General features: G+C 42.9%; 3 protein-coding genes across 4 annotated transcripts; 2 read left to right on the forward strand and 1 right to left on the reverse strand.

The window, feature by feature from the left end:
- Positions 1-35504: 35504 nt before the first annotated feature.
- On the forward strand, positions 35505-55390 carry LAS1L (LAS1 like ribosome biogenesis factor). Of its 2 annotated transcripts, XM_081336693.1 has the most exons (14): positions 35505-35597; positions 36809-37050; positions 38225-38350; positions 41387-41456; positions 41591-41672; positions 42955-43140; positions 43239-43285; positions 45090-45199; positions 46245-46330; positions 46908-47114; positions 49402-49543; positions 51027-51406; positions 53166-53307; positions 55059-55390. In XM_081336693.1, the coding sequence occupies exons 2-14, from the start codon at positions 36860-36862 to the stop codon at positions 55147-55149; spliced, it is 1860 nt and encodes a 619-aa protein (XP_081192819.1). In that variant the 5' UTR covers positions 35505-35597; positions 36809-36859; the 3' UTR covers positions 55150-55390. The 2 variants fall into 2 exon arrangements, with proteins under 2 accessions (XP_081192819.1, XP_081192820.1); XM_081336694.1 differs by lacking the exons at positions 45090-45199; positions 46245-46330; positions 46908-47114 and having other exon boundaries at positions 49479-49543.
- Positions 55391-60476: 5086 nt separating this feature from the next.
- On the reverse strand, positions 60477-101929 carry ZC3H12B (zinc finger CCCH-type containing 12B). Its single transcript, XM_081336689.1, has 8 exons — positions 101740-101929; positions 89884-89969; positions 72609-72674; positions 70167-70915; positions 67446-67585; positions 64084-64318; positions 63185-63291; positions 60477-62197 (listed from the first exon to the last, which is right to left on the reverse strand). The coding sequence occupies exons 4-8, from the start codon at positions 70772-70774 to the stop codon at positions 60765-60767; spliced, it is 2523 nt and encodes an 840-aa protein (XP_081192815.1). The 5' UTR covers positions 70775-70915; positions 72609-72674; positions 89884-89969; positions 101740-101929; the 3' UTR covers positions 60477-60764.
- A 6832-nt stretch (positions 101930-108761) lies between these two features.
- Positions 108762-120313, forward strand: ZC4H2 (zinc finger C4H2-type containing). The gene is made up of 5 exons (XM_081336705.1): positions 108762-109123; positions 112669-112840; positions 115607-115779; positions 116673-116835; positions 118232-120313. The coding sequence occupies exons 1-5, from the start codon at positions 108816-108818 to the stop codon at positions 118343-118345; spliced, it is 930 nt and encodes a 309-aa protein (XP_081192831.1). The 5' UTR covers positions 108762-108815; the 3' UTR covers positions 118346-120313.
- Positions 120314-144179: the final 23866 nt, after the last annotated feature.

Genomic DNA, 144179 nt, shown 5'->3' on the forward strand with positions numbered 1-144179 from the left:
CTCTAGGAAATGAATTAAAAACTTTCTATTGAGCCTTTTTAAACACCACTCAGGCAAAATAACGGTTTCCTTCTATTCAATAGCAGGTTTCTGGACAGCCTCCATCCCCCAGCTTTGAGTCAATGTTATTAAAGTCATTTTTGATTGTCCTGGAGATTGTTTTCTTGAAGCAAAAAATCTTTATATCCACCAACTGCCTGGTTAAGGAGACAGATCCAAGCAGCTTAGACTTTTATATTTATTTTAACAGGCATTGAATTGGCTCTTTCATCTGCTCTTGCAGGACGAAGAAATTCCATGACAGCCAGGAAGAAAATTCTTTGTTGCATAATTGAGATGCTTTTTAAAATAAAAGGTATCCTGTTCTGGGTATCTTCTGTTGGAACAGGGCTGTCCAACCTTGTCAATTTTAAGACTTGTGAACTCCAACTTCCAGAATTCCCTAGCCAGCATAGGGCATTCTGGGAGTTGAAGTCCACAAGTCTCAAAATTGCCAAGGTTGGACAGCCCTATTTTAGAAGATAAGATATGCATTTCTTAAGAAATGTATTGGTTCTTCCTTCTGGCCTCGTGAGGGCAAATCAAAACCACACTTGTATTTCAGGCAAAGACCAGCGTAAGAAGGGTGAGGGTACAAAGTACAAAAAAGCATAACAAAAACACAATAGAATAAAATTACGTAAAAAAGCCAAAACGCATAAAATCAAAAATCTAAAAAAATAGGGATAAAGACAATAAATGGTGAGGAAAAAATATGGCAAGGTGAATGATGTCATAATATAAACACTCTGTAATGAGGAGCCAGGTGCTGGTTAAAGCTGGTTTGGGGCACAGATAATCTTTGGGCAAATTCTAAGTGCCACTGCAAAGAACCTGAGAACATGACATGTTGGGGCAGGGCTGATATCTGACAGCAGCAGGGAAGGCTGGATTTGATCTCCCAGAGCAACATATTAAGGGCCGTTGGAAAGGTGGCAATGAATCTTCATGCACCAACGAAATTACACACTAAATCTCACCGCCATCCAAGAATTGGTTAGCGAGGCTAACTTTCTCACTCAACGGCCCAACTGGGTACCCTTACCCAGTCCTCCAAAGAATTACTAAAAATGAAAGACATCCATCCCCTGAAAAGGGAAAAATACCCTTGGAGCAATACCCAAAGGGCTGCCTAGATATATGGAAAATTTGAACGTTAGACCTGAATATCCAGACTTTGCACACACAAAAAAAACTTACTCGGGAACTATCTATATACTCAGACATTACCTTAACAGCTTTTAGGTTAGAACTTGAACTATTCAATTTTTACCAGTTCCAGACTATGAATTGAATCCAAGATTAACCATGATAATTATGTCTGGATAGTGGATATGGCACTACCTGGAGACAGCAGAAGAGAAGAGAAAGAATTGGAGAAAATAGCAAAGCACAACGACCTACAAACAGAAATAGAATGACTGTGCAAAATAGCAAGCAAAGATAGTACCAATAGTAATAGGCACTTTGAGTGCAATCCCAAAACAACTGGAGCACCATTTCAACACCATTGGCATTGACATATTCGCCATCAGTCAATTGCAAATGGCAGCTTTACTCAAATCAGCTTCCATCCTGCAACGATATCTGTAATACCATCAAACATCCACATCTGCCTAACCCAGGTCATTGGTAAGGACTCAATAGGTAGACAAAAAGGCCAAACCCAGTCTGAACATCTGGTTGACTGTGCCACAAACCATAGTAATAAAAAATAAGGAACAAAATATAGCAAAAGCCAAGAAACAGCAAGGGGCACATCTTCCAGAATATATACATGAAGGAGGTCCAGATGTATAGAACCAGTTCAGCGTCATGGTTAATGGCACTGAACATTGAGTGGGGAAACTTGAGTTTAAATTCTTTTGTGGACACTAAAACCATCTAGGTGACTCTGGGCCAGTGATACTCCTCAGCTCTAGACGGACACGTCAAAAAAGCCATTCCCGAAAATGTTGCCAAGAAAAATGCATGACTTCTCTATGGGGTTCCCAGAAATTGAGATTAACGCAAAACATGCAACAACAACAACAAAATTCAGGACTATTGTAGGATAGTTAAAGCTTTGGTATCTGGTTATCAATTGCAGAGGGAAACTTGCTGAAGTCTTTAGCAACATGTTCACAGCTGGTGGACCCACGAAGCTTTCCCTGATTATTTGGTAATAACAGGATGGAAAATTGTCAGAAACGGGGTTCTTTAATGCTTAAGATATAAATTTATGGGACAGGTCAAAGTGAAGACCAGGAAGATTGGAGTTGGAGAAGAAGCTTAAAGTGAACTGAGTGTAAAAGACAAGTGGGGGCTTAAGGAAAATACATAGAAAAAAATCATAATTAGGTTATAATGATTAAATGCAAAAAAAAATTAATCAAGAGAAAGCATTAGATATGTACTCAAAATAACCTCTATTCTAATAATAATTCTTCTTGTGTATGAATACATTATTATTAAAATATGCTGCAGTGTGCAAAAAAAACCCATGCAGATATGTTATTTAAGGTTGCCTATAAATAAGGAAGGGACGCGGTGGCTCAGTGGGTTAGGACGCTGAGCTTGTTGATCAGGTGGTCGGCAGTTTGGCGGGTCGAATCCCGAGTGCCGTGTAACAGAGTGAGCGCCTGTTACTCGTCCCAGCTTCTGCCAACCTAGCAGTTCGAAAGCACGTAAAAATGCAAGTAGAAATATAGGGACCACTCCGGTGGGAAGGTAACAGCGTTCCGTGTGCCTTTGGCATCTAGTCATGCCGGCCACATGACCACGGAGATGTCCTTGGACAAGCGCTGGCTCTTCGGCTTTGAAACGGAGATGAGCACCGGCCCCTAGAGTCGGAAACGACTAGCACGCATGTGCGGGGGAACCTTTACCTTTACCTTTATAAATAAGGATTTCTTGTTCGTATTCTCATCCTGGAAAAAGTGGGCAAAGAATAGAACAAAGAAAAGGGCAGAACATTTAGAGTTAATACAATTATTTATATATGTATTGAACTTACACGCCTCCTGTCTCAGCACCTCAAATGGCTCTGGGTGACTTATAATAACATAACTGGCTGACTGACTGGTTGATTGATAGGGTTAGGGTTAAAATCAGTGTCAACTCCTAGTGATCCCATAACTAAACTTTCTCCATAATAAACTGACCCTAACCTGATCTTTCAGGTCTTCCAACACCAGATCTTCTACCCATCACTGCTGTAACTGAATGTGTCCACCTTAATGTCAATTGTCCACTTCTTTTTTCCAACCCACTTTCAGCCAAAAAATACAATGCAACCCTAGGCTCCATTAACAGATGGATAGAATCAAGAACTGGTTTATAAGGCCTTGGTAAGACCACACTTGGAATATTGTGTCCAGTTTTGGCCACCACACTGTAAAAAAAGATGTTGAGACTCTGGAAAGAGTGCAGAAAAGAGCAACAAAGGTCATTAGAGGGCTGGAGGCTAAAACATACAAAGAACAGTTGCAGGAATTGGGAATGTCTGGTCTAGAGAAAGGAAGGACTAAGCGGTGACATGATAGCAGGGTTCCAACATTTGAGGGGCTGTCACAAAGAAGAGGGGCTCAACCTAATTTCCAAAGCACCAGAAGGCAAGACAAGGCAAGACAAGAAGCAATGGTTGGAAACTAATCAAAGAGAGAACTAAGGAGAAATTTCTTGACAGTGAGAACAATTCACTAGTGGAACAGCTTCAGATGTTGTGGGTGCTCCATCACTGGAAGCTTTTAAGAAGAGACTGGACAGCTATTTGCCTGAAATGGTGTAACATCTCCTGATTGAGCAAGGGATTGCAGTAGAAGACCTCCAAGGTCCCTTCCAACTCTGATAATATTCTGTGTTCTAGATAGCTGGGTCTTCACATTGTGTGTCCAAAGTAGGATAAAATTAATATAATTTCCCTGTATTTTATACTTGGCCCTTCATCATATTAAAGTAGTCAAAAATCACCATTTTGAAGCAACTTTTGGATAGTTCCTAGGGTCACTTTCAGTCGTGATCCCCTGTTCGGTGCACTGCAAAAATCAAACTATAGCAGCAGCAAACCTTTGCGTTAGTGGTTACCACAGAGCCAAACTACATATTACACTTAATGTATCATTTGCAATCATCTCTGAAAGGGAGCCTTCTGCTTCCTTCCTTCCTTTATGTAGCAAAAAAACAACATGTGAGACTTGGTTTGCTAATCTCGGTCAAACTGAAGATTGTCCCTACCTACATCAGGGCAGGGCAGTCTCCTGCAGTTGATGTCCTCCAGGATTAGTGGAACTAGAATGCTTTTTTGAGTGGGGTGGGGGAAGGCTTCTGTTAGCTATCTCCACCTTTGAGCATGAGTTTGTCAATCATGAGTTGCCAGCATCTTGGCAAAAGCAACTATCTTGAAAGTTTACAATGATTATGAAGCTGCAGATGCAACATTCATCACTATTGATCATCCTGATGGGTGTGCTGGGAGTTATAGCTCAACAACATCTGGCAAGCCATTTTTTATTGACGGCCTGTCTCATTCTTTGCCTGTTTCGCGACCCCGCCATTGTAGAGAGGGGTTTGCTGCCATTTTTTTTAAAGATCAGCTCCTCTTCTGTTTAAAACCTGGTAAAGTGACTGATGAGAAGACTTGGAGCATCCAAGGTAAGAAAGCGAGAACATGTTCCCAGGCTCCTGACAAGAATAAATCCTGTAAGGGCATCACATTGTGCAATTATTTTTGATCTCACCTGCCACCTTCCCTCTGAGTGTCATGTCATTCATGTCACCCTTCTGACTTATACATGCAAGGCAAAGAAATCAAGTGTACAATGAAAAAAAAACGTATTCAAGATACACCTGCAAAGCTAACACCACCTGTTCTACTCCACTTATGTTGCTTCTTTCCGGCTGGATTGCTTCAGAAAAGCAAAATTAGTCAGGCAGGTGCGCACGTACACATTCACAAAAACCTTGCCGTGTGATTATAGGTCTGAGATTGTCCTCGCCTTATGTGGCCTGAGGGGCAAGGCGCTTTAGCTTGAGTAGCCATATTTGTAGATGAAAACTCCTGTGGAGAGAAATTAGTCTCCTTTTTATGAACGGTGATGAGTGAGAGAATAATTGCAAGCTGATGCTAGGGAGGGGAACGCGACTGTAAAATAGCTGATCTGAACATGATCAGAGATTCAGATCAGAGAGATTCACAAAGGTTTTCTTTAATGAGCCAGAACGCCAAGAATTATGGGTTGAAGCACAGCAGTGTTCCTTGGCAACCATGCTGGCTGGAGAATCCTGGAAGTTGAAGTCCACACATCTACTGCTAAGCTTGTAAGCCGCCCTGAGTCTTCGGAGAAGGGCGGGATATAAATGGAATTAAAATAAATAAAATAAAAATAAAATCTTCAACTGCTTTAGACTCTTAGTAAGAATACTGTCTCCCTTCATGGATTATTACTGCCTTGTTGTGGTGAAGGGGCTTGCATAATTCAATGAAGCTATGAGCTATGCCGTGCAGAGTCACCCAAGATGGACAGGTCATAGCAGAGAGTTCTGACAAAACGTGATCCACTGGAGAAGGAAATGGCAACCCACTCCAGTATCTTTGCCATGAAAACCCTATGGACAGCACCAAAAGGCAAAACGATATGACGCTGGAAGATGAGCCCCTCAGGTCGGAAGGTGTCCAATATACTACTAGGGAAGAGCAGAGGGCTAGTACTAGTAGTGCCAGAAAGAATGAAGCGACTGGGCCAAAGCTGAAAGTACGCTCTGCTGTGGATGTATCTGGTGGTGAAAGGAAAGTCCAATGCTGTAAAGATTTTTTCTCCATAGGAACCTGGATGTAAGATCCATGAATCAAGGAAAGCTGGACGTGGTCAAACAAGAGATGACAAGACTGAACATTGACATCTTAGGAATCAGCGAACTAAAATGGACAGGAATGGGTGAATTTAATTCAGATGACCATCAGGTATACTACTGCGGGCATGTCTTAGCACCCAGTCCCCTAAATCATCTTTGTTGCTCTTCTCTGCATTCTTTCTAGACTCTCAACATCTTTTTATATCGTGGTGACCAAAACAGGATGCAATATTCCAAGTGTGGTCTTACCAAAGCATTATAAAGTGGTATTAACACTTCACATGATCTTGATTCTATTGCTCTGCTAATGCAGCCTAGGACTGCATTGGCTTTTTTGGCCACTGCAGCACACCGCTGGCTCGTATTTGAATTTGAATCTGTTCAAAGCTTCAATCATTCTTTGAAAGCTTTCTGCCATTAAAAAAATCCTCTACATTCTCTTGACATTTCCACTCAGAGTATATCAGGAACAGTTGCTGTTCTGTGTAACAGCTGTCATTTTGCAGGGTTAAATTATCGATATGTCAGGTGAAAAGTACAGACTATGACTATAATCAATAACTGACGTGCTAGGAGATTTAGCATGGAATGTCTCCATGTCACATTAATTATCCCATAAATTATCATGATCATTGTTTGTCTTTTATCTGTGAAAGGAGCTAGATGCATTCAACCTTTTATAAATTGCTTGGCGTGATTCAGGAACCGGGTTATCTGTTTTTTCCCCTCTCCCAAACTAACTAGGGATTCAAAGCCAAGAACTACCTAAGATTTCAAACTCCAGCTTGTTAGGAAAGTAACCGATCATACCAACACGTCTTGTAGCAGTAGCACACTTTACTACAAGCATTGACCCAAATCCCAAAGGAAGCAAATCCGGAGACAGCCCGTAAAACCATATTCAACTTAATCATTATTAACTGGGTGTGCTTAAACTATCACGTATAAGATAACCGTTATTGTCATTTTTTTTTCACTGTGGGCACAATGGCACAAATCAAAAATGAAATTTAGTTGCCCGCTCTCAAAGTGAAACACATACATGACACACACCTAAACATACAGTATACAACCTATGTATAGACCCACACCTCTACATATACATAACAAATAAATATTAAACACTGTCCATCTTGAATATATAACGGAAGGAGGAAGCTTGAGAGTTCACAAGGTTAATGCTGTAGGGAATGAAACTATGGCTGAATCTGGATGTTCTGCTATGGATACCACGAAGCCCCCTCCTCCCAGAAGGGAACAAGGAAAACAGGTCATGAAGATGATGAGTGGTTTCCAAGATAATCTTACAGACCCTGCTCAAGCAACTGCTATGTCCTGGATGGAGGAGAGAGAACTGCCAATGATCTTTTTGGCCATATTTCACTAATAGCAATATGAAACTATTGTTGTTGTTGTTAGTTGCGAAGTCGTGTCCGACCCATCGCGACCCTATGGACAATGTTCCTCCAGGCCTTCCTGTCCTCTACCATCTTCTGGAGTCCAGTTAAGCTCACGCCTACTGCTTCAGTGACTCCATCCAGCCACCTCATTCTCTGTCGTCCCCTTCTTCTATTGCCCTCAATCTTTCCCAGCATTAGGCTCTTCTCCAGTGAGTCCTTCCTCCTCATTAGGTGGCCAAAGTATTTGAGTTTTAGCTTCAGGATCTGGCCTTCTAAAGAGCAGTCAGGGTTGATCTCCTCTAGGACTGACCGGTTTGATCGCCTTGCAGTCCAAGGGACTCGCAGGAGTCTTCTCCAGCACCAGAGTTCAAAGGCCTCAATTCTTTTGCGCTCAGCCTTTCTTATGGTCCAACTTTCACTGCCATACATTGCAACTGGGAAGACCATAGCCTTGACTATACGCACTTTTGTTGACAGGGTGATGTCTCTGCTTTTTAGTGTGCTGTCTAGATTTGCCATGGCTTTCCTCCCTAGGAGCAAGCGTCTTTTAATTTCTTGACTACAGTCCCCATCTGCAGTGATCTTGGAGCCCAGGAAAATAAAATCTGTCACTACCTCCATTTCTTCCCCATCTATTTGCCAGGAATTAAGAGGGCCGGATGCCATGATCTTAGTTTTCTTAATGTTTAGTTTCAACCCAACTTTTGCACTCTCCTTCTTCACTCGCAACAAGAGACTCTTCAGTTCCTCTTCACTTTCTGCCATTAGAGTGGTATCATCTGCATATCTTAGGTTGTTGATATTTCTTCCAGCAATCTTAATTCCAACTTTTGATTCATCTAGCCCTGCCTTTCTCATGATGTGCTCTGCATATAAGTTAAATAGGCAAGGCGACAGTATACAGCCTTGCCGGACTCCTTTCCCAATTTTGAACCAATCAGTGGTTCCGTGTCCAGTTCTCACTGTTGCTTCTTGGCCCGCATATAGGTTTCTCAAGAGACAAATAAGATGTTCTGGTACTCCCATCTCTTTAAGAACTTGCCACAGTTTGTTATGATCCACACAATCAAAGGCTTTAGCATAGTCAATGAAGCAGAAGTAGATGTTTTTCTGGAACTCTCTAGCTTTTTCCATGATCCAGCGTATGTTGGCAATTTGATCTCTAGTTCCTCTGCCTCTTCGAAATCCTGCCTGTACTTCTGGTAGTTCTCGATCCACATACTGCTGGAGTCTAGCTTGTAGGATTTTAAGCATAACTTTACTAGCATGAGAAATGAGTGCAATGGTGCGATAGTTTGAACATTCTTTGGCACTGCCTTTCTTTGGAATTGGAATGTAAACTGATCTTTTCCAATCCTGTGGCCACTGTTGAGTTTTCCAAATTTGCTGGCAAATTGAGTGTAGCACTTTTACTGCATCGTCTTTTAAGATTTTGAATAGCTCAGCTGGAATACTGTCACCTCCACTAGCTTTGTTGTTGCTCAGCTTTTCTAAGGCCCACTTCACTTCACATTCTAGGATGTCTGGCTCGAGGTCAGTGACCACCTCATTGTGATTATCAGGGACGTTAAGCTCATTCTTGTATAGTTCTTCTGTGTAATTTTGCCATCTCTTCTTAATCTCTTCTGCCTCTGTTAGGTCCCTGCCATTTTGGTCCTTTATCATGCCCATTTTTGCATTGAACGTTCCCTTCATCTCTCCAATTTTCTTGAAAAGATCTCTGGTCCTCCCTATTCTATTGTTTTCTTCTATTTCTTTGCACTGTTCATTTAAGAAGTCATTCTTATCTCTTCTAGCTATTCTCTGGAATTCTGCATTCAATTGGGCGTATCTTTCTTTTTCTCCCTTGCCTTTTGCTTCCCTCCTTTCCTCAGCTATTTGCAAAGCTTCCTCAGACAGCCATTTTGCTTTCTTGCATTTCTTTTTCTTTGGGATGGTTTTGGTTGCTACCTCTTGTACAATGTTGCGAACCTCTGTCCATAGTTCTTCAGGCACCCTGTCTATCAGATCTAATTCCTTAAATCTATTTGTCACCTCTACTGTATATTCAACAGGGATATGATTTAATTCATACCTGACTGGCCTAGTGCTTTTCCCTACTTTCTTCAGTTTAAGCTTAAACCTTGCAACAAGAAGCTCATGGTCTGAGCCACAGTCAGCTCCTGGTCTTGTTTTTATTGACTGTATAGAGCTTCTCCATCTTTGGCTGCAGAGTACATAGTCAATCTGATTTCTGTGTTGACCGTCTGGTGATGTCCATGTGTAGAGCCGTCTCTTGGGTTGTTGGAAAAGGGTGTTTGCTATGACCATCGTATTCTCTTGACAAAATTCTATCAGCCTGTGCCCTGCTTCATTTTGTACTCCAAGGCCAAACTTGCCTGTTATTCCAGTTATCTTTTGGCTTCCTACTTTAGCATTCCAATCCCCCATGATGATAAGGACATCATTTTTTGGTGTTAGTTCTATAAGGTGCTGTAGGGCTTCATAGAACCGGTCAATTTCATCCTCTTCAGCACCGGTGGTTGGGGCATAGACTTGGACTACTGTGATATTGAATGGTTTGCCTTGGATTCGAACTGAGATCATTCTGTCATTTTGAGGATTGTATCCCAGTATTGCTTTTCCTACTCTTTTATTGACTATGAAGGCTACTCCATTTCTTCTGAGGGATTCTTGCCCGCAGTAGTATACCTGATGGTCATCTGAATTAAATTCACCCATTCCTGTCCATTTTAGTTCGCTGATACCTAAGATGTCGATGTTCAGTCTTGTCATCTCTTGTTTGACCACGTCCAGCTTTCCTTGATTCATGGATCTTACATTCCAGGTTCCTATGGAGAAAAAATCTTTACAGCATCGGACTTTCCTTTCACTACCAGACATATCCACAGCTGAGCGTCCTTTCGGCTTTGGCCCAGTCGCTTCATTCTTTCTGGCGCTACTAGTACTAGCCCTCTGCTCTTCCCCAGTAGCATATTGGACGCCTTCCGACCTGAGGGGCTCATCTTCCAGCGTCATATCGTTTTGCCTTTTGGTACTGTCCATAGGGTTTTCATGGCAAAGATACTGGAGTGGGTTGCCATTTCCTTCTCCAGTGGATCACGTTTTGTCAGAACTCTCTGCTATGACCTGTCCGTCTTGGGTGTCCGTCTTGCACGGCATAGCTCATAGCTTCATTGAATTACGCAAGCCCCTTCGCCACGACAAGGCAGTAATCCATGAAACTAAGGCACATTCAAAAAACAGAATTACAGTCAACCACTGTAAATGAAACAGATCTATAAGGATGCTGGAAATCTGATTTAATTAATTACATCTATATAATAAGGATGAGAACTTTTGCCCTCTGGAACATTCCTCTTTAAGAGATGAGGATGACCTGCTTTGTGTCTGGAACTGGGGCCGCAACTGTGTGAAGGACCCCGTTTCCTGGGTGTATTTCCATCTATGAGAACATTTTCTCTCAACTGCCCTGTATGTTTAATGTTGGACTATGTTGTTACCATTTTTAATTGTTTTGTGGTTGTTTGACAGCCCAGAGTCACTTGTTTGAGATGGGTGTCTGTAGAAATTGAACAAACAAACCAAAGGTGGATTCCTGTCTCAGGAAGTGCTTCACTACAAGGGTTAACGTGTCTGTTCCAAAGGGATACCTCTTCCTTTCCCCTCAAAATCTAACTGGGGCACTGAGGCAGAGAGTTGAGGTGATCCAGCTGAGGTCATGTATCAGCTAGATCCCAACTGATCAGACAGGCCTGCTGGGACACACCTCTCCATCCAGTCCAAAACCATGGTGTCAGCTCTTTGAGTAGTACTCTTGGAAAATGAGAAGTCTTGGAATGGAATACCTATCCTTGGCTTAATACAGACTAGTGTGATGGAATGTGCACTTGGGGAAGCAGTGGTGGTGAGTCTTGGCTGCACAGAGATATGCTAGTGAGGTGTAGGAGATGACCAGACTGTGCCCAAGGGAGGAAGGGGTCAAGAGCCTCATCAGTCTCAAGTCTCTTCGTCCTATAAGAGATCTAAATCCAGCCCACCTTGAATTCCATTGATTCTCATCTACCATCTATTTGTTTTGACTGCTAGTAGTTCATCCCCATTTCTTAGCCAAAGGAGCCAGCATTGTCTGAAGATGCTTCTGTGGTCATGCAGCTGGCATGACTATATGACTGTTACCTTCCCACCAAAGCAGTACCTATCTATCTACTTGCATTTGCATGCTTTCAAACTGCTAGGTAGGCAGGAGCTGGGGCGAGGACAGGAGCTCACCCCATCACGTGGTGCTTGGGTCTCGAGCTGACCACCTTTTGATCAGCAAATTCCAGTATCTTAGCTGCTAGGCCACTGTGCCCCCTGCTAGCTTAGAAAGTTATAGCTTTAGTTTGGTAAGATTCTGTCCATTAAATGTAAGCAAATAAAGGGTTGGACTTGATTGGATTTCACTCCGTGGTCTCTGGGCTGGGCCCGGCAGCTAGCGAATGTGGTAATTGAAAGCAAAAGTGTTTCAATTGTGCCCCACAAGGCTCATTCCAACATGAGGAGGGAGATTTATCTTCTCTGCAGACCGCTATAAATTTTAGTCTACATTGATTGAGCCATTGTTGGATAGAACCTCTTAGATTACAGGGTGGGATTTCTTAGCTGGTGTCAGCAATTAAGGCCTTCTACTCCACTGCTACCCTGAAGGTTTACTTTTCAATCTGATCATCAAGCTGATATATTACAGAGGGAAAGCAATCAAGCAGGAGCTAAGCTGCAGAGCGAACGTAGCATCCTTTTGACCTTCCAAGGAGTTGAGGAAGAAGTTCAGAGGAAGAAGTTCACCCACAAGAAATAAAACCAAATGTTTGGGGATTTGGGTGGATTGGGAGGTGGATTTTAGAGGCGTGATGGCTCGGTGGCTTAATGACGCCGGGGATGGTCTCAGCTCCAGCGGTTCGAGTCCCTGCACTGTGTGGCAGGACGAGTTCCTGTCACTGGCCTCAGCTTCTGTCTGCCTAACGCTTCAAAATCATGTTCAGTGCAAGTAAATAGATAAGTACTCTGGTGCTCTGTGCCGGCTGTCACATTCCTGCCAGCTCTGAACCTTCCTGGTAGGACATCATATTAGCACCCTTCGAAAGACTCTAGGCAGCAATTGGTGCTTAAAACATTCTAACTAACAATCTAACTAACAACCCAAAACAAAGATTGACGCAGCTGACCTCAAGTCAGGCAAGAACAAACATTCTCAATTAATTTGAATCTTTCTTTCTTTGATGTAATTACACAGCCAGAGATTCCATTCACACTTCTTACCAGGAAGGCAAGTTGGGGGGGGAGGGGGGGAAGAGTGAAAGAATATAGAAATGAGGAATGCTGCAAAGAGCAGTGACTAAATGAGGGCAGTGCGGTTGTTAACACTCCCCGGTTCCTCTTGCACATTAGCTATGCGAGCTTGTGTAGCACATCATTTTCTTAATCATGTAGTACTATTGAAATGCTTTTTGAAAATTATAAGCGTTAACCAGCATGAAAAAAAAATCATACAATAGAGTTCCTGTTAGTGATAATTTCACAGCCATTGCAAGACAAATCAGCCTGCTTTCTTTCTTCTTTCATTTTTTCTTTCTTTCTTTCTTTCTTTCTTTCTTTCTTTCTTTCTTTCTTTCTTTCTTTCTTTCTTTCTTTCTTTCTTTCTCTCTCTCTCTCTCTCTCTCTCTTTTCTTTCTTTTCCTTCCTTCTTTCCTTCCTTCTTATATTTCTGTATTTCTTTCTGTATTTCTCGCTTTCTTCCTTTAATCTCCCGCAACTTCATTGGGATGTGTGTGTGTGTGTGTGTGTGTGTGTGTGTGTGTGTGTGTGTGTCTGTGTGTGTCTACACGTATAGACATACACAAAAAAATGACACCAGGAACATCTCTTTTTCCTAAAATATAACTCTACATAAATTTACAGGTAGATTTTGTGTGCTGCCTACATCCCACGGATAGGGCTTAGTTTGTTTGCGCGGCCCAGTTTCTGGCTTGCCGTGGCACGGTGCTGAGGTCCACGGACCAGGGAACTCTGTTCTAGATGGTCCGTTAACCTTGTTGAAGCCAAATGGTTTCATTTTGCTGTGACATTTTGGGAGGGGTTGCTTTTTTTAGTTAAGTAATAGCAGAAAGTTATCCCAAAGACGCTTTTTCATGAGGCAACTGGACTTTCTTTCCCTCTGAAGATGTTTCACTTCTCATCCAAGAAGCTTCTTCCAGTTGCCTCGCGAAAAAGCATCTTTGGGATAACTATGACCTGGGTGACTGAGAATCTCCACAGACTAAGCGCAGAAAGGAAAGATGATTTGAGCAGGAAAGAGGTAAATTCTGGTTGACCTTTGACCCCAGTATCTCTTTGCCTGAGAAAGTAGATTGAATACTACATTCCAGTCATTTAGCTGTATTTTGAGTTTTTTGTTGTTGTTTTTTTAAAAAAAAAAGATTATCAAACCCAGGAACCTCTTTCAAAGTCTAATCTGGACACAATCCTGGATCAGAGCCTCAGGTATTCTAGTCCCCCCCACCCCCCACAGCTCCACTTGTTATTTAAAACTCCCAGCGGAGGCAAAACATTTCAGATGCGAGATCACATTTTTGTTATGCACCTGAAAAGAACTAGTCTTGCGTGTTTTAATGAGCTCCTGTTCATACACCCAAAGGTCATGAAAAGCACAGAATGGCCTCCAGCTGAAAATTAATTGAGCAATGCAGGAGAGGCAACTTACCAGACAAAACAATGCAAACAACTGCTTTCCCTCACCTGCACCGACAGCACGTGGAGCCCGCTGAGATAGATGAAGGACAGAAATGCAGAAAGGAGTAGTAGGGGCTCACAGGATGCAGCCGGAGGAGGGAATAAAGAGTGGGGGGGGGATCAGGCTTATTACTCATTTCTTCTCTGAGGAGGGAAAGGGTGGCATGGCTCAAGATCCAAATTCCTTTCTTCATATTCATCCAAAATGCTCTACTATTTACTTCTCCTACTGCTAAATTCTGATGAAGCAGTGGTTGGTAATGACTGGTGTGGCTTTTGGCCATTTTGAAGAATAGAATAGAATAGAATAGAATAGAATGGAATGGAATGGAATGGAATGGAATGGAATGGAATGGAATAGAATAGAATAGAATAGAATAGAATAGAATAGAATAGAATAGAATAGAATAGAATAGAATAGAATAATGCAGACATGTCAAACACAAGGCCCGGGGGCCGGATCTGGCCCGCAAAGTGGTTTCATGCGGCCCGCGAAGCCATCCTGGAAACAGTGAGGGAACGGCCCCCACTGCCTTGGCCCAGGCCCAGAGACCCTCCTCCTGCCAGAGACCGTCAGATCTGTCCCACTCCTGCACAGGCCCCCATAGGCACCCTTGATGCAAATGATGTAGAGTTGGCCATGCCCACCCAGTAGGCCATACGCACTCTAGCCACGCCCACCCAGTAGGCCACGCCCACCCTGGCCATACCCACCCGGCCCCCTGAGGGCAACTGCAATGCTGATGTGGCCCTCAATGAAATAGAGTTTGACACCCCTGGAATAGTGGCTTCTGGTTTATGTGCACGGCGCTTCCAGATGCGCAGGAACAGTTTGCTTCCTGCCATCCGTTCTTTCTTTTTTGGAGGACCCTGAAAAGGGTCGAAAATCACCCTGGAGGGGTGACTACCAAGAGGAGGCCTTCCCTGTGATCGCAGAAGGGCAGCAGCCCTCCGCTTGAATCCGGGACAACTCCTTTGGCCTGAAGAAGAAGAGACTGGCCATAAAAATGGCCAATCATTAAGCCGCTCCCTGCCGAAAGCCAAAAGCACTACCTAGCACTAAGAAGCAATCTGGAGGACCTGGCTGAGACTTTAGCTTTCTTACTCCCTTAACTATTTTCCTGTGGGACTTTCCTGAAAATTTCTTTCCCCACTTTTTGAAAAAACGGTGAATATCTACTCTGGGAACAAATCTTAAAGCCTTAAAGCCTTAAAGAAATTCAAGTAATTCAGCAAAGAAATTAAGTAATTTTATCTGTATTTACTAAAAAGCTCCTATTTTTTGGTAGGGATCTACTACCGTATTTCCTCTCTAAGCTGTGAATTAAAGAAAAAAATGGACTAATGCTACAAAAGTTTTATATTAATTTTGGGGGGGGGGAAAGAAAATGTTTACATTGCATTTTATATGCTATTGATGACATCTTGTGGCAAAACATGGTACAGCAAGTAAACTTTTCTCCTGTTGTGAGAGCTGACTGAATAACAGAGCTGTCTTTGACATTACTTTTAAAGATAAGTGTGGAAACACCTGGCACTGAAAACAACTCTTGGAGGTGGATAATCTTTGACTATTATTAAAATAGCCTCCATGGAAGATTTAGCTGCAAACAACAACGGAATGGATGAATATATCCCACCACTTGATTATAAACTGATACTGGACACGATTTTGGCAAGGACAGAGCAAATTAAAGCCAAACTGCAAGAAAAATCTGACAACTTAAAGCCACCAAATCAAATTCTGACCTTAAATGAGGAAATAATAATCCAAGAGCAAATAGAAGAAGTGGAAACTAATACTAAAATAGGAGATTTCAAAGAACAACAAATGTAACCTACAGAGAATCTTAAAGTCCAAACTTCAATGTCAACTACAAAACTTACAACTCAAAAAGCAACAGCACCGGAAGAAAGCAACATTAAGAGTGAAGACACTAACGGCCTTCAAATACACTATATTGAGAATTCAACTAATCAAATGACAACCATAATACCAGCTACTACTTTCTACCTAGGCCAGATGGAATTGGAAGAAGAAAAAGACTTGACTGATCTAATGACAACTATATTACATCAATCTTCAAAAACTGAATTATTAAAGCAAAACTTCAGTAGTTACAAAGGGGACACTTTCTCTGCAAAACTGACATTTGGATACTCTCCCTGGATTCAAATAAGGGGTATAGGAAGAAAGGGAGATACATCTGAGAATTTAAAGACGCCAAAAGGGAAGCCTGATTGGCACAAAAGGAAGGCAAGAGTTAGATTTAAAAAACTGAACTTGTTTCTTTTTTGGGATTCCTAAAGATAGACTATAAAAATACCTTTCAATGGATTAAGGGGAATCTCTAAAATATAACTGATTTTACATTTAGGTTTTAGATCTGTAAGGGAAAACAAAAGTAAGCTTTTAGAATATAATTCTGAACTATATTATAGAATTTGGAATGATATATCAAAAGATAGTATTTTAACAATTGATGTATGGTTAAGACGACTTATAGAATATATTAGTTGTTACTTTTGAACTATATTATAGAATCTAGAATTTTATATACAAAAGATAGTATTTTAATAATTGTTGAATGGTTAAGACAAAAAATATCTTTCTAATAATTTGTGATTTGTTAAGATGAAAACTAGATTTTAATGGTAAAACATAAGAGTGTTTTGTAATGAACAATGTAAGTTTTGTAGGCAAGAGAATTATTCTTTATTGAAATAGGGAATTGTGGGTTACCCAAAAATTAAGCTTTCTTTTGTACATTATAGGCTATTCTAGAATATTCTATTGCAATTAGATAAAATTTAAAAACAGGATATTGATATGTATTAGTAAAAATATATTGGAAATTTTTTTAATTGACTAGGTTACAACTAGAAATGTATTAACTGGACTATTTTGACTATGTGATAATTAAGGGAATCAAAGAGGGAATCTCTGTTAATGCAACCTGAACTATTTACAACTTATTTGTTATTTTGACTACCCAACCACCATATTGCTTCACAAATACATGTATATGTGAATATTAAAAAATCAATAAAACTTGTATTAAAAAAAAGAATAGAATAGAATAGAATAGTTGGAAGGAATTTTGGAGTTCTTCTAGTCCAGCCCGCTGCTGAAGCAGGAGAACCTATACCAGGGCTAGGCAACCTTGGCTCTTTTATGACTCATGGATTCAACTCCCAGAATTCCTGAGTCAGCTATGCTGACTCAGAAATTCTGGGAATTGAAGTCCATGAGTCATAAAAGAGCCGAGGTTGCCTAGCCCTGACCTATACCATCTCAGAAAGATGATTGTCTAGTCTTTTCTTTAAAATCTCCTTTAATGGAGCACCCACGATTTCTGGAGATAAGCTGTTCCACTGGTTGATTCTCACTGTCAGGAAGTTTTCTCCTTAATTCCAGGTTGCTTCTCTCTTTGGTCAGTTCTAACTATTGTTTCTTCTCCTGCCTTCTGGCGCTTTGGAGAATAATTTGACCCACTCTTCTTGGTGCCAGCCCCTCAAACCCTGGAATACTGCTATTTCAACTTTTCTCTGGGCTGCAAAATATTTATTCTGCCAAATAAACTTCTGATTAATGTTTAAAGAAAAGAGGAAAAAAAACTAAAATGCAGCTAGTCCTCGACATGTGACCACAATTGAGACCCCATGTTCCTGTTGCACCAGCTGGCACCAGCTCTCTTTTCTTATGTTCTAATTCTCAGTTACTTAATATCATCTTTTAGTTGCTGGTTTGGGGCTTTGAGTTTTGTTAGCTAACATTACAAGGGAGGGAGGGAGGAAAGAAGGAAAGGAGGAGGCTGAAGCATACTATGTATGCTATTTATTTTCAAATAAATAAGCATAGAAGCAGAAAAGCACACATATAGTTACCATGTGTAGGCACACAGACAGAAATAATCCTTCCTTCCTTCCTTCTTTCCTTCCTTCCTTCCTTCCTTCCTTCCTTCCTTCCTTCCTTCCTTCCTTCCTTCTTTCTTTCTTTCTTTCTTTCTTTCTTTCTTTCTTTCTTTCTTTCTTTCTCTTTCTTCCTTCCTTCCTTCTTTCTTTCTTTCTTTCTTTCTTTCTTTCTTTCTTTCTTTCTTTCTTTCTTTCTTTCGCTATCTTCCTCTATACATCGGCCATAGAGCTATTATTTCACAATAATGAATGAAGAAAGAATTATATTCATGGCAACTCCAGCGATGGGTGAATTCTCCATTCCTTGTCTGTACAAATGCAATAGGGATAAATATCATATGCCTCTGCCTGCCCACCAGCTACATTTACAACTGCGGTTTTGATTAACATCTCAATTTTGAGCAGTAGCATTTTAATTTAAATTAAATAATTTAGATACCTAAATTATTAGAAATGATTGCCAATCTCAAAAAAAAACCTAAGAAACTACAGTAGGTCTTTAGAAAAACTTGACCATAAATCAATTCAACTTGCAAATATTAAAAAGTAAATGGGATAAAGAATTGGAGATTCTCATTTTGTTTAAATTGTAGGGGACTGTCTTAATACTGCTATTTAAAAACTTCAATCCCTCAATATGGCACTGTTTGTTCAGCAGAAAATATTTTGGATTTATGCGTGGGTCATCTTTTTACATAATCTTGGTTTACTACAGGTCCCTGGGGGGGAGGGGGAGGGAGGGAGGGGAAAGGAAGGAAGGAAGGAAGGAAGGAAGGAAGGAAGGAAGGAAGGAAGGAAGGAAGGAAGGAAGGAAGGAAGGAAGGAAGGAAGGAAGTCCATTTTTTGTTTCTCAGTGGAAGACAATCAACATGTTCTCAGTGGATGCTATCATAAGCATGCTTTAACCTGGGTACTTGCTAAACCTATTTTCTTGGTTGACTCAGTGTACTGAACCATCATATAATCCAGGGGTCTTCAAACTTGGCCCTTTTATGACTTGTGGACTTCAACTCCCAGAATTCCTGAGGAGTTCTGGGAGTTGAAGTCCACAAGTCATAAAAGGGCCAAGTTTGAAGAACACTGATATAATCAAATGAGATGGTTTTGCAAAACATGTTAACCACCAAAAAGCACAGACTACCTTCTCTGCCTTCCCAAATTAATGTTAACTAGATTGAAATATTGTGAGGATACAGTCACCGGCCTTTTAATGGTCTGGTTAAGCTTGTTGCAGGAATACAGCCAATAGGGAAATATTGCATTCATGACAGATATTTTAAAGACTTCAGAAGGTCAGAAGAACGAAATCTATCTTTCTTGGTCTGGAGGCTTGACTAAAGACCAATGCTTGAAGGGTGCATTGGCAGATGAAAATGTTCTTATATGGTGCCTAGAAAAGAAGCATTTAAAGCAGGGGTCTCAAACTTGGCCACTTTAAGACCTGTGGACTTCAACTCCCAGAATTTTGCAAAAGTAGAACTGCCTCCCAGAATCAGGGATCAAGTGTTTATCAGCTCCATGCCAGATTCTGGTGACTGATTTTGGAGGCATCAGCATCTGACAGAAGTATTTTAACATCCATAATGTGCTTCACTATCTTTACTGTTCTATAGACATTCTTTTTATTCTAATTATAGGACTGACTGGACAAATGAACAATGTTCATATTAAATTAAAAGATTAAAGGCTTGGAGACTAAGACATATTAAGCCAAGTTGCAGGAATTGGGTATGGATAATCTAGAGAAAAGAAGGACATGATAGCAGTATTTCAATTTTGAAGGGCTACAACAAAGAAGAGGGAGGGGGTCAACCTATTTTCCAAAGCACTGAGGACAAGAAAACAATGGATGGAAACTAATCATGGATAGAAACAACCTGGAACTAAGGAGACATTTTTCTGACAGAAAAATTAATCAGTGGAACAACTTGCCTCCAGAAGCTGTGAATGCTCCAACACTGGAAGTTTTTAAGAAGAGACTGGACAGCCATTTGCCTGAAATGGTATAGGGCTTCCTGCCTGAGCAGGGGGTTGGACTAGATGACCTCCAAGGTCCCTTCCAGCTGTATTCTGAATAATGTCTGATATTTTACTTAACAAGTCTTTAAAAGCTTTATTGATGCTTTCTGAGACGGCTGATAAATCTTATTTCATTTAAAGTAAAGGCCTTAACCCATTGCAGCATCAGATCTTGTCTTAAACTGGATGGTGTTTGAATCTTCTTCGGAGTGGGAAGATGACTTAGAGGCCAAAGTGTTCACCTCCAGCCCATCTCCCTCTTCTCCACTGCTGGCTCTTGGTTTTCAGCTCCTTCCTGTACATATTGATCCTTTTGGTTTGTTGTAAAGCATCTTCTCTGAACTTTTTATACTTCCAAGTTGCTTTAGGGGAGAACTTAGCAGATTGAGGGACATGCAAGAAATTTAACACACTGAGAGTACACCACATCTATTGGCCTTGTCTGTTTTGTTTGTATATAAATGTATAAGGTAATTCGAAAGGAAAGATGGGGACTGTTGACTGAGTTCCATCACTGGAATTCCGTTGTTTGTCAATTGAGGAATGGCAGTTGGAATGTCCAGTGACAGTTGAAAACGGACATTTTGGAGGAGAAGAGACGCTGGTCATTCGGCACTGAAGACAGTGAGAGACAGCTGCTATCCTATCTGTCCGTAGTCACCAATTGAGGTGCTTTCAATTTTTACTTCAAATGTAATTCCACTGCTTTTGCGTAAGCTACCTTTCACAATGACACCTGCTCATTCAAGCCGCACAACAACTTAAAGTTGTTGAGGTTCAAAAACTCTGGTACTATACAGAAGACTCATTTGTGAAAAACTATTACAGATATTCCAGTTATCCAAGAAGAAATTCTTCCTACTATGTTGTATCCTTGTTTGTGTGCCATTAGGGATTACGGGCACATGCATTGCATAAATGAAAGCTAAACTATTCCATCTTGGTTTTGTTTCAGCAAACTCATAATCACCAACATGGTTGATAATCTAAGTCTTTTGCCAATGAGAAGGGATGAAGATAATCTGGCTACAAATTAAGGGGCTCAGAATATCTGGTTTCCAGTGATGTGAACTTTTACCTGGATTCTAAGTTGGTCTTAAGTTTAATGTTTAAATAACATATACTGTTCAGTTTGTGGTATGTAGAAAGAAGGAAAATTAAATTATGTTAATGGGTTAAGGATTTCTTAACTTTTGACAGACACCTATGGAGATTCTCAGTCATCCAGATCATGGTTGTCCCGAAGATGCTTCTTCAAAAGGCAACTAGACTACATGTTTCTTCAAGGAAAAGCTTCTTGGATGAGATGAAACGTCTTCAAGGAAAATCAAAGAAAGTCCAGTTGCCTTTTGAAAACTTGAACTTTTGATACTCATAACATATCTGATGTTTGCCTGCATCTCATAAATAATGCCTTGCTTTTTTCTTGACGTTTGGCTATTTGACTGGTGTTTTAATCCCAATCTACTTGATTTAAGCCTTTTAAAATGCATTGCTTCTTGTACGCAACATAAATATTTTTAGGGTACGTTATTTTTGTGACTTTCGAATAAACGTTATTTTTTTTTACTTATAAACTGCTTAGAGTGAGCTGAGTGATGTGTGCATTACATTTTTTAAAAAAATTAATAAATGTATCATTAAGAAATCAGATGGGAGGGAAATATATTCCCAGTGGAATCAATGGTGAAAGTTTTTTATACTATATTCGTGGATTTAGTGTCCAAGGGTTCACATAAGAGTATACAGGTAGTCCTTGACTTATGACCACAATTCAGCTCAACATTTCTGTTGTTAACTGAGACATTTGCTAAGTGAATGTTGCTTCATATCATGACCTTTCTTGCCCCAGTTGTTAAATGGATAATTGCAGTTGTTAATTTAGTACCGTAATACAGATGTTAAGCGAATCTGGTTCCCATTGACTTTGATTGTCATAGGGTCGTAAAAGGGGGATCATATGATCCTGGGACACTGCGACTGTCATAAATATGAGTCAGTTGTCGAGCATCTGAATTTTGATCACGAGACCATGGAGATGCCGCAAAGGTCATAAGCGTGAAAAACAGTCATAAATCACTTTTCTCAGTGCCGTTGTAACTTTGAACGGTCATTAAATGAACCACCTGTAAATATATAATGCACTATTTTCTTTTGATTTGATCTCAGGAATCCTACGTTCATCTCCAGGACCAACAAATCACTCAAAGGGCAACTACCAAGTGAAAAACAAACCATGGTTACCAATTGGATAGACTGGATTAATAGGGCCCAGTTAGCTGGTTATTTCCTTGGTGTCTTGGCATCCATCATGTGTACTGTTTCTACAGTTGTGCGTTGGAGAATATGGCAGGTACAAAGTGAGGACGGTATGTATCCGGGCGTGGTGTGGGTCGGAATCTGGAGGGCCTGTTATCTGCACAGCACCCATCCCGACAACAGGTACATCCACTGTGAGGAGTTCACCGAACAGATGAGCATGCTGCCCAAGGAGATATTTTTGGCTCAAGATCTGATGACCTTGAGCTGCATTCTAGGAGTGGTGGCCATCACCCTCATGACCTTTGCCTTGTGGAACCTTGTGCAAGTCACAACCCACAAACCTTTCTTGCTCACCTTGTTTAACGTTGGAGGTCTTCTGTACTTTCTAGCCGGAATCATTACCTTGATTCCAATTTCCTGGAACCTGCATTCCATCTTGGAGAACAGAGACATCCGCTTTCCCGAGTCTTTCAAAATGCCCACGATTCCAAAGCACCAGGAGGTGGGAGCTGCTGTTTACGTTGGCTTTGGCGCCGCCGTGGTGTTCCTGGCGAGCGGCGTTATGATTAACTGTAATAAAAGCGTTTTGCAAACGCACAGAGTAAAGGACGCTTCGGCCCCAGCAGACGATCCGCTGACAGCAGGCCAACTTTCTTCAAACTTTGCTGCTTCTGTGATAATGAGCAGGAAAGAGACGGAGACTCCTGAGGCCACTGCTGAGGTGCTAACATCTCTACACTACATTGATGAAGATTCTTCGCAAACAGTTCAACCCCAATTGCTTAAGAGCGCTAAGAAAGTTACTATATCAGTTACTCCATACCAGTAAAGAGCAAGCTGCTAAGGCAGGGGTCCTCAACCTTGGCTGCTTTAAGACTTGTGGAGTTCAACTCCCAGAATTCCTCAGCCAGCAAAGCTGGCTGAGGAATTCTGGGAGTTGAAGTCCACAAGTCCTAAAGTGGCCAAGGTTGGAGAACCCCTGTGCTATGGTTTGTTTATTCAATTTGTATATTTCCACTTTTCGTTTTACAATTGCAAAAATAATCCATTTCTTACTGCAAATAAATCCGCTTCCTAATAAAAGTTGCAAATGAGTACATGCTGGATGGGGCGTAGCTTTTTTGTTGTCTCCTGTTCCTGTTTTTTCCAACTTTCTTGCCAGAATAAATATCTGAACATCTTAGAGGTTTGCATGTTTCTGTGTTGTCTGGAGTCACTGTTACACTACAGTCTGTTTTAATTTTGGAGTCATGTGACAGGTTTCTTCTTCTGAAAATAAAAGGAATAACTCTGCTTAAATTCTCATCTTTTTAATAATGGGAATCAAATGTCAGCCCTCACTTTCTTGCCCTGTTTGGAAATGTTTTCCAAAGGGTTTCTGCCTGTTTCCAGTCAAAGCCAAACTACTGTCCTAGAGTTGTTCAACATATAGAACATGCATTTGCTTATTAAATATATATGCCAGTGAATCTACGTGGAGCTCAGAGGAATCCGCCTTTCGGGAAGATTCAGCTGAAGATAAATCAGTAGAGCAGTGTTTCTCAACCTCAGCGACTTTAAGGTGTGTGGACTTCAACTCCCAGAATTCCCCAGCCAGCATGTAAATGATGCAAAGGACAACATTCATATTGTAACACCCTGACTTGAATAAGGTGTAGCAAGCAGTTCATGGAGTTTGAACGACGATATCAAAGTGGATGAAGTCACTTGCCTCACTGTTGTCCCTCTGCAGATAGCCACCTCCAAATCTTTACCCAGAATCACACAGTATCTATCTAGATCTAGAGAGACAGAGATCGAAATTATATATGAGGGGTCCTTGATGTTCTCTGAGCTTGCTTGTTTTCTTGCAGATGTTTCATTACCTAAACTAGGTAACCTAAGTGCTAGTGACAATGTTATCTAGATTAGGTAGGAAACAGAATTGCAAAAAAAAAACCAGCAAGCACAACCTCCTGTCAACCCTGAGCTACAAATGTTCTCCTTTATTGGAAATTATATACATTTATATACTGTAGAGGGACACGGGGGCTCAGTGGGTTAGGACGCTGAGCTTGTCGATCAGAAGGTCGGCAGTTTGGCGGGTCGAATCCCGAGTGCCGCGTAACAGAGTGAGCGCCTGTTACTCGTCCCAGCTTCTGCCAACCTAGCAGTTCGAAAGCACGTAAAAATGCAAGTAGAAAAATAGGGACCACTATGGTGGGAAGGTAACAGCGTTCCGTGCGCCTTTGGCGTCTAGTCATGCCGGCCACATGACCACGGAGACGTCCTCGGACAAGCGCTGGCTCTTCGGCTTTGAAACGGAGATGAGCACCGGCCCCTAGAGTCAGAAACGACTAGCACACACGTGCGGGGGAACATTTACCTTTTTATATACTGTATATATTATAAGTGTCAAGACCATTGGAGGGACAAAGTGGTCACTGTAGAGCTCTAGACCAGAAATAACCTCAGACATTGCAACGGAGCACGTGGGGGTGGGGGAATTCAGGGAGTTGAAGTCCACACACCTTAAAGTTGCCAAGCTTGAAAAAATATTGATGTAAGTCTTTATTTGCTGGAGCTGGCTGAATCTAGGAAACATAGTACATAGAATAATAGGGTAGAAGGGACCATGGAGGTCATCTAGTCCAACTCCCTGCTCAAGCAGGAGACCCTATACTATTTCAGATAAATGACTGCCTTTGGAGTCTGAATGACATGGACATCTTCAAATGGGCCTGTAGGTCTCATAGAGCATGGAATGATAGAGTTGGAAGGGACCCTGGGGGTTATCTAGTCCAATGCCCTGATCAAGCAGGAGACCCTATACCAATTCAGATAAATGACTGTCCAGTCTCCTCTTGAACATCTCCAGCGATGGAGCACCCACAACTTCCGAAGGCAAGCCATTGCACTGGTTGATTGTTCTCGCTGTCAGGAAACTTCTCCTTAATTCTAGGTTGGACCTCTCTTTAACCATCTTCCCTCCATTCAGACCCAAAATTTGAGTAGGCATTACTGTTGATACCACTGGGGTCCTCCAACTGATGTGTCACTCTGTCTGTCATTGAAGACATTTCATACCTGCTGCCAGGTGTTAAGAGGCTGTTCCTCTGGAGAACCAACATCTTTTGCAGCAGCTTCACAGAAGTAGAGAAACTGCTAAGTGACGACTGTTCCTCCACTTTATCTGCTCTTGTGACAAAGGATCCTCTTCCGCCTTCAAAACTGTTGACCATCTTCTCCTGTAACCCTGGAAAGGGGCCCTTACAAGGTGCTACCAGCCGGGCCAACTGGACCAAGGTTTTTTAAGGAGGTGTTACTCCTCCATCACTCACCCTTTGTCCTGGCTTGTGACAGGCAGAGCCTGGCTTCCCAAACGTTGGGCCCAGGATGGCGGGTTTAACAATCTTCCATCCATCACTTCCTCTCCTGACCTCAGGTGCTTGGGACAATGACTCGACCCCCTCTTCTCTGTGACAGCCCCTCAAATATTAGAAGACAGCTGTCAGAACCCACTTCAGCCCACATCTTAAGAAAGAAGGACTCTTGGAGACAAGGTTTTCCAAGCGGGAACGTTTACCAAGAAACAGGAGATGGCAGGCATAATAGACAGGATCTGAGGAATTCCCTCACAGATCGATATTTTTAAAGTGTCCCCAAGCAAAACCCCACCCCACGGTTCATTCGGTTAGTTCCGGATCAGCCAAGCTCCAGGTGGTAAGCCCATCGTGGGAAAGGAGAGATAACAGTCCATTTGCAGCAGGATCATTTCCACCCACTTCACACTTCATTCGGAGAAACAAACCAGATTCCCAAGGGTTGTATGTCTCCCTTTCCTACCCCCTTTCCTAGTTGCCCATAGTTTGAGAGGGAATGCCTAGTGAGAAAGCAATTGATTATCTTGTGATGGATAGCAGGCAGGCAGAATAAACAAAGGTTACATTTAAGGGAGGAAGTGAAAGCCATAAAGCTTGGGAATGGCAGAATCCAGGGGGAGATGAGATTTGGGGTTAGCTCAGAGGAGATAGTTAGAAATGAGATATAAATGGATTCTGACAACAGCTGTCATGTCACCCCTAGTCCTTCTCTTTGTTAGACTAGACATACCTCGTTCCCTCAATTGTTCATTGCATGTTTTAGCCTCCGGTTCCTTAATCATCTTTGTTGCTCTTCTCTGCACTCTTTTGAGAAACTCAACGTGTTTTTTTTTGTTTTTGTATTGTGGTGACCAAAACTGGATGCCTCCCTAGTGCAGTATAAAGAGGTATCATCACTGCTCATGATCTTGATACTATCCTTCTGCATTGAAATGCATTGAAATGACCAGAAGTAGGTCACAGAGGATCAAAGAAAAAAGGATGAACGTGAGAAGATCATATTTTTCCTTTTCTTAAGAGAGAGACTTATTTTGCCCTTACAGGAATTAAATTTCTGCATGCGCACAACGTAAAGGTGATTTTCATGCATCTATAGACTTTTGCAAAAAATTTGTATGCATTCCTCCGCAGTCATATCCCTGGGACTGTGGAAAAGGGATTTCTGAAAATGTCATCTGCTACTGAGACATGCCTGGATCCGAATCTTCCTCAAATTAAGCCCTGAAAATATTGAATCCAGAACTGAAACTGTACTGAAATCCCCCCACCCACCCCAAGGTCAAGAAAGATGATCCAACACACATTTGACTAAAGTAGCTCTTTGTCAGAATTAATTCTTAAATATTTTATTGGAATTCAGGTTTAAACTTTTTAATGTTCTCTCTTTTCATGAATAAGGGATAATGAGCAACCAGGTAAGAAAGTACAATTAGATTCCAATAGGTTGTAATTTATGTCTTATCCTCCAGAGTGAAACAGTTAATGTAGCGTTCAGATGGCTTATAGGAGAACGGCTGCTCTGGGGGGCAGAGCGAGCTTTCCTGACATCTGGAACAAATTCCATGGCTTGGTTATCCCAGCAGACACCCTTGCCTTTCATTTTTTTAGTACAGAACGGACCAAATGTAGAAAGGAAGAGTTTGGATTGTCAGGCCAAGCATATTTTGTTGCATGTGCAATTAGTTTAGGCCCCAGCAACACTGCCATATTATCCTAAGCACTTGTGAATTTCTGCTCGGAAGCACCAGTAGAAAGACAATGGTTTTATATGTGTTGTTGCAGTTGTGAAAGCAGAGGTTGGACAGAGGGACCTAACAGGAAAGCAAATGATGTAGAGAGGGAGGGAGGGAGGGAGGGAGGGAGGGAGGGAGAAAAGAAGAAAGAAAGAAAGAAAGAAAGAAAGAAAGAAAGAAAGAAAGAAAGAAAGAAAGAAAGAGAGAGAGAGAGAAAATAAGGAAGGAAGGAAGGAAGGAAGGAAGGAAGGAAGGAAGGAAGGAAGGAAGGAAGGAAGGAAGGAAGAAGGAAGGGGAGAATGAAAAGAAAGAAAGAAAGAGAAAGAAAGAAAGAAAGAAAGAAAGAAAGAAAGAAAGAAAGGAGAAAGAAAGAAAGAAAGAAAGAAAGAAAGAAAGTAAGTAAGAAAGAAAGAAAGAAAGAAAGAAAGAAAGAAAGAAAGAAAGAAAGAAAGAAAGAAAGAAAGAAAGAAAGAAAGATAAAGGGAGAAAGAAAGAAAGAAAGAAAGAAAGAAAGAAAGAAAGAAAGAAAGAAAAGAAAGAAAGGAAGGAAGGAAGGAAGGAAGGAAGGAAGGAAGGAAGGAAGGAAGGAAGGAAGGAAAGAAAGAAAGAAAGAAAGAAAGAAAGAAAGAAAGAAAGAAAGAAAGAAAGAAAGAAAGAAAATAAGGAAGGAAGGAAGGAAGGAAGGAGGAAGGGAGAATGAAAAGAAAGAAAAAGAAAGAAAGAAAGAAAGAAAGAAAGAAAGAGAGAAAGAAAGAAAGAAAGAAAGAAAGGAAGGAAGGAAGGAAGGAAGGAAGGAAGGAAGGAAGGAAGGAAGGAAGGAAGGAAGGAAGGAAGGGGAGAATGAAAAGAAAGAAAGAAAGAGAAAGAAAGAAAGAAAGAAAGAAAGAAAGAAAGAAAGAAAGAAAGAAAGAAAGAAAGAAAGAAAGGAAGGAAGGAAGGAGAGAATGAAAAAAAGAAAGAAAGAAAGAAAGAAAGAAAGGAAGGAAGGAAGGAAGGAAGGAAGGAAGGAAAGAAGGAAGGAGGAAGGAAGGAGAGAATGAAAGAAAGAAAGAAAGAAAGAAAGAAAGAAAGAAAGAAAGAAAGAAAGAAAGAAAGAAAGAAAGAAAGAAAGAAAGAAAGAAAGAAAGAAAGAAAGATCCAGAGATGAAATATCTTGGAAGCTGCGATCTGCATCAAGAGTCTTTACACAGACAAATCCAACCTTTATTTTCTTTTTTCAGAATCTCAGGTTAGCTTGTGCAGCAGGATATGAGAGATTAGTTGTTATTTTTAGTAATATTTCCCCGAAACACTTTGCTCCACAAATGGGAAATGATGTTTTTACCCATTCCCCTACTACAAGCTACAAGTGACTACGACTGGCTGAAAAACTTTACAGTTGCTGCAGAGAAAAAACCCCAACCAGCTAGGAAATTTTTTAAAAAAAGCATCTGTAAAATTTTTACTGCTAAGTGAAACATTAAAGTGAATTTTGCCCCATTTTACGACCTGTCTTGCCACAGTTATTAAGTGAATCTCTGCATTTATTAAATTAGTAACATGGCTGTTAAGTGAATCTGGCTTCCCCATTGATTTTGCATGTCAGAAGGTCACAAAAGTTGATCGCATGACTCCAGAACACTGCGACGGTCGTAAACAGGAGTCAGTAGCCAAGCGTCTGAATTTTGATGACGTATCTATAGGGACACTGCAAAGGTGGTCAGTGTGAAGAATTTCAGTGCCATTGTAACTTTGAATGCTCACTAAGTGAATTGTTGTAAGTCCAGGACTTTATTTTCCCTAAAAGTATGATAGGCTGATGGCTTTTGGAGTCCGAATGAAATGGACATCTTCAGATGGGCCTGTAGGTCTCATAGAACACAGAACATAGAATAATGGAGTCGGAAAAGACCCTAGGGGTCATCTAGTCCAACCCCCTGCTCCAGCAGGAGACCCTATACCATTTCTGATAAATGACTGTCCAGTCTCTTTTTAAAAGCCTCCAGTGATGGAGTGGCCACAACTGCTGAAGACAGGCAGTTCTCGTTGAACCCTTGCTCATCCCAGTTTAGAAGACCCTAACTGAGAGAAGACATCCCTCAGTGCTGCATTCTCACAACCAACAAAATTGGATTAGAATGAGGGTAGGCAGCTTGTGGTTCAAAAGTCACAGAGCTGCCTCCGCAAGTTGCATAAAGCAGCTTTAGTTCTCTGGCCAAAGGTTCCTAGGGGAATCCAGTCTGGTTAATTCAGCTTGAGGGACTTGCGTATTTTTATTTATTGACGATATTTGTCCGCTGTCCATCTCGCAAAACATGACTCTGGGTGATGTACAACAACAACATGAAACCCTGTTCAGTTTTGACATAGATGGCCTCTTTGACCCTCTCTTTCAAACCATTTGGTCCTCTCTGTCCAAAATGTGGACTTTGCTGTCTTTGAATTACAATTACAAAAAAAGCACTCTACAGTTAAAACATTATTATTATTATTATTATTATTATTATTATTATTATTATTATTATTATTATTATTATTATTATTATTATTATTATTATTATTATTGACTGAAGGAATAAGGGGGAGCTCTGGATGTTACCCTCAATGCAGCAATCTCATGAAATTATCACAATATTATTTCTGTCATTAAATTATCACTGTTAGAAACCTCCTTAACAGTGAGAACAATCAACCAGCGGAATGGCTTGCCTTCAGAAGCTGTGGGTACTTCCCCACCGGAGGTTTTTAAGAAGAGACTGGACAGCCATTTGTCCAGAATGGTGTAGGGTTGGTATAGGTTGGACAAGATGACCTCCAAGGTCCCTTTTCAACTCTATTCTGATTGAAGATTAAAGAAATCCCCATTTCCATGAAATGCCAAGCCTGCTGGCAAAACCAGGTTTCGCAGGACATGCAGAAAGACTTCAAGGCTGTTTCACGAACCAGGATGGTCAAGGCCACAAGTGTCGTGGTTGTGGGGGTTTTTTTAAGGGGGAAGGATAAGTAAAGGTGGCATTTGTGCTGGAACTGTACCTTGAGAACTGTACCTTGATGTAAGCTTGTTGTTGCATTTAATAGGAAGACATGTCACTAACCAGAGGAGTGTTCTGGGCTTCGAAGGAGATGAACAAGTCAACAAACCTTTGATTGAGGCAATGTTCTCTTTCAAAATGCTGGAAAAAACCATGGTTGGAAACTGACCAAAGAGAGAAGCAACCTGGAATTAAGGAGAAACTTCCTGACAGTGAGGACAATCAACCAGTGAAACAGCTTTGCCTTCAGAAATCGTGGGCGTTCCATCACTGGACATTTTTAAGAAGAGACTAGACATTCACTTGTCTGAAATGGTACCAGCCCCTTGCTCGAGCATGGGGCTGGACTAGAAGACCTCCAAGGTCCCTTCCAGCTCTATTCTGTTCTATCCTCCCTTAACACAAAAGGGGCAGTGAGCTGAAGAGGCTGCCCGAATCGACTCAACTCATTTCAATGCTCTGAAGTGAAGCAAAGCAATTCAGTCCCAGCCAGCGTGACAGAGAAAAGACTGCCTCACTGCACGGACCAGATTCATGCGTATGTTTAAACCGGTGAATTATAAACAAAGAATCTGGGAGAAATCTGATTCATAGCGTTTCAGGAGGAGTGACTTTTCTTCAATCTGAAATAGCGCCGTGCTGCAACAATGCAGCATGCGCACACAGATTGCATCTTTCCCTCTGTGTGTGTGTGTGTGTGCGCGCGCGCGCGTGCGCACGTGTGTAGGGAAGGAAGGACAGAGAGAGAAAAAAATCAATTTTAAACACAGAAAAGGGCTGTGAGCTTAAATGTGCAGATCAGACCTTGATTTAAGGGTGCACCACCAGCTGTTCCCTTGCAAAGCTTATATACTGATCCAATCAGCAATAAATAGCAAATTTAATAACATTCCATTCCAGAAATTGCTGTGCCCGTCCAAAGCGTGATCTTTCTGTGGACAATGTAGGCCCTCTGCTGTCTGACTACCGCATTGCCACTTTACCAATGTGGTTCACCAGTGCAAAGAAAGATGATCTGCTGTTTAGAATAGAATATTTTATTTTATTTTTTATTTTAATTCCATTTATATCCCGCCCTTCTCCGAAGACTCAGGGCGGCTTACAAGCTTAGAATAGAGGTGGAAGGTACCATTTCAGACAAGTGGCTGTCCAGCCTCTTCTTAAAAACCTCCAGTGATGGAGCACCCACAACGTCTAAAGGCAAAGCCGTTCCACTGGTTAATTCTCCTCCCTGTTAGGAAGTTTCTCCTTAGTTCCAGGTTGCTTCCCTCCTTGATTAGTTTCCATCCATTGTTTCTTGTCTTGCCTTCTGGTGCTTTGGAAAATAGGTTGACCCCTCTTCTTTGTGGCAGCCCCTCAAATACTGTAACACTGCTATCATGTTCCCACTAGTCCTTCTTTTCTCTAGACTAGCCACACCCCGTTCCTGCAACCGTTCTTCATGTGTTTTTGTCTCCAGGTTTTTAATCATCTTGGTTGCTCTTCTCCATACTTTTTTCAAACATCTTTTTTTGTAGCGTGGTGACCAAAACTAGATCTACAGGTCTTAAGCTACAAACTTTACTGGTATTTTGTAGCGGTCTCCATAAGCATTTCTTTCTTGACAATATTTGCGATGTGCTTTTTTCACGATTAAAAATGCAATTCCAAAGCTGGGAACCCGTCCAGATTAAAAGCACTCAAACCGTATAAAGTTAGGGCCGACTGAAACAGCTTTATGGGAAACATAAAGCAACAATAACAGCTAACTGAAGGATGCTCAGATCCAAAAGCAGAGCAGAGGAGTTTCCAGCTGTTTCTAAAGTTGCAAGGTTTGTAGTTGCACAGGGAAGGAATGATGCAAAGCAGGTCTATCAAAAATGGTCCCAAAACAAGTTTCTTGGAAAACTTGCCCCGTCAGGGAACTTATATGTGGTGCTGTCCATGGTGCTGTTTAAGCCTGGTGGTTTTCTTGCAGACGTTTCATTACCCAACTAGGCAACCTCAGTGCAACTGGCTGTGGTTTTCTCCTTGATAGTTCCTTGATTAGAGAACCACCAAATTAAGGAACTACCTAATTAGGAAGCTACTTGATAAAGGAACTTTAGCTGTGGAGTCCTTGGTGCTCTCTGAGCTGGTTATTTGCTTGCAGACCTTTATTACCCAATTAATGCTGGTCAATTTTGAATTTCTTCTCTCTTTATATACACAAGAGTCCATGTGTGTGTGTGGGGGGGGTTGCTTTTCTCCTTGGTAGGTCCTTGATTATGGTATTGATGTAGGAAAAGAGCTCCACAAAATCAAATGTCTTAAATGACCCTGGCAGGGATCAAAACTTTTGAAAAATGGAAGTTCCATGCAGGTTGGTCCAGGGCTTTCATCCACATTGTACTGTTGCAATGTTCTATTCTTTTGTGCATCTGTATGATGTCACAATGCTCATGCAGTACATTTAGTCCTGTATTTCCTCCACCACCACCCCTTTGCAAACCCCTCTGGATGCAGCTTAAATCTTCTTGTCTCTGGCCTCTACCAAAGGATAAGTCACCATGTGTTTCTTATATGAGGGCAATTCGGAAATAAACCTCCATTTGGTTATCCATGACAGACACTCACAGATACAGAACTTTTATTACACACATTAGAAAACTACACCATTACATGACTTTTTGACATAATCACCATTCAAACTGAGGCACTTGTCATAGCATCTTACAAGGTTTGAAATGCCTTAGTAGGAGTCACTCAGGGCCAAATCTGGACTATAGGGTGGGGTGATCAAAAACATTCCAAGGGAATTGCCTCAAAAGTCCTTGCATGCAACTAGCGGTTTACAGGAGAGCATTATATCGCGAACCAATGCCACACCAGAAGTGGTGCCATAGAAAATCCCGCCAAATGTGAAGATGCCAAAGGAGTAACTCCTCGTGAAGTTCATGGAGCGTGGTTCAACTATCAATTCAGAAGTCTGTGAAACATTACAAAAACTCAGACGAGCCCTCCATAACAAGTGTCGGGGAATGCTGACTTCCGGTGTGGTGTTTTTTCACAATAATGCTCGCCTGCACACCGCTACACACAGTGGTGGGATTCAAATATGTGAACAACCGGTTCTCTGTGTGGATGTCACTTCCAGAAGTCCATTCTGGGCCTGGGCAACAAAAAATTAGCTACCGGTTCTGCCAAAGTGGTGCAAACTGGCTGAATCCCACCACTGACTACACACATCCAGGAATTTTTGAAGCAGTTCCGTTGGGATGTTTTTGATCACGCCCTCCCCCCCATAGCCCAGATTTGGCGCCGAGTGACGACTACTAAGGAATTTCAAACCTTGGAAGACATTATGACAAGTGCCTCAATTTGAATGGTGATTATGTCGAAAAGTAATGTAATGTTGTAGTTTTCTAATGTGTATAATAAAAACTCTGTAGTTGTGAGTGTCTGTCATGGATAACCAAATGGAGGTTTATTTCTGAATTGCCCTCATACATATATATTTTAAAAAATGCTTTTATTTTGCATTTACAAGTAATCCTCCACTTACAACTACAATTGAGACTGGGATTTGGTCATGAAGCAATGCAGTCATTAAGCAAGTCATCAGACCCAATTTTATGACAATTTTTATGGAGGTCATTAAGTGAATAAGAGACAGTCACGAGGCAAATCCGTCTTCCCCAGATTTGGTCACAAATTGCAATCCTGTGACTGCTGGATGTTGCACAGTTTGTAAACGTCGGTTGCCAAGCGCCCAAATTGTGATCACGTGACTGCAGAGGAGAAGTGATAGTCATGAGTTCAGGGATGGGTGATAAGTCACTTTTCCCAAGGCAGTCATAACTTCGATTCATTGTTAAATCAAGTCGTAAGTTGAGGACAATCTGTATTCTGTTTTGTGTCTATTAAATCACTAAGAAGAAGAACACACAAAATTATGAAAGAAAAAAAATGAAAAAGAAACAAAGGCATACAAGATATATATCTACAAATATACTGTACATATATCAATAAACTGAAGTCGTAATTCATCACAGTTATCTGTCACTGATCTACATTAGTCAATTCTGCAACCCACAGAATGGATGGAGTTATAAGTTTATCTTTCCAATCAATGCTGAACAATATGTTACTTGAGTCTATTTTCTTTGTCTAGGACTCAACTCCCATGTGATAAATTTCAAAAGAATATAAATATTAAATCCTGAGCCGAATCCATGAAATTGCTTCTTACTGAAATGGGACAATATGTTCAAAATAAAGCATTACTTTCATTGCAATCTTCAACAACATAAACATAGTGAGGTCATTTCTGAAACACTGTTATTATTTCTTTGGGGGGGGGAAAGAAGTGATCTAAAAATCTTTTTTTATATTATTTAAAAATCTCTCTTTTATTGGATAAGTAAAACCTGCAAGCAAAAAAGAAGAAGCAAACAAGAAGACACATATACATACTTAAAGCATTTTGAGGGGGGAAAAATAGAAAAAGCAAAACAAAGCGAATAATTATCACATAATATTTGCCAGACTTTGAAGTCAAATCCATCTAATCAGCTCATTCTGAATGTGTTGGTTTATTTGCACTAATGTTTATGTGTGTGTTACAGTACGTTATTGCCTGCGCTATATATCCTATGTAATCCTGTATGCAATATAATATACTGCTCAAAAGAATAAAGGGAACACTTAAACAACACAATGTACTGTATTTAATAGTAGGATGTCTTATTTCGTGTTCCCTTTATTTTTTTTTGAGCAGTATAAAATATAAATACAAAATATAATACATAGATAACGTAACGTAACCTAATTCTCCTGCTTCAGCTGGACTAGAAGACCTCTAAGATCCCTTTCAGCTTCATTCTATTCTAATATAGATACAGTAAGATAATATTCTACTACGCTTGCAGAAGAGGGTTTAACCTCTAGGCCAGAGGGGGCGCTGGCTGGCCCTTGAAAGAGCCGGAAGCCCGTATCCTGAGGGCGATCTATGCATCGCGCCCACCGTCACCAACTTCCGCTTCCACTCCTGCCCACCGTCACCAACTTCCGCTTCCACTCCCGCCTCTCCTCCTCCCCGATTGGTTCCTTCCCTCCTCCTCCCCCCATCGGGATTGGCTACTTTCCCAAGCCTCCCGCCCCGCCTCAGCCCCGCCTCCTTCGGAGACTGCCGTCGCTGGCTCTGCTCCTCTCCGGCTTCGGGGCGGCGGTGGCCGGGCGCTCTTTGTGCGGAAAAGGCGGCGGCCGATCGGAAGGGGGAATCAGGCGAGGCAGGCACGTGCGGATGGGTGTGTGTGGCCAGGGAGGTGTTCCGTAAGGAGATGCGGGTTGGGTCTCTCCGGGCACGTGTGAAGGCGGTCCCTTGCGTGTTCGACACGGGTTTGTGTCTGCTGGGCATGCGTGGAATGCATCCTCATCCTTATCCGTAATAATAGTGTTTTCCAAATCTGGCCTCTTTTAAGATGGGCGGACTTCATCTCCCAGAATTCCCCAGCCAATAATGAAGGAAGGAAGGAAGGAATGAAAGAATGGACAAAATCTGACAGCGGGAATTCTGGGAGTTGAAGTCCGCCCATCTTAAAAGTGGCCAGATTTTTTTTCTTTTTTTGGGGGGTGGGGGGAGAAGAGGCTGCTCTTCCTCTCCTTTCATTGCTGCTGTCAGATTTTCTCCATTCTTTCATTCCTTCCTTCCTTCCTTCCTTCCCTCCTTCATTCATTACTGGCTGGGGAATTCTGGGAGTTGAAGTCCACCCATCTTAAAAGTGGCCAGATTTTTTTTCTTTTTTTGGGGGGGGTGGGGGGAGAAGAGGCTGCTCTTCCTCTCCTTTCATTGCTGCTGTCAGATTTTGTCCATTCTTTCATTCAGTCCTTCCTTCCTTCCCTCCTTCATTCATTACTGGCTGGGGAATTCTGGGAGTTGAGGACACATTGTTGGGAAAGGTGAGGGCGCTGATCATCAGCAAGACAGCACGGGGAAGTCTTGGTCAAGTTTTATTTTAAAGATTGCTCTTGGAGTTAAATACAGGTAGTCCTCAACCTACGACCACAATTGAGCCCAAAATTTCCACTGCTAAGCAAGACAGTCGTTAAGTGAGTTTTGCCCCATTTTGCAACCTTTCTTGACACAGTTGTTAAATGAACCACTGCCGTTGTTAAGTTAGTAAGATGGTTGTTACGTGAATCTGGCTTCCCCGTTGACTTTGCTTGTTGGAAGGTCACAAGAGGGAATCACGTGATCCCGGGGCACTGCAACCGTCATGAGTACACGCCAGTTGCCAAGCACCCGAATTTTGATCACATGACCCTGGGAGGATGCTGCAGCGGTTGCTAAGTGTGAAAAACGGTCATCGGTCACTTTTTCCAGCTCTATTGTAAGAAGTTCAAAAAGTCGTTAAACGAATGGGTGTAAGTGGAGGACTACTTGTAGAGCACTTGGGAATTAGGTGGTGGTGGGGTTTAATCTGTGGCTGGTTTGCTTCCTTTAGATCTGTAGCGCTGGATTCTGGGGAGCTGAAGAAGGGCGGGGCTACAGCAACATGGCCAGCAAGCCCAGAGATCCAAAGCCAGGATGGAAACTGGCAACCAAGGCATCTCAGCTGAAGAGACCGTGGAATGTGGTTCCTTGGCAGAGCAAGGCCGAGTGGGACCAAGTGATGGTGGGGCTGTACTGTGAGGACTGCCAGACACAACGAGATGCCCTGGACAGAGTGTCTGTCTGGAAGAGCAGGTGAGATGGAAGGCGGGCAGAAAACGGCGGCCACCATTGTGGGGTTTCTGTTCACTCAGCCCCCTAAGATACGTTAATGACCCATTAGTCACTTATGCATAGATAGATAGATAGATAGATAGATAGATAGATAGATAGATAGATAGATAGATAGATAGATGTAGAGAGAGAGATTAAACCAGGGGTCCCCTTCTGTGGACCGGCATCTGGCCACGGCATGCCAGCAACTGGTCCGTGCAAACCAGCGAAACCCCGGGATGCAGGCAGCACGTGAAACCACGTCCCCTCCAGTCCACGGAAAAACCTCTCTCCACGGAACCGGTCCCTGGTGCCCAAAAGTTTGGGGGCCACTGTATTAAAAATTGATCGAGATTAGGTTTCGTGATTAGCATTTTGTATGAACCCAGAACGTAGCTTAGTTCCTTAACGAAGTTAAGTGATGTGTACGAATACAACTGGTGTATCTGGGGAGCAAAGGAGAAGGAAGAGAGGGGAGGGGACCAGTTCATACCTCGCATTTACGAGAAGTCAATTTGAATGCAAATTTAGATGAAGATACGTTTTTGAGATAGCAGCCCGAATTCTGAATTAAAAACCCTCCCCACCCCTTTGTGCAGTTCTCTCTCCAAACTTTCTGTGCTGTTTTTTTTTTTTCAAACTTGGCAACATCTGGCTGGGGGATTGGGGGAGGTGAAGTCCACACAACTTAAAACTGCCAGGTTTGAAAAGCGCGGCTCTCGTACAATTATTCTTCAACGTTTCTATCCCATCTCCATCGGTATAGCTCTTACCCCACTTCTGAGCAATAGGTATTCAAGGGCTTATGTCGAAGTGATTTATCTGCCAGATTTTCAATTTTGTGAATACTTTCCCCTTAGAGGAGTCTTTACGTACTAATTTTGTGTTACAGAAAAATCCAGTGAATTTCTCATCCCTGCAGAGAACTTTGTTCAGCACTATTGTGGACCACTGGGCTCCCAAAAGGACGAGTGTGTCTTAGAATGCCTTTCTAAGAGAAGCAATGGGCATCATTCAGAGACACTTAACTTCTGCACTTGATGTTCTCCTTAAGGATGCTTGTAATCTTGAAAGGTGTTCTAGGTCTGCCATAAAAGGTACGTAACTCACTGGATCGGGAAGATCGTAACATTACTGTGTTTAACTCTGAAACTAGGTTTGGCTCCAAGATGCCTTTAGCTGTGGAATGCACTGCAGATCTGATCCGCTGTAAGCTCCTAGATGCCTCTGGAGTTCTGAAATCCCACGAATTGATCCTGACCTATGGCCTGGCACTGGTGAGGTAAGAGTTGTGAGAAAGAGGGAACAAGCTGCGGAGTAAGGTTTACCAGAGGGTCTAGGAAAGAGATAGAGTTTTATATATAGAGAGAGAGAATAAAGCTGGAAGGGACCTTGGAGGTTTTCTAGTCCAGCCCCCCCCCTTGCTTAAGCAGGAGAACCCATACCATCTCAGATAAGTGATTGTCTAGTCTTTTCTTAAAGATATCCAGTGATGGGGTGCCCACAATTTTTTGGGGGTAAGCTGTTCCACTGGTTGATTGTCCTCACTGTCAGGAAGTTTCTCCTTAATTCCAGGTTGCTTCTCTCTTTGATCAGCTTTCAACCATTGTTTCTCATCCTTCCCTCTGGTGCTTTGGAGAATAACTTGACCCCCCTCTTCTTTGTAGCAGCCCCTCAGACACTGGGACACTGCTATCATGTCTCCCCTATTTCTTCTTTCTTTAGACTGGCCAAACCCAAGTCCTGCAGCCGTTCTTCGTACATTTTGGCCTCCAGGCCTTTGATCATCTCAGTTGCTCTTCTCTGAATTTTTTCCAAACTCTCAACATCTTTTTTTCTGATAAGGTGACAAGAATTGGCTGCGGTATTCCAGGTGTGGTCTTACTAGGGCTTTGTAAAGCAGTGCTAGTACTTTGCGTGATTTTGATCCTATGCCTCTGTTTATGCAACCCAGGATTGTATTAGCTTTTTTGGTTGCTGCTGCACACTGCTGGCTCAGAGTCAAGTTGCATTTTTGCAGAAAGCTATTTTTTTTAACCTCTAATGAAAGCATCTTCTGAATGCTGAAGGTTTTTCTTTAAAGACGTAAAAACTTTGAGCAAAGAATGTCTTGAAAAATAACAGGAATCTACACGGGTTCTTCAAGCACAATCTTTTTCCTACTAGTAAATGTTGTTGACAATATACCCGAGTTTGTTGTTGACAATGAAGCAGTGTTTGTAGATATTCAATGAACCTGTGATCAATGTTTTTTTCTGCAGATGTTTACTTAGTTCAGATATCTTCAGATATCAAAGCTTTTTTTTTTTTACTTATAGCGTTGCCCTACTGAAGTGATAACAAACTCTTTCCGTAGATGTCCTGATCTCTCAGGATTAGAAGGAACAATGGGTAGTTTAAGAGATTCCAGCAAGCCATTAAACATTACTAGTTACTTAGCTGCAGTGAAACTTTTCTTTAGTCTGAGTTGGTCATATTTATAATGAGGACCCAGATTGTTGGGGGCAATAAGCTGACTTTGTAATAATGCCGCTTGGGGGGGGGGGCGAAAGCCCTAATAAGCAGGCATATACATAGAATGAAGGCTATTGCTAAGCACATTGATTTGTGCTTCTTAGATTGTAAGCCGCCCTGAGTCTTCGGAGAAGGGCAGGATATAAATGGGATTAAAATAAATAAAATAAAATAAATAATAAATAATGCTTGCTCAGATTAATACATGGAAAGCAGTTATTTTGGGTGTATTGATAAGTCTTATAACTGAAAGCATGCAGGTTTTCTTTTATGAGATCATTATGATTTTGAACAAACCAGTGTACCATACCTGAGGTTGCAGCTGAAGTGCTATTCTGAATTGCTCTGAATATTATTGCATTTGTACATTTGAACTTATCTTCCTTGGATCAAAAATTGTTCACGATGGCAATTCTGTTCCCGAAATCAAATGCAGATAACCTTAGCCCGCACTGCAATGGTTGCCACGAATAAGATCTGGAAAAGCAGAGATATTGATACGAAAAGCAGGCTAGTTGAAGCAATGGTCTTCCCTATAATGATGTATGGGTGTGAGAGTTGGGCACTGAGAATGGCTGATCGAAGAAGAACTGATGCCTTTGAATTGTAGGGCTGGCATAAATTATTGCATATACCATGGACAGCCAAAATAACGCAACAGAGGCACCGAATCATATAAAACCAGATATATCACTAGAAGCCAAATTAACAAGACTACGTCTGATTTACTTTTGAGGATGTCTTATGTGCAAATTCATTGGAGAAGTCAGTGATGCTAGGAATGGGTAGTAGATCCAAACAAAGGGGCAAGCAAAAAAACTCGCTGGCTTGACACATCAAAGCCGATACAAAGACGAGCATCCAACAGTTGAAAGAAGCTGTGCTTGACAGGCTGGCATGGAGACCACTTGCCTTTAAAGTCGCCAAGAATCGGAGATAACTGAATGGTTAAAACAACCGTAGAATAGAATAACAAGAGTTGGAAGGGACCTTGGAGGTCATCTAGTCCATCCCCCTGCTCAGGCAGGAAACCCTATACCATTTCAGACAAATGCCTGTCCAGTCTCTTCTTAAAAACCTCCAGTGTTGGAGCATTCACAGCTTCTGGAGGCAGGTTGTTCCACTGGTTAATTGTTCTCGCTGTCAGGAAATTCCTCCTTAGTTCTAGGTTGCTTCTCTCTTTGGTTAGTTTCCATCCGTTGCTTCTTGTCCTGCCTTCAGGGGCTTTGGAGAAAAGCTTGACTCCCTCTTCTTTGGGGCAGCCCCTGAGATATTGGAATACTGCCATCACGTCACTGATGCTTCTTGACTCTGGTTGGGTCACAAAAATATTTTTAAAAAAATGAATGGAAAGAAAGATTCAAAGATGACAAGAAGTGAATGAAAAAGAAACAAACCCATGCCATCCAGGGGTCTTCACTCTTGCCAAAGGCCTGGATAAAGAGCCAGGTCTTCAAGCCCCTTCAGAACACCAAAGAATGAGACCCTCCAGATCTTGGGGTGGGGGGAACCTTCATTCTAGAGGGCAGACATACTTCTGGGCTCCCAAGAGTTGACATTGTTTAATTGAAGGAACTTGGAGCATGCCAACCACACCCATTCAAACTGGCCAAGAAGCCACTGTGGGCAACTTGCAGCCCCTCAAGTAACTAGCTCCTACGTCATGGGTCATCTTCAACGGTCAATTTCAAGATAGTGGCTGAAGGCTGAAGGCCACTATCTGGGTCTGATTCAGGCTCAGATTATATTCTCAAAGCAAAATGGTTTTTTCCCTGAAATCATTCCACCCTTGCATCATCCACAGGTTTGTGAATCTCATCACGGAGCGGAGGCAGAAGATGGTTACCGTTCCACTGAGGCACCTAGCAAAAGAGGTAAAAGAGGTTTGAGTTTATTCCTTTAAAATAATTGCCCTCAGCAATGGTATTTCAATAAATTTCAAGCATATGTTGCTAAGATGCGCCGCTTCCACCTCTGATTTTCATGATCGTTTGTTTCCTGCTCCAAGCTGAACATCCCAACCTGGATTGTGGACCTCCGTCATGACTTGACCCACGGCACCCTTCCCCAGCTGGTGACCTGCCGAAAAGGTAAGAGCGTTATTTTTTTTTATTCTGATGGAAGTTATCATAGCGGAGCGGTGGTGAGAATGCAGTATTGCAGGCAAACTCTGCCCACTGCCAGCAGTTCGATCCTGACCGGCTCAAGGTTGACTCAGCCTTCCATCCTTCCGAGGCCACTAAAATGAGGTCCCAGATTGTTGGGGGCAAGAGGCTGACTCTGTAAACTGCTTAGAGAGGGCTGTAAAGCAGGGTGAAGCGGTATATAAGTCTAAGTGCTATTGCTATTGGTCGGGTAATTGCAAACAGCTAAGATCAAAGAGCACTGAGGACTCCACAGTTCAACCCGGACCTGCCTATAGGTAGTCTTTGACGTACGGCCACAATTGAGAAATGCAGAATGCTTCTCTCTGCTCCAGATAAGATTTCTCCAACCTGAGGTGTGGAATTGTACCTTTCAGCATGTCTTTGGAGCTCTCTGGGAAAAGCTGTTCCAGATCGTTTGCAGAGCTCCTGCAGTTTTTCTTTAAAAGCTGTAGTAGCTTTGTTGACTATGGGGGGAAAAGGTCCAGGTTTTTTTTTCCTTATAGTACCAAAAACGGGGTCTTTGCAAACGCTATTTACTTATTTGATTATTTTTCTCCTGCCTGTATTATTTTATAAGTTATTCAGAGCAGCAGACAGACATCATTCTCCTTTTTGGCCCCACGACGACAGCCTTTTGAGGTGGGCTGAGCTGAGAGAATGGCTGTCCCAAAGTCACCCACCCAGCTTGCGTGCCTAAGGCAGGACTAGAATTCAGAGTCTCCTGGTTTCTAGGCTGTGTCTAAATGTCTGTGGGGGTTCTCAGTCATCCTGGTCATAGTTCTCTCAAAGGGGCTTTTTCAAAAGGCAACTGGACTTTTTTTTTTCAAGAGGGAGGAGGAGGAGGGAGGAGGGAGGAGGAAGAAGAAGAAGAAGAAGAAGAAGAAGAAGAAGAGGAGGAGGAGGAGGAGGAGGAAGGGGAAGGGAAAGAAGGAGAAGGGAGGGGGAGGAGAAGAAGAAGAAGGGGAAGAAGGAAGAAGAAGAAGAAGAAGAAGAAGAAGAAGAAGAAGAAGAAGAAGAAGAAGAAGAAGAAGAAGAAGAAGAAGAAGAAGAAGAAGAAGAAGAAGGAGGAGGAGGTGATGATGATTAACATTTTGGTTCTTGGATGAGAAGCAGAACTTCTTTCTCCTCAAGGAAAGAAACAGTCCAGCTGCCTGTTAAAAAAGCTCCTCTGAGACAACTGTTGCCGTGTCTGTTTTGTAATGGTGCCATCCCTTCTTCTCTGCAGGTTGTGATACCGTACTGGACTGGCTTCGCCGCTCATATTGGAGCTGCCAGCTGGGCAATAGTTTAGTTGAAGAAGGTGGGGAGGAAACGGAAGAATCGTCAGACGCGGATGGCGAGGATGAGATGGACAGCAGTCCAGAAGATCCGGAGAAGACGCCAGATGAGCAGAAACACCAGGAACTCTGCGGTAGGTGTGTTCAGATCCGTCTGTTCTTGCTTTTTTCTGCACTTCCTGTGGTTTCTAAAGACTTCTCTTTTTTTCTCTCCCCAATTTCTCTCCCCCAGGAAAAGTCAGAGAAGTTTTGACCTCCTTTAGTAACCAGCAACTTGAGGTAAGCTCTGCAGATTCTTTATCAGACCGCCAATGTTTGTTTCCATTGGAAATTCTTAAAATGCTTAAACTGTAAGTGGGGGGGGGGAAAGTAAAGTATACATTCAAAATATTTTGCTTTGATTAAAATGTCCAGGTAGTTGTCGTCGTACGACCACAATTGTTGCTAAGCAAGACATTTCTTGAGTGAGTTTTGCCCCGTTTTACGACCTTTTTTGCCACAGTTGTTGAGCGAATCTTTTGTTAAGTGAATCTGGTGTATCCATTGACTTTGCCTGTCGGAAGGTCGCAAAAGGGGATCACGTGATCCCGGGACGCTGCACCCATCATGAATGTCGGTCAGTTGCCAAGCATCCGAATTTTGATCACCTGATCACGGGGATGCTGCAACGGTCGTAAGCGTGAAAAACGGTCGTAAGTAACTTTTTTCAGCGATTTATGTAACTTTGAACAGTCACTAAATGAACTGTTGTATGTTGAGGACTAACTGTAGTTCGGGCTTTCTGATGCAAGGACAAAGCAAAGTCTCCTCATTCATTCAACTCAACTTACAGCCGGTGGCTTAGCAACCATTCAAAATTCCAACCTACCTGAAAAGGGGGATTTACAACCTGGATCCGAAGTTCACACAAACCCACACACCCACGGTCCCATGACCGCACCTTGGGTGCTTAGCAACACAGCTGCCTATACGATCATTCCCATTCTTCTTCTGTTCTGTTCTGTTCCATTCCATTCCACTCCACTCTGTACACTGTTTTTATTCTCTCTGAACCAGTTTTATATTTATTTTCCATAGTATGTGTGCAGGTGGTGGATCCCTTTCGATTTCTTTAGCTCTTCCCATTGTCTTTTCTACCGCTAACCTGGTTTATCGTTGGAATCAATAGTTTTTCCATGTTGGTTGTTATATTGACTTGCATCATCTCCATAAGCCGGTTGGTTCAATTCACCTATTTATTTATTTATTTTATTAAATTTATATACCGCCCTTTCCCGAAGGACTCAGGGCGGTTTACAGGGCATTTAAAACAACCAATACAAAAGTTAAAAACAAATTTAAAAAGATTAAATCATCCCTAGAATTAAAAACCCCAGTTAAAAATTCTCAGCCTGGGCCGGAGAGCTCGAAGAGCCAGGTTTTCAGGTCCCGGCGAAATGTGCGGAGGTCGGGGGCAGCCCTAAGCTCCACGGGCAGCTGGTTCTAGAGGGCAGGCGCACCCACAGAGAAGGCCCTATCCCTGGGTGTTATCCGCCGACAATCTTTTACCGGCGGCACCCTGAGAAGACCCACCCTGTGGGTGCACACGGGACGAAGGGAGCTTGATGCCGGCAGCAGGTGTTCCCTCAGATATCCCGGACCCAAGCCATTTAGGGCTTTATAGGTCATCACCAGCACCTTGAATCTCACCCGGAGGGCAACCAGAAGCCAATGCAGCTCGCGGAGTAGAGGTGTTACATGGGAGTATCGGGAAACCCCCATCACAACTCGCGCGGCCGCATTCTGCACCAGTTGAAGCCTCCGGGTGGTCCTCAAGGGCAGCCCCATGTAGAGAGCGTTGCAGTAGTCTAACCAGGAGGTCACGAGCGCATGAGTGACTGTGCGTAGGGCATCTCGGTCCAGGTAGGGTCGCAACTGGCGCACCAGGCGAATCTGGGCAAAAGCCCCCCTGGCCACGGCTCCTAGAACATACAGCACTAGGCCCCAATCAAACTTACTGTGTTTTTTCATGCCTTCACCCAAGCTGTGAATCTAGCCAGTCCCCCTCCTTCATGGATGTGCTACTTCTTCATTCTTGCCTTAGGTCCTCCGGCAGCACCCAGATGTCAACCAAGCCTGCAATATTTGGAGCACAGCTACTTCAGAGGTGGAGTGGGTTGTGGCCCAGATGAAAGATTTATTACAAGAAAACAGGTACGTGGATTTCAGCTCCTAGAATTCCTGAGCCAGTCATAACAATCTCCCTTGTGGTTTGTTTGTTTTTTTAACATCCCTGCCAGTAAAAAAAAACCTACTGAAATAAGAAGAAAGTATCATTGTCTCATTGTGTCTTCTCCTTTTTTGCTGGGTTTTTTTTCCTTTCCTTTTTTTTTAAAAAAATATGAGATTCAGAGAGTGCTGACTTGAAACAGTAGTGGCTGTTTTATCCTGAAAGCTTAGATGTCCATATAAGAAGAAGTAGATTCCCATTTAAGGCTAGGGTTTTTTTCTTGGGGGGGGGGGTTTGCCTTATAAATACCTATTTCAGATTTTAGGATCAGTTGGAATGCACTTTGGAGCAATTCTCTGTGTAGTAGAAACGCAGCCAAACCATGTGCAGGGGTCACATCAATGAAATGGAAGAGAGCAGAGGAGGCAGTAGAAGCCCAGCCTCGTAAGACTGAACATGTCATTGAGTTTATCCACTTAACAATAACCACTTAATGTGGCACCTCTCATTGACTTTGTTTGTGGGAAGGTGATTGAACAGAAATGAATACCAAGTTACCAAATGCTTTAGCCATTGTCAATAAAAAAATTCCAAATTGTGACAATATCTAGCGACAGCAAAACAGAAGAGACAGGACTGGACAAGGTAACAAAATGCAAAGACCTGCAAATAGAAAGAGGTCAACTGTGGCAAAAAAAGCAATAGTGATAGGCGCCTTGGGTGCGATCCCAAAACATCTTGATCAACACTTGGACACTGTGGGCATTGACAAAATCACCATCAGTCAATTTCAAAAGGCAGCTTTACTTGCAACAGCTTACATCCTGTGACGGTACCTTTCATATCATTAAACAGCGACATCTGCCTATCTCAGGTCCTTGGGAAGGACTCCATAGAGGGACAGAAATCCGGTCTGAACATCTGGCTGATTGTGTAACAAGCCATAATAATAATGGGGGAGGGAGTCAAAAAGGGGCTTGTAGTTGGAAGATCCTGGACAATACTCACTGGAGTTTACAATTCCTGTAGGGAAGTTGTGGCTAAGACATTGCTTGAAGATGGCTTTCTTATTCCCACCGCCGACACTTTGCAGATCTTGAATATTCATCCTCAAGGTTGGTATACCGAGTTGCTTTTTTTCCCCCCTTGGTCGAACAAGCAAAGTTCTTCAACCATTGGCTGTTCATAATCTGTGCAGATTACCTGCACTGGATCCTGGCAATCGATTTAACTGTCTGTGCAGTGCTGCCATTCCATTCAAACACTCAAAGCGATTACTTGGTTAAGATAAAAACCAAAGCAACGAAACGTCAAATAGGTAGGATTTCCAGGGCTAAAAAGAGAGGTTTTCGCTGATTTTTCTAAAGATAAGGGTTTTAATTTTAATTTAATCAAATGAAACTGAACGCTGTTTACTACATGCCAGATCATCAAGACCCCGAAAAGTTTCTCTTGCAGATTTTAACTTTCAGGCAGAGAGAATCATTGGTCCCTTCGACAACATCTCAAATAATAGAAAGAAACCGTGATCTGTAGTGAAAAATGAGTTCCTCCGTGATCTGTAGTGAAAAATGATCAGTGAATATTTCCGAAATTTCAAGAGGACTGGGTACTGCGGTTCATATATAATACTCAGTTTTTACAATTATTTTTCTTCCCTGCTCCTCTTCTGCCTGGTGGTTCGGAGTGCAGAAACTCAGAAGTGGGATTTTAAAATCCCTCGAGCAGTTCTCCATTTCTGGCAGCTCCTGCTGAGAGGTCTGCACGCCAAAGATTTCACTCAGACTCTGCTGGAGAAAATGTTTAATGATTTGAAGGCCCATGCAAGGATCTGGTCACTTCGGTCTCAGTACCTCATCAACTGGATCACAAAAATTCTGAAGGCTAACTTGCGAGCTAGTAAGTATTGGGAGATGTTCGGACAAGATTGAAGATTTTCACTTGTCATTATTCTCTTTGTCAGTGTGGGGGCTGATGAAAAGCACAACTGGGGACTAGCCAAGTTTTCCCATAGGTTTTATTGAGATGGCCTTTCATGGAACCTCCGCAAAAGAAATACTGGAAAAGCTCAAAATTGCAACTGAGGCGTGAATACCAAGATGATTTTTATTATTATTATTATTATTATTATTATTATTATTATTATTATTATTATTATTATTATTATTATTATTATTATTATTATTACTACTACTATTATTATTATTATTATTATGCATGGCAGCTAATTTGGAAAAATCATTAGCAGAAAAACAGGTTGCGTGATGCTCCGGTGAAAGGTTTTGTGTTCTGCAAAAAAAATTATCCTCACTTATCAAATGAATGAAAATACTAAAACTGAAAGTAAATTGTAATTTAGCAAAGATGTAAGATACCATCCTTACCAGGACAGGAATCGAGCAAAGGGTGCATTAAGCACCAGTACATTTTGTGAATGTGTTTGTGGTATTATTATTTTTTTATCACATTTGTGGAGCAGGCTGTGTTCCGAAAGAAAGTTTGTCTTGAAGAGGCAAAAGAAGTCGACAACAGCTTGCCAGATTTCGTTGTGACCACCAACCGGCCTGTCCTTTGCCCACTGATTCACCATGTTAAGAGAGCAAAGAAAATGGGTGAGCCTATTGGCCAGCCATGTACTTTGCAATGTATCCTTTTCATTCTTTGGGTTCCAGATAACTTTGCAGAATGAAAAAAAGCCTTCACCGGAGCATCACGCAACCTGTTTTTCAGCTGATGGTTTGGGTTTTTTTCCAAATTAACTGCTGTGTTTTTTAAAAAAAATATAAATTGGGCATTGACGCCTGAGTTGCAATTGTGTTAGTTAAAGCTGTCCAACTCGTCCGCTTCCTGATTGCTGCTTTGGCAATATTATACAGGTAGTCTTCGATTTACAACAGTTCAAATCAGTGACTGTTTTGAAGTTACAGTGGCACTGGGGGAAAAAAAGTGACTGTGCCTTTTTCTCACCACTTTAACAACCTTTGCAACCTTGCCATGGTCTCGTGATCAAAATTCGGACGCTCGGCAAGTGACTCGTATTTATGACGGCTGCAGCATCCTTGGGGGCTCACGTGATCCCCTTTCGCGACCTCCTGACAAGCAAAGTCCGGGGGGGAAGGCAGATTCGCTTAACAAACTGGGTTACTAACCTAACAACTGCAGTGATTCACTTAACAACCGTGGCAAGAAAGGTCGTAAAATGGGGCAAAACTCACTGAACAAATGTCTCACTTAGCAACAGGAACTTTGGGCTCAGTTGTGGTCGTACATTTGAGGACTACCTGCACACACCAAGAGAGAGCAGGTTGAACATTGAACGTGCTTTGGGAAGCATCCGTAGTTGTTCAGCCTAAGCTGCCAAGCCGTAAAGAGCGATCATCTGTTTGTATCACAACGAAAGTTGGACTTTGACAGCACTAGATTGAAGTGTTGGAAGTCTAGGGTAGTTCAGTATGTTGTTGCCCACAACTCGCCCAGTGCGGTTGTGTTGTGTGAACCTTAAGCAACAGCCATGATTAACTGAACAGATCCTTACCGAAGCATGCAAGTGAATGTGGAGATTCTCAGTCGAGACGGTCCTGGATTTTCAGCAGGCAACTGGACTTGGTTTTTCCTTGAAGACGTTTCGCTTCTCATCCAAGAAGCTTCTTCAGTTCTGACCGAATGGTGGGCAACGGAAGGATTTGTATTCCTTGCTGCTAACGACCAGATGACTTCGAGGGATACAAATCTTTCCATTCCCCACCATTCGGTCAGAGCTGAAGAAGCTTCTGGGATGAGAAGCGAGACGTCTTCAAGGAAAAACAAAAGTTAAGTCCAGTGGTCTTTTGGGGGGGGGGGGAAAGACAGCTAAAATGACGAACAGAGAAGCTAAAAGGTTCAAAATTGGAGCTTCAGAACTGATGGAAGTTAATTCAAGTGCGCGGCAGGAATGCCAGACTGGACATGGATCCAGTGCGTCAGCTTTGGTCCAGTGACCTGCTGTCTTCTCCTTGCCCTGCTCTCATTTTATGGGCAGGACTGGGGTTCAAACGTGGGAATTGACCCCGTGCCACCCGAGAACGCAACTGTGTTTGCGACATGTGTGTTTCTCCTCTCATCTTTTCCCAAGTTTGGTAGTGAGAACCTACCTTCCTGGGTTTTTCTCCCCCCCCCCCTTTCTTTCTTCCTGTGATTCTGGATTAAGAAAAGAAGTTAAGGTCTTCCAAAGCCCAGAAGAAACGAAGATGCCTGCGATTGTTTCACCGCCATATTTCATTACAGTGGTTGAAGCTCCTCAGAGATTGCCTGGATGCGCCGTGCTGGGCAAGTCCTCACCTCCTGCATCTGTAAGTCCATGCGTGGGGTGGGTCTGGGGCCACAAAGTGGGCTTCATGGGTCTGGGGCAGGGGAGAGTGAGAGTGAGAGGAAGTCAAGCTCTGGGCCTCAGTTGCCTTTCACCGTTTCAGAGGCCCAAATTGAAATCCGGAAAGCCTTTTAAAAAGGCTCATTTTCGGGAGTCCATCAGAGGAGTTTCAGTCAATCAGTACTTCACAATTTTATTTTTATTTTTTTCAGTCGTTGGGCCACTAAAAAAGGGTTCAGAAAGTTACGACACTGGAAAAAGTTGACTTATGACTGTTTTTCACGCTTACGGCCATTGCATCCTGAGGATCACGTGATCAGAATTCAGACGCTTGGCAACTGATTCGTATTTATGATGGTTGCAGGGTCCTGGGATCTCGTGATCCCCTTTAAGCGGCCTTTCGACAAGCAACGGGGAAGCCAGATCCACTTAACAACCGTGTTGCTAGCTTAACGGCTGCAATGATTCCCTTAGCAACTGTGGCGAGAAAGGTTGTAAAATGAGGCAAAACTCACTTATTAACAAAGGTTTCACTTAGCGGCATAAATTTTCAGCTCAATGGTGGTCATAAGTCAAGGACTACCTGTACAGATCGGGTGTCCATGAAATCCCGCACAGTTTTGAATCCTAATAATAATAATAATGAAGTTGGAAGGGACCTTGGAGGTCATCTAGTCCAAACCCCCTGCTCAGGCAGGAAACCCTATGCCATTTCAGACAAATGGCTGTCCAGTCTCTTAAAAACTTCCAGTGTTGGAGCATTCACAACTTCTAGAGGCAGGTTGTTTCACTGATTAATTGTTCTAACTGTCAGGGAATTTCTCCCAAGTTCTAAGGTTGCTTCTCTCCTTGATTAGTTTCCATCCGTTGCTTCTTGTCCTGCCCTTCAGGCGCTTTGGAGAATAGCTTGACTCCCTCTTCTTTGGAGCAGCCCCTGAGATACTGGAACACTGCTAGCATATCACCCCTCGTCCTTCTCTTGATTAAACTAGACATACCCAATTCTGGAAGGGGACGCGGTGGCTCAGTGGGTTAGGACGCTGAGCTTGTCGATCAGAAGGTCGGCAGTTTGGCGGGTCGAATCCCGAGTGCCGCGTAACAGAGTGAGCGCCTGTTACGCGTCCCAGCTTCTGCCAACCTAGCAGTTCGAAAGCACGTAAAATGCAAGTAGAAAAATAGGGACCACTCCGGTGGGAAGGTAACAGCGTTCCGTGCGCCTCTGGCGCCTAGTCATGCCAGCCACATGACCACGGAGACGTCCTCGGACAAGCGCTGGCTCTTTGGCTTTGAAACGGAAATGAGCACCGGCCCCTAGAGTCGGAAACGACTAGCACGCATGTGCGGGGGAACCTTTACCTTACCCAATTCTGTGCAAAGTATTTGGATGCAGACAGCTTTATTTCCCCGGCCCCTCCGAAAGCAATCTTCTTTGGCTTTTCTGCCCTTTCCCTTTTTTCGCTTGCCAGGATTCTGTTGAGCATGGAGCCCCCCTTGCCGGCTGAGGCTCAAAAGAAGCTCCTCTACCTGACCTCCATTTACACCCAAGAAGATGGCTCCTTCCCCACCTCTGGCTTCACCCCGGACATTTGCAAGCAGCCCATTTACACCGTGGAGAGCTTGCTGAAGCTCAATGCCGCTGCCGCCCACAAATTCTTGAAGAAAGCAGGGCGGACGGAGGTGTTGCCGGGAGCGGTTAAAGAGAAAGGGTTGGCTGGGGAGGAGGAGGAGGAAGAAGAGATGGACGCTCAGCCATCGTCACAGGAAGAGCCTCTTTTCCTGGAAGACCCAGCGGCTTTGGCTGAAAGACAGAAGGCCCTGGAGGGTGGGGTCTGGCAAGTCGGCTCAGGTAAAACCTGGCTTCTAATCCGTTGGACTTGGCAAATTTGGCACGCTGGGGGCAAGAAATTGGGCTGAGCGCTGCCTAGTTTTATCTCTGAATGCCTTGGGTAATCCTGTGGTTGGAAGGAGCGGAACTGGAGGAATGGTAGGAGGAAAGGAACCTAAAGAGTTTAGATGATGATAATAATAATAAGTGTCTTTGGGTAGTGAGATACCTCTTCTCATAGCACCGTTCTACAGACTAGAGCAGGCATGTCCAACCTCTGCACAGGAGCTTCTGAACAGCGTTAAGCCACAAGTCTCCATGATTAGTAGAGCTGAACAAAGTAAGCCATAACTGGTGTGAAGTTAGAGGGGAGCAGAGTTTCTACTCTGTTCAGTGGATTCTTAGGAGGTAAAGCAACATGGGTGAGTAAGCCTTTCCTTCCTTCCTTCCCTCCTTTTCTTTTTTTTTCTTTTTTCCATTTTTCTTTTTCTTTTCTTTTCTTCTTTCTTTTCTTGACCCTTCCCATCCTCTTAAGACAGTTCCCCAACCTTTCCAGGTTGGGGGCCCAAAGCAGGGGGAAAGGGGGGGGTGACTTTTGCGGGCGGGGCAGGCGCATGTGTGCGTGTGCTTGTGACGTTCGCGGTCACGCTCGTGCTAGCGGGGCCACAAATGCCTCACGGCACGGCTCACATGAGCGGGGCCGTGCATGCAGGTGCAGACGCGCACACGCTGGCCAGCCACTCACGCAGCCTGGTGGCAATTAGGATCTAAGATCTAAACGGCTATTGGACAAAAGGAGCTTGGGGGTGTGCCACTGATAACTTCCTATTGCTATGATCTCTCTTGGGCAGTTACACCTTTAGGTTTGCCAGGTGGTGGGACAGCCTACGGTGGATCGCCCATGCTCCTAACCGTATCTAGAAAACCTACCGTCAGTTCAGGCTTATCCCCAATTAGGTTACTTGCAGGGCATCCAGCTGCCTCTGCTTCTCCTGCAACATCCAGCATAGTTGGCATGCTTTGGGTTCTTCTCTCAAATAAGTCACCGAGTGGGACCCAGGCGGTTTAGCTTCTCTGTTGAGGACCTGCCGTGTGGAACATCACGTTCAGGTGTCTGTGACTCCTCCTGTCCTTCCACACTGGGCACCCCATGGATTAGATCAGACATGTCAAACACAAGGCCCGGGGGCCAGATCCGGCCCACGAAGTGGTTTCATGTGGCCCACAAAGCCATCCTGGAAACAGTGAGGGAACGGCCCCCACTGCCTTGGCCCTGGCCCAGAGACCCTCCTCCTGCCAGAGACCCTCAGATCTGTCCCACTCCTGCCCAGGCCCCCATAGGCACCCTTGATGCCAACGATGTAGAGCTGACCACGCCCACCCAGTAGGCCATATGCACTCTAGCCACGCCCGCCCAGTAGGCCACGCCCACCCTGGCCACACCCACCCGGCCCCTTGAGGGCAACTGCAATGCTGATGCAGCCCTCAGTGAAATTGAGTTTGACACCCCATGGATTAGATTGAAAAGGTTTGGTTCCAAGACGGGACCAAAGAGCAGAAGACCGAGGTGCCCTCAAGCAGCCTTTCCCAATTTCCAGTTGGTATCAAAGCACTCTGGGAGTTGAAGTCCACAGGTCTAAAAGTGGCCACGTTTGGACCCCCCTGCTCTAGATTGTTCCCTTTTGGCTCAGCGCAGTGTTTGTATTCGGCGCCTGTGAGCTCTACCCATCGTTGGCTGTGCTTGATCTTGCTGAAGTCTATCCCATTCTCCCCCCTACAGTTGAAGTGAAATGGAGACATTTTCCCATGGGAAAAGTACCCGATCAAACGGATGATCCCGATACCCTGCTAGTGGATAACTATACCACGATGTCGGCTCTCGATCAGCTGGAGAACGGAGACAGGAAAAATCCCAACAACATGTGAGTATTGTCCTAGAGTTGGGGAAATGTCTATTGTTGGAGAAGAGTTAATGATACCTCTTGGAGAACAAAGGAGGTAGCTGAAGAATAGTGATGAATGAGGAAGGCCTGCCCTTTAATATTTGAGATGTCTCTAAGGCAATCGGGGGTGCGAGACGATATTCCAGGGGGTGCGAAAAATTGGGTTTTCAAAATTATAGCGTATATGCGTAACTCGTTGCCGTCATTTCAAACTTTTGTTAAGGGGTGCGCGAATATATCAGAAGCGGTCTAGGGGTGTGAGGTATACAAAAGGTTGGGGGCCTCTGCTCTAAGGGCTACTGTTAAAAACAAAATGGGGAGAAATATAATTACATGCTGAGCTGCTCAATCAGAGGCACAGATAGTCCTTGACTTACAACCGTTTGTTTAGTGAAGTTACAATGGTACTGAAAAGTGACTTATGATCCCTTTTCACAGTTATGACCAGCATCCCTATGGTCATGTGATCAAAATTCAGACACTTGGCAACTGACTCATATTTATGACGATTGCCATATCCCGGGGTCTTGTGACGACCTTTTGAGACCTTCTGACAAGCCACGTCAGTGGGGAAGCCAGATTCATTTTGCAACTGTGCTACTAACTCAACAACAATCATTGCAGCGATTCACTTAACAATTGTGGCAAAGAAGGTTGTAAAATGGAGCAAAACTCACTTAACAAGTGTCTCGCTTAGCAAGAGAAATTTGGGGCTCAGTTGCAGTTGTTAAGTCGAGGATTACCTGTAAAAGCCTAAATACTCTTGCTGTATCTATGGGCCGTTTTCAGATGCAATTCTCTTCGTCCATTTGTGTTCTCTTCTTTCCCTTCACCATCATCTGCCTTGAGGTTTTATTTGAATTCTTAGCAGCATTTGCTCTCGCAAACAAGCAGAAGTGCACCGGCCTCACAATGGGGAGGTGTGGGTTGTGAGTAAGAAAAGGAGGTGATTCTGACATTGCAGTCCTGCTCAGAGAGCAGATTTCCTTCTGAGCAGGCAGGGGGCGTCTCCTGTCAGATGTTAGTCCTGGAGTTTGCACCAGCTGCTGAAGGGCAGAGAGAGAAACTGACTGGGGCTAACGTCTGTTTTCTACATCTCCTTTTGCAAGCCAGAAAGGAAGAACTTGACTGACGTACAGGATGCACCTTTTTTCTGGGAGAAGTTGAGGTTGGACTGCAACGTTTTTCGAATAGGCGTAAAGTTCAGAGCAGGGCACTTGCCTGGTTTCCTCTGCACCACTTATTCTCCAAGAGTGTGAAGTCCATTTTGTGTAACGTAACATCTAGTGTCGGTTATATGTTGGTTACACCTCTTTATGCCTGTACAGGTAGTCCTCGACTTACAACATTTGTTTAGCGACCATTCAGTTACAACAGTACTGTCCATTTTGTGTAACGTAACATCTAGTGTTGGTTATATGGACGCCTCTTTATGTCTGTACAGGTAGTCCTCGACTTACAACGTTTAGAAACCATTCAGTTACAACAGCACTGTCCATTTTGTGTAACGTAACATCTAGTGTTGGTTATATGGACACCTCTTTGTCAGGAAGCTTGGATGACAGGAGCGAATGGGTCAGTTCCATTATATTTCACGTGCCCCTTCCATCTCCTGGAGGAGATGGTGTTCCTTTTTGCCAGTCTTTGCCGCATGATGTGACCACACTTGGTGAAGTAATTGTGTGCCTTGGTTCTTGCACCTCATTGTTGTCCTGTTCTTTTTCCTACAGCTCATCAGAGTGGTCTGGTTTTCTTACGGCAGGACTCTTATGGACCCAGAGTGAGCTTCATAAATTAAAGAGTGGGATCCAGCTTTTTTGAGCGGGAGATTCTGCGCCAATGATACAACACAATGAGAGGTTTTCCTTGCCACTCGAGGAAGAATGCTGTGCCTGCTCTTTGCAAGTTCTTTGGGGGCGTTGCAGCTACTCCTCCATCGTAAATCGTTCCTCCTGGACATTTAAAGGGAAGCATTTAAGGCACACTTAATCCACACAACAGATCTACCCATTGCTTCAATTCATTTTTGTATTTTAATAAAATAATTAAATGTTTTAATATTTTTAATAGGTGCTTTTTATTTGTTTACTTTTTTAAAAAAAGAGCATGTGATCCATAAATTTGTATGGTGCATCATTGTTGCTATGTTAGGTTCTCTTAAGATTTTAAGAAAACATCTTTAAAATATATACATCTTTATTTGTCCCAGATCTGGATTTTGGAACACACATAAGCTTATTGCGAAGCCATCTGCGAGACCGCAAGAGGGTTTTCGCTTTGTTATTTTACAAAGAGGAAACAAAACAAGCTGTTTTAGAGACTGAGCCAGTGGGTCATTTATTGAATACACATTAATACCCGCATATAAAGCATCTCTACAAAGGGTGTTACACAGCAACTGGAACAATTCCAACGGTAGGGAAAAGTCCTAAGATAAGGATTGAATAAACATTCTTACCCAGACTGGTCCCTAGGAAACTTAAAAGTTCAAGCAGGCTAGATTGGTAAGCAGGCTAAATGCTTGTTAGCATCCTCAAAAGACTCTGCAAGAACAAAAGCACAGACACGGAGGAGAAGCAGCAACCTGGGAAAGACGATAAAACAGACGCCACCCAACAACAAACACTATTTATTCAAAGATTGTGTTAGGGCTCTTGCAAAGCTACGCAAGGTAGTTTACTTACTAACTGGAGGGCAATGTGCCAAGCATTCAGCAGTAGGCACTTGCGCTGTTTGCTCGCCCTGATTTGGCGGCTCAGACTACAGCATTAAGTCAAGATGGCCATCTGTCAACAGAGCCACAAAAACCTCCCCTCGAGAGCGCCTGCACACAGATGGATGCTACTGGCAGAGGGGAAGAGGCATTTTAACGCAGTGGCAACAAGTGTATTCGCTCTGTGGTCAGTGACCGCCAGAAAGCAACCGAGATAACTTCAGGCCAAGTTAGGAGCATCCCTGGTTTGATAAGGAGATACTTTACAACCAACTGCATGCAAATATATGTCGATGCAATATGCAAAAACGTGAATTGTCTTGTAAAGGGGGGAAAAATGGAAGCTGGTGCTTTGGGGCTTATCATGACCGTTTTGAGTTTAAAAAAACATACTTTCTTAAAAAGAAAGGCCTCGCCCATCAATGCATACATACAGCTACAGATAAAAGCACTGCAGATTATAGTATTCACAAGACACGCAGGTCAGCCCTGACCCAGAGCTAGTGATCTGTTCTGGTGCCTACGTTCCTATTCCCTTATTCTGTTCTCTAAAGAAGTGGTCGGGGCTACCACTTGCGGGATATACACTCTGCTCCTTGCACTTACAAAAGCTATTGTCACATCTGTCACTGCAGGGATGGACAACTTCATCGCCTGTGGCCTTCATCTCCCTGGAGGAATTCTGGGAGTTGAAGTCCACAAGTCATAAAGTTGCCATAGTTGCCCACCCCTATCTTATTGGATCAGGGCAATTAAAGTATATCTTCATTCTTTGTCATTGAGACTTACCTTATATTTGGGTCAACAGAAAAAAACCCAAAGATTTTTTTTATATAATATATATATATATATTATATACACACACATATTTTTAGGGGGAACAATTAAAGAGTAATGTGTAATTCTATCAATGCAAAAAGTAAAATATTGTAAATATTACAATGGGGCTAACAGTAGTTAGAAGCTATACAAGCAAAAAAAAACTAAATATTTACAAAATCACTGAAGCTCACATTTCAAAATTATTTCATATCCCCCAGTTCTCAGTAGCTAAGCAAACAGTATTAAGCATTGATATAACAATGTATTACAGAAAATTCAAATGCAAATAAATACTTTATAGGATGGGGTTTTCTGGATTTTCAAGATTGATAAAGATACTTTACTGATACACAAATAAATAAATAAATACTGTGCTCTCAAAAAGAGCATTTAAAAGCAAAATGTATTTACAATATAGGCAGTTGTGATTTTTATATATATATATACCATCCCTTCTATATAAGAAGAAAATCAGCATTGAGAGACAAAGGCAGTGAAATGTCAGTCTGGAACTGGTATTGAAAAAGTCCAGACAGAAAGAAGTAAATTGGTTTAACAAATGTTACAACAGTTTCAGAGAAAAATAATTAGCAGCAAAAAAAACCAGATACTACTTTAAAATTGCCATTCTCTCCTCGCTTTTACAGAGTAGATTTCGAAATCATTTTTTTTTTACAAAAAGGGAATTCCTTCTCTGAGGAAAAAAGGTGCTACAGATAGTATACAACTTCCTCTCCATAGCATTTTCCCAAGAAAGCACACAAGAGACTTGTAACATTTTAATATATTGCTAACAATATGTAGTATATAATATATAGCTTTTACTGACAGTAAAATATCTTCATCCTTAATTTTTTTTAAAAAATTCATGCAGTAGCTTTTTTCAGCATTCAGTGTGCTGAAACAGTCTGCTAGAATTGTGTACAAGATTACGATAGGGGTAAAATGGAAAACACCTATTTTATACATATAGAAACTGAATTGCATGCAAAAAAATTGTGAGCACACAAAATTTCACACCAAACTGAAAAGCCATACTTCTGTAATTATCCTGTTAAAAACAAAAGCAGATGTATAGCAGTTTTACTGTCAATAGCCATGTATAAATATGAACATCAGCCTTATTAACACAAGTATTTTACAAAAAAAAATCTCTGCAAGACTATTAATAAATAGACAATGTATAATTTATGCAGCATAATGCTCTTAAAATGCACACACATTAGCGGTGCACATTATAGTAATAAAACGGAATTCAAAATCTGCCTTTTATTTTGTTTTCCATAAACTGTTAAGTGCCCATTTTAAATAAAAAGATTTATAATCCTCCATGAGCTACTCCCCTTTGACACACAGTGTCACAAACATAGTGATGAAAGTACAATATTGAGCTAATCTAGAGATGGCTTTTATACATTTTTTTTATACAATCAAGAAAGATACAATTTGTATCAACAAACAAAAAGTCGTTTCTGGTTATTTGAGGTGTTGCTCTCAGCTACTTTTAAAAGAGAAGAAATCTCAAAAAAAAATATGGGGTTTTGTCCTCATTGATAAAGGGGGGGTCTAGATAACTCCTTCACAACTAAGGGGCTAAAAATTGCAAAGAATATTCAGATTATGCAGAGTAAAGCAAAGAGCAAATCTGCATTTTTCTTCGGCGCTTCTTAAAAGCGCCAAGATAAAACTGGGAATGCTGGGGGTTTGCCTTGCAGTCAACTCAGCGTGGTGCACCTTTCAAACACAATCCAATCGGCAGCCCACAACAGGCAAAGCCACCGGTGTGCCAGCAGCAAGTTGAAAAAAGCCGCACCACGACAAATGCAGGGGTCACATCAGGTGATCCACCAACATTTCCCTACGGGGAAACAAAGCCCGTCTTTAAAATCAGCCTTTTTCAATATGTTCCGCAGCAATCTCAAAAATCTAAACAAGTTCTTTCTTGTTAGTATGACTGCACAATTATGCTCGTTATGGACACTGAGATAGAATCACCACCTCGCCATTTAGTGACATCATCTCTGTCTGGCGCCACCCTGAATATCCTACCGGATGCCAAAGAGAAATAAATCAGGCAGCCATTCTGGGCATCGTTGGGAATTCTTCCAGCAACGTGAAACACCCTTCGGACTAGCCCTCGCGACCCCGCAATCCTCTGGGCCTGAAAACAAAAATTCAGAAAGCAGCTTGCAAGCCATTCTCAAAACACCAGAAACAACCCTGACGGCAGCCTCGCGTTCCACGTGTTTCCTAGTCAGAAACATTTAGGCAATGTCACACCTTCTCATGAAGAAACCCAAGGCCAGTAACTCGGCCTTCTCGGCTTTCATGAAAAAAAAACTACAGTAGAAGTCAACAAGTCCTAGCTCGAGAACGTATCGAGTTAGTAATGGTTCAAAATGTTCAAAGACACGTTTGGATTTAAAAAGGGTCTCCACTCAGTGCAGGTTTTAAAAAAAAAAGAAAGAAAGAAAATGGAAAAGCTAACTACACCGGGATAAATGCCTCTCCGGGGAGACACTTAAGCTACAAAAGTTGCCCGCTCTTGAGCAAAAATACCCAAACATTTGCCGAGATGATTTGAGCCCGTCAAACAGCTCCAAAGAAGCAAATGCCTGGATCCTCTGCATGGATCCGAAAGTGAACAATTCGAAACGAGTTTTATCTATTCTGTAGCATCCTTTGGGAAACAACTACTTCTATCGTCGACGTTTAATCCTTTTTAAAAAAAAAACATGTTTACTCATTTCGTGCTTGGCTGTACTTGGGCCAAACTGAAATGTGAAATTTGATCTGGGATGCTACAATTATACCCCCTTTGCACTGTAAAAAATTGAATTGTACAATTAATCGCGTTTTAAAACCCACACCTGCCAATTTTAAAAAGATTTACGTGGTAATGAGACGGTTAAGGTTTAGCTGAGAATTGTCCTACTTGCTTTCGTGTCATCTGTTTGACACGTCATGTCCCAAAGGACATGACCTAAAGGCCCCCCCCCAAAATCCAAAGCTCCCCATTAGTTGTGCATCCACGCAACGGTGCTCCTGCCAATCTGCCTTTCCATTTTCCTCACTTGGAGAGCAAAGATTTCTCCAGCGTGCACGAACTGAGTTTCTCAGAGAACCAAGAGTCCTTCAGATCAGAAGTGCTCGCCATGGACCACGAAGACACAGCAGCTGACTGGGCCTCGGAGAAGCTCTTTGAAAGAGATGGGCCAGAACGGGCCAACCTTCAGTGGGCGGGAGGTGTTCAAATGCACACAGCGCATTTTCCTAGGAGCAGCCTGCCAGTTAACGCTGCAAACTACAAAACTCACTCATGCAATATAATTGCTAACAAGTTTGAGGGACTCATTTCAAACATAGGACCTTTTGGATTCAAGAAACAGTATATATATATATATATATATATATATATATATATATATATATATATATATATATATATATATATATATATATATATATATATATATATATATATATATATATATATATATATATATATACTGTATATATATATACTGTATATATATATACTGTATATATATATACTGTATATATATATACTGTATATATATATACTGTATATATATATATATATATATCCATGCAAAAAGTATGCACTTCCTGTAAAATACGCCTTTTTAAAAAAAAATCCCAGCTTTAAAAAAAATTATTTAATACTTACTTATAATACAATCTGCTTTTTTTTTTTTTACAGAATTCTTCAAACACATATTCAAGGTAATTGCCAAAACAATGTACAGAGTGGTGGTATACCAGATAGGGAAAGTATTCCCAAAACAGAGAATATCTCTATAGGATCGTGGGTACCTCCTGCAGGACGCTTGCCTGGTGCAGCCAGTATTTCTCTCCAGGAATTCAAAGGGATACCGTGCTAACGCCCTGTTCTCAATTTGGCAACAATCATAGCGGCCAACTGCTGCGCGTCAGTCATGTGTGGATTCTTCTCCATCACGGAGAAGACGACGCCAGCAGGAAAAATATTACAGAGGTTCTTGTAAGTTTGGTACTGATGCTCTGGGATAACACGTGGCTCTTGGGGCTCCCCACAAACCCCAATCCAAGGGTTATGCCAGAGCTGCTCCATCTTCTCAGGCATGCTCCTCACCATGACGGGCTCGTAACAAGGTTGCATGAGGTTGTTGCTCAAGGGATAGGAATGGTATGAGTAGGCATCGGTGGCACATGGTAACGGATCCCAGCTGGCGTGCTGCTCTCGACAGAGCGGGGGCCTCTTCTGCCGAGTAGGGTTGCTTTCGTAAAGTCTTGAATCAGAAACACTGTCCATCCTTGTCATAACCAGTGCACGGCTCGGTTGGGCCGCAGCTGATGACGGATGGACATTTGGAGGCCCCGGGTAGTCCCCTGGGCAACTGGACCGTGCCCCAACAAGAGGGTGTTGGACGTGTCGTGCTAAATGAGAAGCCGAATGCTTGCGTGGAGTGTGCTTGGGCCGTTCAGTGCCGTAGCTCTGAACCCGAGATAAGCTCTCGTGATAGCCGTGAGAAAAAGGCTGAAGTCGGTTTTGCAGTGGAATCCGAGGAACTTTAGCATGATCCTCTGAACCCACATCTCCTACGCCCAGGTACAGGTCGGTATACGAAGAGTAAGTCTCATTGCTGGCATGGCTCAAGCAACTGTCAGGACACGGGCTTGAATTCCTCGAGTAGACACCCTGGTCTAGATCGACGCCATAATAATCCGTGTTGTGGACATTGCTAATGTTCAAACTGGAAAAGTCGTTGAGCATAGAATAATAGCCATGGTCTCCCAAAGATTCGTATTTGGGGTATGGATCCGTGTAATTGATCGAAGCCCCGTGGCTATTGGTAACCAGGATTGGAGGGTAGTGCATGCTGGCCATGTGCTCCAGGGAGGATTTCTGATGGGTGAACTGAGAAGAAGACCCAGGCACGGGGCTACTCGCCGACCGAGCATTTAAGGCCCCGACTGCATGGCTTTTGGGGGGTGGGAGAGTTGGGACACTTAATGCCGTCACAAGAGACGGGACGGAACTGGCCTCAGGCTTTCGCATCATCGACAGCCGGTCCTCCGGTTCCATCGCTACAGACCGGATGCTTGGATCAGACTGGCGTTTTGGAGGATTGCGCTTCACTTCGGAAGGGGTCTCCCCCCCTTTGCAAAGGGCCGGCCCCGAGCCACATTTGGCCAAGGCGCCTTCGCTCATGGTTTTCACTGCAGATAGTTTTGCACTGATGCGAAGCTCGTCGGCGACAGATCTCAAGGGCTGGTTTGTCCGTTCTGGGTGGTAATATTTACATTTGTGTCCATACGTGCATTTTTTCCCTGGGGGAATGGGGGGGAAGAAAAAAAAAGTCCTCTCTGATTAAGCATGTTCCTTGCCAACTACATGTCTTAACTGGATAACCCTAATTAAATCTTTTGCTCTTACCACAAAAATATTTTAAAAAACCACATTGGTATTTTTTTACATCCTGAATAAAAGGTCCCACAATTTTCCTTGTTAATAGATCCAAATTCTTGTCACGGTTTTCAGCCAAGTGACAATGCTCCACGAAGGCAGCTAGAGCAGACCCCACAAATAAATGTATTCATTTAAATGTTCACTCACAATGAGGTGCTGGAAAGCATCTTACTTGGTCCTGAAATGTCCACTTGGAGTTGTGAGATCTTAAATAAAGATCTTCCACGTATATGTTACTAGGTGTCAGCTAGTAAATGCTTTGGGGTTAAAAACTCTCAGCTAAATTAGAACACAGGTTTGTTGTGATAGTGTTATTCTAAATGATTAAAGAGAATCATTAGCATCTATTCCTATCTAAACAAAATGAATTTCTTGGCTGTAGATATAATTGAGAGCCTAAAGGCAAGAGAGAGCAGAAAAACTAAGGCTTTACTTTCATAGATCAATTTGATAATAACCAATGGATCATGAACTAGAGAAACAGTATTTCTATGCTGCCTCCGAATTTTAAAAATTCAGAGTAAATTCTTGATTAGCCAATAAATTTAAATTGTATTTTCTTCAAAGTCATACTACTTTACTACGATTATGAGGTGCAAATAATAGTAATCTAATTATTCAATATATTGATTGCTTATTTTAATGTTCCCCAACTTGGAGTCTTCCAGAGGGGACTACAAATTTCTAATTTTAAAAAAAATGTTGGTTATGCAGTCTGAAAGTATTCCTCAAACCTTTACAGTGTGGGGTCTCCAAAGCTAGCAACTTAAAACTTGTGGACTTCAACTCCCAGAATTTCCCAGCTAACCATGAGAACATGAGACCACGTTTCTCCAAATCCTACTCACCATAAGGGCACGGTTGCTTTTTGTGTTCCGGAATAACTGGCTTTTTTCTTAAGAAGTTCTCAAGGCTAGGGCCATGGCGTCCCAATGGATCATCAGGTGGCATAAACCTAAAAAAAAGGAAATGTAGTTAAAGTTAACTGGCTAGCATTAATCTCTCTTTGACAAGCTTCCATCTGTTACTTCTTGTCCTGCCCTCAGGTGCTTTGGAGAATAGATGACATGATAAGTCTTCCAAAAGCTGAGGGGCTATGATGCAGAAGTGGGAGTCAACCTATTCCCCAAAGCACCTGAGGGCAGGACTAGAAGAAACAGCTGGGAGATCATTAAAGAGATTCAGCCTAGAACTTGGGAGAAATTTCCTATCAGTGGGAATAATTAATCAACAGCTTGCTTCCAGAAGTTGTGGGTGCTCCATTACTGGAGGTTTTTAAGAAGAGAATGGACAGCCATTTGTCCAGAATTATATAGGGGCTCCTGATTTAAGCAGGGGGTTGGACTAGAAGACCTCCGAGGTCCCTTCCAGCTCTGTTATTCTGCCATCTATAAAGTAACCAGCATCCAGTGGGTAAGAAGATTGTACAATATTCTTAGATCAAATTGGCCACGACACAGATTTATTTACTGTACTTATGTAGTGCGCAGTGAACACCGACCGTTGGTGATTTAAAATATTGCTGCTGACTCTCAAACCAGCAACCTTTACTAGCAAGCCAAGATCACAACCACTCTTGTGTTTTAGCAGGAGTGAGTTCAGAAAGCAGCTTCTGCCCACAGAAATGTTGGGCTCAATCGTGGTTGAGGACTGCCTGTAATAAGACTGGGTCCCGCACCGAAAGAGGAGGAAGTCTCTCTAAGGAAGATTGGTGCGCAATCAGTTGTAAGAGGGGGAACTAACATACTTGTCATTCACAAAGGAATACATCAGCAGCCGTTCCTCTATGAATTTCTTCCATTCCGGTTTTTCATTCTGAAGGTCACGGTAATTGTCATTGGACACAATGATGCCATCCGAGTCGTAGGCCAACTTCACGATGAAGCGGTCATCGTAGCAGACGACGCGTCTCCCTTGCACTCTCCGAGACGGGGTGAAAACAAGGATTTTTTCCTTCTCCAGTTTGTGCAAGATTTCTTGGTCTGCAAAATTGGATTTACGTTAAGAATGTTAAGATCAAGGGGCTTGGATAAAGAGCATTTATTACGGCTTGTCACTGTTTGGCAGTTATATAACTACAGGGATTAATGTGACCCATTTGGTTCATTGCATTGATTCTTTTAGTTCAGGGATCCGTAGCTGTTTTCCAAGTTCTAGATCAGAGGTCCCTGACCTTTGGGGCACCAGGGACCGGTTCCATGGAGAGAGGTTTTCCCCGTGGAATGGAGGGGCGTGGTTTCATGTACTGCCTGCATCTCGCAGATGGGGGCTTCACTTGTTTGCGTGGACCAGTTCCTGGCATGCCACGGACCGGTGGCGGTCCATGGACCGAGGGTTGGGGACCGCTTTTCTAGACCGCACTTGGCTTTAAAAGTAAAAAAATAGGCTTGAGTTGATTCGTATTTAAACTTAATACTTTCTACATTATGTATGCAATCTTGTTTCACTTTCTCATATCAAAAAAGTACTTTTTGACAAGATACTTTTCTCTGGGGCCATACCCCAAGTTTGGGGAGCACATGTAGCAGACCAGTGGCTTAGATGCTACGGGAATCTAAGGTACATTTAAGGATCCTGGCAGTATTTTGCAGAATTTACATATACTTATAACATTTCTAGTTCATACCGCAAGCATCATTTCCCCATGCTATTAAGTTTACATCATAACATATAGGATAATTTTTAAAAAGATATTAAGGGTGCTAAAATGGTATCTTGTCTACTGTGAAGTACTCGTGAAACCAACAACTTTAGGGTGATTTAAACCTGTAATTAGGTTTCCTCTAGCCTTGACCCATCAAGTACTTGTCTACATTTCTTTCCAAATATTTAAGGCGCTTTGAAAAGGTAGAGGGTAAAACAAGAACGTGGAAAAGGATGAACAAAGTTATTACTTTAGGCAGAATAAATAATCTGTAGTTCGCATGTGGCTCCAGCTTCTGAGGAACTCACTGAGAGCGTGCCACTGAAATTCAGTGCAAATCTACTTTGGAGAGTGTGATTATTGCCAAGTTCTACATTCATTCATTCTAAAATAAGTGTTTATATCTCCAGTAGAATCAATGGACTTGATTTTTCCCTTAAATCATTCTGGCACAGAAAAAAAGCAGTTGTTTCTCCTAATACCACCCTCCCCCCCCAGAGTCCTTTGGGGTTGATTTTCTGCTTCTTCTTCATCAAGATCATCAAAAAAGAACTGTTGTTAAAAAAATGTTTACCCACTGTTGCTTTAGGCAGGCACAAACCTAGATAGGTGGAAACTTCTACAGTTCAACCCTGAGCTACAAATATTCTCTTCTATTGCTACAAACCAGTTTGCAAACCGGGATAGATGCAAAACTACAATACTGCTTGTGCCCAACATATTAATTTAATTTAATTTAATTTTATTAGATTTATATACCGCCCTTTCCCGAAGGACTCAGGGCGGTTTACAGGGCATTTTAAAATCACACCAATACAAAATACAAAAGTTAAAAGACTATTAAAAAGATTAAATTATCCCTGAAAATAAAAACCCCAGTTAAAAATTCTCAGCCTGGGCCGGACAGCTCAAAGAGCCAAGTCTTCAGGTCCCGGCGGAATGAACGGAGGTCGGGGGCAGTCCTAAGCTCCACGGGCAGCTGGTTCCAGAGGGCAGGCGCACCCACCGAGAAGGCCCTCCCCCTGGGTGTTACCCGCCGGCAATCTTTTACCAGCGGCACCCTGAGAAGACCCTCCCTGTGTGAGCGCACTGGACGAAGGGAACTTGATGCTGGCAGCAGGTGTTCCCTCAAATATATCAAATATTAGTTCTGCTTTTAATAATAAAAGGCAAAGGTTTCCCTATCACTCGTGTCTGACTCAAGGGCACAGTGCTCATCTTCGTTTCTTGGCTGAAGACAATTTCCGTGGCCACGTGGCCAGCGTGGCTATATGCCAAAGGCACACGGAACGCTGTTACCTTCCCACCGAAGTGGTACCTATTGATCTACTCGCATCTGCACGCTTTCAAACTGCTAACTGGGAATCAGCTTTGATTATATTTACTGGAAAAAAAGTAAATTTAATCAAAGGGGGGGGAAAAGAGTGACGATGAAAATGCATATGGGGTTTTCTCCAGATCCGTGGGATTTCTATTCAACCAAATCCTTAAAAATTCCAGAATTCATGGAGATTTGCTGTCATCTTCTTTCACTAGATGGTGCCTTTTTGCAAAATTCACTCCATCTAGAGAAATGTATGAATGAGGAATTCTAAAGGAACAGCCAAAAAAAAAAGCATTAAAAAAACCCTAGACTACAGCTTTCAGAAACTCGAGATAATGCTTGTCTGTCACGTTTGGAAGTCAAAATAATGGAGTCATTTTCATCCTTACAGCAAGGCTTTTCAGAGCAACTCTTAGCAACCAATGATATTATATGGTGTTCCTGTGATGGGGGCCATGATTTTTCTGGCTCGTAGAATAAGCCTCAAAAGCCCCTACTTCAATCCACAAGTAGGAGACGGAGGGGGATTAAATCCTTTCAGGGTCTCTTGCTTTCTCTCTAGGAAATACTCTTGACAATTTCTTTTCCCCGAAGAGGACTTGCCAGATGAAGCTGGTTGAAGCTATCACTGAAGTTATGAAATACTAAAGCTACTTCCCCAAATGATTAATAAATTCTTCCAGCACAGTTCAAATTTTCAGAATAGTCTTTGAACACCGAATTTTCTTCCCATTGTGCCCTTCCTTAATTCCATTTTGGTTTCCAGAAAAACCAGTTTGGGGGGGGGGAGAGAGACACTGACGCTACTTTTGTGTTAGTTTATATCCCCCTTTTCACAAGGTTCACAATGTATTAAAAGTGAGTGTAAAGTAGAAACGATCTTAAGCAAACTGAGTATTCAAGAAGTTAGAATATAAAATAAGCACTAAGTACCAATCAACTCACACGGTTCAAAACGTTCCTCAATGTAAGCACTAATATAGCCCGTAAGATTTAAATGGTCATGCAAATTTTTTTCCAAATTTTATTATGCAAACATTGTATGCAAATACCCTCCATTATAGTAGACAGAGTAACTGAGTCATCCTACTGGAAAAATCCTCATTTTTGATTATAAAACAGTTATGCCAGAAGTGGTTACCTGTAATCGGAGCGTCTGGTCGACTCTGCTCTTTCCTCCAGGTGGGCACAAATACTGTTATATCTTTGTGACCTTTCTCTAGAAACCAATCAACAGCTAGCTGAATCCCTCGACAGGAAAATCCTTCTTTATTTCCGTGGCTGAAAACAAACAAAAATAATTCAGACAATTCTGATATAGCTGGACGAAGACGGCTTGAGTTAGAAAGGTAATATGTAAAAAAGGCAAGGCATTTATTAAACTTTAGGAGAGAGAATTAAAAAGACTTAGGGGGGAAAAACAGGCAAACTTCAATCTGGCGAATGAAGACAAATACGCATGTCCCAGGATAATGTTGCAGGATCCAATCGGAGTCGGTCACTGGGATCAGAGGGAAGTTCTCTGTCTCTAGAACAGCAGCCCCCAACCTTTTGGGCATCACAAATGGGGCTTCGCTTGTTTCCACGGACCGGTAATGGTCCACGGCTCGGGGACCCCTGCTCTAGAATATATACCCATTCTGGAGACAGAGAATTTCCCTGAAGTGGGGCTTTAGCACAAGTCTGAAGGTTTGGAGAAATAAACCTTTGGTCCCGGGGATTGGATCCTGCAAACTTCACTCTGTTTTCTAATGTTTTGGGGAGAGGGAAATCATTTAGTGCCAGTGGGTTTTAACAGGGCTGCCCGTAACTCTGGTGTTTAACAAACTCTCATCAAATATTAAAATTCTTATAACAACTATGTTGAAGGGCAGACCAAATCCTCGTAATGTGTAGACAATATACTGACAATTTACTGTGACAAATTTCATTTATATTAGCATCGGTAAGTCATGAACGGATGCGGTGGCTCAGTGGGTTAGGACACTGAGCTTGTTGATCAGAAGGTCGGCAGTTTGGCGGGTCGAATCCCGAGTGCCGCGTAACAGAGTGAGCGCCTGTTACTCGTCCCAGCTTCTGCCAACCTAGCAGTTCGAAAGCACGTAAAAATGCAAGTAGAAAAATAGGGACCACTCCAGTGGGAAGGTAACAGCGTTCCTGGCTCTTCGGCTTTGAAACGGAGATGAGCACCAGCCCCTAGAGTTGGAAACAACTAGCACGCATGTGCGGGGGGACCTTTACCTTTACCTTTTAAGTCATGAAAAACAAGATGTGTATTTTTCATTCCATTTTTCATTTCATTCCATACACATTTGTTCAGAAATAACGAAACCCACCTCCCGACAGAGGCAAAGATGCATAGAAGAGGTAGCCTGAAATCTGATTATGCTGTTTAATGGCGACATCAAAGTTTGAATTTTTATCCACATGCGACTCGGCATTCAGATATTCCGGAAGCCTTTGTGAGATGTATTTATTTGTATTTATTTACTGATAGCACCTATCCTCTACAACAAGGGTCTCCAATCTTGGCAACTTTAAGACTTGTGGACTTCAACTCCCAGAAGTTGAAGAATTGAAGAAGTTGAAGGCTGGCTGGAGAATTCTGGGAGTTGAAGTCCACAAGTCTTAAGAGTTGCCAAGGTCGAAGACCCCTGTTCTACAGTGATGAGATCATACTGACATCCAAATGGTTCCCTCCCTGATGACACTGCGGGCTGTCTAGACTTGGCTTCTTACCCGGGCCTTAGGGGTAGGGTGTATGGGACAGCACACCACTGCCCTGTTTGTGAGGTTTTATGTCTTCTGTATTGCTGAGTTGCTACCTTATGATTATTTTGCAGGGGTGTATTTTTTTAAATTGGTTTTGATTCGTTGCCTCTATCTGCTGTTTTTGTATTTTATTGTTGTGAGTCACCCCGAGTCAGCTGGAGGCGAGCGGCATCCAAATGGAACAAATTTGTTTTTATAGCATGCCTGAATCAGAAGACTCTGGGCAGATTACCAGTGGGTAAGAAACAGCTCAAGGGGCACGAGCTCTAAAAAATCTCTCCCAAAATGGACACCTCCAGCCATCAACTGGAAGTAACAGTTCAGTGGGACAGGGCCACGGAGGGATGGGGAGGTGGGGGGGGCTGCATAGAGCTCCAGGTACAGAAAGTTCAACGTACAGGAGACACAATAAAAAAGATTCCCTAACCCCCAGTGATGAGGGACACTTCATGGGCACTTTTAGGATGCCCTCAGTGGATGGGCAGACTCAAACCTTGTAAGGTGGTACAGGAAGTCCTCAACTTACAATAGTTCATTTACTGACTGTTCAAAGTTACAACGGCACTAGAAAAAGTGACTTGTGACTTTTCACACTTATGACCACTGCAATATCCCCACGGGCACGGGATCAAAATTCGGACGCTTGGCAACCGATTCATATTTATGACGGTTGCATGTGACCCGGGGTCACGTGATCCCCTTTGGCGGCCTCCTGGCAAGCAAAGTCAATGGGGAAGCCGAATTCACTTAACAACCACGTTACTGACTTCAGAGTTGCACTGATTCACTTCGCCGCCGCGGCAAGAAAAGTCACAAATGGACCAAAACTCACTTCATAACCATCTCGCTTAGCAACAAAAAAAAATCTGGGGCTCATCTGTGGTCCAAGACTACCTGTATCTGATGTAACTGATGTACCTGGGTGTTGAAATGCAGGGAACTCTGCAAAATTTGCCATTTGAATCCATTGTGGTATACTCTTATCCACATTTGAAACACACATTTATCTGGATGCTGATTTCCTGGAAGGGTTTTATGCAAGAAAAGAGGGGCGCAAGTGCAACAAAAACAGCACAAAGGTGTGAGCTACCTCATTGCCACATTACTTCCATCAATTACGATTGGCCTCAGGTTGTCAGAGCTGTCCACCACTTCCTCCTCCAGGGACAGCTCGGGACTGGTCACCTCTTTGGCAGCCGTCCCACCCACGGGAGCAGTGGTACTTCCAAGGCTAGCCGGCCCTTCGTTCTCAGCCTTGTTGCCAAGCCTCACAAGTTCGGCTAAAATATCATTGATGAGCGCGTCTGCCCCCAACTTGTTCAGCACGGCTTGAATCTGATCCCCCGCATAGCCCAGTTTTAAAGCAAAATCGATTTTCGCTTGATATTCTTTGTCCGAGTTCGCTTGACCATCTTCCAGTTTTAAATCCTGAAGGAGGCTGCTCTGGGAGAAGCTGGGCTGATCCAAGCAAGGAGAGCGGCAAAGCTGCCGGTGAGGCTTGTGGAGGGAAAGGTCCTTCTCCCTAAACAGGGTGTGGCCGGAGCTGTTCTTGACGCCCGGCTGTTCGTCGTCACTCTCGGAGCTCGTCCACTCTTCGGATTCGGTGCTGCAATCCCCGCCGCCTTGCTCAAGAGTCCTCTTGTCTCGGGAGTGCCTCTCCTCCATTTTTAGCCTTTCCACCATAGACCAGGCCGTCATCACGTTGACCTTCTGGTGAGGTACCCCCAAATTGCTCTCAGTGCCAAAAGTGCTCGGAATGTGTGCACCGCTGCGTCATCTTGCAGCTTGCTTCTTAAACCGCTCTTATCTGTCAGAGTCAGAAAAAAAGCAATTGCGCAACTTTGGGGCAGGCAGGCAGGCAGGCAGGCAGGGGAGAAAAAAATAAAAAGGGAAAAAAAGGAAGTTAGTGACAAGTAGCAATCTGCCACAATAAGAAAAGTAAATTAGACAGCAGGCCTCAAATCCAGATAAACTAGAAGAACCTCCCAAAGCGGAAAGGATTTGGGAGGGATGCCATGTGATAACCCGGTTTATGAGTCTCTCTGCTTGAGAAATCAATACTGCTTGGGACAATACTGTGATAGATCAGACAATGGGATCCAGAATTGGTTCTATGCAGGCCAGATTCACACCTCATATTATTGTGCTAAACCAGAAGTAGATAAGTTTAGTTGCAGCAAAAGCCACACCAGTTTTTAAACAGCGCATCTCATGCCATGCGATAAAGGTGAGAAGCAGCATTAAAAGTGGTTCCCCTGAATAAAAACTACAAGTCTCATGTTTTTATTTTCTCGCCCACTTATAGAGGTAGTCCTTGACTTACATCCATTCAATCAGTGCCTATTCAAAGTTACAATGGAAATGAAAACAGTGACTTACCACTGGTCCTCACAGTCATGTGATCAAAAATCAGGTATCTGGAAACCAATGTGCATTTACAATGGCTGCAGTATCCGGAGGCCATGCGATGGCAATTTCTGACCTTTCCAGCCATTAAGTGAACCCCATGATTCACTAACCACTGCAGTGATTCATTTAACAATCACGGACAAATTCATTTAGCAACCAGTCTGCTTGGCAATGGAAATCCTCATCCTGATTGTCATAAGTCAAGGACTACCTGTACACACACACACACACACACACACACACACACACACACACAGAAAACTGATATCCACAGATTCAATGGAGGCAATATGAAACTTAGCAACATGGGAGCCAAGTGGAACTTGTTACTAGGGGACAACAAAATCAATATAAGGAATTGTGATGTGATGTGATGTGATGTGATGCGCTCTCCAAGCCATGCTGTGGATCGAGACACTAAACCATGACCGTGATAGTTATCCCTTACCGAACAAATCATAACCGGCACAGTTCAAATGCAGCTAGTTTACAACCATGGTGTACCAACGGCAAAGTTTGAATTCATGCTAAATTGACATCAAGCAAAACACATTATAGTTCAGTGTGACCCACCTTACAAGTCCATGCACTGAAATCAATGGGGATGAAAAAAAAAGCTAAAGATATTAAGGCTAGCGTAGAAATATTAATTTCAAGAGATCTGTATGAAAGTGTGGATTCAACCTAGGGTACTGTAGCACGTAACAGGTAGAGAAGAACATCTGGCAGATAAACTGTTCTAAACGTACATGCATCCCTTTTCATCTCTAAACGGTAACAAGCCCAATGATATCCATAACCATAAAGAAGACAATCCATAATTTACTGAATGTATCTCCTGCATACAAATAGTTCCAAGTTCAAATCGCTGCTATTTTCGGTCTGAGGGATTAGGATTTGGTTGGAGTGCTACTGCAAGAGCAGATGTGAGCGAGTAATCTAATGAAGCAGTGACTCAACAGTAGAAAAGTATCAATTAGCATATTCTCCCATTCCTTCTTAGTGACTGCTTAACTTTTTTTTAACACTGTCGATAACACACTGGGACCAACCCCCCCCCACCACCACCACCACCACTCCCACATTTCATGGATCAGCTGAAGGGGTCCAAGCTGAAACTTACTGAAGGAGAAATGGGTCGTTCTTTTCCTGGATAGCTGCAAGTAACTGCCCAGCCAGTATTCAGCAGCTGCAAAAAAGATAAAAATAAAAAGGAAATTACATGTTAGAGATGGTTAGAAAAGGGATGGAAAAATAAAACTGGTAATACTGTAATGCTTTTGTGCAAGTATCTGGTAGGACCGCATGAAATACTATGCCTGGCCTTGCTGGCGGGAGCTCAAGAAAGCTTTAGCCAGCATGAAAGGAAGCGGAGAAACTCGTTCAAAGAAATATAACGTTTTGGCTTCAGAAAATACATCAATAGAGATATGGGAAACAATGCACAAGGTGGAAAAAGCAGAGATTTTTTCTCCCTCCTCTGTAATATTAACGTGAGGGGTCGGCAAACGGCACTGCTAGAGGCGTCAAGATAACTGGCCCAAAGCTAAAACAGTGGAATCCCGATAATCTCCGATTTAAACATTTTGAAAAGTTACTCGACAAATTCATCTGAAACCGTCAATGAGGACTAATCCTTACCAGGGCCGCCCCCCAAAACTGCAATTTTAAGACTCGTGGACTCCAACTCCCAGAATTCCTTGGCAGCCATGCTGACTGGGGAATTCTGGGAACTGAAATACACAAGTCTTAAAAGTTGCCAAATTTTGAGAGCCCTGCTTTATCCCATCACACCAGCATGGTGTTATTATTATTGGAAACTGGATTGAGAGACTCAGATTCAAGTCTCTGCACATGGAAATGTGCTGAGTGTGATTTTCCAGCCTAGCATACCTTCTAGGGCAGGGGTCCCCAACCTTGGCAACTTTTAAGACCTGTGGACTTCAACTCCCAGGATTCCCCAGCCAGCATGTGAATGGCGAAGGGAACTAGGTTATGTTTAGCCTAACGAAGGCTGAGAAGGCTTAGGGAGACCCAATAGTAATCTTCCAATACTTAAAGGGCTGTAACGGAGAAGAGGAGATCAATTTATTCTCCATAGCACCTGAGGGCAGAAATGAAGCAATGGTAGAAGCTTGTCAGAGGGAGATTCAACCTGGAAATAAGGAGGAACTTGTTGACAGTGACAGCAATTAATGAATGGAACAGCCTCTGGAGTTGTGGTTGCTCCATCACTGGAGATTTTCAAGAACAGACTGGACAACCGTTTGTCCAGGATGCTATAAGGACTCCTGCCTGGAGTAGGGGGTTGGACTAAAAGACCTCCAAAGTCCCTTCCGGCCCCAGGATTCTATGATTAAAATTTCGGTATTATGTTTTAAATCACCAGCTCCAGGAAAACGTGAGCGAAAAAAGTGATGCTGAATTCTTATTTTCTTCTGGTCTTCAAGAAAGCGAGCTGGCCACAGAGCGATCAAACCGTCAATTGCAGTTTCACAAAACATTCACCAAAAATGGAAAATGAACTCTACTCAATCTCCAGCATGTCCCATTAACTGACATAAAGCTCATTTCGAAAGGCTTCATACCTACCACTGTTCTCAAGGAAGTAAGCAATACCACGCCCTCCCAATGTGCTGGAAGACCATTCCCAACCACTTAGGCGAGCGCAAAGGATGGTTACCGATTCTGGAAGGGCATACATAAAGGGCATCAAATGGTATACCTGAAAGGGCACCCTTGGTGGCCAACAGACGGGATTGGGGTACGCATCTAAGCCCACCTCCCTTTTTTCTTCTGGGATGTGCTGTCAAGTTGGGAGCAACTTTCACACCCTAAGCCAATAGTTCATCCATCAATTGCCAGAGGTATATTCCACTGCTCTGAGAGTACATATTCCAAAAAAGGAGAATATTTGTAACTCAGGGCTGAAGTGAGGGGTCCTTGGTGGTCTCTGAGCTTAGTTGTTTTCTTGCAGACATTTCTTTTCCCAACCTAGATAACATCATCAGTGCTAGTAAGGAGTGCAGTTTGCTCTCAGTTTATATTCTAGTCACGCAGGGGTAGGCAACCTTGGCTCTTTTATGACTCATGGACTTCAACTCCCAGAATTCCTGAGCCGTTGAAGTCCACAAGTCATAAAAGAGCCAAGATTGCCTACCCCTGTTCTAGTGGCTTGCCCTGTCAGTGTTGGTGGGGATGGTCTTGCTGTTAGCTTGTTTGGCAATTCCTTGATTGGGGTATTGTTTACTTCTTGACTGTTGGTCTGATGTTAATCTTGGTGTTATACCCTGCCTAGTCTACAACTTGATGACCAGGCTCACCCCCAAAGGAGGGGGTCACGCGCATCCTCAGTTTGAAGTCCCTTTGTGCCCACAAGAGATCTTTTTCAACACATTGATAGGGAAGGATATTTGTAGGCTGGAAAGGAATTACACCGAGATTAACATCAGACCAATTAAGTCCAGATCTTGACAGACTTGAACACTGGGCCTTATCTAACAAAATGAAATTCAACGTAGATAAAAGTAAGGTTTTGCACTTACACAAGAAAAAAACAAACAACCGTATAGGTACAGACTGGGTGAGACTTGGCTTAATGCCAGTAACTGCAAGGGATCTTGGAGTCCTAGTGGACAATCACTTAAAAATGAGCCAACAGTATGCAGCAGCAGAAGCAGCAGCAGCCAAAAGACCCCAATGCAATCCTAGGCTGCATTAATAGAGGGTCAGAATCAAGATCAAGTGAAGTTCTAGTACCACTTTACAAAGCCTTAGTCAGACCACGCTTGGAATACTGCATCCGGTTCTCGTCACCACAATATAGAAAACATGTTGAGACTCTGGAAAGATGCAGAGAAGAGCAACAAAAATGATTAGGGGGGGCTGGGGGCTAAAGCATGTGAACAACGGTCATAAGAATTGGGTATGTCTAGCCTAAGGAAAAGAAGGACTAGAGGTGACATGATAGCAGTGTTCAAATATTTGAGGGGCTGCTACAAGGACGAGGGGGTCAAACTATTTTCCAAAGCACCAAAAGGCAAGACAAGAAACAATGGTTGGAAACTAACCGAGAGAAGCAATTTAGAACTAAGGAGAAATTTCCTAAAGGTGAGAGCAATCAGCCACTGGAATAGCTTGCATTCGTAAGTTGCGAGTGCTCCATCATTGCAGGCTCCCAAAAAGAGACTGGACAGCTATTTGTCTGAAATGGTATAGTGCTGTGGTGGCGAACCTATGGCACGGGTGCCACAGATGGCACGCAGAGCCCTCTCTGAGGGCACGCATGCCGTCGCCCCAGTCCTAGGCTTTCAGCTGGGTTTTATAAAACCTTTTCGCTTTAGGCCTCCGCTGCCATGTGCAAAAAAAAAAGGTCCAATCAATTTCAACTTCTCGCGGGGAAAAAAAAAGATCTCGCAAAGTTGGAATTGATTCTCCCACCCAGTCTGCCGTTACCACTGTAGCCACGCCCACCCATTGGGCCACACCCACCCAATGGGCCACGCCCACCCAGCACCTGATGATACATAAGTGGGTTTTAGGTTGCAGTTTGGGCACTCGGTCTCTAAAAGGATCACCATCACTGGTATAGTGTCTTCTGCTCGAGGAAGGGGTTAGACTAGAAGACTTCCAAGGTCCCTTCCAATTCTGTTATCCTATGTTCCTTGAATTCCATTGACTCTTATCTACTGCCAATTTGTACCTACGTACCATTAGTAATTCAAATTCCGACAGAAAGCTAGCATGGAATAAACTTGTACTCATTTGAAAAACCTTGGTTCCTGGTTTCTTGTGTCTGACAAGTCTGCTCTCAAGTAGCCCACCAATCAGATGACTGGTCAATATGCCCGGGATCAGGAAGTCATATATGAAAGCAACAAATGCATATATTACACACCGACTCCCAAGTAAATTCCACTGAATTCTATGGCAAGTATTCCTAGAGCAAATATAGGAGTGTCAAAAGCTAGGACGTGATGCACAGTATCGCTGGAGTCCACCTATCCCTTTTGTTTCTGCTTCATGCCTTCTTCTCCTTCCTTCTCCAACACAGGAAACATCCTTCTCCAATCGATTAATTATGTACAAATAATATAAATTATGTATTTCTCCTATGTCTCCAAGAAATAGGAGAGATACATAATTCTTTAGAAAGGAGTCTGGTAGAATGTTACTGAAAGGAATCCGCTTCCGTGAGTTGCAAATTGCTTCATAAAATGTATAGAGTGGCTAAACTTATGAAGAATTCAAAGAGTGAGGCAGAAAGAGACAGGAAGATGGCTTGTTATGCAAACACAGATTATACATGAGATGTCCCTCATCAATTAATCAGTGATGTCCCTCATCAATTAAGAACTGCAATGTGTAAAAACCCACAGTATTTGCTGAGACCTTGTGTGATGGCCCGAAACCTTTTGATGTACGTTAAGTTCAACAACCTCTCACCCCACAGCAGAGTTTTTAAAAATCCACACTGACCGCTTTGAGGTCTGCTAAACAGCATCCTGGAAGGTTGAAATGCTCAGTGGAGACTAAGAAGGCTTCACCACAAATCTCCATATATGACCTGAAGCCGGTCTTTTGGGAAGCTTCGTTGGAAAAGGAACTGCTGTTACAACGATTTAGGTATTTCCCCCCCCCCCCGAAGAAAAATAGGGAAGCTAGTATGTTTACTGACATCTGTTTTGCAACCTGGGAAATATTTTTGCAATGTGAAGTCTGCTCGTTTCAAAGTTTTGATAGACCACGTGCTCTCTGAAACCGAAAACTAAAAGTTGAACCCTTGTCTTACACTCTAGCCCAGCTATGCAAATCAAGGGGAATTCTCAGCTCAGAATTTCCATATGAGTTACAGAAAGGAATGGTCTCGCCTTTTCTTTTTTTTTTTTACTTGGGGGGGGAGGGGGGAGACATCAGCATTGGAAAGCCTCATTCTAACAACAGATCGACAAGAAACTTAACATTTCAGCATTGAAATTTAGTATAAAAAATCAATAGCAACCACAGGGGTTTCGTTGCCAATTAAAAAAATCAAAAGTGATTTACACAAACCAGTTCAAAGCATAAATTATTATTATTTTTTCCAAAACAGAAACGTGGGGTTATTTGTTTTTCCCAATTATTGAGGCTTATTTTTGCTGCACGATAAACATGAATGCCTGGCTAGGGAGGTCACTGCCAGGAATTCCTTAACTGGAGGATTTTGGAGCTAAGATCTTCAGCAGCAGAAAACAGAGGAACACCTCTAGGATTTTATTTTATTTTTTAAATGGAACAAACGCTTAAGGGGAAAAAGTTAAAAATAAGGCGAGGAAAAATCTTCCACATTCCCAGATAGTTCCCAGAACATGTCCTCATAAACAACCCGAGTTTTGCCAGTGGTCTGGAAACAACAAGAACTTGGACTGTGTCCAAAAAAGATCACTTAAATATGACCCAAGTCTAAAGGCACATCGGACTGTATTTTATAAACAGGGAACTCCAGCCTAATTTGTTATGAAATGAATGAAAACAATCCCTTACGTTTGGAAAAAAACAGTGAAGAGTCTGCTGAAGAGTTTTGGAAAAAATACTAGCATGTTTTTTTTCTGAATTTCTAAAAACAAAGCTTGCGCGCTCAACACGTTACCAGACTTACAATTTTAGACTGTCCATGACTGCATTAGCAGCCCCAACTACAATTAGACCTTAGCATATTTCTGCAATTCTGCATACCAGCAGCAATCTGCCTCATCCTCCAAAATTCCAAAATGCCCAGAATTCGCAGACAACACAGCTAAAAGCTGCCGTATGTGCTAGCAGCGAGAACAGCATTTTCCCAATACTGGAAAAAATGAAAACCTACCAACCGAGGAGATTTTAATCAAGAAAATTTTAGAGTGTGCAGAAATGGACAGATTAACCTTAGAGATTAAAGAGAAAGGGGTTTCAGTTTATTTCAAAACATGGGATAAATTTTACCAACGGTTAGGAAAACGAACTAGCGAGAAATGAATGTGATATGTTATTTTGAATATATATTAGTAAGGAGAACATGTATTGACTAATTGATACCGTTTATGATTATCATTTAGCATATATATATTATAGCTATTTACTGTTATATTAATTCGCGTTAATTGAACAGACGTACCCGGACAATAGTCTGTTTGCTAAAGCTTGAAAATGTTATTTTTTTTGGGGGGGGGGGAGAACCCCAATGTTGTTCCCAACCCTGTTCCTACCGCAATCCCAATCCTAACCCCATCCCAAATCCTGATCCTTACCCTGGTTATATCCTTTTCCTAACCCTATAAAATTCAATAAAAACTCTTATAAAAAAAGATGCTGTATGTGCCTTAAATCTTCTGATTTGATATATATGCTTCTCAGAAGTCTGGAAAACACAGTATGTTCTGGAGAGATTTCTATCGGTTGCCTGTCTCCTGGGGGTGAGGAGGGTGGAATGTGCTACACTTCATTGTGAAGCAGGCTTGTTTTGGGCCTCATAGGCTAGTTTGAGGCAGGCCTTGACTCACCTGGAGACTGCGAACAATGAGGCCTTAACGCAGACATGTCAAACCCGCGACATCACGTGACGTCACGAGACGTATCGGGACTCTTTTGCCATTGGGGTGGGTGCGGCTTCCGGATGATGACGCATCCGGCCCGTGGGCCGGCAGTTTGACACCCCTGCCTTAACAGCTCTATGACAAGGCTGCTTTAAAGAGTTTAGGAGCCTGGGAGTGCCATTCAACATTTCAAATAGCAATAGCACTTAGTCTTATGTACCGCTTCGTAGTGCGGTGTACAGAGTCAGCATATTTGCCCCCAACAATCTGGGTCCTCATTTTACCGACCTCGGAAGGATGGAAGGCTGAGTCAACCTTGAGCCGGTCAGGATCGAACTGCTGGCAGACGGCAGAATTAGCCTGCAGTACTGCATTCTAACCGCTGCGCCACCATAGTTCCTCTAACTCAAGTTTCAGAATTATGATAGATGAGAAGGATCATTTCCTGACTCTGGTGGGAGGCCAAACTCAGCTTAGATGCAAAGATTTGCTCCGTGATAGGATGCAAAAATCTTGGCAGAGAGAGCACCCTTATCTGGGATGCCCAGCTGGCAGAGGTTATGGCCATCAGGAACACCACTTTCCATGCCAGATGCTTTGACCCAAGGGTTTGAAGGTGGAGTTGGGATAGGGCATCATCCCATAGTGGGTACTCGTGGAGACTGCTTGGTCTTAATATGCAGACTCTCTGAGGCAGGGGTCCCCAAGACCTGTGGACTTCAACTCCCAGAATTCCCCAGCCAAGTACCCTCCAAAGGATTCAATATGGCTGTCTGAGGAATTCTGGGAGTTGAAGTCCACAAATCTTAAAGTTGCCACGGTTGAGGACCCCTGCTCTGAGGAACTTTTTGATATGAGAATGAGCAGAGAGAATAATAATAATGATAATAATGATGATGATGATGATGATGATGATGATGATGATGGTGAAGAAGAAGTAGTAGTAGTAGTAGTAGTAGTAGTAGCAGTAGTAGCAGTAGTAGCAGTAGTAGTAGTAGTTGGAAGAGACCTTAGAGGTCATCTAGTCCAACCCCCTGCTCAGACAGGAAACCCTATACCATTTCAGACAAATGGTTGTCCAAGTCTCTTCTTAAAAACTTCCAGTGTTGGAGCATTCACCACTTCTGGAGGCAGGTGGTTCCACTCGTTAATTGTTCTGTCAGGAAGTTTCTCCTTAGTTGCAGGTTGCGTCTCTCCTTGACTAGTTTCCATCCATTGCTTCTTGTCCTGCCTTCAGATGCTTTGAAGAATAGCTTGACTCCCTCTTCGTGGCAGCCCCTGAGATATTAGAACACTGCTATCATGTCACCCCTCACCCTTCTCTTCATTAAACTAATGATTATTAATTCACAATGAGAGATTAAAGGGAAGATTCAAAGTTGTCCGCTTGGTTGGAGTCCTTTGCTAAGGCCATTTGGTAAGTCAGTCGTTGGAGGCTGAAGGTTGCCCTTGGTAAGGTTCCTTCTTTTTGCAAAAAGCTTAACCCTGTTCACTAGTCCGGATCCTTCAGGCTGAACCGATCCACTGCCATTTTGCGGATTATCAAGATATATTCTGCCAAGCAGGCAATGGCTTTGGCTCATTGTGGTTCCTCTGCCTGTGTTTCCTCTACTGTGGGAAGCCAAGCTAGCAGTTAGCTCAAAGGACAGAAATCTTAACAAAGACTAAAAGAGCAAGACTTGATTTTGAGGATGGAATTGTAACCACAGGGGCATTGGGTTGCAGGATCTCCACTTTCCTGTCTTTACCAACTATGTCTAGTACGGAGGGAGTTCAGCAAATCTAAGACAGCCTGAGAGAAGACAGAGAACCTGACCCTCGTCTCCTTGTTCTTCTATTCTGCCTCAAGGTGTTTGTTAAATGCTTCAAAGGAGGAGAGAACAAGGCAGCATTACTAGCTGTTGGGAGTATCTCTGCTTTCTCCAGGTTCGCTAAGAGAATTAAAGGGCCTTGAGGATAGGAGACTATAGTTCCCTGTGGTTAGGTTTGCAGACTTTCTTGGAAAGTAGAGAAAGTCTGATTTTTTTTTAATGCAGAAGTCTCCACACTTGGCAACTTTTAAGACTGGTGGATTTCAACTCCCAGAATTCCTCAGACAGCCATACTGAATCCTTTGGAGCTCCTGGAGGAAGAAAGAGGGTACTTGCCAGAGGACTGAAAAACTGCTGATGTGAGTCCAATCTTCAAAAAGAAGGGGGGGTGGGGGAAGTGGGCGGGTTTGGGGTGGGGGGGATTTGGGGATATATTGTAAAATCTTGTTTTTGTAAAACTCTTTAATAAAAAAAAAGAAGGGGGGGTGGGAAAGTGGATCTAGGAAACTACAGACCAAGCAGCTTGACATCAATACCTGGGGAAATCCTGGGGGAAGTTCATCAAGCAGCAAATTTCTGACAATCTAGAGATGAACAAGGCAAAAGCCAGCATGAGTTTGTTAAAAGCAGATTGTGCCAAACAAATCTTATTGCCTTCTTCAATAAAGTGAATAAATTAGTGGATCAAGGAAACTCTGTGGATATAGTATACCTGGATTTCAGCAAGGCATTTGACACTAAGTAGATTACAGCCTAATCTTGGTAAGATAGAGCAATGTGGGATAGACAGTACCACCACCAGTTGGATTAATGTGTGGTCCTTACTGGAACTATCTCTATACAAAGGGAAGAATGCAGTGGGGCACCTCAAGATTCTGTACTGGGACCAGTACTTTTCAACATCTTCATGTTGTGATCTAGATGAGGGGATAAAAGCAGCCCTCAACAAATTTGCAGATGACACCAAGCTGGGGAGGGATTGCTAACACTTTGGAACATAGACTCAAAATTCAGAAGGATCTTGACAGACTTGAGTATTGCACCCTATCCATTATGATCCAGTTCAGTGGTGAGAAAAGTAAGGTCCTGCATCTAGGCAGGACCAACCAAATGCACAGGTATAGAATAGGGAATATCTGACCCAACAGTTATACATGTAAGAGGGATTTAGAGGGAGAGCACCACTTATGTATGAGACAGCAGGGTGCTACAACTGCCAAAAAAAAGCCAGTGCAGTCCTAGGCTACATCGACAAATGGACAGCATGGAGATCACAAGTGATAGTACAGTACTGCTGCATACTGGACTGGTGAGGCCACACGTGGAATACTTTTGTCTAGTTCTAGTCACCACAATACGAAAAAAATACTCTGAGGCCCTAGAAAGAGTGCAGAGAAGAGCATCAAATGGAAGGGGTAAACCATAAGGATGAATTGCTAAGGGAACTAAGTATGTTTAGCCTAGCAAAGAGAAGGTTTAGGGATGACAGGATAGTAGTCTTCCAAAACCTGAAGGGCTGTCATACAGAGATGTGGGTCAATTTAGTCTTTACAGTACCTGAGGGCAAGACATGAAGGTTGGGGGAAGGTTGGACAGAGGGAATTCAGGAGGATTTTGCTGACGGTGACAGCAATTAATCAATGGAGAAGTTTGCCTCTCGGAGTCATGGAAGCTCCATTCCTGGAGGTTTTCAAGAAAACATTGGACTTCCATTTGTCTGGAATGGTATAAGGATTCCTACGCTGAGTAAGGGGTTGGAGTAGAAGACCTCCAAGGTGCTTTTCAGCCCTAAGATGCTACGATTCTATAAATACTGTCCCAAATCCAAAGAAAATCAGGCATACCAAAATTTCATTCAAGTTAATGGGACATAATTTAGCAGCTGCTCACTATTTCTAATGAGGTTAATGAAACTGACTATTTGGGTCTGAACTACTAAATTACAGAGAAGCAGCATTAAGAGTTGTTTCCCAGTGGGGCCCAAAAAGACTAATCACCCTTGCTTCTTGGAAGTCTTTCTGTTAAATATTGGACAAGTATCCACTTGAGGAGAGACGCGGTGGCTCAGTGGGTTAGGATGCTGAGCTTGTCAGTCAGAAGGTTGGCAGTTTGGCGGGTTGAATCCCGAGTGCCACGTAGCAGAGTGATCGCCTGTTACTCGTCCCAGCTTCTGCCCACCTAGCAGTTCGAAAGCACGTAAAAATGCAAGTAGAAAAATAGGGACCACTACGGTGGGAAGGTAACAGCGTTCCGTGTGCCTTTGGCGTCTAGTCATGCCGGCCACATGACCACGGAGACGTCCTCGGACAAGCGCTGGCTCTTCGGCTTTGAAACGGAGATGAGCACCGGCCCCTAGAGTCGGAAACGACTAGCACGCATGTGCGGGGGAACCTTTACCTTTACCTTTTATCCACTTGAGGATGGTCTAACATTAAGTGTCCCAATTCATTGGCATATTTCTGTGCCTTCTTTCACAAAAGTTCCTCTATTTCTAACTTACGAAAAAAGACACTTTAATATTAAATAAATTCAGATGCTATTTCAAAAAAGGGAAACAAGTCTTTGAAATACAGATAGAATCTGTTTAAGGAAAATGCACCCTGGATGACGACGATAGATAGACAGACAGACAGACAGACAGATATAGACAGACATAGACTATACTATAAACTATTCAGAATTTGCAAACATAACACAGCTCTTCAATTGGTTGAAAAAGTAACATGTTTTCTTGAAAAAATTTATCCCTGTTCTAATGAATAGCAGAGGGGAGTTATATACACACACACACAAATATATAGGAGGTCTTTGTGGGAGGGGTTAGACCTGGTTAGTGCTCCAATTATTGATGTCTTCCTGTGAACTAAAACTAACATTCTTAGATAGATTGTGACATTTTCATATGCAAACCTTAATATCACTGCATATATAAAGAGATTGGAAAGTACCACAGTTTCTAACAACTCAAAATAACAGAAGAGCATAGTTGGAAGGGACCTTGGAGGTCATCTAATCCAACCCGCTGCTCAGGCAGGAAACCCTATACCATTTCAGACAAATGGCTGTCCAGTCTCTTCTTAAAAATCTCCAGTGGTCAAGTCTTTTTGAGATTGTTCTGCATCTTGAGCCTATCTGCTGGAGTACTGGCACTTCCTGCCAGCTTGCAAATTTGATGAGTTCTCCTCCAGCAAAAGCATCTGGTGTATGCAATTAGCCTGGTACTTTTCTTCTCACATTTACTGGAGAAGTACCACAAAAAGTCTATGCCAGTTATTGTCCTTTTTTTAAATGCTACTGGATTTCTCCCCTTTAAAAACAAACACAAAACCCTATTTGGGCAAGCCTATCCTTTCAGTATCCTCTGAAAGTGTATTTTGAACAGAAAGAAATTCACAACTCTCCTAACATTTGAGACTTGGTATTATTGGCAACGTTTCTCAACTTTATTTGAATATTCAAGGCGGCTAATTATAAACAAAAGGTATCCCACAAAAGGAATTGAAAAAATGTAAAACCAGCAGATCAACCAGCGTTGTATGCATCGGTCTTGTTTTTATACGGATACAAAAATATTTGGTCTTAAAAACCTGCAGTTACAATTCTAAGTCCAGGAAATAAAGAAAGCACAAAATAGCAAAAAAACACACAGATTAAAAGCAATAAAAGAGAACCTGTATAGATTACTATGTAAACTAGTGTTGGTGTGAAATATCATAGAGATAAGAACCTTGTATCTACTGAATGCGTAATTATCATATTACCTACCAACAGTTTCCTAAATAAGCAATTTAGTCAGCTACAAGCTCTTACTGGTGAACTTTGCATGAGCCCTTATTTGCTATAAGGATAAAGAGTTGCACAACCTAAAATACAGAACGAGCAACTTCTTAAAACGGAACAAAATGAAAAGCTGGTGTTTTAATGCTCTAACAAGAGGCAATTAATTCTGCTACTGACCTGTTCTTTCCCCACGAATATCCTTTCTGATAGCATTTGTTTTCCAACCCAATGGACTAACTGGAATAAACAGCCACTGGCACCATCAGAGGACGACATCTTTGGAAGATGAAGGGTTAAATATTTTCTCCTCTTACCTTTCCTTTTTTTTTTTTTTTTTTGCAAACTACTTTCACAGCCACAACTTGAAAACTCTTCCAAAACGTCTAGCAGAGGCAACTATATACAGGTTTTCTTTTTCAGAACTATTTTTCTTCAAAATTAACCTCAGAACATTAAAATGTACGCTTTCCCCCCCCCCCAAAAAATCCTTTTTTCTTGCTTCGTTCAGGTCTCTCACCAAATTCTATCACTGATGGATCCAAAATCTCTTGAGATTGGGAGTGGGGGGGAAATCACACATATCCTTACAGTATAAAGAAGAGGCAACTAAAGGAACTGCAACAAATCCTCCCCCCCAAAAAAAAGACTCCAAAAGCCAATAAAGTAAATATAAAATTGGATCTCCAAAGGCAGGCACTGCGGCTGGATACTCACAACTGTCTTCAGAGGAAGCAGGCAGCTTACCTGTCATCCACACCGCTAATACAGATGATAAGTTCTCTGGCAAAAATAAGTGTGTATAGCAGTTTTCTACTCTTTGGACTCTGCCAAGGGACTGGATGAGTTATGAAAGCTGCTCTCTGCAGAAACACACCCACTTCCATGACTCACAGGAGTTTCTGTCTCCCCCCCCCTTGTTTTTTTTTTAAAGTAGTTGTCAACTCTGAAAGCTATTAAGAAAATTCAGCTGTGTCATTTTTCCTTTAAAAACCACCAGGGCCAAGGGGGTACTTCCATGTGAAAATCACCACTGCCTTTAAACACATGGCTATGAGGAAGTAATCCTATATGATTTTTATTGCCATTAATCATTCTGAGGTGGTTTACATTTTGAGAAAAATTACAACCAATCCTTTTTCGGGACAGTATTCCTTAGTCACTAGAGTGGCTGGGGAGTTCCCCCTATTAGGGACTTTTTCTCCCCTTGAAAGTGGGGTGTGTGCCTTTTTTGCATTTCTGTTAACCACAGTTTTCCTATACATGCTAAAGCCTCTCTTCTGTGCAACATCATACTATTTTGGGTGACCCAATAGTGCTGACATCCAAATATCAAAAATTAAAGATTGCTACTCCCACATGAGGAAGAGAAGGTTATAAATTGGACTGACGCTGTGACTGTTTATTGAAAACAGTAGCTTTCTCCTGACAAAACTTTTGAAAAGATCTTTCCTGTCTGAACAGAAAGAAAATAATGGAAAAAATTACATTACCCAGAAACCAAACTGTTAAAATAAAAGATGTCCTTTTTCCCCCTCCTGTCTGAAACAACGGGAAAACTATTATCGGATTCCTAGGTTATCTCAGCAGAAAAATCTGTAAATAATGCTAATTTGTCAAGTGGTGCAGTAAATTTCAAAATTTTAAATTGATATTACCTGGCTTGGCAATGAAATGTCTGCAAGAACACCAACAAGCTCAGAGAGCATCCAGGACCCCAGAAATTTTAAGCTTCATTATAATACAGCGGTACAGAGATAAATATCACACACGCATACTACACACAGGCACAGGTACACACAAAGCACTTTAAGGAGAAAACAATCCAGTACTACCAGCTTCCCATTTGTAAGCTGCAAAGATCTCATCCTCTGAAGTGAAAACTTTGCACTACAGCTTTAAGTGTTTAAGCCTTTGCTGCCCGTTGCTTAGCAACCAGGCATCCTTACCTAAACATTGCTTTTCAGCAGAGTCACGACTGACTAGTGGGGTTGCTAATGCAATTCAGAGAAAACACGTATTCTAGAATGACCCGAGTACTGGTCACATAGGATGGTGCTTAATGAAGTTGCTACACCAGCCTTTTAAAAAAGGTCTTTCGTGATTTATTTATTGCAACTCAAGAGTGCGACTGCCTGATGTACTCCGTGCACTTTTCTCAGCAATATTTTCAGAAGTTTTGCTTCCCAGGGGTTGGCAAAAAAAAAAAAAGTCACCCAGCTGACTTCCAAGCCTAAAGCAGGACTAAAACTGTCTTCCACGTTTCCAGCCTGGTGCCTTCATCACCACACCAAACTGGCTCTCCTATCGGCAATTATGCACCGTGAAATAACAAAACAAAAAATTTAAAAAAAAAACCAGTATGCTTTTCACTCGCAGTTTTTTTTAAATATATATATATATGTTAAGGCATAACAGCTGATCACTGTGATCAGGCAATTGTATCAAGACGTGGTCCCACCAATCCATCTAATTTACAGACAAACAGAGACCTCTTGTTCGTTCAGAGACATGAGTGAGTTCTAAAGCCAGGATTTGACTCCCAAACAGCAACAACGACAAGAACATTGCTAAAGTTCTTCAAAAGCAAGGGTCTTCAAACTTGACCCTTTTATGACTTGTGGACTTCAACTCCCAGAATTCCTCAGCCAGGCACACGTGCCTGGCTGAGGAATTCTGGGAGTTGAAGTCCACAAGTCATAAAAGGGCCAAGTTTGAAGACCCCTGTTCAAAAGCAAGTCATCTCATTTCACTTCCTGCAGGGATCAAAGACGGGAAGCAAATATGCCACTGGAACAGAAAGATCTCATATTATTCCAGTGGCACACGAAGCACCAAATACCGTACATGGAAATCAAGAAAATATTATCTGTCCTAGAGCCCCAATAGGAGTGCGAGGGATGGTAGTAGTAACAGCAAAAATATAAATCCATCTTTCAAAATTTTATGGGAATTATATGAAATGTAAACACTGAGCTCATCATTTTTGAGGGCACAAAACAATTTCCAAATTGCAGGGTTGTTAAAAGAGAAGTGTGTGATCAGCTGCCTACCACACAACTTTTAAAAGCAACCCAGGTATTTAAAGCTCTCTTTGACATCCCTAAAATTTATAAACATTGCCAGAACAATAATATCTGTCTATTAGGTGTAAACTTCATTATAATGTTACATGGTGTTTGGTGTGTTACATTCTCTCCTTTATATAGTGTTACATGGTGTGTAGGCACATTCTCTCCTTTATAACATTCATCAACTTGATATTCAAGAAATATTCAAAATCTTAATATAAGAAAGATCACCCAAAGGCTTAGGTATAATTTACATAATTAATCAAAGAAGTCTTGATTCCTGTTAATACAAATGAAGCAATTATTACAAGCATGGGAAAGTCAGTTCCCAAGGCCAGAGACCATCCCAAACCTCTTTTCTCTGATATCAAAGTTTTTCTAGCCCCACTGCTAAACATTTACAGCACATATTTCCTGAATTAGAAAATGTATGATGTACCAAAAAAAACCTAAAACAGGAAAATGCTAAAGAAAGAAACAACAAACAAAAAAATTGTGTGTTATTTTTCCATGCATTAATCTCAGACCTTCAACTGTTACAATGGGACTACAGCACTAAGCATGTCCACCACTGCTTTATAGCCGGACTCTCTAAACTTGACAACTTTAAGATTTGTGGACTTCAACTCCCAGAATTCCTTAGCCAGCTGGTTGAGAAATTCTGGGAGTTGAAGTCCGCAAGTCTCAAAATTGCCAAGTTTGGAGACTTCTTCTTTATAGCAGTATTTCTCAACGTTGGCAGCATGAAGATGTGTGAACTTCAGCTCCCAGGTCGGCAGTTTGGCGGGTCGAATCCCGAGTGCCGTGTAACAGAGTGAGCGCCTGTTACTCGTCCCAGCTTCTGCCAACCTAGCAGTTCGAAAGCACGTAAAAATGCAAGTAGAAAAATAGGGACCACTACGGTGGGAAGGTAACAGCGCTCCGTGCGCCTTTGGCGTCTAGTCATGCCGGCCACATGACCACGGAGACGTCCTCGGACAAGCGCTGGCTCTTTGGCTTTGAAACGGAGATGAGCACCAGCCCCTAGAGTCGGAAACGAGTACCTTTACTTATACAGTGTATATTTTAACGCAAGGCAGCAAATATATCTAATACTTGGATGTTTTTGCTTTGACAATACTTCTTCCTCCTCCTATTTCCCCCAGAACAACAATAACACTGTGAAGTGGGTTGGGCTGAGAGAAAGTGATTGGCCCGTCACAAAAAGCTGGTTTTCATGGCTAAGGCAGGACTTGAACTCACAGTCTCCTGCTTTCTAGCCAGGTGTCTTAACCGCTAGAGCAAACTGGCTCAGCCTTTATGTTATACTGATTCTGGTTCAGTTTTATCAATCTTCATCCACTCCATTGTCAAATTTAGGCAAAGGTTTGGCACATCATTTAACATTCCTATTAATTAGAGCATCTAGCAGAAACTCTTACTGCTTCCCCAACAGTAATCCCAAAAGCAATTTGAGTCTTTATTTGGTTAATTCAAGTAAGGAAATTGCACTCAGAGTGTTCCTGCCACTCTCACCACCCCCAGCAATGGGGAAAAAGCGCCCCAGAAGCTGCTTTCTCAAAAACGAGGATCAGTCCCAGATCATGGTTTCAATTCTCAGCATCCCCAAGGAAAATAAAGTGATATTGAGTATTCCCCTAATATTTTCTTGGTGGAAACCAAGCCAGCATTTAATACATTAATTCAAATAGAATCTGCCCCCTAGCGGTCAACAGGGAGAAAATCTCCAATGTATGAACCACAGAACACGAGATATTTAATTGACGTCATAGAACATAGAATAACAGAGTTGGAAGGGGCCTTGGAGGTCTTCTATATGTATCAGTGAACATTTTCCCCTCTTATACTAAAGAATCTCACCTCAAATACCATTCCAACATAACCCCTTTTGTATTAATATGAATTTATTTTTAATTTATTGTCATGTTCCCATGACAATATTTCCATAATTTCAAATCAAATTCATAGTTGAATACGAATGCATTTTAAATGAAAAAAAAAGATGCTGATATTCTAGCAAAATACTTTGGGTGATGAGAAATATGTTGAAGCAATGCTCTGCAATTAGAACAAATGTTCAAGTTAAGAACATAGCATCAAACCATATATTGCTCCATGCTTCATAGACTAACATAACTCTTCCAAAGAATAATACATGCATTAAAAAGAAATGGAAGAATTTAACTTACCATTAAAGTATTTTCTTTCTTCTCTAAAATGCCCAAATAATTTCTTGTATCTCTGTTACAGCCTCACATGGTAGGTACAGGAATTCCTAATAAAAAAAATATTCACAAAAGCACATGCTGCAGAGATTACGATAATATTTGACTAATTTACGTATGTAAAAAAACATTTCAGTCCCATGGAGATCAAAACTGTTAAAACAAAATATGGTCATATGCTGGAATTATTTTCTACTGCAGATAAACCAGACAGGAGTAAACAAACCATTTTATTAGATGATGGGTCAAAGGGAGAGCGAAGTTGGTATCTGATTTTAACCTTCCTTTCCCAGAAGTTCATTTCAGATTTCAGCCGAGGGCTCTCTGAAATCTTCCAAAAGTTGGATGCATTTCTTCTAAAAAGGTTTGTAGCTTAGAAGTTCCTCTTAGTTCTATACTGTTCTCTAGATCTTGAATGACAAGAATCGTTTGGACATCTATGTCTCATGCCTCAGATGCCACCAGTCAGTTGACCTGGCTTGCAGTTCTTAGTACTTTGATTTCATAATTACAGGTAGTCCTTGACTTATGATGGCAATTGAGCCCAGAGTTTCTGCTGTTAAGTGAGATTTGCCCCATTTTACAACCTTTCTTGCCACAGTTGTTAAGGGAGTCACTGCAGTTGATAAGTTAGTAACCCAGTTTGTTGAGTGAATCTGCCTTCCCCATTGACTTTGCTTGTCAGAAGTTCGCGAAAAGGGATCACGTGACCCCGGGGGACGCTGCAACGGTCATAAATATGAGCCAGTTGCCAAGCATCTGAATTTTGATCACGTGATCATGGGGATGCTGCAAAGGTCGTAACTGTGAAACACAGGGATAAGTCACATTTTTCAGTGCCGTTGTAACTTTCAATGGTCACTAAACGAACTGTTGTAAATCAAGGACTACCTGCTCATTAATGCATTTTCTATAGACAGCATTCAACAGCTTCAGTTGAGGCAAAACGCAACACTTAAGCAGCTAACTCAAGATGATACTGCGAACATAACACTTATGTATTTTTTTTATAAAACATAATTTGAGTATGGATCAAGTCTGCTTATGTGTGCACTTAGAGGTGCTACTATTCACGGCTCCCCAATTATGGGATGCACTTCCTGCAGATCCAAGGCTGACCAGATTATTGATCTATTGAGTCTTCCAACTTCCAGGCTGCCTCCTTTTGGGAAACTCTGAACTATTAGTGGAACACATATCATATTATTTGCTAAAAGGACAAGATTATCTTCCACAGTTGGCTTAGTGGAAATTAGTTTTTCCATATCAACTCCAGAATAATTTGGAGTTTCTTGCACTCCGTACGTCATACAAATGTTTTGAAGCTAACCTATGCCCAGATCTTTTTCCTTCAATAGAAAAAGCGATCTAGAATCCATAAATGTCTGTCTCAGGGGACTTCAAACAGTGGCCCTTTTATGACTTGTGGACTTTAACTCCCAGAATTCCTCAGCCAGGCACGCTGTCATGTCAGAAAGGAAGAATGTGACACCTTATGTTTACTTCAAAAAAGAAAAGAAAAGAAAAGAAAAGAACGTCTCTTATTCAATCAGATTTTGTACTATTATGCGTTCTGTGAAGGACACAAAATGTTTAGATTACCGGTATGTGCATCCATTGTGAAAAAGGTAACGTTTCCTCCTAGCAATTTTTATTCAGTTTTATTTAACTAAGAGGCACATTTGCTTCAGTAGGATTCGGCTTCATGAAGTTATTAAGATGCTTGGCTTTAGTTGATTTCTGCCTCAGCTGCTGCTGCTTCTTCTCCTACCTCCACCTCCACAGCAAAACAATAAAAATATGTAACTTAATACTGGCTAGAACTCATAGAGTATGACTCAGGTGTTGTTAGAGGGTTACATAAAATGCATCAAGAGATAGAGACAATTTCACAGAAGCAGTTCCATGGAGAAAGTCTGCTTACTAGAATAATTGCTGTGACAAGACTTAAAGTCATTAGAATCTCACACAAAGCTTGCCACGTGAATGATCTCCACACAGATGCATTTAAATAGATATCTTCCCACTGTAAGCAAGAAAAATGTATTTACTTCATGTCCTTATGGCACTAGGCCTGTTACTTCAGTAAGCTACTACTTCATTAACTCAGGACAATTAATTGAATTGTAAAACTTGGTTGCATAAACTTAACCAAGGAAAAAACCTTCCATATACTGTACAGAGACGGCACGCATTCCAGCATTTTTTTTCCAAATCACTGAACCTTAAAGAAGTGACTAAAGCCAATTTCTCTTGTAGACTTGACAGTTAAAACTTCAATTGCTGCTTCATTAGATCACAATACTGCAATATTGAAATAGAAGTTCCATGCTGAATATAATAAACTTTTCCACAAATCTGTTTGCCTCATTATCCTTTTTTTTCACTGTGACATTGCTCACAATTTCATATAAAACTGATCAGCATCCTTAAAAGACACTAATGTCTAAGGACGTCTTCCCATTGTTCTTTAACAAGTAGGAAATAAACCGCCAGCATGGCTTTTAGTACAGGCCTCTTGAAATAAATGAGAATCATACGATTATCCTTTTGCAAAACTCTTCTTCATTCCAATCTGGGTGGTATATTAAAATGTCATATCGAATTGTGCCCAAACATTCTAAAATAAAACGTTTTAAAGTTTAAAGAGGAATACGCAGGAGAAGATAAATACAATGTGCAGTCTTAAATAGGTCACTTGTTAAATGGAAGCAATTTTGTTCAAATTACAGAGAGAGAGAAATGTTCTTGTCAGAGAGACTGTATCTTTAGTCTCCGTTGTATAATGAAAATCGTAGCTATACTGGAAAGCCAAAGAGAAGACAGCCTGGGCTTCTGCAATCCTATGGGGTTTCAGTACGTCAAAGTATCTGGACAGTTCAACTAAACTACATTATTCAAAATAATACAGCAGAAAAGATTTTCTATGATTCCATACACTTCTAGTAAAATCTACGACTTGGAAAAACTGACCAATGTGTTGTTTAATGAATGCAGGATTCAGTCTCAAAGCAATATGACTGTCAGGACCCACCCCAATCTACATCTTAGGAAAGAGGAACACTTGGAGACAGATCCGGGACTGACCAAATGTTTATTCAAGCAGGCTGAATAAACAACCTTGCATCTAATGGATAGGGATGGCCAACAGTGACTTAGAAATGCCTTATGCTGCTTCTCCTAAGGCAGCAGTCCAGTGCAGGACTGAAAAAGCAAGTCCAATTAAATTGACCAGAAATTAGTTCTAAGTCATGCCAAATTAGACTGCAGAATTAATACTCTACGATTTCATCTCATCATAAATTTAAGCAATTTTATCTAATTAGGTTGGTTGGACCGAGAGAAACTGACTGGCCCAAAGTCAGCCAGCTGGCTTTCATGGCTAAGGCGGGACTTGAACTCACAGTCACCCGTTTTCTAGCCTGGTGCCTTAACCCACAGGTCTGCAACCTTTTGGGCACCAGGGACCAGTTCCATGGAGAGACATTTTTTCCGCGGACCGGAGGGCGCGTGGTTTTGTGTGCTGCCTGCATCCCACGGATGGGGCTTTGCTTGCTTGTTTGCTTGCTGGCATGCCACGGACCGGTACCGCTCCACGGACTGGGGGTTGGGGAACCCTGCCTTAACCACTAGACCAAAGTGGCTTTCAATGTCAACACAAAGCATTCTATAGTCCTGCTATTCTCGTTGTATACCAATTAAGCATGTGTTATTCACCCATATGTAAATGACAGTTAATAGCATCAATTACATTTGTCAAGGAATTTTGTCATAAAGGAACATCACAATTTAACAGACTACCTGAAGCCACACATGATAGTTCCAGTGTAACAATTCAAGCTGTATGCAGGTAGTCCTCAACTTACAACAGTTCATTTAGTGATAGCTCAAAATTACAACTGCACTGAAAAAAAAGGGGGCTTATGACCATTTTTCAGGAGCCTCTTGGTGGAGCAGTGGGCTAATGCCTCCTTAAGTAACACCAGCTGCCTGCAATTAGTGCAGGTTCGCGTCCCACCAGGCTCAAGGTTGACTCAGCCTTCCATCCTTCCCAGGTAGGTAAAATGAGGACCCAGATTGTTGGGGGCAATAAGCTGACTTTGTAATAATGCCGCTTGGGGTGTGTGTGAAAGCCCTAACAAGCAGGCATATACATAGAATGAAGGCTACTGCTAAGCTTGTAAGCCGCCCTGAGTCTTCGGAGAAGGGCGGGATATAAATGGAATTAAAATAAAAAATAAAATAAATAAACTTACAACCATTGCAGCAGCCCCAGGGTCATGTGATCAAAATTCAGACGCTTGCCAACTGACTCATATTTATGATGGTTGCAGTATCCCAAGGTTACATGATCCACTTTTGCTACTTTCTGACAAGCAAAGTCAATGGGGAAGCCAAATTCACTTAACAACCATGTTACTAACAACTGCAGTGATTCACATAATAACTGTGGCAGGAAAGGTCATAAAATGGGGCAAAACTCACAAATGTCTCACTTAGCAACAGAAATGTTGGGCTCAATTCTGGTTGTAAATTGAGAACTACCTGTATATGGCTAAAAGATTAAAAAGATAGCCAGAGAATGAAAATTATTTTTTTAAGTAATATATACTATAGAGCAGATTCAGTCCACCAAATGAATCAATATTCCCTTAAAATTTTCAGTTTCAATTGAAGTTTCTGAATTCACTTTTGCAGAAATGTCTGCAGAATATGTAAGTACTCGTATTTATAAAAATCTAAGGATCAAATTAACTTACAATTCAGTCTGGGTCAGTCCTGAGAATTTTTAACTGGGGTTTTTAATTTTAGGGATGATTTAATCTTTTTTAATTTGTTTTTAACTTTTGTACTGGTTGTTTTAAATACCCTGTAAACCGCCCTGAGTCCTTCGGGAAAGGGCGGTATATAAATCTAATAAAATAAATGATTGGAATAATTAATGCAGTAATACAGGACGATACAATCTAACCAAGCTAAACGAAGGAAAGAAAATAGATAAAGCCGATCAATTCTACTGTGCTAGTCACACAGTGAACAAATGGATGAAATTTTTCACATGTACAAATTATAAGTGGGATGCTTCCCCAGATCTGCTGACTGTGGGCTCAATAGTTTAGAATCACAATTTCTGCTTGCAACAAACAATCCATAAATAGCTCACAACATGCAGAATTCAAACCAATAAAGCTTATAAAGAAAAAGTGCCAGCTCTGTATTATAAATACCTATAAATAAAGTAATTAGGTCAAGTTTTGAGTGAGGCAAAGAACAGGTGCTTTCCCCCCCCCCTCCAAGTTTATTATCATTAGCCTACACATTTGCAGAGGTTTTCAAGAACACCCAGCCCTGAGAATCACACCAGAGATACCATTTTTAATTTCCCGCAGTGTACACATTTTAATTTCTACAACAATGCGCACAGCAGAAGAACCCAACCACAGGTCCATGGAGTAATTCTCACCTGTCAAGGAACTGGACCATCAACAAACAAAAACAAAAGGTTCTCCGTGATTGCTGTCTCCAGCATCAGGCAATACAGGGATTTATTGATTTGTTTTTACTGTGCCTTCAGTCTTGACAACCCCAGTTTCCCTGACAATGTTTTCAGAAGTGATTTGCGCCACCTTCCAGGGGTAGGCAACCTTGGCTCTTTTATGACTCGTGGACTTCAACTCCCAGAATTCCTGAGCCAGCCATGCTGAGGGGAAAGGGAGAGGTTTTCAAGTTGAGCCATGCTGGCTCAGGAACTCTGGGAGTTGAAGTCCATGAGCCATAAAAGAGCCAAGGTTGCCTACCCTTGATCCAAACAGTCATTTGTCTGAGATGGTATAGGTTCTCCTGTTTGAGCAGGGGGCTGGACTAGAAGACCTCCAAGGTCCCTTCCAGCTCCTATTCTATTCTATTCTATTCTATTCTATTCTATTCTATTCTATTCTATTCTATTCTATTGATTTTGAGCCTAGATTCCTTTTAAGTAACTTGCTGCCAATGCTGCCCATATAGTTGCAGTTTTTATATGTCCTTGAAGTGGCAGATAATTGCATTCTCTGTAGCTATGCTTTGGGCTCTTAAATAATCTGTTAAACAGGTGCTAATCTATTGAATTCTTTTTTTTAGAGATTTATTTTTATGCTGTAATAAGTTTGTACTTTTTTGAATATATATTTTCACTGACAACTGCATTGGCTATTCTCCAAAATAACAAAGTGAGATGAAAAGTATAAATAACAAACGAAAGTACAATTACTGCATTTTTAAAATGAATAAAGCTGTATTTTTAGCTTGTCTACTAAGAACCGAACTCAATTAGACATCGTGTAATAATATGGAGCAGGTATTCAGTACTAATGTACAATTAATTGGAATGAAATTTAAATACAGCAGAATGAGGATTTTATTGATTATACTTGGCTGGAACAAATGCCGTACCCTGATGAAGAGATTAGTAACAGTCATAGATAAACACAATGCCTCACCATAAATTTATAATATAAATTCTCTTCTTTGTTTTGCTCTCGATATATAGTGTTACATTTTAACTATCCTAAGTCAAGATTAACTTCAACCTTTGCTTGCATATCAACCCATCAAGTGCAAACTTTAGTTAACACTAACCCTGATCAGCATAGCTAATACTGGCAAAGGTAAAGTACCTTCAAGCAGAGGAAGTGCCCAAAATCGTACATGTTGTCACTGTTATGAAAAGCCTGTTCGATCATTTCAAACCAATCTCTTGAACCTCAACTTCCTTTTCAGTGATAATAAACTTCACACTGAATGCAGCCATAAATCTCCCATTCCTTTTAATGACTTTGAACTGCAATTACATGATATCCATGAATTAGCTTTACAAAACTCATTACATCAACGTTCATTGCTTAAAATGTAGCTGTAACTTATTTTCTATGCATGAAAAGAGCAATATTTTTCCACGTGAGGAAGCTAACTACTGTACCTGGAAATAAAGTAAATATAATAAGAACATAGTATATGTTTTGATTTTACTCTATTCTCAGCCACATAAACTTGTTAATGCATATAAAAAAGTGCATGCATCAAAATGTTTGTATACGAGCAGCTCTCGCTCTGTATGTCTGTATGTGTATGTCTGTATGTGTGTGCGTATAACAACATAATCCATCTGAAGGAATGGATTGGTCTTCATGATGCCATAAAAACCTTTCACTTTACAGTACAATTAAAACACTGTTACAAACTAACAGCCACATAAACAAACCTATTTCTTTGCAGTCTATAAAGATTTAAGTTCTTACTACAGAGTAATTTCCAATGAATTCAAAGAATCTTGTTTTCCAGTAAATAAATGCATTTTAATTTGATCATCTGATATTCTGATGAACTATCTTGATCATTCTTGCGCCGAGATTGAAATGGGCAGCACCTAAATTTGATAACTAAATCTTCCTTTCAGTTTGAGCAAATGCCTCCATCGTATTCTATGATTTTAGTGGAATTTGCTTCAAGCAAGCAGCCTTAGGATGTTAAATGCTGCTCAGCCACTAATTCCTTCCCTCCTTCTGCAGAAGACTGCATTTATGATTTCCTGGTCTCACTTTTTCCTAACAGAAATTCTTTAGGCAGATTAGATTGAGGAGCTCCACCACTAAGAATACAACCTGGTTCTATCATGATATTGTGATTGTGCTGTGCATATTGTGATTGCTGAATTGTATATGAAAGCTTACTCAAAACAAAATATACAGTTAGTGGAAATTAATTATCAGGAAAGGGTGATGATGGTCAACGTGACGAGGGAACTGAATGCAAAATGGAGGGTATTACACAGCCCACCAGCTCACCAGCTCTTAAATATTGTATAGATCCAATATCACAAAAGCCACTGTATCATTTGAAGGATGGGCATGAACAGGACCCACAGGTGATGGCACATCTCTATTGGCTATCTATCTAAGTTAGTCATCATTTTTTACAGCAGTGATTCTTTAACTAAGCAAGACATTGTAAATAAACTATATTATTTCTTCAGAAGAAAGCAATTCTGCAGAACCAAGCTATAGGCTCATTAATTCAGTGTCCACTTCTTACAGAAAGCCAAAGCAAAGCAACATGGGTCTTGGGAAGACCAAAGGCACAAATGGAACAGCCTGTTCCTGGCACCTGGTTCCCTCCCTCTCTTAGAGAAATGGTCCCTATGAAATAAAGTCTCTGACTATCGAATGATCATCCACATCCACAAAACTTATCCAAGCTATAAACTTTATCAGAAGCCCAACCTTTGGGCAAATATTCAGATCCATTAAAATGAAGGGCACTAAACACAGAGATTATTAGTAAAACTCTTCCCGAGGAGTCAGGAATTATTTTTACTTTCAGTTACACTTCTAAAATGAATATTAGCTGACAGAATTATATTATATTGCTCCCACAGTGGACTTTGGCTATTATTATAATACTGTTTTATACGTTATTGTAAACAGATTCAGCTAGGAATTATTCCTTTCCAATGATTGAAAAATTGTGGTTTTGTAGTTTTGATTTATGAGACTAATAATTAAATTTATATGCCTCCTGACTCCCAGCAACTCTGGGTAGTCAGATAACCTTTATTGTCATTTTTTACAGTGGGCACAATGGCTCACATTAAAAATGAAATTTAGTTAGGCCACTTTTGAAAGGTTCTTTCTTGAAAATGCAATCTTTCAAGAAGTTTTATGTTAACCATCATAATTAATACCTGTTGATAAACCTATTTTCACTTTGGTCTCTTCAAACCATTTTGTAGCCAAAGAAACTGCTGATTTGCCTCTAAGCAAAGGCTCCACTGAATAATTACGGTGGAATGCCCAATGCTGAGAAGTAACTTCAAGGAGTCATGCTACATATCCAGGCAACATCTGCTTGCAAAAGGCACCAAACCTAAGAGTTCTGCGGTGTTCTTGGCCTGCTGCTGTTATTACTCTGCACTTCCTAACCACTGTTCTTCCAACAATACAAACCAGTGTACTAACCTGATCATGGACATTCCATAATACTAGCAGCTTTTAATTCTGGCTGCAATCCTAGAGATGTAATGAAATGAAGATAAATATTCTCGTTGTTCCTTTTTCTCTCTTATTCTAGGCATGGTTCTTGCTGGATGTTAGTACAGGTGGTCCTCAACTTATGACCACAACTGAGCCCCAAATGTTTTTTTGCTAAGCAAGATATTTGTTAAGTAAGTTTTGCTCCGTTTTACAAGCTTTCTTGCCACATTTGTTAAATGAATCATTGCAGTTAAGTTAGTAACACGGTTGTTAAGCGAATCTGACTTCCCCATTGACTTCGGTTGTCAGAAGGTCGCAAAAGCTGATCAAATGACCCCACAATGCCATGATGTCATAAATATGAGTCAGTTACCAGGCATCTGAATTTTGATCACGTGACCATGGAGATGCTGCAATGGTCATGGATGTGGAAAAATGGTCATAAATCACTTTTTCAGTGCTGTTGTAACTTTGAATGGTCACTAAATGAACTGCTGTAAGTTGAGGACTACCTGTATTGCAAATCAGGTGATATGGCAGTTCTACCACCCATGTCTGAAGATTTGGGTAAGTATACCACCAAAGTCTTACACCCCACAGGATTCTAGATACAGAACTATTCTTGCCATTTTATAATGAATAATAAGGCGCAAACGGTTGCACAGATGAGCATTCTTCTAGTTATTATTTTAGTTTTAGTGCAATATTTAAGCTTCAGGGATTCCCATGATTTTTTCTTTTATAAAGAACAGTAGACAAATGATATATTAACAGTATCTTGCCAATGATGACCTTTAAAATATCTTGCCCAACATCTATAACTGTAAGACTATTTAACTGTTATCCTGAATGCTGTGAATATTTTCTCAACTCACCTGCTTAAGGGGCTTTATGCTTTTTTACCTGGTTTTATATTTTGCTTTTTACTTGTATGGTGCTGTTTTTGCTGATGTTTTTTTAATTGTGAGCCGCCCAGTGTCACTTTGGCAAGATGGGCGGCTATATAACTCAAATCAAATGATGCAATGCACACATGATCAAGACAGACACACCAAAGGGCAGATCTCAATCCAATAAAGAATATAAACTGATATTAATCAATCAATCAATGCAATGCATACATGACTAAGACAGACACACAAAAGGCCAGATCTCCATTCAATAAAGGAGAATATAAACTGATATCAATCAATCAATCAATGCAATGTACACATGACCCAGACAGACACACCAAAGGCCAGATCTCAATCCAATAAAGGAGAATATAAACTGATATCAATCAATCAATGCAATGTACACATGACCCAGACAGACACACCAAAGGCCAGATCTCAATCCAATAAAGGAGAATATAAACTGATATCAGTCAATCAATCAATCAATGCAATGTACACATGACCAAGACAGACACACCAAAGGCCAAAACTCAATCCAATAAAGGAAAATATAAACTGATAGCAAACCATATTCCTTACTAGAATTGACGTTACCTAGTTTGGGTCATGAAACGTCTGCAAGAAAACCAGCAAGTTCAGAGAGCACCAAAGACCCCTCATTTCAACCTTGAGCTACAAATATTCTTCTTTATTGGTACCACATATGAATATCCAATGCTTCAGACAGCAGCAAATGGGATCTCAATCCATCACTGCAATCAGTGGATGAATGAATGCAATCAATCAATGTCCAAGGCAGACCTACCAAAGGCCAGGTCTCATTTGAAGGCCCTGGGCTTCCTTTTCCTGGACTTCCTGGTCTCCTTACTGAGGATGGATGGAGAGATAGAGATAGAGATAGATAGATAGATAGATAGATAGATAGATAGATAGATAGATAGATAGATAGATAGATAGAGCTAAGGCTATATAGCTATATAGCGATAGATAGATAGATAGATAGATAGATAGATAGATAGATAGATAGATAGATAGATAGATGGATGATAGATAAGATATAGAGATATAGAGATATAGATAGATAGATAGATAGATAGATAGATAGATAGATAGATAGATAGATAGATAGATAGATAGATAGATAGATAGATAGATAGATTCAGAGACATAAAATACAGGTAGTCCTCAACTTACAACCGCAATGGAGCCCAATTTATGTTGCTAAGCGAGACATTTCTTAAGCAGGTTTTGCCCCATTTTGTGACCTTTCTTGGCCCAGTGGTTAAGGGAATCACTGCAGTTGTTAAGTTAGTCACACAGTTGTTAAGTGAATCCGGCTTCCCCATTGACTGGGCTTGTCAGAAGGTCGCAAAGAGGGATCACATAACCCCGGGACACTGCGGCCGTCCTAAATATGAGTTGCCAAGCATCCAAATTTTTATCACCTGATCACGGGGATGCGGCAACGGTCGTTAAGCCTGAAAAATGGTCGTAAATCACTTTTTCCAGCAATGTTATAACTTTGAACGGTCATTAAATGAACTGTTGTAAGTCGAGGACTACCTGTACTGATAAAAAAAAAATTGCTGGCCACCTGGGGCCTTCCCTCGAGATAAAACCAGGATAGCAACTCAGTTCTCTGAAGGGGAAGAAAAAGGAGGGGGTGGGAAGCCCCCCCACCCACTCCGCCCTCCTCCATGAAGACGACTCTACGACCCCAGCAATCGCAGCCAGGCCCGGAAAAGCCCCGCCTCTCCCGCTGGGACTCTGCAAGGTAGAGTACCCCTGCACTGGGAAGCTCTCCCAGCCTGGGCCAGAGTATCCAACCCTGCCGCGGCCTTGCCCGGGGGAAGCAGAGCTCAGAAGAACAGCAACACCCGCTTCCTCCAGCCACGGAGCCCCCCTGCCCTCCTCACCCGGGCTCCTCGCCGATGCAGCTGCCCGCTCTGGGTCTGCCAGCAGCGGCGGCGGCGGTAGCGGCGGCGGCGTCTCCGCTTGGGGGGCCCCGTGGTGGCCGCTCCCGCCCAGCGGCATCCACAGCATGAGGGCGCCCGCAGGAGAGGCCTAGCAGCCGGAAAGCGAAGCGGCTGCGGAGTCTGGGAAGAGTCGCCGCCGCCGCCAGGCTTCAGCTGAGGCGGCTTCGGGACTAGGCCGCACGGGCGCCGTCGCTAAGCAACCGCGCGGCCCCGCCCTCCCCGACGGGTTGCTGAGACTGTCGGGCCGGAGGAGAAGGAGGAGGAGGCCGGCCCCACCCGCGCATGCGCGCTGGGGAGCACGGCTCCACCGTTGCCCGCCAGCTGGACTGGGGTGTTCGGTAGATTATGGGAACGCGGGTAGTGGCTACACGGGTCATCGTGATGCTGGAGAAGCTGGCCTGATTTTTGGGGGGGAGAGGGAACGGTTAGCCTATGAGAGATCTTCTTGATAGCTGGAAAGTGATTTATTTACTCTCTTAGGATTGGTTTCCATTTTTGTTTTTAATGCTCATGATTTTAATGCTTACAATCTTGTAAGTTAATAGGGGTTTTTTTAATCAGGTGATTTTTCCCCCTCTATGTATCTTGTGAAATAGAGCAACAGAAAATAACCACGAAGTGCTAATAAAATCAAAAGAGAATGTACCGAAAGGGGATGAAAGGAGTGATTGAAATGAAAAAAGTAAAAAATTTATCCTTAAAGGATTAATATAGAGCTATCTTGGTCCTTTCACCTATTTTTTCAGTCTAGCCATAGAGACCATTGTTTTGAGATTTATTTTTTTTAATAAGATTGCCAGCCCTTTGGAGTGTTGATATAAACAGGATAGTGCATTTCTTTATATTGCAAAATCCATGTGCTTTTTTTTTGCAACACATGTTATCCATAGTTATGGCTTATACTTATAGAAACCGCCTGATGTTATTTCATGTTATTCGTCTCAAGTACATCTGACACTTATTTAATACCAACATGTATTTTATGTGCTGTATTTGTATACCATTAGACTGTAAATATGTAAACTTCCAATCCTATCTTTTATATGTTGCATTTTTTTAACTATTTCTTAGTCCAAACCACCTCACATTGTTTTGCCTCAGGGATAAAATTACAGTAAACCCACCCAGAGTCACTTAGTTGAGTTTGTCAGTAATAGAAATCAAATAAATAAATAAAATAACACTGTTGATTTGAGCTGACTCTAAGTCATTGGGAGCTCTGTGGTTAGCAACTGAATTTAGGTTTTCTCCAAGTCTTTTAGCTATTAATGTCAACTGTCCAGCTGGCAAATCCAGAAAAAGGAACATGAGACATTATTTTACCAAGAGCATAAAACTTTACTGAATATACCACATTCGCGTAGAAGAAGCAAAACCAGCTCCGGCTTTCCTGCACAAAAGCAAGTGTAGTTAATTCCTGCTTTTCCCTTTGGGCCACCCACAATCCAAAACGTCCACCAATCTTTTCTGTTCATTTTGTTATGGGAAACAGCCAGCCCCTGGGAATTGTAAGCCGCCCTGAGTCTTCGGAGAAGGGCGGGATATAAATGGGATTAAAATAAAATAAATAAAATAAATATCTGCTGTGTGTCCTTGAGATCGCAATGTCTCACAGATGGGTGCTTGAATACCATTCTCCCACCCCTACAGTCCATCCACCACCCTCCCTGTTATTGCGAAGGAAAAATGTAGGTGAAAGCGCAAATCAGTCTTGACAATTATATACTTATGAATTCGTCACTATGGCCATTCAAAGTTACAACAGATAACTTCCCAACAAGCCAGTTCCAAAGTTCTGACTGCTACCTCTGCTGCAGTCACAGCATCTAGCCCGCATTTATTTATTTATTTATTTATTTATTTATTTATTTATTTATTTATTTATTTATTTATTTTATTACATATATATACCGCCCTTTCCCAAAGGACTCAGGGCGGTTTACAGGGTAATTAAAAACCAAAATACAAAAGTTAAAAAACCAAGTTTAAAAAAAAATAAATTTATCCCTGTATAAGTAAAACCCCAATTAAAATAAATTAATCCTCAGCCTGGGCCAGAGAGCTCGAAGAGCCAGGTCTTCAGGTCCCGGCGGAATGAACGGAGGTCGGGGGCAGTCCTCAGCTCCACTGGCAGCTGGTTCCAAAGGGCAGGCGCCCCCACTGAGAAGGCCCTATCCCTGGGTGTTGTCCGCCGGCAATCTCTTACCGGTGGCACCCTGAGAAGACCCTCCCTGTGGGAGCGCACTGGACGAAGGGAACTTGATGCCGGCAGCAGGTGTTCCCTCAGATATCCCGGACCCAAGCCATTTAGGGCTTTATAGGTCATCACCAGCACCTTGAATCTCACCCGGAGGGCAACCGGAAGCCAAAGCAGCTCGCGGAGTAGAGGTGTTACATGGGAGTATCGGGAGACCCCCATCACAACTCGCGCGGCCGCATTCTGCACCAGCTGAAGCCTCCGAGTGGTCCTCAAGGGCAGCCCCATGTAGAGAGCGTTGCAGTAGTCCAAATGGGAGGTCACGAGCGCATGAGTGACTGTGCGTAGGGCATTTAAAGCTGTTTGCGGCGTCCCACAGTCACGTGACCGATTTATATTTCTGTTGAAATTGGTACTTCCAGTGTTCAGCAAAACATTCCATAGCGCAGGGCTTTGCAACCTTTTCACTCACTGTACCACTTTTAGGATGGGGCAACATCCGAGTACCACCAATCGCGTAGCAAGGTGTCAAAAACTTGATGATCCCCCCTCCAAAAAAGGAAAAAAGTGATGAAGTACAGGTAGTCCTTGACTTACAACAGTTCGCTTAGTGACTGTTTGAAGTTACAATGGCACTGAAAAAAGTGCCCCCACAGCCACAGCCGAGCAAGACACCTACCTGCCTGCACGCCTGGCGGCGCTCTTCCTCCTGTCCGAGGTTTTCATTGTTGTGAGCATTTCTGTAGAGGATTGGCATGGGGGGGTGGGGGGGGTTGGTTTTTATTTTTCCCCCCTCTGCTGGGTGGTTGCAGCAGGTTTTGGTCACTTCACATGACCCTGAGACACTGTGACCATCATAAATATGAATCGGTTGCCAAGCATCTGAATGTAAATCACAAGACCCTGGAGATGCTGCAACATTCCAGCTGATCGGCGCTTCTTCTGGGCTCAGCAGAAGCGCCAGGATCAGCGCCGAGCTCCAGCTGGAGCCTGGCACCTCCGCTGGGCCCTGACAACCCTGCAGCTCCAGCCATCTCTCGCTCAGGCTTGTGTGTGCTACCACCGGTTCAGCTTATTCCCCTCCCCCGCTACCACTTTTCTAGGATGGTCGCGTACCACCTGCTAGGTGCTAATGTACCACAGGTGGTACCCGTACCACTGACTGAAAAGCCCTGCCATAGCGAATAGTGGATTCACTTAACAAATGCAGTTTTTGCATTACGACTGCTGCAAAAAAAAAAAGTTGTAAAATCTGGTCGGTCACTTGGATGGTCACTTTATGACCACGGGTAGGTTTCATTATGGTCATAAGTCAAGGACTGTCTGTACTGATTACAGAGACTAACCAAACGAAGGTTTGACACATTTGCCTTTTTTTTACATTTGTTTATTATTGTAAATGCACAAATGCTCTGAAATGCAGAATACACTGGAAATCCGATTTATAAAGCAGGTCCACCTATCAATACATGTGATAACCACCCCACTGGGGATGGAAATGCTGATAGAAATCACCAGCTACACGACAGAACCTAGCAACCAGCCACACATCAAGATTAATGATCCATGTATTATCCTATACATTTTTATGCAATAGAGTTATCTATTCAAATGTTTTACGTGACTGAAAATTGCCAGGGAAGCAGATTCAAATCAGATAGATTGAAAGCCACAAACCATTCAAGGTTAATCATTGACTACTTTAAATTTGTTGTGTATGTCTTGTTGTATTTTACTAACGGCACAGATGGGACAAGCTATTGAACAATGCAAAAATAAAAATAAAAATCCCTGGGAAATAAATACTTACCCTGCTATTAGATGAGGCAAAGAAACAAAAATATGAAGAGAACAGAGAAAAGATTCCTATTAACTAGAAAAACGAGGTAGGTTTATTGACTGGATGTAAACTGCTATGGAGTTTGGTTTAGTCTTTAAGGCACGGGGCTAGAAACCAGGAGACTGAGTTCTAGTCCTACCTTAGGCACAAAGCCAGCCTAGTGACCTTGAGCCAGTCATATTCTCTCAGCCCTAAGAAGGAGGCAGTGGCAAGCCACTTCTGAAAAACCTTGACAAGAAAAAAATGCAAAGATTTATTTGAGCCATTTCCAAGAATTGAACACGATTTAATGGGGGGGAAAAAACTACAGGAATCTAAGGGAATATCATGGAAATACCAGTTTGTTTGTTTTTTTTGTACCTTGGCCTGCACTGGCTGTCCCTGAAACCATAAAATGAATCAGTTGTTTTATGATCCTTCTTCCGCCTTCACGAGAATCAATTCTTTAATACTCTGCATTTGTTTTTTTAATGTGCATGTTTGAGTAGGTGAGGTAGAAACCACAAAGATTTTGCAAGTGTCACTGCACACATGACATTTTGCATCATTGCACTGGTGACATGATGGGATTTGAGACAGCACTTGCTTCCCCTCTGGCCAGAAATCCCCCATCTACATTTTCCTGTGATCATGTAATCAAAATTCAGACACCTGGCAGCCAGCATGTACTTATGACGGTTGCAGCGTCCTGTGATCCTGTGGTCCCCTTTTGCGACCTTCTGACAAATACAGTCAACGGGGAAGCCGGATTCACTTAACAACCACATTACTAACTTAACAACTGTGGTGATTCACTTAACAACTGTGACAAACAAAAGGTCATAAGACGGGGCAAAAATTCAACTCTTTCGCTTAGCAACTGAAATTTTGGGCTCAGCTGTCAAAAGTCGAGGACCTGTAATGAGCAAAACCTATTGCTGTTGCAGAAAGTGAACATATTTCGTCTCCATCTGCCACTCATTCTGCCCGAGCTTTTTTCAGTTCTCCAATCTGCCTCTTTCGCTCTTCCAAAGCCTTAGCAACTGGATTCTCAGTTCCTCTAAAAGCATCCCATTTATTTTCTCGAATTAAATCATTCCCAGAGAGAACACACCTACTCCAAACATACAGCTTTGAAACTGACTCAATTTCTGCTTAACCCACGACAGAAACTCCGGAGCCTCACTCAGTTTAATGGCACTTTCCCTGTCATTCTGGAGACGGTTATTCGCACAGCATTGAATCATTTGATGACACAGAAAGCTTTTCTCTGCCCATTCATCGGTGTCAAAAAAAAAGATCTGCAATGGTTTGGTCTGTCAACTTAATAACAGTCTTTTTTTTATTATTTCATTTTCCAGAGATCTGGCTACAGATGGTCTGTCAACATCCAGCTCAAGAATCCAAATAAAACTCCACGTTCCTTCCATTTCTGAAAATCTTACTGTTTGTTGAACACACAGCTTGGTTATGTCGAAGCAAAATGAACTCTGAGGTTTCAGCACCAATTCATGGGCTTAAACAATCGTTTTCCCAGCCAAACCCCCAACGTCTTAGGTAATCCATATCAACAGGTTCCCTTTGTTATGGGAACTGTCTGCTCCAAATCCACAACTGTTCTGGTGTGTCCTTAACAAGGCTTCATGTGAGGAGGGGGACGTTCATGGTATCCGAAGCAGAACATCCAGATTCAGTCTGTTTTGTTCCGAACAGTATCAAGCTTGTGAACTCTCAAGCTTCCTTCCGTTATGTATTCAAGATGGACTATGATTAATAGTTCTATGTTACTTATATGTAAGGGTGTAAAGGTAAAGGTAAAGGTTCCCCCGCACATGCGTGCGGGTCATTTCCAACTCTAGGGGCTGGTGCTCATCTCCATTTCAAAGCCGAAGACGTCCGAGGACGTCTCCGTGGTCATGTGGCCGGCATGACTAGACGCCAAAGGCGCACGGAACGCTGTTACCTTCCCACCGTGGTGGTCCCTATTTTTCTACTTGCATTTTTACGTGCTTTCGAACTGCTAGGTTGGCAGAAGCTGGGACGAGTAACAGGCGCTCACTCTGTTACGCGGCGCTCGGGATTCGACCTGCCAAACTGCCGACCTTCTGATCGACAAGCTCAGCGTCCTAACCCACTGAGCCACCGCATCCCTACATGTATGGGTGTAGGCCTATACATATGTTGTATATAGTATGTTTAAATGTGTGTTATGCATGTGTACACTTGGAGAGCAAGCAACTAAATTTCATTTTTAATGTGTGTCATTGTGCCCACAGTAAAAAAAAATGACAATAAAGGTTATCTATCTATGCTATTTTTCCCCCTCTCTCCTTCGCCTCTAATAATGCTTGGCAGGAAAGCCTCTTCCCCTCTGGCACCGACCTGCCACCCTCATCTGCACAAATGCAAAATGAAACAGGACAGACCACCCCTTGAATACTGCATCCAATTTTGGTCACCATATTACAAAAAAGACATTTAGACTTAGGGAAAAAATGCAAAAAAAGAGCAACTAAGATGATTAAAGGCCCGGAGACTAAGACATATGAAGAACGATTGCAGGATTTGGGTTTGGCCAGTCTAGAGAAAAGAAGGACGAGGGAGGACAGGATAGCAGGATTCCAGTATTTGAGGGGCTGCCACAAAAAAGAGGGGGTCAAACTATTCTCCAAATCACCAGAGGGCAGGACAAGAAACAATGGATGGAAACTAATCAAGGAGAGAAGCAACCTGGAATTAAGGAGAAACTTCCTAACAGGAAGGACAATCAACCAGTGGAACTGCTCGCCACAAGAAGTTGTAGGTGCTCCAACACTGGAGGTTTTTAAGAACAGACTGGACAGCCTCTTGTCTGAAATGGTATAGGCTCCCCTGCTTGAACAGGGGGCTGGACTAGAAGACCTCCAAGGTCCCTTCCAGCTCGATTCTGATTCAGCTGCCAAAAAAAAAAAGAAAAGGAATAGTTGCCGGAAGACAGCTGGCAGGAGCCGCGCGCTTTGCATGGCGGGACATGTAGTCCCGACTGCCCGCGGGAGCCTGGCCGGCTACAGCGGCTGGAACTGCAAGTCCCGAGAGGTTTTGCTCTCCGCAGCTGCCGTCCGCGCCCAGGAGCCCCGCGCGGGCAGTGCATCGGGGGTCTATTGTCTTGGCATCTCCCTCCGTCCACCCTTTTTCCCCCCGCCGGGCTTTTGCATCTTCCGCGCGGCTGGGGGGCGGCTGGGGGGGGGGCAAGGCTGGCATTGTGAGCGCCGCAGCATGGCTGATGAGCAGGAGATCATGTGCAAACTGGAAAGCATCAAAGAGATCAGGTAAGCGGGGGGGGGAGTGCAGAGAGGGTCAACGTAAGGATGCATCGCTTGGCCCCTTTCCTTTGGGGCCATTTTCGCGGGGAGGAGGCTGGGTGGGTGGGTGGGGGGTTATGCAAGAGAAAGGACCCCCCCCGGATTGGGGAGGGGGAAGATTCTCCCATGCAGCCAAGGGTCTCTTCTTCCTCCATTCCCAGGAATACACCTGGATTTCCCATGCCCAGCGTTCCCACGCCGGCTGATTATTATTATTATTATTATTATTATTATTATTATTATTATTATTATTATTATTATTATTATTATTATTATTATTATTATTATTATTATTATTGTTGTTGTTGTTGTTGTTGTTGTTATTGTTGTTGTTGTTGTTGTTATTATTATTATTATTATTATTATTATTATTATTATTATTATTATTGTTATTGCACAAAACACACTCGGTTGCAAAATTCTCGTTTCTTGGAAGAATCCGGGTTTGGGGGAGCGGGCTGGGAGGTGGGGGGAAAGGACTGGCAACCCATTGAGCGAACTGCCCCTGCTGGGTTTCCTACGACCATAGGGGCTGGAAGGGACCTTGAAGATCTTGCAGAGACACGGAGCTAACAGGGTGCCGGTTAAGCGAGGGGTCTGGGCCCCAGAGGTGCTTCCTTTCCTAACTGGACTTCCTTGTTTGGCTTGAAATCCCAGAAGCTTCTTCAACTCTTGACTAGAGAGAGGGTGGGGAGTGGAAGGATTTGTGCTGCTTGCAGACAAAGCTGGCCATTTGCACCCTTTCAGAGAGCCCTTGAGGCCATTGGGAGGTTGACCTGTGTCCTCAGCGTCACCTGAGTGGTGCAAAAAAAAAAAAAACCCTCAAGGGCACAGATAAAACCTAGAAAGAGTGCTAACGACCAGATGACTGCAAGGAGTATAAATCCTTCCATTCTCCACCATTCGGTCAGAACGGAAGAAGCTTCTCGGATGAGAAGCGAAAGGTCTTCAAAGCAAAACAAGAAAACCCAGTTGCCTTTGAAAAGAGAGCAACTTTGGGACAACCAGGACTTGGATGACTGAGAATCTCCATAGACGGGGGGGGGGGGGCAGTGTTTGTGAACGGAGCAGGGAAGGTACAGAGCTTAAGACCCCCGGCAAAGAGCTGCTGGGGAAACCAGTCAGGGAACAGATGCGCTCCAAAATTGTGGAAGAACACAGCGGAATTGTGGAAGGAGACTTCAGGTCATTTGAGGCTTGATAAGGAAGTTGTAAAGGTAGCCCTCGGCTTATGGCTACAATGGAGCCCCAATTTTCTGTTGCTAAGTGAGGCATTTGTTAAGTGAGTTTTGCCCCATTTTATGACCTTTCTTGCATAGTGCAGGGATAGGCAACCTTGGCTCGTTTATGACTCGTGGACTTCAACTCCCAGAATTCCTGAGCCAGCATGGCTCAGCACGGAAACCTCTCCATTTCTCCTCAGCATGGCTGGCTCAGGAATTCTGGGAGTTGAAGTCCACGAGTCATAAAAGAGCCAAGGTTGCCTACCCCTGCCATAGTGGTTAATTGAATCACGACAGTTGTCAAATTAGTAGCACGGTTATTAAGCGAATCCAGCTTCTCCGTTCGCTTTGCTTGTTGGAAGGCTGCAAAAAGTGATCACATGAGCCCACCCAGGACACTGCAACCATCATAAATACGAGTCAGTTGCCAAGCCTCCAAATTTCGATCACATGACCATGGAGATGCTGCAACAGTCATAAGTGTGAAAAACGGTCATAAGTCTCTTTTTTTAGTGCCGTTGTAACTTTGAACCTTTGATGAGTTCCATTTGGACCTGTATCTGGGAGGAAACTTGTTGATTTCCTGATGGACAAGATGTGGGTTTACTCAAGAGAAACCCTTACTGTATTCTATTCCAGGTAGTCCTCAACTTACAACGACAACGAAAAAAAGTGACTTATGACCATCTTTCACACTTAACAACCATTACAGCATCCCCATGGTCACGCGATCAGAATTAAGGCACTTGGCAACTGACTCACATTTATGATGGTTGCAGTGCCCCAGGATCACATGATCCCCTTTTGCGACCTTCTGACAAGCAAAGTCAAGGGGGAAGCCAGATTCACTTAACGACCGGGTTACTAAGTGAACGGCTGCAGTGATTCACTGAACAACTGTGGCAGAAAAGGTCGTAAAATGGGGCAAAACTCACTTAACCACTGTCTCACTTAGCAGCATAAATTTGGGGCTCGACTGTGTTCGTAAGTCAAGAACTGCCTGTAGTAAGTAGATCAGGAAGCTTTCTGATGCTCTGTAATACAACAGAAAAGTTCTTTTAAATTGAACTTGTTGGGATGCAAAAAGATTTAAGAGATTTTGAGGTGTTTGGATTCTAGTTCGGAATGTTGACTTCCAGACTAAGCTCTGAGGCACCCTTTGGCTTTAATTCTGAATCCACACATCATATTAAGACACACTGTTTGGCAGAATCCGCATATTCCGCCAAATTATAAACCATGTTTCTTCCAATGGCGGTGGAGTTTGCACCACCTGGTAAGCCAAAACCCAAGCAAATTAAATGAATAACTTAATACGATCTGTTTAGTGGGGGTCACACATTGCTCTAAACTAGGGGTGTCAAACTGCCAGCCCGCGGGCCGGATGCATCACATAGAAGCCACGCTCACCCCATTGCTGGCAATGGCAAAACTGTCCCAACACGTTGCGTGGCATCATGTGACATCGCGTGTTTGACATGTCTGCTCTAAACCATGGATGGTTTAACCATAGCGTAATGGACAAACCTCATTTGTGCTGCTTTTGCACAAAATCTAAGCTGCAAAATGCCAGCAATCGTGAGCTGAACAGGATGTGGCCAAAACAAGTCAACATGGTTGTCCCAAACGTGTTTTTTCAAGAGGCAACTGGGCTTCCTTGTTTTTCTTTGAATATTTTTCACTTCTCATCCAAGAAGCTTCTTCAGCTCCGACTGGATGGTGAGGAACGGAAGAATTTACCCTCCTTGCAGACAGCTGCTCATTTGCCTTCTTTTATTCTCTTCCATTCCCCACCATCCAGTCAGAGCTGAAGAAGCGTCTTGGATGAGAAGCGAAATGTCTTCAAAGAAAAACAAGGAAGTCCAGTTGCCTCTTGAAAAAAGCACCTTTAGGACAACCTGGATGACTGAGAATCTCCGTAGACCAGGGGTAGGCAACCTCGGCTCTTTTATGACTCATGGACTTCAACTCCCAGAATTCCTGAGTCAGCTATGCTGACTCAGGAATTCTGGGAGTTGAAGTCCATGAGTCATAAAAGAGCCGAGGTTGCCTACCCCTGCCATAGACAGTCAACATGGTAGGTTGCAAATAAGTAGAGCTTTCGTCCATCATCGCAATGCCCGTCTTGACGTCACAACCGCACCCTGCAGAGCCCTTGGTTCGGGAGCTAAATCTTCCCTTTCTCTCTCATGGCCAGACTCTCCTGTCTGCCGTGAGGAAGGATCAAATGCCTCCTGGCGACCCAGCTTCTCTGTCTTCTCCATTTCTCCCCACCTGCCCTTTCCCCAGAAATAAAACACTGCAGATGGAAAAGATCAAAGCTCGCTTGAAGGCAGAATTTGAGGCGCTGGAATCCGAGGAGAGGCACCTGAAGGAATACAAGCAGGAGATGGATCTCTTGCTGCAGGAAAAGATGGCCCACGTGGAGGAACTAAGACTCATCCATGCCGACATCAATGTTGTGAGTGGAGGGACGGAGAGAGATTTATTTTATTTTTATTTATTTTAATCCCATTTATATCCCGCCCTTCTCCGAAGACTCAGGGCGGCTTACAATTTAAGCACAAACCAATGTGCTTAGCAATAGCCTTCATTCTATGTATATGCCTGCTTATTAGGGCTTTTGAGCCCCCCCAAGTGGCATTATTACAAAGTCAGCTTATTGCCCCCAACAATCCCCGTTGCAACTGTCTGGCTGCTAATGCAGCCAGGAGGAATCTCAGTTACCTTAATCCAGGCATGTCCAAAGTCCGGCCCGGGGGCCATTTGCGGCCCGGGGGGCGGTTTAATACGGCCCTCTAACAGCCCTCCCTGCTCTGTGTAAATGCGGCCCTCCCTTCTAATTGAGGGCGGCAAGCAGAAGACTGTCTGCCACAGGAGGGAGGGCAGTGAGAGGGCCGCATGGGAAGCCCGATCCTGACGTCACCGCCCAAACTTGGAAGACGAGCGTAGGACAAGCGAGTTTGGAGTTGGAGAAGGCAAGCGAGGGAAGTAGGTCGGGTCATTGCTGGAGGCTCTTCAGCAGCCTCAAGGCGAGGCAAGGGGTGGGGGGTCCTTTCCACCAACATCTATCAGCCCATTTCTTCTGCGAAAGACTGGAGGGGCTGACCGGGTGAGGGAGCCAGCGCGGGGGGGCGCAAGGCTCCTGCACGGAAAGCTGGCTGTGGCGTTCTTTAGGGGAAAGGCGGCGGGGGGAGGGGGGCTTACAGAAATTGGGGAGAGCTGCTTTTTGGTTTCAAGAGAGGGGCCACCCGCATTGGCGGAGGGGCGTGGTGCCTCTGGGCATGTGCAGAATGCCTTCCAGTCGCGGCCCAGGTAAGCCGCGGCTCCGCTGGGTGGGGCAGGAGCGCCCCTCCTTCCCAGCGAGGCGCTGAGCCTGGTGTGGGCAGCGGAGGCTACCGGGGTGCGGCTAGCGGGTTGGGGCATGCGACGCTGGTTCTTTCCTCCTCGGCAGGGAGGAAGGTGAGGCAGCGGCGGGGCAGGCCTGGCCCGGGAGAATCAGGGCGCGCTTTCTTAGCCGCCGGAGTTGCCCCGGCTCCGAAGCCCTTTGGCTCCCCTGGGCGAAGGCGACGTCCGGGGAAGGGCGGGGGGCTGCTGCGTGCTTTGGAGGGGAGGGAGGACACACCTCCAGATGGCCGTGCTTAGGGGGCCTCCTGGGAGCAACCCCCCCCCCACACACACATATGCCCAAGGGTATTTTCATGCAAGAATTTTGTACCTGTTCGAAAACAGCTCTGAATTTTGAGGTTGTTATAATGTTCGGAAAAATGTTTGGCCCTCCAGCATGTTCACTTCATCCAATCTGGCCCTCTTTGAAAAAAGTTTGGACACCCCTGCCTTAATCAATGGGCAAAGGGAGAAAGACTTGAGGATCTAAAGCCTCGTCTTCCAAAATGGTTGCTATTCATTCTTATGCAATGTGTTCCTTGATTTACGACCGCAACTTAGCCCCAAATTTCTGATGTTAAGCGATGACAGATGTTAAGTGAATTTTGCCCTGTTTTACGACCTTTCTTGCCTCAATGGTTAGGTGAATCGCTGCAGTTAGTTCATACATTTAATACTATGCTTTGAGTGCATCTGGCTTCCCCGTTAGCTTTGTTTGTCAGAAGGTCACAAAAGGGGATCACATGACCTCAGGACACTGCAGCCGTCATAAATATGAACCAGTTGCCAAGCGTCTTGAATTTTGATCAGTGGCGATAGTAATAGCACTTTTAAGACTTATATAACGCTTCACAGTGCTTTGTAGCCCTCTCTAAGCGGTTTACAGAGTCAGCCTGTTGCCCCCAACAATCTGTCTCCTTGTTTTACCTACCTTGGAAGGAGGGAAGGCTGAGTCAACCTTGAGCCGGTCAGGATCAAACTCCTGGCTGTGGGCAGTTAGCTTGCAATACTGTATTCTAACCACTGTAACACCACAGCTCCTTGATCACGTAACCATGGGGATGCTCCAATGGGTGTATGTGTGAAATACAATCATAAATCACTTTTTTCAGTGCCATTGTAACTTTGAATGGTCACTAAATGAACTGTTGTAAGTTGAGGATTACCTATATTCTCAAGGTGACCCTGCTGTGTTCTCCTGCCAATCTACTGAGGCTGGCTGAAAACTCTGGAGGCTGCAGGTTTAATGCACACTAAGCTGGGTGTGTGTGTGTTTTTCAACCACATCCTTCTTTTTCTGTGTTCTGTGCCCAATAAAATTTGTTTATTTTATTTATTTATTTTTATTACATTTATATCCCGCCCTTCTCCGAAGACTCAGGGCGGCTTACAAGCTTAGCAGTAGCCTTCATTCTATGTATATGCCTGCTTATTAGGGCTTTCACACACACCCCCAAACGGCATTATTACAAAGTCAGCTTATTGCCCCCAACAATCTGGGTCCTCATTTTACCTACCTCGGAAGGATGGAAGGCTGAGTCAACCTTGACCCTGGTGGGACTCGAACCTGCACTAATTGCAGGCAGCTGGTGTTACCTAAGGAGGCATTAGCCCACTGCTCCACCAAGGCTCTTATATACATCCTCTTCCCTGTTTTCCTGCTGTTTCTGGAATATTTTACGTGAGAAGAGAAAGCCTAGCCTTAGAGGGAGGCCACCACGATCACACGCACACCCCGGCTATTTATTCAGCCTTCAGTGACCCCCAAGTTGGAGAATTGGGACCAGCCATTAAGAGATGAGGGAGAGATCTGGATCTGGATCTCCTGCTTCTCTTCCAGATGGAGAACACAATCAAACAGTCCGAGAATGACCTGAACAAGCTCCTGGAGTCAACACGCCGTCTCCATGAGGAATACAAGCCTCTCAAGGAACACGTGGATGCTCTCAGGATGACCCTGGGCTTGCAGAGGTTGCCCGATTTGTGTGAAGAGGAAGAAAAACTTTCTCTTGAGTAAGTTGAGAAGACCACTGAGCTGAAAGCTGTAAAGTCCACCACTTCTGGGTCCGGGAGAAGAAAGGAGGGGAAAGTGAAGAGGTCCATGGATGCATGAAAGCACATGTTGGGAGTACCGATAAAGGAGAATATTTGTAGCTCAGGGTGGAAAGGAGGGGTCTTTGGTGCTGTCTGGGCTTGGTTGTTTCCTTGCAGATGTTTCATTGTCAAAGTAGGTAAAGTCAATGATGGATTGTCTAGCACACTGATGATATTACCTAGTTTGGTAATGAGACATCTGCAACAAAACTTCCAAGCTCAGACAGCACCAAGAACCCCAGTTCTCCTCCTCCTCCTCCTCCTCCTCCTCCTCCTCCTCCTCCTCCTCCTCCTCCTCCTCCCAAACCTTATTCTCTTCTTGCAGTGAGGGAATTTGGGTAATGAAAAGTCTGCAAGAAAACAACTAAGCTCAGACAGCACCAAGAACTCCAGTTCTGTCCTCCTCCTCCTCCTCCTCCTCCTCTTCCTCTTCCTCCTCCTCCTCCTCCTCAACAGTGTTACCTAGTTGGATAACGAAATATCTGCAAGAAAACAATCAGGCTCAGAGAGCACCAAGGACCCCTCATTTCAATCCTGAGCTACGAATATTCTCCTTTGTTTTGAGACCAAAACCTGGATCTAGCTGTTCTGGGTGATCCACTTCTGTAACTATACCCACTCCCCACCCCCACCCCCCATCATTGCACCATATTTCACAGAGGGAGACAGGATGCTCCAGGGAGAAAACTACAATATCCTGGAGATAGCGTATTTCATTTGCTGTAGAGAAATAAAAGTGAAATGAAAGAGCTGGCCAGTTTCTGAAACTTTCAGCCCTGATAGTTGTTTTTTTGACTTTGTGGTCTGTCTAGTTACTTTGAAAAGCAGAAAGCCGAATGGCAGACGGAGCCACAGGAACCTCCAATCCCAGAATCCTTGGCTGCAGCGGCAGCAGCTGCACAACAGCTGCAGGTGGCCCGGAAACAGGATACAAGGCAGACAGCTACTTTCAGACAACAGCCACCTCCTATGAAGGTAAGGAGGCACAATTTCGGCGGTTACAATTTTTTTTTGCGTGTAGATCACTGTTTTTCAACCTTGGCCACTTGAGGATGTATGGACTTCAGTTCCCAGAATCCTCTAACCAGCGTGGCTGGCTGGGGAATTCTGGGAGTTGAAGTCCACACTTCTTCGAGTAGCCCAGGTTGAAAAACACAAGTCTAGTTGGTTCAGTTATAAAACTAGACACACTGTGGGATGTTTCCCTTTTTCCCGCGTGGCCCCAAATCTGAGAGACTGCAACCAGCCATTTCAACCACAGCAACCTTTTATTCACCTCGAACTTCAGGTTCTTAGACTTGATCCCAAATTGTGGAACAAAAATGAGTTTCTCCCCCTTGGATCATGAATGTTTTGTGGGGTTTTTTTTTCCTGTTCTGTTCTGTGACTTGGGATTTTTCGTATTTTTACTAACATATCTCTGAATTCTAGAACCGTGATATAGGAAAATTTTTCACAGACGGATTGTGGGAAGAAGGAGTCCAGGGGAAGGGAGGGGAGGAAGCCACATATGATCAAAAGACTAAAGGCATGCCCGTTGCCAGCTTATCTTAGAAACAGCAACTCAGCCCAGGTGGTGAACAACCTGGGAAGAAATATTTCAGATCGTTCAAAGAAATTCCACTGAACCGCCCTATAAACAGGGCTAGGAAACTTCTATGATTCTGTCTTGACTCAGAGACTATCAGTAAAGAATATATGGTCTGAACCCAAACAGTTATGCTCCTATGCATGGAGGAAACCTCCCCCACACTAGCACTGATGATGTTCCCTAGCTGGGTAACGAAATGTCTGCCACCCGTCAACCAGACTCAAGAGAGCACCAAAGACTGCACAGCTAAAGCTCCCTAAGCAACTAGTTCCCTAATTAGGTCATTCTTTAATTAAGTACTAGCCTAACCAAGGAACTGTCAAGGAGAAAATCACACCCGTACCAATATGGGCAGGGCAAACTATTGTATATAAAGAAGCAAAGCCTAACCCTCGCCAGCACTGATGGGTAATGAAATGTCTACAACCAAACAAGCTTAGAGAGCATCGAGGACTCTACAATAATGGTTCTGGTTAACCAAACCAAACCATGACCTGCTGCTTTGTATGAGCCCAGTCTGGGTCAGTCTTCCCAAGCTGAGCGTCTTTGCCATCCCACTGACTGGCGGGGGGTCTCTAAACTTGGCAACTTTTAAGACTTGTGGACTTCAAGTCCCAGAATTCCTCAGCCAGCTAGCAAGTCTTAAAGTTGCCAAGTGTGGAGATACCTGTTCTAGGAATTCTGCTTCCTACAGCCCTGTTGGGGAAGACCAATCCATGGAAAGTGGGTCACGGTCTCTCCCACCCAGTCCTAACAGATCAACTTTGTTCTTCTTTCCAGGCGTGCCTCTCCTGCCACCAACAGATCCACCGGAACGCTCCCATCTGCCCTCTCTGCAAAGCCAAAAGCCGGTCTCGTAATCCGAAGAAACCCAAGAGGAAGCAAGACGAATGAAAAGACAGCAGAACCGTCTTGCCCAGCCACCACCCCACCCCGCCCCACCCCAAACCCGGAAGACCCTTTCCTTCTTTTGTGGTAGACCCGTCCGGATGATCCACATTTGTTGGCGTGTGAAACCTGAGTGTGACTTAAGCTTTTGTTCCATTTCACGTGTTAGCACCCTCGTGCCGTCGGTTGAGTGAGTGACGCTGGTTTTCAGCAAATCTGGGAAGGAAGAGGCTGCTTTTGGCGGAGATGTGAAGACGGTGCTCCCTTCGGACTCCGTACCCTCGCATGGGCTACGCCACCCTGACGGCAAAGGACATTTTGTGCGGAGAACACAACGGGTGGCTTGTCTCCTCTTTAATAGCACGTGCTTCATTAGCAGATGGACTTGAAGCCCCCTCTTTATTCAACTGATCAAAGGCTCATTGTTCCCATGACCTGTTTATTTTTTTAATCAGGACAGTATTTTTGTACCAAGACTCTACTTTTCCATTCAGTCGCCAGCGCTCAAGAGTCTTTTCATACAGATGTCAGGATGTGTGATGTTTATTTGGTTTTGTGCTTAGGTATAACTAGAGGGGCGCGATAGCTCAATGGTTAAAGAAGCTGAGCTTATCAGCTGGAAAACTGACAGCCTGGGTTTGAGACCCAAGCTTCTCACGATGGGGTGAGCTCCTGTTCCTTGCTCCAGCTCCTGCCCATCTGGAAGTTTGAAAGCATGAAAATGCAAGTAGATAAATAGGTACCACTTCACTAGGAAGGTAACAGCATTTTGTGCACCTCAGCGTATAGTCATGCCGGCCCTATGACCACAAAAGTGTTCTTGGACAACGTTGGCTTCCTCGGCTAAGAAACGGAGATCAGCACTGTCCCCTAGAGTCGGACAGGGGAAACAGAAGAACAGGATTACTGCAGAACTATGGAACACCAATTAAATGTTGGCTGGTTTGCCTCTTTTTTTAGTTCCACGCTTTAAGTTTTACATCAATGACCTGCCTGAAACTTTCTCGGAAATTTATTTACGTCGATGATATCAATCACACAGCCCAAAGAGCCCACTTCCGTGATACAGATCCTTTCACAAGATCTCCAGAAGATGGATCACTGCTTTAAAAAATGGTGCCTCCAGCAGGTTCTAGGACAGGGGTAGGCAACCTCGGCTCTTTTATGACTCATGGACTTCAACTCCCAGAATTCCTGAGTCAGCATGACTCAGGAATTCTGGGAGTTGAAGTCCATGAGTCATAAAAGAGCCGAGGTTGCCTACGCCTGGTCTAGGACAACTCACCACGACCAACTCGCTCCGGGACAAAAGTTACACTAATATCAAAGAAATGTGAAATAGAATCATTGAAGAAAGGATGCCAAAGGAATCACAGAATTGGAAGGGACCTTAAAGGCCTTCTAGTCCAACCCCCATTCAAGCAGGAAACCATATACCATTTCAGACAAATGGTTGTCTAATTTCTTCTTAAAAGCGGAGGTCTTTCATAACCCACCGAGGGACAAAATGAAATGCAAATGACAAAAAATAAAATATTTCATACATTATTTTAAATCATTACGTTGAATTGTCCTGCAGTGAGTTTCCCAGAGTGGCGAGTTGTCCTAGAAAGCTGGTTAGGGTGCCATTTTTTGAAGCAGTCATCCAGCTCCAACAAGCCTCGCAAAAACAGAAGTAGCCACTTCAGCAACAGCTGCACGAACTATCAGCCTTCAGTGAAGTTACGGAACCATATTTTACAATGTAATAACTCCAAAGTCCCTGGACAAATCACTAACGTCCGGCAACACCTGGAAAAAAACAGCTACAAAATTGGGAAAGCCACAAAAATTACCCAACAGACTGGCTGAAACATCCCAGGATGCTGATGTTGACCCCCTACGAATAACAGTTTTGGCTTTTGTTTATTCCACAGCTGAATGCTGTTCCAGTGTGTAGCTTAGCAGTGTCCACACCCAAATGGTTGAGATTTCGACTTTTTTTTTAAATTTTAATTCCATTTATATCCCGCCCTTCTCCGAAGACTCAGGGCGGCTTACAAGCTTAGCAGTAGCCTTCATTCTATGTATATGCCTGCTTGTTAGGGCTTTCACACACACACCCCAAGCGGCATTATTACAAAGTCAGACTTTGCCAGACAAGGGGTATCATCCCTGCCACGTTGCATCCCACTCCTATGCGCTGGTTACCAGTTGTTGTTAGCTGCAAAGTCCTGTCCGACCCATCACGACCCTATGGACAATGTTCCTCCAGGCCTTCCTGTCCTCCACCATCTTCTGGAGTCCATTTAAGCTCACGCCTCCTGCTTCAGTGACTCCATCCAGCCACCTCATTCTCTGTCGTCCCCTTCTTCTCTTGCCCTCAACCTTTCCCAGCATTAGGCTCTTCTGCAGTCAGTCCTTCCTTCTCATTAGGCGGCCCAAGTATTTGAGTTTCAGCTTCAGGATCTGGCCTTCTAAAGAGCAGTCAGGGTTGATCTTCTCTAGGACTGACCGGTTTGATCGCCTTGCAGTCCAAGGGACTCGCAAGAGTCTTCTCCGGCACCATAGTTCAAAGGCCTCAATTCTTTGGTGCTCAGCCTTTCTTAAGGTCCAACTTTCACTGCCATACATTGCAACTGGGAAGACCATAGCCTTGACTATACGTACTTTTGTTGGCAGGGTGATGGTTACCAGTACTTAACCATATCACAGTATTCCACATTGCAAGACAACAAGCTCTTGTTCAGCTACAGTCAAAGATGGTAAACAATGAGGCTCTTCCTACTCGGAAGGACGATGCACAGCCTGCCACAAGATTGGCATCCCAGAGGCCAGCATGGTAGTCCTCGACTTAACGACAGTTCATTTAATGACCGTTCAAAGTTATAACAGCAGTGAAAAAAGCGATTCGTGACCAGTTTTCACCTTTACGACCATTGGGATATCCCCACGGTCACGTGATTTACCTTTGGATGCTTGACAATTGACTCCCATTTATGACGGTCGCAGTGTCCCGGGGTTATGTCACGCCCTTTTGCAACCTGACAAGCGAAGTCAGTGAAACCAGATTCACTTAACAGGTTACTAACTGCACCGCACTGATTGGCTTAACAAATGTGGCCAGACAAATCGTAAAATGTGGGGCAAAACCCACTTAACAAATTTCTCACTTAACCACCTAAATTTGGGGCTCAGTTGTGATCGTAATTCGAGGACGACCCGTATTTATCCAGTTTAACCCCCGCGAGAGAAGAAGGATCCTTCCTGTGTCCTGATCATTAGTGATCTCTCCCCAGGTCACCTGGTTTTGACCTGCTTTGCTGTGTGCGGAGGAAATGGAAGAGAATTAGGTGTGATGCTGGAAGAAGTGCCTCTGCCCTCCTATCAGTGGGGATGGAAAGATTCCCCTTGTTGCAATTGTGGTGCTCCTGTGCAAATTGTTAAACATATTGCACAAGATTGCCCACGATAAGGTGCGTTCTCTGGTTCCCTAGAAAACCTGCAGGAACACCAGAGTTGATCACCTGGATAGCTGAGTTGGGCATCCAGTTAGGAGGCCCCTGCTGTACCCCATAGACGTTTTGTATATAACTATGTGGATTGTGCATATATGTTTACTTCTGTCATGTTCTCATCGTACACTAAATAAATAATAATCTGAAAAAGTGTATTCTCTTTCATACTGAAGGAACTCCATCGGCATAAAAAGTAAGCCATGATCCTCTAGAACAGGGGTCTTCAAACCTGGCCCTTTTATGACTCATGGACTTCAACTCCCAGAATTCCTCAGCCAGGCAATGACCATCTGACTTCCTATTTTGCTTGTTTCAGACTTGAATGAAATTAATTGGGAGTGGAACCATAATTTTCTTGAGTGATGTCCTTTTTTTATAAAGTCACAAGCGAAGTGTTTCGTTACTGATGTCAGTGTAACCTATTTGAAAGGCAGTGGATTAAAAATCCAGCTTTTACTTACCAATTTCAGTTGCTCCAGCTCATTTCCTGTAAAGGTGCAATTCTACCAAAAGATCATAATTGGCAAAAGAATGCTAAAATTAGAACCACAATTTTCAGTGGCCTAATAACATAGGAGGATAACGAGAAGATAATTAAAGGATAACTCCCAGTAAAAACTCACTTGAATCCCTAAAGAAAAGGAAAATAGAAAAGGCAATGGATAAATGGTCAAAATCTAAATGGCATCAATAAGGTCAAAATGAAACCACTTGATTCAACTCCAAAAATGGTTTGGTAGAACTTCAATCTCACATTCAGTTGGTGCCAGGCTAAATTTGGATATGCAATGGGTCTTTGGGGAAAATTGTAGCTCTTTCTCAATTTTTTTTAAAGATCTTGTCACTGCTGCTTTAACAATTGTATATTTTTGTGGTCCTTTCCTAAAAATGCCAGGAAACCTTATATAATGTTTCCTTCCTTCCTTCCTTCCTTCCTTCCTTCCTTCCTTCCTTCCTTCCTTCCTTCCTTCCTTCCTTCCTTCCTTCCTTCCTTCCTTTTCTATTTTGGTCAGGCAGGAATTCAAGAGCTGCAAAATCAGGATTTGAGGATTGCATGTGGTTATTCAGTCTCAGGTTGCCCATTCATGTTCCATACCAGGCCATGTTGTTGATCTGCCTGGCTGAAAAGTCCATGGGTAGTATATCTAATATCTAGAGGGCCTCGGGTCATAGAAGTTCCGAATATTTCATCAAATAAACTGAAACAGAGGCTCCCCAAATGCGAACCCTCTTTCAGAATGACTCGGCTAGGTGCCCACCATTGAGAATGAAGGTGTGGTGGAATGGAGTCTGGATTGCCAGGAGGGAGGGGCTGCATTCCAGAGGACCAAGAACAAAGTTTATCTATCATTAGGAGAAAGATATATAGATAGTTTAAGAGGAAGATGTATCAGAGTATATCTTGATAATGCAAGTAGTTTGCTTTAGTTTGGCAAGAGTCTGTCGAGGTGTGGAACATTGTGTCTTTTTTTTTCATTTTTTGGAGCCTGACTGAAAATCCACACACGTAGAGGACCTCAAAATTGTAGAAAGCTAACTATTTCCGTTGTGTGAACAAGATTCGTCACTTATGGAAGGGAATTCCAACAAAAGAAAATCTCAGTCCTGCTGTCATGTTTCCAACGTATGGGCTTTTCAAGTGACTCTGAGGCATTGTTTACCTTTAAAGTCCTTTATTAGCCTAATACACCGGCAAATGCTTGCTCAAAGGAAGCTGGAATCTGAAATCTCTGCCCCTTGCACAATATATTAAAACACAATTCTCCACCTTTCTAATTTTGTCATTAATCATCTTCTCCAATTAATTTAAAGAATCAGTTTCCCTTCCATTAGAAAACCCGCCAAGGTCTTGTCTTTTTTAGTTTCGGATGGCCTTGAAGATACAATCCTCCTCTTCCCCCCTCCCAACCTTAAACTCAATCTCTTAAAGCAATACACAAGTTTAACATATGAAATGGCTACTTCTTCATCTGTTGCCAAGCAAGAACATTCGATGTTAGCAGCGTTGACACCTGCAGACTGAGGGCTCAGATTTTTTCTTTAGATTCTAACACATCCTTATATGTCATCGAAATAATTTATTTAAATCTGTTGCTTTTAATATCGTGTTACTATAATGGTAAGGGGTGGAGAGGAGGGTGGGAAAGGAATGGATGAGAACAACGAGAGTGACTCAGTTGTCTGCTTATTTTACAAATTGCAACTGCCCAAGTGAAGTGAAAGCAGGCAGAAGAATTTCAGGTGAGTCTATCAAGGATGGATAAAAGGTTCCAAGTCTGAGTATGTATCCCAAGACTAGCATTAACTATCTTACTGTAATCTGTAATTCTTACTTAACAGAAGAACAGAGTTGGAAGGGGCCTTGGAGATCTCTTAGTCCAACCCCCTGCTCAAGCAGGAGATCCTATATCATTTCAGACAAATAGTTGTCCAAACTCATTCTAAAAACCTCCAGTGATGGAGCACCCACAACTTCTTGAGGCAGGCTGTTCCACTGGTTAATAATTTTCACTGTCAGGAAATTTCTTCATTGTTAAAGCTCTCTTTGATTAGTTTCAATCCATTGCTTTTTGTCCTGCCTTCAGGTGCTTGGGAGAATAGTTTGATCCCCCACCCTTCTTTGTGGAAGCCCCTCAGCTATTGAAATGCTGTCATGTCACCCATAGTCCTTCTCTTCATGAAACTAGACATGTCCAGTCCCTGCAATCGTTCTTCATATGTTTCAGCCTCCATTCCCCTAATCAAGCTTGTTGTTCTTATTAGAATAGAATAGAGCTGGAAGGGACCCTGGAGGTCTTCTAGTCCAGCCCCTTGCTCAAGCAGGAGAACCTACACCATCTCAGATAGGTGATTGTCTAGTCTCTGCACTCTTTCTAGAACCTTAACATCTTCTTTATGATGTGGGGACGAAAACTGGATGCAGTATTCCAAGTGTGGTCTCACCAAGGCATTACAAACTGATCAAGCCCACCATGTGAACTTGATTATTTTCCCTCTGTTAGTGCAGCCTGGGACTGCATTGTCTTAGCAGAGCTTGACATCAATAAGAACATGACAAACAGGAGAACAGAATTAATACCAGCTGCCAAACCAAGACTTCCTGTTTGAAGCTACAGATCAGCAGAAAATTGATCTTAAATGAATGCCTCCCCTCTTGAACTCAATTGCACTTAACACAGCGAATGCAGAAACCCCAACGGCAATTTTAGACGGCTTTAATTCAGCAAAGCACAATTGCCTTCAGTCTGTTGCAAATTTATATTTATAAACACAGTAGTTAAAAAAATAAAAGACTGTTGGGCATAATGTCCTCTTCACTGCAAGCCTACTACTCAAGGAATAATTCATTTCAGATTTCTAATTATCCAGATCAAAGGAAGCACGTTAAAATACAAATGGAAATTACTCCTGGTCTAATTCTGGTTGTGTTTTACATAGGACGCAGAATCATAGGGACCTCAGAGGTCTTTTTTTTTTTTAATAATTTTATTTGTATACCGCCCTTCTCCCGAAGGACTCAGGGCGGTGAACAGGGCAAACATATAAAAATACAAAAATACAAAAGTTAAAAAAGAATTAAACAAAATGCCCAAGCTAAAACAGTAGGTAAATATATTTACAACAACAATAAAAACCCAACCCATCCCCCATCAGGCCAGGCCGGCTTGTTCAAACAAATAAGTCTTCAGATCGCGCCGGAAGGAGCGAAGGTCGGGCGCCATCCGGAGCTCAACCGGCAACCGATTCCATAAATCTGGGGCACCCACAGAGAAGGACCTTCCCCTGGGGGCCACCAGACGACATTCTCTGACCGGTGGCACCCTGAGGAGGCCCTCTCTGTGGGAACGCACAGGGCGGAGGGAAGTTGATGCCGGCAGCAGGTGATCCCTAAGGTACTCCGGACCCATGCCATGTAAGGCCTTGAAAACCATTACTAGAACCTTGAATCTCACTTGGAAGACAACTGGGAGCCAATGCAGCTCACGGAGCAGAGGTGTAACATGGGAGTATCGGGAGACTCCCAGCACAACTCTCGCGGCTGCATTCTGTACCAGTTGGAGCCTCTGAGTGGTCCTCAAGGGCAGCCCCATGTAGAGAGCGTTGCAGTAGTCTAAACGAGAGGTCACGAGTGCATGAGTGACCGTACGCAGGGCATCCTGGTCTAGATAGGGCCGCATCTGGCGCACCAGGCGAACCTGGGCGAAGGCCCCCCTAATCACAGTTATTATGTGGTCTTCCAGAGTAAGCTATGAATCTAGGAGGACTCCCAAGTTGCGAGCCCTATCTGTGGGGGGTAATAGCTCACCCCCCATAGAAAGAGATGGAATATTCTGAATATCCCAAGATGCCGGTACGCACAGCCACTCAGTCTTGTCGGGGTTGAGTTGAAGCCTGTTCCTCCCCATCCAGACCCGAACCGCTTCCAGGCAACAGGACATCACGTCGAGGGCATCACTGGGGTGGTTTGAAGTCGAAATAAAAAGCTGGGTATCATCAGCATACTGATGATACCCAACTCCAAAACCACGAATGATCTCACCCAGCGGTTTCATGTAGATGTTGAACAGGAGAGGCGAAAGGACCAACCCCTGAGGAACTCCACAAGCGAGAGGCCTCGAGGTCGACCTTTGCCCCCCTGCCAACACCGACTGCGAACGTCCCAGGAGATAGGAGGAGAACCACTGAAAAACTGTGCCTCCCACTCCCAATCCTCTGAGACGCCGCAGCAGGATACCATGGTCGATGGTATCGAAAGCCGCTGAGAGGTCTAATAGGACTAATAGGACTAATCCAACCCTTTGCTCAAGGCAAGAGCCTTATACCATCTAGGACAAACGGTTGTCCAATCTCTTCTTAAAACCTCCAGTGATAGCAGTCAGCAGAATTAGCCTCCAATACTGCACTCTAACCACTGAGACACCATGCCAACAATGTTTTCATAACACCTTCGTTGTGCTTCCATCACCATCTGATCCAGTAAAGCAGGGGTCCCCAACCCCTGGTCTGTGCACCAGTACCGGGCCGTGGCATGCCAATAACCAGACCGCACAAAAAAGCCCCATCCATGGGATGTAGGCAGCACACAAAACCATGCACCCCTCCGGTCTGTGGAAAAACCTGGAACTGGTGCCTGGTGCCCCAAAGATTGGGGACCTCTGCAGTAAAGTATCAAATGTGCCATACCCACAACATGCTCACATTCACTCTTCCCCACCCCCTGCCCAACGTCCCTCAGAGTCTCCGCTAACAGGCTTTGTTGTCCTTTAAAAAGCCTTTCTGATCAGTTCTCTGAGAAATTGGTCCTTTTTTACCTTTCCCGTGGCACCAATAAATTCTCTGTGCAGTCAGAAATTGTACAGTATCCACTGTATTTATATCAGATAATAAAGCAGCCTTGCCTGCCACGAATCACACATTTTTTATAGTCAAAGAGGTCTTGGCAGAGGAAAGTACGCAAATGGCCTGTTTCGTATTTCCACTGAAATCTTTCATTTTATTTTATTGAAGAGAGGTGTTGTGTTACCTTATTAAATTGTTAAAGCAGAGCAGGGAGGAAACAAAAGAAAAAAGTAAGCCATAAAAAGAGTTGGCAACACTACATGTCCAATAAAGCTTCATCGTATTTCAGTACAGGAAGTTCTCCAGTTACAGCCATTGGGTTACTGACTGCTTGAAGTTACAGCGGCACCGAAAAAGGTGACTTATGCCATTTTTTCATGCTTACGACCATTGCAGTGTCCCCATGGTCATGTGATCAAAACTCAAACATTTGATAACTGACTCATATTTATGACGGTCGCAGCATCCCCCTGGGGTCACGTGATCCCCTTTTGCGACCTTCTGACAAGCAAAGTCAATGGGGAAGCCATATTCACTTAACAACCGTGTTACTAACTTAACAGCTGTAGCGATTCCCTCGTGGCAAAATAGGTCATAAAAATGGGACCAAAAGTCACTTAAGAACTGCTTTGCTTAGCAATAGAAATTTTGGGCTCAGTTGTGGTTGTGAGTCAAGGACTACCTGTGTGCCATTTCATTATGCACAATCCATGTCTATAGGTAACTAGTTGGTAAGATACAAGTAACACCGGTTCTTAAAAACTCTCCTTGGATGGCACTTCAAGGAGTAGTGTCAACAGTCCGGCTGGCAAATTCAATACTGAAGAAACTCTGCGGTCTTGAGGTTCCATAAGAGATATTCTTTATTGAATACACATCCCGGCACTGAAGAAATCAAAACCAACTCTCGTTTTCCCACATGAAAATCTGGTTAGTTAACAATGGCTTTTCCTAATCTCTACTCACCATATGTTCACATTGCCCAGTCACATGCTTTCTGTTTGTTATGGGAACGGTCCACTTCTCCATCAGACACCTGCTTTTGATGACCTTGGGTCTCATGGTCCGTGGATGGCTTCTTGAAACCCCTGTTTCTTTTCCCAGGCTCCCCCTCCCCCATTTCTATGGCAAGTTGAGTAGCCATCAGCAAGCATCTTAGCAATCCAACCTTTGGAGGTAGCAGAATTCAAGTGATAGCCAAAGAAATCTCAGGTTCTTCATGGCAGAGAGGCATTCACTGAGTAGCTTTGCAGTTGGCTTTATGAGACAGTCTGTACGATTTTCAAAGACGCTTATTTCGTGGACCGCATGCCTACCTCTGGGTAATTTATAGTTGCACGACAGAAATCGACTCTCTCTGCTGTTCCTATTGCCAGGAGGTAAATCCTTCAAGAAAGGAAAGATAAAATGATGATCCCAATTACTCAGCAGACTGAAGACCTGACGTTAACTTGCAACATGTTCTTCTAAGAAATAGATTACTACATGTGGGTGATTACAAGAAAATATGATCATTCTTTCCTGAAACCATTGTTTAAAATTTAATCTACACACACACACACACACACACACACAGAGAGAGAGAGAGAGAGAGAATGAAACAGAACAAGAAAACGATAGAAAAGAAAATGTGTCTATATATGTGTGTGTATATATATATGTGTGTGTGTTTTATGTGTGTGTGTACATACACACACACACACACACAGAGAATAGAATAGAAAAGAAAATGTGTGTATATATATGTGTATATGTGTGTGTGTCTATGTGTATACGCACACATACACACATTTTCTTTTCTATTGTTTTCTTGTTCTTCTGTATATTTATATGATCAGACTTTTGTGTGTGTGTGTGTATTTGTTGTCATATTCTTTTTTCCTTTTCCATTTATTTTGTTGTTCCTCTGTTTTAGATGAGCATCTAAGATGGCGGCGCCTGGAATGGCTGCGGCTGCATTGGCTCGCGGCTGCATTGGCTCTTGAAGGCGAATAGTTTTGGGAGGTATATTAAGGGCTATATTAAGGGAACTAAGGTTTTGGCTTACCTGTTTCCCTTTTGCCTCTTTCATTGCCTCAAGTAAGCGTACATTTTTTTTTTTTAGTAGGGTGGCAAGGTTGGAAAGCGTGAAAAGAAAAATCCATAAAAAGAAGAAAAAGCATAGCCATCAAAGGTCACCTGAAAGAGAGGGACGTTCTTTGTCAGTGATTGAGGCTCAGATGCCTCAAGGGAAGTAGAAAGAGTTTCTTTGAATTTCCTTTGGCCCAGATTTATATTCCCTCTGATCCTTCACCTTGAAGACAAAGGAAGCAGAGAAATTTGCTTCTGAGAGTCGTTCTTTGAATGGATTGTGCTTGATCACAACTACCTTCTTCATTCAGAGTAAGAAGGCACCTCTTTCTGCGTTCAATAGCTCGGTTTTGAACACGGTTGAGGCTTCAACCCGCAGTGGCAGCGAAATGGGCCTCGGATGGCCATCGCTTGGTCTTGGCTGAGGATCCAGCGGAAGACCAAAGGAACAAATCGGAGTTGCTTTGTTCTTCCTAACTATCGTGGTTCAGAGACCAGGATCTTTTTTTTTTATTGTTTTATTAAAGAGTTTTACAAAAACAAGATTTTACAATATATCCCCAAATCCCCCCCACCCCAAACCCGCCCACTTCCCCCCCACTTCCCAGAGCTAAATACAGGATTATAGTTATAATAATCATATTCTAAATAAAAATTATGCATAATATACAATTAACCAAATTCATAATGTGCTTTAACTCCCCTTTAACATAACTACATACAAAGTACCAATAACAATATCCCTCTAAAATCTACTCATGAGCTAAATGGAACTTATTAGTCCCATATTTATTCTGAATATAATCTATCCATCTCCTCCAAACTGAAATATATCTTTCCTGTGAATGATCTTTCAAATAAGCAGAAATCTTAGACATTTCTGCAAGATTCAAAGAGAGACCAGGATCTTTTTAAAGATATTCTGAATATTCTATAGTTGGGTCTTTTGTTCTTCTCGTTGTCCCTTTTGTAGTCATTTCCCTAAGACATTTAAAAAAACAAAAAAAGCAAGAAGAGTGTAATGGTGCCAATTCGGTTGGCACGATCAGAGGCCCTTTGAAATCCCCTTCTCTTTCGTGAGAAAATTAAAATAAGTATTTTATGCGATCCAGCGCTTTAAATCTTGAGTTAAGTCCTGTGGGGGGGGGGGGGGTCCGTGGCCACGGTCTGTGGCCACAAAAGGTATTTAAAGGGGGCCGGTGGTGAAGAAAAGGTTGAGAACCATTGGTATAGATGTGTTGAAGGAAAAGTCTTCATCGTGGTGCAGTCCAAGCTGGGAATAAACAACATGGCGACTGCGCAGGTGCTCTGGAGAGTAGGTCGACCCCGTCTTCTCTGAGACAGCCCCTCAAAGCACTGGAAGATTGCTATCATGGCACCCCTAATCCTCTACATTAGGCTACATACGTAGTCCCCTTAGCCATTCATTGTGCGAGTACCCTGAAGCACACCAGCTGGGTCACCTTCTTCCAAGATTTACTTTGCACTGTTTGAGGATTTAATCCGCCCTGTTATCTGGGACAAACAGCTTGCTCTGTAATACAGATTGAAATTTGGAAGAGCAAATCTGTCTCTGTTTTTTTGAGCCTTGTAAAATGTTCGGCTTAACTTTGGGGGGTATTTTTGGTGGGTTTTTGTTTTTGTTTTACTCCCTACACAATTGTTAACAGTTTCTTGTTAATCTTGCAAAGTGTTTTTCCGGGCCTGGAATTGGAGCCATTTGAAACAGATGGTTTACCTTAGATTAAAAAGAAAGCTCTGGCTATTTTTTTAGGTGGCTAAAAGCTAAAACTGGAGGTGGCTTGTAGGCTTTGTGTTCCCCCATCTCCCCACCTTTTAACGGTACCCGTTATGGTTGCTAGTTATGGTTTTATTATTTTAACGTATGCTAGTTTTAATGTTTGTAACTGGCCAGCCTCGTCTCTGGAGAGATGGGCGGCACATAAAATAAGCCAGTTGGGAAACAAACAAATAAATAAGAAAGGAAGATTGCTAAGGTCTTATAATACACTCATGGGCTCCTCTCCAAAACAATTAAAAAGAAACAACGTACCTTGCCAAGTGTAGCTGCTTTAAATCCACATTTCTTCTCCTTACGTTCAGCTGTAAGAGTGGTCCAAGAAGAAGCCACAGTAATGTTTAAAAAGGTAAAGGTTCCCCCGCACATGCGTGCTAGCCGTTTCCAGTTCTAGGGGCCGGTGCTCATCTCCATTTCAAAGCCAAAAAGCTAACACTTGTCCGAGGACGTCTCCGTGGTCATGTGGCCAGTATGACTAGATGCCAAAGGTGCACAGAACGCTGTTACCTTCTCACCGAAGTGGTCCCTATTTTTCTACTTGCATTTTTAGGTGCTTTTGAACTGCTAGGTTGGCAGAAGCTGGGACGAGTAACAGGCGCTCACTCTGCTACGCGGCACTCGGGATTTGACCCGCCAAACTGCCGACCTTCTGATCAACAAGCTCAGCGTCCTAACCCACTGAGCCACCGCGTCCCTCTCACAGCACTGTTTACTTGCGTTTTAAACTGGGCTACCTGGGTTTTGGGCGAGAAAGCATTCATTTGCTTTTCATGTCATTTAACTAACCCTTCAATTGCGCCACATAATAACCCCCCCTTTGTATCATGTTGTCCCAAAACTAGATGCTCCTGTTTTAAGGACATTTCACATTTGTAATCTATAAAGCCTTTCATCAGTCATTTTGTAATCTATCAGCCTATCAGACGTAATCTATGTAATCTAGCCTGTACTCTATCATCTGCTCTTTGCAAAAAATGTGAATGAAACTGATAGGTGCCAATTTTCAGGGTACATTCAAGTTACATTTCTAGCACACATCATCATTACATTCCATAAATTGCTGCTAAATTCAGGCAAAATCATTGAGACTATTATGATGCTATATTTTAGATAAAAACAATAAACATATTGCAAACAGACCCTAACAATACACTTTAGAATAACTTCAAATTTTAAAACTCCATTCAACAACAAGACTTTGGGGATTTTTTTGGTATAAAAACAAATACGTTGTATTTTCTACTGGAGTGGGCAGCCATATCAAACTCAATGAAATAAATACATGAATAAAATATTTCCTTAAAATAATTAGCAACATTATCAGTGCTTTCCAGTGTTTTGATTTATTTTCTTCAAACATTTATGATTAGAAGTCAGAAAGAGCCATGGGCAAAAAGCTACCCATCTAATTGCATCTTTCTGCAATAAATTAAAATACTCACCTTTCCTGCACATAAAAAAGTCTGTTCCTAGTTAATATTATGCAAATGAGAGAATATTTTTTTCAGGTATGTTCAACAGTGCCAGATTCATTCCTTGCACAATCCCAATGTCCCTTCTTCTGTCTTCAAACCCCAATGGTAAATATATAGTAAGATGTATATTACACCTTTTTAAAAGATTAAAAATTGCTGTTAAGCTGTACAATTGCTTTTAACTTAAACCTGAATATCAAAAGCCATAATCAACACAGCAGAAATCACCAAGTAAGATTCTGTAGTACAAGAAATGGAATCCAGCTGCCCACTTGGTTGAGTTGAGCAGCTACAGAAATTGAATAGAAGATGGACAGATGGATAGATGGATAGATAGATGGATAGATAGATAGGTAGGTAGGTAGGTAGGTAGATAGATAGATAGATAGATAGATAGATAGATAGATAGATAGATAGATAGATAGATAGATAGATAGATAGATAGATAGATAGATAGATAGATGATAGAACTGTAATCTTGCTGATTTGAGAAACTGCTACACAGGATGCAGTCCATGCTTTTTAACACTAAGTGGCGGTCGAGGACTATTCATCTTATATACCTATAGTTTCTCTCTCTCTCTCTCTCTCTCTCTCTCTCTCTCTCTCTCTCTCTCTCTCTCTCTCTCTCTCTCTCTCTCTCTCTCTCTCTCTCTCCTGTTTCTTCATTTAGCTGTGAAAGCTATATTATGGTCTCCTATTTTCTTATCCACCCAGAATACTGGAGAAAAAAAACATCATTCAAAAGTCATTTCTCCTACCCCTTCAGTGTGTTTTTGGTAGAAATTGGAGTCTGGTTTTTCATCGTGGTTTCGTGGGGTCCAGACACAAAGGACAGAGGTGGATCATTAGTGAATGGCTCACCATCTGGCAGGCAGGCTGGGCGAAGTACGTGCTCAGTGTTTTACAGACTCCCAAAGCTCAGATTTTGTCAATCCAGAAAAAAAGGCAGATCCTCAACCCTTTTCCTGGATGGAGATTATAGCAGTGTGTTTCAATCTTGGCAACATGCTGGCAGGGGAATTCTGGGAGCTGAAGCTTACATGTCTTCAAGTTGCCCAGACTCTTAACAAGGGAGCTCTCAGTGATTCTAACGTGAAGATGGGTGCACTTCATCTTACAGCATATCTGGGTGGGCAATTCTGGGAGTCCACACATCTTCAAATTGACAAGTTTGAAAAACACCAAATTGCAGGATTTGAAACGGGGCCCCTGATTTTGGAGGTCCCCATTGAATCAAAAATCTGAATTGGATGAACTCAAATGATAAGGTCAGTGAATCCATTTTTACCTTTATTTGAGGTCCAGGTTGTAAAAAAAAATTGGTGCTGAAAATAATGTAATGTAATTTAATTTAATTTAATTTAATTTAATTGGATTTGTATACCGCCCTTTCCCGAAGGACTCAGGGCGGTTTACAGGGTAATTTAAAACAAGAAATACAAAAGTTCAAAACAATTAAAAATAATTACAACAGTCCCTGAAAAAAGTAAAAAAAACCCAATTAAAATTAAAATTAAAATTCTCAGCCTGGGCCAGAGAGCTTGAAGAGCCAGGTCTTCAGGTCCCGGCGGAATGAACGGAGGTTGGGAGCAGTACTAAGCTCTGCGGGCAGCTGGTTCCAAAGGGCAGGCGCACCCACTGAGAAGGCCCTCCTCCCCCTGGGTGTTATCCCCCGGCAGTCTTTTACCGGCGGCACCCTGAGAAGACCCTCCCTGTGGGAGCGCACTGGACGAAAGGAACTTGATGCCGGCAGCAGGTGTTCCCTCAGATATCCCGGACCCAAGCCATTTAGGGCTTTATAGGTCATCCCCAGCACCTTGAATCTCATCCGGAGGGCAACCGGAAGCCAATGCAGCTCGCGTAGTAGAGGTGTTACATGGGAGTATCGGGAAACCCCCATCACAACTCACACAGCCGCATTCTGCACCAGCTGAAGCCTCCGAGTGGTCCTCAAGGGCAGCCCCATGTAGAGAGCATTGCAGTAGTCTAAACGGGAGGTCACGAGCGCATGAGTGACTGTGCGTAGGGCATCTCGGTCCAGGTAGGGTCGCAACTGGCGCACCAGGTGAACCTGGGCAAAAGCCCCCCTGGTCACGGCTCCTATATGGTCTTCAAAATTGAGCCGGGAGTCAAGGAGGACGCCCAGGTTGCGAGCCCTATCAACGGGGGGTAACACCTCACCCCCCATTGTTAAAGGTGCAATGGTCTGGTTAACCCGAGATGCCGATATGCACAGCCACTCAGTCTTGGCAGGATTGGAAGAGAATATTCACAACTCAGGGTTAAACTGTGGAATCCTCTGAGTTTGTTGGGTTTCTTGAATCGGGAGATTCTCAGTCATCCGGATCATGCTTGTCCCAAAGGTGCTTTTTCAAGAGGCAACTTTTCACAAGGAGCTGAAGAAGCTTCTTGGGTGAGAAGTGAAATGCCTTCAAAGAAAAACAAGAAAGTCCAGTTGCCTCCTGAGAAAGCACCTTTGGGACTTGAGATTGATCATGCGTTTGACCCTTTCCTCGGGCTCAGCCTGATCATCTCCTACAGCCACTTCTATTATTTATATCTGGATATTTGTGAATGCAAGCTGTGAGATTTCCAGAGCAAACGTTGCTCTAGAGCAGACATGTCAAACACAAGGCCCTGCCTCCTTCTTAGGGCTGAGAGAATATGACTGGCTCAAGGTCACTAGGCTGGCTTTGTGCCTAAGGTAGGACTAGAACTCAGTCTCCTGTTTTCTAGCCCCGTGCCTTAAAGACTAAACCAGACATGTCAAACACAAGGCCAGATCCGGCCCGCGAAGTGGTTTCATGTGGCCCACAAAGCCATCCTGGAAAAAGTAAGGGAACGGCCCCCACTGCCTTGGCCCTGGCCCAGAGACCCTCCTTCTGCCAGAGACCCTCAGATCTGTCCCACTCCTGCCCAGGCCCCCATAGGCACCCTTGATGCGAACAATGTAGAGCTGGCCATGCCCACCCAGTAGGCCATACACACTCTAGCCACGGCCACCCAGTAGGTCACGCCCACCCTGGCCATACCCACCTGGCCCCCTGAGGACAACCGCAATGCTGATGCGGCCCTCAATGAAATTGAGTTTGACACCCCTGCTCTAGAGGGAGTCCTTTGCCACAGCTTTTGCTCCATCTTGGTATCTTTGTTCTTTGCACGTTAAAAAAAATGTCCTCCATTATGGGCAGAATATTGCTATAATTCTGCTGCAGATGCAAAACAGTAGTAATTAGGGCAAGGGATTGTGGACTCAACGAACAGTTTATTGTTACCATTATCTTCACGGGAGAGCACTTGTGCACCAGGAGATGGCTCTTTCCAGCTTTCAAATATTATTTTCAACATTATTATATTCTCCTCCAGAGAAGACAATACTGTACAACAAAGCTGTAACCTGAATTGGTTGACAACCCCAGATGGAGGTTTCTGGCACGATCCTAAACCCTTAGGTTTACTGGCAAAGAGTGACCCTTTTAAAAAAAAATGTTCAAGATTGGAATTGGTCCTTTTTAAAAAAATGTTTTGGGTGAACTGGAGGCTAATAGCAGATAAAACGACATCAACTGAAATCCCAGCAGGCAGAGTAAAATCATAAACATCTTGTGTAGATTTTAGAATAGAATAGAGCTGGAAGGGACCTTGGAGGTCTTCTAGTCCAGCCCCCTGCTCAAGCAGGAGAACCTATACCATCTCAGACAAGTGACTGTCCAGTCTCTTCTTAAAAATCTTCAGTGATGGAGCGCCCACGATTTCTGGAGGCAAGCTCTTCCACTGGTTAATTGTCCTCACTGTCAGGATGTTTCTCCTTAATTCCAGGTTGCTTCTCTCTTTGATCAGTTCCCAACCATTGTTTCTCGTCCTGCATTCAGGTGCTTTGGAGAATAATTTAACCTCCTCTTCTTTGTGGCCCTCAAATACCGGAACACTGCTATCATGTCTCCCCTATTTCTTCTTTTCTTTAGACTAGCTATCCCCAAGTCCTGCGGCCGTTCTTTGTATCCTTCATAGATTGTTCTCCTGGATTGCTTCTTGTTCTGACTTCAGGTGCTTTCGGTATAGTTCAGATATCCTGGGTTACAGTTCCAAAATTTGCACACAGAACATAGATTCCTAGGGCTGGAAGGGATCTGAGAATTCCATCAAAGCAACTTAACCCAGGGAGTCTTCAAACTTGTCCCTTTTTATGACTTGTGGAGTTCAACTCCCAGAATTCCTCAGCCACAAGTTTTGGGTGAACTGGAGGCTAATAGAAGATAAAATGACATCAACTGAAATCCCAGCAGGCAGAGTAAAATCATAAACACCTTGTGTAGATTTTAGAATAGAATAGAGCTGGAGCAGTGGGCTAATGCCTCCTTAAGTAACACCAGCTGCCTGCAATTAGTGCAGGTTCGCCTCCCACCAGGCTCAAGGTTGACTCAGCCTTCCCTCCTTCCGAGGTAGGTAAAATGAGGACCCAGATTGTTGGGGGCAATTAAGCTAACTTTGTAATAATGCTGCTTGGGGTGTGTGTGAAAGCCCTAATAAGCAGGCATATACATAGAATGAAGGCTACTGCTAAGCTTGTAAGCCACCCTGAGTCTTCGGAGAAGGGCGGGATATAAATGGAATTAAAAATAAAAAAATAAAAATAGTCCAGCCCCCTACTCAAGCAGGAGACCCTGTATACCATTTCAGACAAGTGACTGTCTACTCTTCTTAAAAACCACCAGGGATGGTGCACCCACGATTTCTGAAGGCAAAGCTGTCCCACTGGTTGATTGTCCTCACTGTCAGGAAGTTTCTCCTTATTTCCAGGTTGCTTCTCTCCTTGATCAGAAGATGCAAAGGAATACAAAACATCAACACCACAGGATCCCCTCCATAGTCCCTGAGCAGGGCAGGAGCCAAACTTCTGATCCTTTCTTTGCAATGGGTATGAGAAGGAGCCAAAATTAATGCCTTTAAGCTTTGTTTAAACTCTTGAAAAGCTGTGGAAGTGGTACGGCCCTACCCACGTTTAGATTTCCACGTTTAACCTGCGGTGCAAAGTCTGGCATGGTCCTCAAGCTGATGAAAATTGTCTGACCTTGATTTGGGGAATGCATCCAGCTTCTGAAAATGGATTTTTTTAAAAAAACGCCAGAACAAAAGACGGAGATGGAAAACAAAAACAAAACGGATTGAGAAATGAAACCGGCTGATGAAAAGGCAAAAGGGAGCGTCCAGCATTTTACCTCATTTCAGCAAGAAAAAAGGGAATACACAACTATGGATGTGAAAACGTAGAAAGGTAGGACCTCAGAAGTCATTTTCCCTGGAATCTTGCAGGAAAATGGAGCAAGAAGAGAATAAGTAAAGGTAAAGGTTCCCCCGCACGTGCGTGCTAGTCGTTTCCAACTCTAGGGGCCGGTGCTCATCTCCGTTTCAAAGCCGAAGAGCCAGCGCTTGTCCGAGGACGTCTTCCGTGGTCATGTGGCCGGCGTGACTAGACGCCAAAGGCGCACGGAACGCTGTTCCCTTCCCACCGTGGTGGTCCCTATTTTTCTACTTGCATTTTTACGTGCTTTCGAACTGCTAGGTTGGCAGAAGCTGGGACGAGTAACAGGCGCTCACTCTGCTACGCGGAAATAGAAATATATCTGAATGTGATCTACCTTTTTTTGCTATTGTAAGAGAATGCAAAAGAACAGGGATTTCTGCCTTTAATTTTGTAAAACAATGAGAAATTTGACTTCTTCTCTAAAAGGCCTGACAAGGCTTATGAAGAAAACTAAGAATCTGATTTATTGCTAGATCTTAGTTTAGTGAACCTGGGTTATCTCAAGTTCGGACTATTGCAGTGCGCTCTACATGGGGCTACCCTTGAAGAATATTCAGCAGCTACAACTGGCACAGAATGCAGCAGCGTGGACAGCACTAATAAGGAGAATATTTATAGCTCAGGGTTGACATAGCAGTGCTGTCTGAGCTTGCTTGCTTTCTTGCAGACGTTTCATTACCCAAACTAGGTAACATCATCAGTGCTAGAGAGGAATGAGGTTTGTGGAGATGAAGGAGAAGGAGAAGGACTCTGGGGTCCTTGGTGTTGTCTGAGTTTGCTTGTTTACTGGCAGACATTTCATTACCCAAACTAGGTAACATCATCAGTGCCAGAAGGGAGTGGGGTTTGCAGAGAGGAGGAGGAGGAGGAGGAGGAGGAGGAGGAGGAGGAGGAGGAGGAGGAGGAGGAGGAGGAGGACTGTAGCGCCCTTGGTGCTCTCTGAGCTTGCTTGTTTTCTTGCAGACGTTTCATGACCCAAACCAGGTCACATCATCAGTGCTAGGCATGGACAGTATGGACAGTTTTTAGGGCCCCTAGGGTGTCCCATGTAACACTGCTATTGCACCAACTGTACTGGTTGCAGGTTGCTTCTGGATCTAACTCAAGGTGTTGGTTATCACTTTGAAAGCCCTTTAGACCATATAATATAGACTCATAGGACAGGAAAGGACCTTGGAGGCCTTCTAGTCCAACCTCCTGCTCAAGGCAGGAGCCTTATCCCATCCCAGTCAAATGGTTGTCCATGGACCTTTTACATCATGGCTCCTGGCTAGCTGAGGAACCACATCTCTCCAGTGGGGTTGGTCCAGCAGAGAGGGCATGCTGTGGACCCCATCAAACAAAGACGTTCAACCGGTGGGGCCCAGGAGGAGAGCCTTTCCTGACACGGCTCCCACTCTCTGGAGATAAGAAGGACTTTCCTCTCAGTGAGAACAATTAATCTATGGAACGGCTTGCCTCCACAAGGGGACGCTCCATCATCGGAGGACTTCTAGAAGATGTGGGACATCCACTTGTCCAGGATGACATAAGGTCTCCTGCTTTGGGTTGGGAGTTGGACTAGAAGACCTCCAGGGCTCTTCCAGCCCGAGGATCCTGTAATTCTATATAGTTCTAGGTTTCAGATGGTTTTTCCACCTACCCAGGTCTACTCTGGCACTCTCTTCCAGGCCTTCCCGCCAGAGAAGATTCTTCTTCGTTGCCTTCTTCATTTGAGATGCCAGCCTTAAAATTTGCACACACAGAGTATGTGCCACACCACTGAACCGTGGCAGGCTTTTTAAGAGTGCAAACTCCTGGCCAACAGTAAGAAGAATTATTATTAGTAACTGCTTCAGGCAGTCTTCCCGCGGCCGTGCCTTTTTTTTCTTTTTCCTAACTCTTCAGAGGTTTTTTACCTGCCTTCAGAATAAAATACTGCCAATTCCATTTCCTGGGTCTTTTACGTGGCACTTATGCTATAACAAACAAAATTGGCAACTCAGGTTTTTTTTATTTAAAAAAAAAGTTGCGTCGGGAAGCTGTGCAGCAAAGACCCACAAAAGAGCGACATTGATGGGAGTTATGTATTTTTCGCTTCAATGTCAGTGGCAGTAAAATTACAATTTTCCTGACAAATAATGATTTAAGACTTCTTCATACCGCTGGCAGGGTTTTGAAGACTAAAAAAAAATTAAAAACACACACACCAAGAGCTGGAGAAATGTTTCATTGGCATTTTCTGCCATGGAGGGAGTAAGTCTTCACTTCTGGAGTGGGGTCAGTAAATTTTCTATTTGTTTTTTCCCCCCAGAATCCAAATAGGAAATTTATTTCCTCTGGGATACTCTGCTATTTTTAGAGGAAAAAGGGATGATCTATCTATATCTGTCTGTCTATCATTTATCAATCTATCTATCATCAGTCTATCATCTTCCTATCTATCACCTATCTATCATCTCTATCTATCTGTCATCCACTCACCCACCCCATCCATGCATGCATCCGTCCGTCCATCCATCCATCCATGCATCCATCCATCCATGCATCCATCCATCCATCCATCCATCCATCCATCCATCCATCCATCCATCTATCTATCTATCTATCTATCTATCTATCTATCTATCTATCTATCTATCTATCTATCTATCTATCTATCTATCTATCATCTATCTATCTATCTATCTATCTATCTATCTATCTATCTATCTATCTATCTATCTATCTATCATCTATCTATCTATCTATCATCTATCTATCTACCGGTATCTATCTATCTATCTATCTATCTATCTATCTATCTATCTATCTATCTATCTATCTATCTATCTATCTATCTATCTATCTATCTATCATCTATCTTCCCCCATGCTATCACTCTGCTAAACAACTAATTCCCACAACCCTGTCTTATGCCTTGGGATGTCAAACCACCTTGTAGGGCTGTATTACCTTTATCATCTTTCTCATCTTTCCTATTACCTATTTCCTTAGCTTCTTATGACTAAAGCTTTGTGGTTTGTATCTCATGATTTATGTTGATTTATATAGTTTGATTATTTAGTATCCTTTGACTATCAATGAGTGTTGTATCTTATGATTTATGATAATGGTATTTTCTGATTATGATCATGATTTATTGCATGTTGCTTGTATGTACACTGAGAGCTTATGCACTGGAGAAAAATTCCTTGTGTGTCTACTCAAACGTGGCCAATAAACCTATTCTATTCTATTCTATTCTATTCTATTCTATTCTATTCTATTCTATTCTATTCTATTCTATTCTATTCTATTCTATTCTATTCTATTCTATTCTATTCTATTCTATTCTATTCTATTCTATTCTATTCTATATATCAGTGATGGGTTCTCTTTTTGGGAGAGACCTGCCAAATGGTAGACGATTACTATTGTTTTTTTACACGTTTTTGACAATGCAAGCCACACCACAATTCTTTCTTTTTATAGTTTCCCCCAGCATGCATTGTAACACAAAACTCTGTGTTTCCTTGAAGCCGCCAAAGGAAATGGCTCGTAAAGCAGAGCTTGCCAGGAGCAGCGGAAGCTTCTTGAAAGCCTGTGTCAAAGAGCAAAAGAAACCGGAATATTATCTAGACATGATCAAGAGTGAGCCAGACCCATCCAGAGCATTTCGTGGAGATGAAAGGAGGGAAGGAAGAAGAAGAAGAAGAAAAAAGAATTGTTAGGGAGCTCAACACTGCTGGCAAAGAGAGACATGTCATTCTTCCTTCCTCCCTCTCTCCCTTCCTTCCTTCCTCACTTCTCTTTTCATCAAGGATGTCCTCTGATCTCCCATCTTCACCATCCGAGCTTTGGGAAGAACGCTGGGGCTCAAATGAGGGTCACAGAGAAGCTCATTAGATGCGACACAAAACCTTGTTTGCTGTTGGAACTAAAGTTCTGCCAATCAAGCGGCCTCAAAAGTTGAATCTCGGTAGAGACAGAACGATGCCTGGGGAAAAGACAAGACAACACAGGTAGTCCTTGACTTGCCACAGTTCATTTAGTGACCATCCCAAGTTACAATGACACTGGAAAAAAAGGGACCTAGGACCATTTTTGACACTTATGACCATTGCAGCACACACACACACACACACCCCAAGATCATATGATCAAAATTTGGATGCTTGGCAACTGGTTCATATTTACGACGGTCGCAGTGTCCCAGGATCACGTGATCAACTTTTGCAACCTTCTGATAAGCAAAGTCAAGGGGGTGGGGAGAAGCCAGATTCATTTAACAACCCTGTTACTAACTTAACAACTGCAATGATCCACTGAACAACTGTGACAAAGAAGGTAATAAATTGGGGCAGAACTCACTTAACAAATGTTTCACTTAGCAACCTAAAGATTGGGCTCAATTTTGGTCATAAGTTGAGGACTACCTGTACACACACACACACACCCCTTCCTTGTTCCATTTTCAAAGAGAAGCAAAACAGCTTGACTACTCAATGGTTATTAAAGGCCATAAGGGTAGATAATGCTTTGCGTGGAATCAGTTGGAAGCAATGCAGATCGGAAATGAAAATAATGTGCCTCTTTGCATCCCTTTCACAGCTTCATCTCGCAACAATGATGCCTCCCCTCCCTTACCACCACCATCCCCCGCCTGCCCGGCTAAGTACAAAAACTCATTAAGCTAAAGATGTTAATGCTACTGGGTAAGCATTTCATTTGGGATTGATTGCCTTACCCACTTTGGATGATGTTTTCTGCTTTAAGCCTTGATGTGCTTTGTTAAGCATTGATTTCTAGTACATAAAACATGCAGATTTTGAGGTTAGATACTGCCTGCACAGATAGAGTATCAGACGTTCCTGTTGCATTTTCCTCCCCGTGATACATACTAAGTGCTTATGCAACACATCAGTTGCTCAACTGTTGGTGTTCCGCCAGAATGCCTTGGTGCTTGGTATTCATGTTAAGTCAAGGGTCTTCATACTTGGCCTTCTTGTGACTTGTGGACTTGTGGTTGAGGAATTCCGGGAGTTGAACTCCACAAGTCATAAAAGGGACAAATTTGAAGACCCCCTGGGTTAAGTTGCTTTGGTGGAATTCTCAGATCCCTTCCAGCCCTATGAATCGATGTTCTGTGTGCAAATTTTGGAACTGTAACCCAGGATATCTGAACTATACCGAAAGCACCTGAAGTCAGAACAAGAAGCAATCCAGGAGAACAATGTATGAAGAATACAAAGAACGGCCGCAGGACTTGGGGATAGCTAGTCTAAAGAAAAGAAGAAATAGGGGAGACATGATAGCAGTGTTCCGGTATTTGAGGGCCACAAAGAAGAGGAGGTCAAATTATTCTCCAAAGCACCTGAATGCAGGACGAGAAACAATGGTTGGAAACTGATCAAAGAGAGAAGCAACCTGGAATTAAGGAGAAACTTCCTGACAGTGAGGACAACCAGTGGAACAGCTTGCCTTCAGAAATCATGGATGCTCCATCACTGGAGGTCTTTAAGAAGAGACTGGACAGACACTTGTCCGAGATGGTCTAGGTCAGGGGTCGGCTGTTAGGCATATGGTGTTAGCCTACAATGTTGGGTTGAAAATATATTAACCATAATGCTATGTCTTTAAGTTGTTAATTGGCCAATGGGTGTGTAAGTGTTCTCATGGCCATAAGAGGAAGCTAGGAACGTAGCTTCTCTCTCTCTCTGAATTCACTGCTCTCTACTGTTACTGTTTTTGCTCTGCTGTTGGTTTACTACTGTTGTAACCTGAACTGTGTATTGACCTCTGGACCGGTAAGAAGACTTTGTAGTTTGGATTACTCCTTGGACTGTTGCTATTGTGTATGACTTGGACTGTTTATTTTTGACTGTGCATTTTTGTTTTTACACCACCTCAAAGTAAAATACTTTTTGCTTTTAGAACTCAGTGTATTTCTGTGTGTGACTTTTACTGCTCTCAGTGCCCTTCCTTGTCTGTGCAAACTCTTTGGTAGCACAAGGAGACCTCTGCACAAATAAATTCCATAACACTGGTTATGGGCCCAGGCCTGTACTGAGAGTTAGTACACACAGTATTCCTAGCTGAGTTTGTATTTGGTGTAAAATGGCACAGGAACTGATGTCAGGCATCTCCTGGATAACCCAGTTGGATGGGACAAACTATGTTTCCTGGTCCACAAAATGCTGCTTGCTTTTGCGCAAGGAAGGACTATGGGCTGTTGTAAATAACCCACCAGATACTACTGCTTGGGATCCAGATTACGAAGAGGATGTAAAGAAGTTAGACAACTTTAAACGTAGCAACGAGAAAGCTCTTTGCATTATTGGACTAACACTGAATGACCAGCAGCTTGTCCATATTCGTGGTGAGGAGTCTG

This window comes from Vipera berus (assembly GCF_964194415.1).
Source record: "Vipera berus genome assembly, chromosome: 11".
Classification (NCBI taxonomy): domain Eukaryota; kingdom Metazoa; phylum Chordata; class Lepidosauria; order Squamata; family Viperidae; genus Vipera; species Vipera berus.

Coding starts and splice junctions, on each gene's coding strand:
- ZC4H2 (XM_081336705.1), top strand. CDS start 108,816: ATGGCGGGACATGTAGTCCCGACTGCCCGCGGGAGCCTGGCCGGCTAC. Junction 112,841..115,606: donor TCCATGCCGACATCAATGTT/GTGAGTGGAGGG, acceptor CTTCTCTTCCAG/ATGGAGAACACAATCAAACA. Junction 116,836..118,231: donor AACAGCCACCTCCTATGAAG/GTAAGGAGGCAC, acceptor TCTTCTTTCCAG/GCGTGCCTCTCCTGCCACCA.
- LAS1L (XM_081336693.1), top strand. CDS start 36,860: ATGGCCAGCAAGCCCAGAGATCCAAAGCCAGGATGGAAACTGGCAACC. Junction 38,351..41,386: donor TATGGCCTGGCACTGGTGAG/GTAAGAGTTGTG, acceptor CATCATCCACAG/GTTTGTGAATCTCATCACGG. Junction 43,286..45,089: donor TTAGTAACCAGCAACTTGAG/GTAAGCTCTGCA, acceptor TTCTTGCCTTAG/GTCCTCCGGCAGCACCCAGA.
- ZC3H12B (XM_081336689.1), bottom strand. CDS start 70,774: ATGACGGCCTGGTCTATGGTGGAAAGGCTAAAAATGGAGGAGAGGCAC. Junction 63,292..64,083: donor TATTCCTTTGTGAATGACAA/GTATGTTAGTTC, acceptor CCTTTTTTTTAG/GTTTATGCCACCTGATGATC. Junction 62,198..63,184: donor AAAGCAACCGTGCCCTTATG/GTGAGTAGGATT, acceptor CCATTCCCCCAG/GGAAAAAATGCACGTATGGA.